This window comes from Oncorhynchus mykiss, chromosome 7 (genome assembly GCF_013265735.2).
Source record: "Oncorhynchus mykiss isolate Arlee chromosome 7, USDA_OmykA_1.1, whole genome shotgun sequence".
In the NCBI taxonomy this organism is placed as follows: domain Eukaryota; kingdom Metazoa; phylum Chordata; class Actinopteri; order Salmoniformes; family Salmonidae; genus Oncorhynchus; species Oncorhynchus mykiss.
In genome coordinates this window covers 37,257,474-37,401,652 of record NC_048571.1, presented here as the reverse complement: position 1 = coordinate 37,401,652, position 144,179 = coordinate 37,257,474, and the positions used below count along the sequence as shown (strand labels likewise).

Below are 144,179 nucleotides of genomic sequence, written 5' to 3'. Positions count from 1 at the left end.
TAAAACCTTGAAATCAGCCCTAGCCTTAACAAGAAGCCACTGTAGACCGGCTAGCACTGGAGTAATATGATCACATTTTTGGTTCTAGTCAAGATTCTAGCAGCCGTGTTTAGCACTAACTGGAGTTTATTTATTGCTTTATCCGAGTAGCCAGAAAGTATAGCATTGCAGTTGTTTAATCTAGAAGTGACAAAAGCGTGGATTCATTTTTCTGCATCATTTTTGGACAGAAAGTTTCAGATTTTTGCAATGCTGTGTAGATGGAAAAAAACTGTCCTTCAAACAGTCCTGATATGTTCGTCAAAAGAGGTATCAGGGTCCAGAATAATGCTGAGGTTATTAGTACTAGCATCACAGTTTTATTTCAAACGACTGTACAACCATCACGATTAATTGTCATATCCAACAGAAGATCTCTTTGTATCTTGGGACCTAGTACTAGCATCTCTGTTTTGTCCGAGTTTAAAATAAGAACATTTGCCGCCATCCACTTCCTGATGTCTGAAACACTTTTGGGGCTTCACCATGTTTCCTCGAAATGTACAGCTGTGTATCAACCGCATAGCAGTGAAAGTTAACATTATGTTGAAAACAATAGTGGTCCTAAAATGGAACCTTGAGGAACACCCTTAAATGTACAGTTTATGTGTCAGAGGACTAACCATCCACAGAGACAAACTGATATCTTCCCGACAGATAAGATATTAACCAGGCCAGAACTTGTCTATGCAGACCAATTTGGGTTTCCAATCTCTCCAAAAGAATGTGGTGATCAATGGAATCAAAAGCAGCACTAAGGTCATGGAGCAAGAGGACAGATGCAGAGCCTTGGTCTGACGCCATTAAAAGGTTATTTACCACCTTCACGAGTGCAGTGTCAGTGCTATGATGGAGTCTTAAACCAGACGGAAGCGTTTCATATACATTGAATTTAATTGATTTTGGGTAACAGATATATACAACAGAATACATTATGTGGACCCAGTGGATATCACTTGAAAGTATTAATTAAAACACTTGTTTCCAAAGTGGTCTTCTATGGTAAAAACAATAACACATATAAACACACAATAGACCAGACAAAATTACAAACAACCATATGTACATTGATTTATATTGACATCCTTAAAAGTGTCACTATTCACTGCACTTCTCCCTAACCTTAAAAATCAACCATTTTAATTTTACATTAAAACAATCTGTTAATTGCACATCATACCGATCATTCAAAAAAATACACCTGACCAGCAGTAGGGGGCAAAAGGGGCAGTGGAATGGTTTCTCTTATTTAGACAAACTTGTCCAAATAAAAAACTGTCTGCTATTTAAAGCTAGTTTTACTTTTAATTTGCTTGATCTCTAAGGGAAGGCTGTTCCATAGACAAATGACTGTATGTAAAAATGTGCTCGTCGCAGTACTGTCTACTCTTGGGATTGTCGGAACTAGAAGCACAAGCATTTCGCTACACTCGCATTAACATCTGCTAACCATGTGTATGTGACAAATAAAATTTGATTTGATTTGATTTGATTTGATTGTACAAGACATAACACTAGCTCTGGCATTGTGACTGTGTTGGTTATTGACCATATTATATAGACCATATTAACTTACTTGCCTAGTTAAATTTAAGAAAATGTAAATAATCAAAATGGCACTGAATCAAGGTTGAGACAAGCAGTTTCTTAACTGTAATGTTAAAATATATAGTGTTACGATATAAACATTTCAAAGGGATTGATATAGGGACACACCAAGATAAAATACACTTGTTTTAGATTCAATCTCCTTGGCTGCACAGTTTGTTGTTATCTTGTCAGCCCTAAGCAATCTACGTTTTGTTCCAAACAAAGTAGATTCAGTTTTTCCCAAATGTAGTGCCGATTTGCTGTCAGACAACCAATCGCTAACAAAATGCAATTCCTTACTCAGGGTTTCCTCTACATAAACTGTATCCTTCCCTGATACCAGTATGGCTGAATCATCAGGATAAAGTAAGAGTTTGCACTTTACTGTATCTGGCAAATCATTAACGTATGTAAGAAATAAGAGAGGCCCTAAAATGTATCCCTGTGGTACTCCACAGGATATTTCTTTGGCCTATGCCAGACGATCACCAACATTACATATTTTTATTCTGTTGGTCAGATAAGACCTAAACCAATTCACTGCTACATCATTTAGACCCATGCATTTCAGTTTCATCTGGAGAATATCATGGTCCACAGTGTAAAAAGCTTTCTGCAAGTCTAACATGACCATACGTGTATAGTTCCCTTCTGACTTTCCTGCTTAATGTGGTCAAAAAGGTGGATAAGGCAAGTGTCAGTGGAAAAATACAGATTGTAGTTCATAAAGATGTTTGTGCTCAAGAAGGTATCCCTTAAGTTGATAAAAAAATAATCTCTCAACAACTTTGGATAAGGTGCTAAGGATTGACAGAGGCCTGTAGTTTCCTACATTTGTTTTACTGCTATTCCTGTGGAGTGGAACCACCCGGGCTGTTTTGAGATCCTTGGGAAATGTACCATGACAAATAGAAGGGTTTACAATATGCGTTATCATTTTAACAGTGACACAAGCACTATCCTTTAAGAATCTTGCAGGAAGGTTATCCAGCCAGTTACTTTGTTTGTGCTCTTTTAAGCATAGTTGATTGAAAACCTTGTCCCCTGTTACCATGCACAGCTGAAACAAATAATTTGTGATACCTTTGCTATGGTAAAAGTTGTTATTGAAAGGCTGGCCATATTGTTCAGAGCAGGTGGGTAACTTCTTAACCAGAGACGAGGCTTAGTGGTGAAAAATGTGTTAAAAATAATTTGCAACCTTTGCCTGTTCATAACATAAAACATCATCAAAATCCAGGCCAATACTATAGGATTTTACCTTATGGGGAGTTTTTGAGCAAATGTCCTTTAAAATGTTCCACAGTTTTCAAGGCTGATATAAGTTGTCATTAACAGCGTCTATATAATGTTGGGATTTGGCCTTATCCATTTTGTGTCTTGCCTGGTTTCTACAGTTAATATAACCATCATAATCTTGTTGTAGATTTGTCCTTCTGAATCTGGCCAGGTAGCGATCCATTTTCGGTATGAGGTCTAAGATCTCGGAAGTGATCAATTTCCCTGACCATTGTTTGTCTTCAGGAAGGCAGTGAGATTCTGCACAACAGCTTCTTATAACATTTTTGAAAGGAATGGGAGATTCGATATTGGCTGGGTCAATGTTTGGCTTTTTCAAGAGAGCTGAAAAGAACGCCTGAAATGTCTGCCTGTTTTGGTGGGATGGAGGTTTGGCTTGCCTGGTGACATAACCAGGTATTATGCAATAAGTTAATAGACCAATAACAAAGGGAGTCTGCCAATAACAGCTAGTTTTCAGGTTATAGAACATTCCCATAAAAAAATGTATTAAATTGATATTTTGTTTCACTGATGTCCACAATAACAATAGCAATAACACATTATGTCAAAGTGGAATTTTGTTTGTAGAGAATTATTGAAATTAATAAAACATTTGAAAACTAAAATGTCTTGAGTCAAAAAGTATTCTACCCCTTTGTTATGGCAATCCAAAATAAGTTCAGGAGTAAAAAATGTGCTTAACAAATCGCATAATAAATTGCATGGACTCATTCCGTGTTCAATAATAGTGATAAACATTTTGTAACTACAGTTGAAGTCGGAAGTTTACATACACTTAGGTTGGAGTCATTAAAACTCGTTTTTCAACCACTCCACAAATTTCTTGTTAACAAACTGTAGTTTTGGCAAGTCGGCTAGGACATCTACTTTGTGCATGACACAAGTCATTTTTCCAACAATTGTTTACAGACAGATTATTTCACTTATAATTCACTGTATCACAATTCCAGTGGGTCTGAAGTTTACATACACTAAGTTTACTGTGCCTTTAAACAGCTTGGAAAATTCCAGAAAATGATGTCATGGCTTTAGAAGCTTCTAATAGGCTAATTTACATCATTTGAGTCAATTGGAAGTGTACCTGTGGATGCATTTCAAAATGACAACAAAGTCAAGGTATTGGAGTGGCCATCACAAAGCCCTGACCTCAATCCCATAGAAAATGTGTGGGCAGAACTGAAAAAGTATGTGCGAGCAAGGAGGCCTACCAACCTGACTCAGTTACACTAGTTCTGTCAGGAGGAATGGGCCAAAATTCTCCCAACTTATTGTGGGAAGCTTGTGGAAGGCTACCCGAAATGTTTGACCCAAGTTAAACAATTTAAAGGCAATGCCAGCAAATACTAATTGAGTGTATGTAAACTTCTGACCCACTGGGAATGTGATGAAAGAAATAAAAGCTGAAGTAAATCAGTCTCTCTACTATTATTCTGACATTTCCTGTTCTTAAAATAAAGTGGTGATCCTAACTGACCTAAGACAGGGAATTTTTACTAGGATTAAATGTCAGGAATTGTGAAAAACTGAGTTTAAATGTATTTGCCTAAGGTGTATGTAAACTTCTGACTTCAACTGTACCTCATCTCTGTACCCCACACGTACAACTCACGTCAGAATTAGAAGTATCCATATTCCTCGAATGTCAAATTTCAAAGTGTTTAATGTTAAATTTGAGCATTAAGGCTAGGGTTAATAAGTTTAGGCATTAACTCTGAATTGCTGAGGTAAAGGTTAAGGTTTGGGATAGGTTTAAAACAAAATGTTATCGCTGGATTCGTTCACACCCTCTTAAGCCTTAACCCCACCCATCTCTTTAAGGATTCACATGTGAGACCATGTACTAAACAGCCCGAAGATTTGAAGTCTAATGGCTGGGTTATACTATGTCTATCGACAGTTGTCACAGTGACATCATGAACATTATATTGTCGTCCGACATCAACCTTGTCGTTATGCAAAAGAATAAACACAAAAACTACAGGCTGTATGACATCAGCGACCTGGTGGTCCAAAATTGTATAACTAGCGTGTATTAACACCAATAATCCCACCCGTTTAAAAATGGATTTAGTATGTCAATCTAGCAAACCAGGCAGCTAAAATAAACTTTAGAAACAATGTTTTGGTTCATCTCTAGCTTGTTAGCTAGCTAATGTTAAGTTAGCTGTCTAGCCAGATCAAATAATGACCATATCATATAGCCGACAATGTTTTCACTTTCGCTAATTTGTCTTCATTACTACAGGAAAATAATCTTAGAATCAAGATCATTATTTACAAGTTAATGGCGAGCCAATTACAGGGAAAAGTTACGGATGTGAGTGTAACAAAATAAAAGCAGGGCATTCTACAAGAGAATTTTAGAACTTGTATACTGTCTCATTGGCCTAACGTTATATCCTAATTTGACTTTGGTGCAGGTCATGTTCTTCACATGACCGTCTCTTGTAAACACATACTATATCAAATAAAATCAAAGTTTATTTTTCACCTGCACAGGATACACAAGGTGTAGTGAAATGTTTACTTGAATAGTGAAATGTTTAGTTTAGATCCCAACTCATAACGTTACTACCCTGCAATAATCTGCAGGTAGCTAACCAACCAGATTCATTGTTAGCTAGCTAAAATGTGTAATCCGGAGACAGGTGTTTTACACACCCGCCTTCTGTGTGTTCCCTTTTCAACTCCCTCTGCATATTTGCAATCAAACACCAAATTTTTCTCCATCTCCTTAGCTATCATACTCTAATTCCGCCAGGCATTCCACTGATTTTCAAACTCGGTCCCACAGAAAGTGGAGAGCAACACTTTGCAGTTCTTGTACATGATATCTTTCAAAAAAGCTGAGTTAAAAAGGATTCCTTACACATACTGACCAGCTTATGTTATAGCCTGAAGCGTGCTACATGGCAGACCAATCCGAACTCATCTCTCGGCATGTCCAGCCCATCCATTATCTCAGCCAATCATGACTAGCGGGAAGGTTCCTGTATTTTTCTGTGGCTAAACCATAATTTGACAATGTATTAATATTTACAGATGGCATACAAGCGTGTTATTAAGGCAGATGAAAGTTCACATGTTCCAGAAGCCATTTCTGACAAAAAAATGCATTTTGATTTTTTTAAAGTTTTCTTTCAAATGCCTCTCCTGTGAAGTAGTGGAGCGCAACATATGCCTATTGTCTTGAAAAAAAGTCACAAATGCAAACGAAAACATGGTATGTTAAGAGCACTTTTTGTTTGTGTGGGTGTCCCTAACCTTGCCAACAGACAAAGAGCTGTAACTAGATCAGTAGTTCACCAATGAGGGCCTTGATGGACTCGGCATCAGTAACTGGGGGGGGGGGGGGGTGGTCTCTTGTAATGACCTATGAGACTCTTAAGGGAACGCTTGTTGGTTTGTTTTCCTATGAAAACACACACTCCAGAGTCCACAAACACACCATCATATTGTCTTCTATTTTTTCGACACTTCATCCCTCTGTTTTAAGTACTTTCCTTTCCTTCAGGTACATGTAGGACAACTCATATAAAAGGTTAAAGAACCACTGCACCATCATTAGCATAACTGGGTTTGAATGGAAGAACCACCCTGATTGTGATGAGAGGAAAAAGAGGAGACGGGGAAGGAGGAAATGTATTCTGAGGGTGTGTGGCTACCAGCAGCTATAGCAGCATCACCACCTGCCAACATGCCCTCCTCCCGCATCCTTTCTCTCCCCCACGCCAACACTGCCTTCCTCTCCATCCTCGACACTCCTTCCTCCCTCTCCTGAACACCACTCTCCTCCCTCATCCTACCTCTCCCCAACACCGCCCTCCTTCCCCATCCTTCCTCTCCCCAACATCCCCCTACCCCCCATCCTTCCGAGCCACAACCCCACCCACCTCCCCTCTTTCCATTTCTCTCCCTTCCTCTTTCTTCTATCTCTCCCAATCCCAATCCCCACCCTCCCCCTCTTTGCCATTACATTCCCATCTGAAGCACTGTTGTGTGTCCGGACCATCTGCTGTGAACAGCTAAATAACTTGATGCAAAACAGTGGAGGGGAGACTGTGTATGTATGGGACAGTGATGTGGTTTCTTCACGCTCTGACAGTCATGGAGAGGAGGTATGAAGCATGATGAGAGAGACGGAGAGAAAGAGTGAGAGAGAGGGGGAAAATTAGTATTAATTATTGGCCCAATAATTTACATAACTTTAGTACACTCTTCACGTCATTGTTACAGTGCTAAAAGAGAAAGATACTGTTTAGTTAACCATCAAAGTGAAAACACGCGTAAATGTGCAGTAATCAGAAATTAAATGACAACTAAAAACACAGATGACATCAATGAAAATAACAAAAAGCACCACTGAAAAGATTGGACAACTGTAACATCAAATTGACACAAAACATAGATTGGTTATTGATACGGCATTTGTAATCGAGCTTTATGCTACAGAGAGAGGGGGGAAAGAGAGAAAGGGAAGAAGAGAGAGGGAGAGAAGGGGGAGAGAGAGAGAGAAGTCAGAGAGAGAGAGAAGTCAGAGAGAGAGAGAGAGAGAGAGAAAGAGAGATGATGGGATGTGATCCAAGGTGTTTGAGTTTATTTTGAGCTCCATTATCCCTGTAATGAATGGATACTTCCAGCGCCCCTGGAGTCAAGGTTACAGGTGACTCACTGGAAAACTCATCTCTCCTCCTCTATCTATCTGTTCTGGTCAGTTGATCTGATGGTCGGTCAGTCAGTCTTAATTCCGTCAAAAATATCCCATCTAGCACAATTGGAAGTTGTGGGAATATGTGTTTTTGGTTGCCCATTGGTTCTGAGAACGAAGCCAGAAATCTCCTGACTGGTAAAACGTAACGTTTTTTTTTAAACATTCAGAGAACGGAAGTGACATTTTCTCCTGTTCTGGGAATGTTACTTTTTAGGTTGCAAGGGAGGTTTTGAGAACATTTCACTATGGTTCCCTTAAAGTTTCCCTGGGTGGTTTCATTAACGCTCTGAGAATGGAAATTATAGGTTATTTGTAGGTTTTTAATAACTTCCTTAAAACTTCCACTGAATGACATGAATACTTTTGATAACACTGCTAGCTTATTTTGGGCTAGCTTTTTTTTATTATCTCCAAGCACAGATAAAACACTTGGAAAGTCATTTTCTTAGGCATTAATCATGCAAACACATATATTTTTGTACTTTGTACTTTGTTGTACTTTGTTGAAGCATCTTTGGCAGCGATTACAGCCTCGAGTCTTCTTGGGAATGACGATACAAGCTTGGCACACCTGCATTTGGGGAGTTTCTCCCATTCAATCGGGTTCAAGTCCGGGCTCTGGCTATTGGCTGTGTGGCTGGGCGCTGCCCTTGTGGTGAAAGTAGGAAACAACATCTCAACTTCGCTGCTCCTCAACACTGGGGCCCCAAAAGGGTGTGTGCTAAGCCCCCTCCTGTACTCCCTGTTAAACCCATGACTGCGTGGCCATGCACGCCTCCAACTCAATCATCACGTTTGCAGACAACACAACAGTAGCGGGCTTGATTACCAACAACGACAAGACAGCCTACAGGGAGGAGATGAGGGCACTCAGAGTGTGGTGTCAGGAAAATAACCTCTCACTCAATGTCAACAAAACAAAAGAGATGATCGTGGACTTCAGGAAACAGCAGAGGGAGCACCCCCCATCCACATCAATGGGAAAGCAGTGAAGAAGCAGCTGTCCATTTCAATGAAACATGGTGAAGCCCCAAAATTGCCCTCGCTAGAGGCCTGTGTTTCAGAGATAAGGAAGTGGATGGCTGCAAACGTTCTACTTTTAAAATCGGACAAAACAGAGATGCTTGTTCTAGGTCCCAAGAAGCAAAGGGATCTTCTGTTGAATCTGACAATCTTAATGGTTGTACAGTCGTCTCAAATAAAACTGTGAAGGACCTCTGCGTTACTCTGGACCCTGATCTCTCTTTTGATGAATATATCAAGACTGTTTCAAGGACAGCTTTTTTCCATCTACGTAACATTGCAAAAATCAGAAACTTTCTGTCCAAAAATGATGCAGAAAAATTAATCCATGCTTTTGTTACTTCTAGGTTAGACTACTGCAATGCTCTACTTTCCGGCTACCCGGATAAAGCACAAAAAAAACTTCAGTTAGTGCTAAATACGGTTGCTAGAATCCTGAATAGAACCAAAAAAAAATGATTATATTACTCAGTGCTAGCCTCCCTACACTGGCTTCCTGTTAAGGCAAGGGCTGATTTCAAGGTTTTACTGCTACCCTAAAAAGCATTAAATGGGCTTGCTCCTACCTATCTTTCTGATTTGGTCCTGCCAGAACACCCGATGTCACAGGAAGGCCAAAAAGATCATCAATGACAACAACCACCCTAGCCACTGCCTATTCACCCCGCTACCATCCAGAAGGCGAGGTCAGTACAGGTGCATTAAAGCTGGGACCGAGAGACTGAAAAACAGCTTCTTTCTCAAGGCCATCAGACTGTTAGTTAGCCATCACTAACACAGAGAGGCTACATACAGACTTGAAATCATTGACCTCTTTAGTAAATGGATCACTGGTCACTTTAGTAATGCCACGTTAATAATGTTTACATATCTTGCATTACTCATCTCATATGTATATACTGTATTTTATACCATCTATTGCATCTTGCCTTTGCCGCTCGGTCATCGCTCATCCATATATATATATATATATTCTTATTCTATCACTTTACTTAGATTTGTGTTAATTGGGTAGTTGTTGTGGAATTGTTAGATATTACTGCACTAGAAGCAGTACAGAACTAGAAGCACAAGCATTTCACTACACTCACAATAACATCTGCTAACCTTGTGTATGTGACCAATAAAATTTGATTTGGAAGGTGAACCATCGCCACATTCTTTGGTCTTGAGTGCTCTGGAGCAGGTTTTCATTAAGGATCTCTCTGTACTTTTCTCCGTTCATCTTTCCCTTGACCCTGACTAGTCTCACAGTCCCTGCCGCTGAAAAATATCCCCAAAGCATGATGGTGTCACCCCTATGCTTCACCGTAGGGATGGTTCCAGGTTTCCTCCGGAAGTGACGCTTGGCATTCAGGCCAAAGAGTTCAATCTTGGTTTCATCAGACCAGAGAATATTGTTTATCATGGTCTGAGTCCTTTAGGTGCCTTTTGGCAAACTCCAAGCTGACAGTCATGTGCCTTTCACTGAGGAGTGGCTTCCGTCTGGCCGCTCTACCATAAAGGCCTGATTGCTGGAGTGCTGCAGAGATGATTGTCCTTCTGGAAGGTTCTCCCAACTCTAAAGAGCAACTCTGGAGCTCTGTCAGAGTGACCATTGGGTTCTTGGGTCACTTCCCTGACCAAGGCCCTTCTTCCCCAATTGCTCAGTTTGGCCAGATCAAGGGAAAATTCTTGGTGGTTCCAAACTTCTTCCATTTAAGAATGGAGGCTATTGTGTTCTTGTGGACTTTCAGTGATGCAGAATTGTTTGGTGTCCTTCCCCAGATCTGTGCCTCCTGTTTCAGGGCTCTACTAACAATTCCTTCTGCCTCATGGCTTGGTTTTTGCTCTGACATGTCCTGTCAACTGTGGGACCTTATATAGACAGGTGTGTGCTTTTCCAAATCATGTCCAAGCAATTTAATTTACCACAGGTGGACTCTAACCAAGTTGTAGAAACATCTCAAGCAAGATCAATGGAAATAGGATGCACGTGAGCTCACTTTGGAGTCTTATAGCAAAGCGTCTGAATACTTATGTAAATAAGGTATGTCTTTTATTTTGTATACATTTGCAAAATATATATATATTTTAAACTGTTTTCGCTTTGTCATTATGGGGTATTGTGTGTAGATTGATGAGGGAAAAACATTTATTTAATCCATTTTAGAATAAGGCTGTAACATAACAGAATGTGGAAAAAGTCAAGGTGTCTGAAAACTTTCCGAATGCACTGCATAATCTTTTGTTCTCTCCGTGGAATTAGTCAACTGCTTTACCAGAATGGAGCTAGCATGCCATGTTTTTTAATGCATACAAAGCTGTTCATTTTAGTTAATCATACAGACCCCATTTAAAAGGAAAATAAGTACGCATTAATATCAGGTGTGACCAATTAGTGGGCCCAGCAAACACACCTGAACACAATAAGACAGAAGACAGAGTTTTGTTGATGCTGAGAACAGAATGTATATGGATTTTAAATCACTTTTAGAACATTCATAGAATGTCCTAAGAATGTTTTCTTGTGGTTTTTATGGAGCGTTTTCTTAACGTTCTGAGAACGGAATGTATGTTTTTAATTAACTTTCTCAAAACATTCTCTGTAAGTTATTAAAGTTTTCTTGTGGTTTTTATGGAAAGTTCTCAATGTTCTCAGAACAATTTGAGAACATAACTTTAAATAGAACCCTGAAGAAACCTGTAAGAAACATTGTACTGAAATTCCCACAGAAGAACATAGTTTTTTTTTACGTTCTTGGAACAATTTGAGAACATGGCTTTAAATACAACCATTGAGGAAACATTATACTTTAGTCCAGAAAATCCCAACGATTTTGGAACAATTTGAGAACATGACTTTAAATAGAACCATAAGGAGACCTGTAGGAAATGTTATGCTGAAGTACTGAAATTCTCACAGACGACTGTTGTTTCTTAAAGTTCTCTGAACTATTTGAGAACATTCCCAATGTCAAACAAGTTGGTTAACATTTTTTTTTGTCAAGTTCCATAAATGTGCTGAGACTGTTTCAAAGCCAAGCAACTATCCTTCACCGTTCCCAGAAAGTTGTGGGAAGGTGGTATGCAAAATAATAATACAACAACCACACTCTCGCCAAGGTCTAAGAATATGCTTCACAGAACTTTATGTATTTGCTGGGATGTTTGCTGGAGGTACAGTACATGGCAAAAATACCAACAAAATAACTTTGTACGCCGATGTAAAAAGGGCTTCATAAAATACATTTGATTTATTGATTGAGTTTCAACTTTCAACGTGGCACCGTCATAGGATGCCACCTTTCCAACAAGTAAATTTGCACATTTCTGCCCTGCTAGAGGTGCCCCGGGAAACTATAAGTGCTGTTATTGTGAAGTGGAAAAGCCTAGGAGCAACAACGGTTCGGCCGCGAAGTGGTAGGCCACACAAGCTCACAGAACGGGACTGGTGGATGCTGAAGCGCGTAACACGTAAAAATTGTCTGTCCTCTGTTGCAACACTCACTGCAGAGTTCCAAATTGCCTCTGGAAGCAACATCAGCACAATAACTGTTCGTCTGGAACTTCATGAAATGGGTTTCCATAGGCGTAGACAAGCCTAAGATCACCATACGCAATTCCAAGCGTTGGCTGGAGGGGTGTTTAGCTCGCCACCATTGGACTCAGCAGTGGAAACCCATTCTCTGGAGTGATGAATCAAGCTTCACTATCTGGCAGTCCGATGGACAAATCTGGGTTTGGCGGATGCCTTGAGAACTCTACCTGCCCGAATGCATAGTGCCAACTGTAAAGTTTGGTGGAGGAGGAATAATGGTCTGGGGCTGTTTTTCATGTTTCGGGCTAGGCTCCTTAGTTCCAGTGAAGGGAAATCTTAATTCTACAGCATACAATGTACATTCTAGACGATTCTGTGCTTCCAAGTCTGGGGCAACAGTTTGGGGAAGGCCCTTTCCTGTTTCAGCCTGACAATGTTTTCATGCACAAAGCGAGGTCCATACAAAAATGGTTTGTCGAGATCAGTGTGGAAGAACTTGACTGGCCTGAACAGATCACTGACCTCAACCCTATCAAACACCAATGGGATGAATTGGAACGCTGACTGCGAGCCAGGACTAATCGCCCAACATCAGTGCCCGACCTCACTAATGCTCGTGGCTGAATGGAAGCAAGTTCCCGCAGCAATGTTCCAACATCTTCTGGAAAGCCTTCCTAGAAGAGTGGGGGCTGTTATAGCAGCAAAAGTGTGAACAACTCCATATTAATACTTGTGATTTTGTAAAGAAATGTTCAACAAGCAGGTGTCTCCATACTTTTGCTAATGTAGTGTATATAGAGAAAAGAGAAAGATAGAAGAGAGATAGAAAGGACAATAAGTAAGATATAGCTGAAGATGTGTGGAACAGAAAAAGACACATCTCCCTTACCTCAGACAGGAAGTTATCGCCAGGGATTTAGACTATAGTCTAGAGATGAGTAGACAGATTAGGCTCCCCCCTCACTGCCACCACACTCACCCTCTGAACAGTCCCTTTTTCTTACTCCTCCTACCCCCCACCCCACACCCATCCATCAGTCCCTCTCTCTCACCTATGTCACCGCTGCCATCGCCTTCACTCTCAAGGTTAGCGTGGCAAGGTTAAATTTACTTTAGATTAATTAACTGTCAATTAAGGTGGTAATTGTTTCAGAGTGTGGTCTGCCCCAGAGACAGCGTGGGTGTGTGAACAGGGCCAGGGCTGTCAGAGCTGGTTTGGCTGTATAAGATTGTGAGGTGCCTGACTGAAAGTCTTTAGGGAGAGAGAGGGAGTTAGAGAGAGAGACAAGGAGAATTAGAGGGAGGGAGAGTGATAAAGATAGGGACGTCCTCCATTATAGCATAATACCAGGTACTGTATGTCTGCCTGGTGTCTCTTTTCCCTCCCCAGTGTGTGTGTGTGTGTGTGTGTGTGTGTGTGTTCCTCTCCGGTGTAATAAAGCTGTGGTCCACTCTGTGATGACACGATGATGACACCACACTCTCGCCCAGTTTTCATCAGTATTCCGCTGGTGTTGAGAGGACTAATACCACTGTAAACCCTGGTGTGTTTTCACTCTGAGGTGAACCCTGGACTGCTGTTTACTCTGGGGGAGAGAAGGAAAAAGAGCTGGGAAAAAGAGAGAAGGGGGGGGCAAGAGAGAGAGGAAAGGGGAAGCGAGAGATGAGGCGGGGGTGAGAGGGAGGGCGAGAGAAAGAGAAAGAGGACGGGAGACGGATCATGCATAGATGAAATGGTGATTGCCTCTCTCTTCCTAATGTGTGTCCTGGAGTGTTCTCTCTTCTCTCTGCTCAGTGAACATTCTCTTTTATTCAACTCTACATGAAACCCCTCCTCCGTTTCTTCTGTCTGTCTGTACTGGGGAACAGTAGACCAGTCAGCCTTACTGGCAGCCACGGTTAGGCGGCCAGAGGAAAGAATATAGCTTCTTATGGGATGTTTCCTATCAAGACTCTGTGTATGTGTGTCATACACAGAGACTTGATAGGATTCCCACCTGCAAACACCCACACCGCCTCTCTCTCCTTCCTCTGTTTCTCACCACCCTCTTGGTGTGCACAGTAAGGAGCAACAGAGTAACTAAAGATAGGTTGATCCGGAGATCAACTGATGGACTCGAGGAGAACAATGAATACTCCAAAGATGCATTGAAACAGATTACAGTTTTCCTACGTTTTAATTTATGACTCAGTGTCTCAAATCACTCCCAATTAATAGAGACATATCTGACAATTTTGAGAATTATTTACACCGAACATCTATCTTGAACCTGGTTCTTGCCATAATATTTCAACCATCCCAACCACTTCAAAAAAAGCACTTAGATTTACATTTACCTCCCTTTCAAAAAAACTCTCTCTTAATAGTCCTCTTCTGAATGGCAGTGTGGATAAGCGTGTGTCTCTCCAGTGTTGTGTTGCTTTCTGTTGGTTGGTGTGACAAGACAAAGCTCTCCCTTCACGCCCAGCTGAGTGTCTGTGATTAAAGAGACGACAACCAAAACCATCTGCTTGTCACATTCATCTTTCATGGCAGAGCATTCGCCATCAGCAGGCCATCACTCAACACAGTGAGAGGAGGATGACAGAGAGGAGGGGGATGGGAGATGACGTGATGGGGGGAAGGAGGGTGAGAGAGAGAAAAAGTGAGTGGGCAAATACCATCAAGATGCTGGCCTGCTTTCTCTCTTCTCAATGTAAATCAATCTGTTGACATTGTCCTTCACACATGAGAGAGACTATAGTAGAGTGGTAGAGCCGGTGTGACTCTGGCCAAGTTCTGTAGCAACAAAAGGTGAAAAGTCTATGGGAAAAGCAGACATGCGTCAGCAGACTGCACACTTCCTACCATCCAACCGTGTCTGCTTCTCTTTATCCCTCCCTCCCCCGTTCTCTCCTCCCGTGATGGTCTCTAATAAAAGTCACAGCCAGCAAACAGGCCCTAGGAGATCGTGGGAAAACCTGCTCTCATTCTTCATCCCCCAATCCCCCCCCCCCCCCCCCCCCCATCTGTATCAGTATCGATTTAGCGTGTGGTGTGATTGAGTCTAGGTGGTGTAATGTGGGCCCGTAGGTGTCTCCTGAATAGAGAGCCACATGAGTTATGGTCTCACTGATCGTAGTCTGATACTCCACTATACTTAACACCACACACCCAGTAACAACATCCTTGCTACTTCTGACTCCACACCACACACCCAGTAACAACATCCCTGCTACTTCTGACTCCACACCACACACCCGGTAATAACATCCCTGCTACTTCTGACTCCACACCACACACCCAGTAACAACATCCTGCTACTTCTGACTCCACACCACACACCCGGTAACAACAGATGACAATGATCTTATCCTAGTAGTCTACTCCTCCTGACTCCACAGTACATAGCAGTAGAGACATTTGCTACCCACACAAACAATGTCTACATATTTACATGGGACTGTAGCTCTTTGCTGGTACAGTATACTCCAAATCGATGTGTGCATTTTTTTTTTTTTGTGCACTGACTCATTGTAATTCCTGAATCTTATTAGTTAGTGTCCTCAGAGTTGCTCAGAGAGGACCTGAGCTAAGAGCAAATAAATAATGGTAATGATGATGATCCCTCATCTTGTCACCTTCTCTCTCCCCTGAGGCCCGGGGCGGTGCCAGCGCAGGTGTGGGCTCACGGCCATGGGCCTCCCCTGATTGTAATTGCTTCCAGCCATCCTCCAGCCTTTTCTCTATGTGCCTTCTCTCTCTCTCTCTCTCTCTCTCTCTCTCTCTCACACACACACACACACACACACACACACACACACACACACACACACAGCAATAATGTGCACACACACAGGGCAATAATGTGCACACAAGCACACCACTCCTTGAATGAGGTATCGGACTACCATCCGTTCCCCAGTAGCTTGGTATTCTTTGCCTCAGACCTCTGTCGCATAGTTGGCCAGACCAGCACCAAGCCAGTCGCAGAAACAGATCCAGCCCTCTAGCTGTGTGGACGTCTGGACCTCTGGGGAAAAAAATATAACATTTTGTAAATTGCAAGATTGCAATATCATTCTGAATGGCTGAGTAATAAAGATTAATAAATCAGACATTTCAGATTAGATCATTGAATTTTGTGAGTTACAAATGGCACCCTATTCCTTACATAGTGTACTACTTCTGACCAGGAACCCTCTACTGTATATACTAAAGGGAATAGGGTGCCATTTGGGACAAGACTTCGTTTGCAGTGAAAAATGAGAGGAAATGGAAAAAGAGTTACACACGCCTTCAGAAGTGTATTGAAAATTAAATACATAAATAACATTTACATAATTATTCACACCCCTGAGTCAATACTTTGTAGAAGCAAGCGCACATTTGGCAGCAATTACAAGCTGTGAGTCTTTCTGGGTAAGTCTCTAAAAGCTTTCCACACCTGGATTGTGTAATATTTGCCAAATGTTCTCTTCAAAATTCTTCAAGCTCTGTCAAAATGGTTGCTAGACAACCATTTTCAGGTCTTGTCATAGATTTTCAAGTAGATATAAGTAACTCGGTCACTCAGGAACATTCACTGTCTTGTTTATTTTCTTGTTTTTTTAACCTTTATTTAACTAGGAAAGTCAGTTTAGAACAAATTCTTACTTACAATGACGGCCTACAGTATAGATTTTGCCTTGTGTTTTAGGTTATTGTCCTGCTGAAAGGTGAAATCATCTCCCAGTGTCTGGTGGAAAGCAGACCGAACCAGGTTTTCCTCTAGGAAATTGCCTGTGTTTAGCTCCATTCTGTTTATGTTCTGTTCTGTTATGTTCAGTTTATTTTTATCCAGAAAAACTCCATAGTCCTTAACGATTACAAGCATACCCATAACATGATGCAGCCACCACTATGCTTGAAAATATGGAGAAGGGTACTCAGTAATGTGTTGTATTGGATTTGCCCCAAACACTGTATTCAGAATAAAAAGTGAATTGCTTTGCCACATTTTTTGCAGAATTTCTTTAGTGCCTTGTTGCAAACAGGATGCATGTTTTCAAATAGTTTATATTCTGTACAGGCATCCTTCTTTTCACTCTGTCATTTAGGTTAGTATGGTGGAGTAACTACAATGTTGTTGATCTATCCTCAGTTTTCTCCTATCACAGCCATTAAACTCTATAACTATTTTAAAGTCATTGGTGAACTGAGTTAGCAAGGACGCCTGTATCTTTGTAGTGTATGGGTGTATTAATAACTTTCAATTAATAACTTTACCATGCTCAAAGGGATATTCATTGTCTGCTTTTTTTCTTTCTTTTACCCATCTACAAATAGGTGCCCTTCTTTGCAAGGCATTTGAAAATCTCCCTGGTCCTTGTAAGAGATGAGGTAGTCATTCATGTTAACCACTATGCACACATTGTGAGTCCATTCAACTTATGTGACTTGTTAAGCACATTAAGTACTCCTGGACTTATTTAGACTTGCCATAACAAAGGGGTTGAATACCTATCGATTCAAGACATTGGAGACACTGGAGGCCAGTGACCAAACATCTCATCTTAATCTGTTTTCAATTCAGGCTGTAACACAACAAAATGTGGATAAAGTAAGTCTGAATACTTTCTGAAGGCAGCGTATTCTTCGACAATTACTAAAATAATCATTTCAGGAGCTTGAACCTTATGCTTTAGAGGTTCTGGCATAATTTTGGGGGATGTGGGACATGTTTGCAGAAAGCAAGGTCGCATACATAGACGCATGTGGGCAACACACACAAATATAAAAACAATACCTTCAAGAAGAAGGAAAACAAAAAAATATAATACTACCTCAACTTAGCAAATGCCTAAATGTTGTTTTGTTGCTCTGAGAGGTTAGAAAAAGAAGAAACAACACAGGGAAGATAGTTCTAAAATCAATACCTGCTCTAGCAGGCAAAGAGGAACTGTAAAATATAGTTTCAGGATTTTATTACTATTAGTAGTAGTATTTCAGGTAAATTTTCCACATCTTGCAGATACATTTTATACCTCTTTTTGTTTGATTCTGTGGGTCAGCCTGTTATGACCTGGCTTAGTGGCTTACCAGTTGGTTCTGAAAGATTACAATTCAATCTAGATGTACATGCTTTTTTATGCATCTGGTAATATTCTTTATGAAAAACATTGCTCAAGACCAAATAAAAAATAAATGACCACAAGAAACCAAGGACTAAAAAAAGCCACCACATAATTTTAAATGTCAGCCCAGGCTTAGTTCACCAACCGGTTGAAGTCAAAAAGGGCCCTTCGCAAGACCAGTTTGGTGGAGGAGAGCCAAGGGGGGATGATTCAGCAATGTCCTTTCTGACCTGGATAGGTATCAGTCAAATTCTATATCAAGGTTACCATGTGGGTTCTCAGTGTTTTCACTAATGGATGAAATTCTATAGACAGACAGATCCATCCTCTTATTACTGTATACATCCTCTATATTACTGTGTGATGCTGGGTTGGATGAATATCTGAATTTATAGGTATAACAGCATCCTCTGGTGGAAAAAGTTATCACAGCAATCTCTGTAGCAATCTCTGTAGCGTCAGTGTGAGTGTTTCAGATCAACTCATATTTGCCACATGCTTCGTAAACAACAGGTGTAGACTAATAGTGAAATGCTTACTTATGGGTTAAATATAAAGATACATATACTTTTTTTATATATATAGTGACACAAAGGATGAATACACAGTAAATAACGAGTAAAAATAACATGGCTATATACAGGGAGTACCAGTACGGCGTCGGGGGTACGAGGTAGCTATGTACATATAGGTAGGGTTAAAGCGACTCGGCAACAGGATAGATAGACAGTAGCAGCAGCGTATGGGGTGAGTGTGAAAGTGTGTGTGTCATCATGTGTGCGCATGTTATGTGTGTGGGGGCAGATGTAGTGTGTGTGTGTGTGTGTGTGTTTGTGTGTGTATAGTCGGTTCAAGAGTTAGTGCAAAAAAGGTCAATGCAGGTAGTCCGGGTAGCCATTTTATTAGCTGTTTAGCAGTCTTATTGATTGGGGGTTGTTCAGGGTCCTGTTGGATCCAGACTTGGTGCACTGGAACCGCGTGCCATACTTTAGCCGAAGAAAACAGTCTATGGCTTGGGTGGCTGGAGTTTTTGACAATTTTTTGGGCCTTCCTCTGACCGCCTGGTATAGAGCAGTGGTGTAAAATAATTAAGTAAAAATACTTTAAAGTACTACTTAAGTTGTTTTTTGGGGTATCTGTACTTTACTATACTATTTATATTCATGTCAACTTTTAATTTACTTCACTACATTCCTGAAGAAAATAATGTGCCATTATGCCCTCTTCTCAACTGTGTGGGTGTGTGTGGACCTTAGTGGATTCCTTAGTGATGTGGACACGGAGGAACTCGATCTGCTCCACTACAGCCCCATGAATGAGGATAGTAGTCCACGATCAGCTCCTTTGTCTTGCTGAGAGGTTGTTGTCCTGACACCACACTGCCAGGTCTCTGGCCTCCTCCCTATAGGCTGCCTCACCGTTGTTTCATCAGCAAACCTGATGATGGCGTTGGAGCTGTTAATGGCCACACAGTCATGGGTGAACAGGGAGTACAGGAGGGGACTAAGCACACACCCCTGAGGGGCCCCCGTGTTGATGGTCAGCGTGGCGGATGTGTTGGTGCCTAACCCCAAGCGGCCCGTCAGGAATTCCAGGATCCAGTTGCAGAGGGAGGTGTTCAGTCCAAGGGTCCTGAGCTTGGTGATGAGCTTGGAGGTGTTGAATGCTGAGCTGTAATGAATGAACAGCAATCTTGCATAGACATTCCTTTTGTCCTGGTGGGTGAGTTCAGTGTGGAGTGCAATAGTGATTGCGTCATCTCTGGATCTGTTTTTTGTGTGTGTTTTTTTACCCACCCTCTTCAGAGGACACATACATTTTTTTTTTTTTTTTAATTACACACTACTGGTCAAAAGTTTTCGAACAACAACTCATTCAAGGGTTTTTCTTTCTTTTTACTATTTTCTACATTGTAGAATAATAGTGAAGACATCAAAACTATGAAATAACACATATGGAATCATGTAGTAACAAAAAAGTGTTAAACAAATCAAAATATATTTTACATTTCAGATTCTTCAAATAGCCACCCTTTGCCTTGATGACAGCTTTGAATACTCTTGTGATTTTTTAACCATTCCTGAACCTGTGACCAGAAACAAACTACAGAGGGGAAATACCAGAATAAATGATCTAGAGATTCCATCTCTTTGCAAAAAAATCTACAGAGCTGAAATTGTTGTATGCCCCATATATATAGCATTCTGTTGGTGGTAAGAATTTTGTATAATTATTTAAATTGAAAAACTCAAAGTGTTGAATCAAGTGTTGTTTTTTGTATCAGTTCACAAACCATGTGCCATGACGTCAATGCATCAAAAACCTCTTCCCATTTATTTTGCAACCGGTATGGCGGAGCAGTCAACATATTTGCCCTCATATGAAACTGGTATATTTGTCTATTTATGACAATTCTTTTCAGTCAATTTGTATCTTTAATATATGGCAGGCAAACAAGTTCCCTACCTTCTCCATCTTCCACTTGCCTCCTCCATTTTTGTGGTAATGAAGCAATCAGTTGGTTACAAGTTTGGATTGAGCAGACATTACCATGTATTTTCGATAGCTGCATATGTGACATAACGCCACCGTTTCTATTAAGCACTAAAAGTGCTATTATAATAAATATAATACCTTTTTTTTCATTAATCAGTATATTTGAGTTTAACCATAATGTTTGTTGTAATATATGTTCTACAGGAAACACAGGTCTATTCAATGCTGGTCTGACCAATCGGAATCCATGTTTCAAAATTGTTTTGATCAAGAGGACTGGGAATTGTTCCGGGTAGCCTCTGAGAATAACATAGACGAATACACGGATACAGTGACTGAGTTCATCAGGAAGTGTATAGGAGATGTTATACCCACTGTGAATATTAAAACCTACCCAAACCAGAAACCATGGACAGATGGCAGCATTTGCGCAAAACTGAAAGTGCGAACCACCACACTTAACCATGGCAAGGTGACTGGGAAAATGGCTGAATACAAACAACGTAGTTATTCCCTCTGTAAAGCAATCAAACAGGCAAAACGTTCAAAATTCAATGGCTCAGACATGAGACATATGTGTCAGGGCCTACAGACAATCACAGACTACAAAGGGAAAACCAGCCACGCGGACACCGACGTCTTGCTTCTGGACAAACTAAACACCTTCTTCTCCCGCTTTGAGGTTAACACAGTTCCCCCAATTCGGCCTGCTACCAAGGACTGTGGGCTCTCCTTCTCAGTGACCAACTGAAGAAGACATTTAAGCGTGTTACCCCTGGCAAGGCTGCCGGCCCAGACGGCATCCCTAGCCGCTTCCCCTGAGCATGCGCAGAACAGCCGGCTGGAGAGTTTATGGACATATTCAATCTTCCCCTATCCCAGTCTGCTGTTCCCACTTGCTTCAAGACTTCCACCGTTGTTCCTGTACCCAAGACAGCAAAGGTAACTAAACTAAGTAACTATCGCACCGTAGCACTCACGTGTCATCATGAAGTGCTTGTGAGGCCTCTCATGAAGTCCTCATGAGAGGCTAGTTAAGGATCATATCACCACTACCTTTAAAAATATATATTTCACCTGTGTTTAACCAGGTAGGCTAGTTGAGAACAAGTTCTCATTTAAACTGCGGCCTGGCCAAGATAAAGCAAAGCAGTGCGACACAAACAACAACACAGAGTTACACATGGGATAAACAAACATACAGTCAATAATACAGTAGAAAAAGTCTATATACAGTGTGTGCAAATTAGGTAGGATAAGGGAGGTAAGGCAATACACAGGCCATAGTGGCAAAATAATGACAATATAAGAAATTAAACACAGGAGTGATAGATGTGTAGAAGATGAATGTGCAAGTAGAGATACTGGGGTGCAAAGGAGCTAAATAAATACAATAAAAAAGAGTATGGGGATGATGTAGTTGGATGGGCTATTTACAGATGAGCTATGTACAGGTGCAGTGATCTGTGAGCTGCTCTGACAGCTCATGCAGTTAGTGGTGCAGTCAGTGATTTTTGCAGTTTGTTACAATCATTCGATGGCGATTATGATATTGTTTAGGACCTTGATCGTGGCTGAGGTGCACCCATGACCAGCTCGGAAACCAGATTGCATAGCGGAGAAGGTACGGTGGGATTCGAAATGGTCGGTGATATGTTTGTTAACTTGGCTTTCGAAGACCTTACCTGATACCGTAGACTCACTTCAATTTGCTTACTGCCCCAATAGGTCCACAGACAATGCAATCGCCATCACACTGCACATGGCCCTATCCCATCTGGACAAAAGGAATACCCTAAAGTACGTAAGAATGTTGTTCTTTGACTATATCTCAGCGTTCAAAACTATAGCACCCTCCAAGCTCATAATCAAGCTTGGGGCCCTCGGTCTGAACCACGCCCTGTGCAACTGTGTCCTGGACTTCCTGACGGGCCGCCCTAAGTGGTGAAGGTAGGAAACAACACCTCTACTTCACTGAACCTCAACACAGGGGTCCCAGGAAGGCAAAAAAGATAATTAAGGACATCAACCACCCAAGCCACGGCCTGTTCACCCCGCTATCATCCAGAAGGCAAGGTCAGTACAGGTGTATCAATGCTGGCACCAAGAGCTTCTATTACAAGACCATCAGACAGTTAAATAGCCATCACTAGCCGTCACCCACCCATTTACGCAACCCTGCTGCCCTATATACATAGACTTGAAATCACTAGTCACTTTAATAATGTTTACCTGATGTTTTACTCATCTCATATGTATATACTGTATTATATTCTACTGTATTTTAGTAATTTACATATTTCTTAATTCCATTCTTTTACTTTTAGATTTATGTGTATTGTTATGAATTGTTAGATGCTATTGCACTGTTGAATCTAGGAACACAACAAATCAAATCAAATGCATTTATATAGCCCTTCGTACATCAGCTGATATCTCAAAGTGCTGTACAGAAACCCAGCCTAAAACCACAAACAGCAAGCAATGCAGGTGTTGAAGCACATTGGCTAGGAAAAACTCCCTAGAAAGGCCAAAACCTAGGAAGAAACCTAGAGAGGAACCAGGCTATGAGGGGTGGCCAGTCCTCTTCTGGCTGTGCTGGGTTGAGATTACAATAGAACATGGCCAAGATGTTCAAATGTTCATAAATTACCAGCATGGTCAAATAATAGGTCTGGGACAGGTAGCATGTCCGGTGAAAAGGTCAGGATTCCATAGCCGCAGGCAGAACAGTTGAAACTGAAGCAGCAGCACGGCCAGGTGGACTGGGGACAGCATGGAGTCATCATGCCAGGTAGTCCTGAGGCATGGACCTAGGGCTCAGGTCCTCCGAGAGATAGAAAGAAAGAGAGAATTAGAGAGAGCATACTTAAATTCACACAGGACACCAGATAAGACAGGAGAAGTACTCCAGATATAACAAACTGACCCTAGCCCCCCGACACAAACTACTGCAGCATAAATACTGGAGGCTGAGACAGGAGGGGTCAGGAGACACTGTGGCCCCATCCGATGATACCCCTGGACAGGGCCAAACAGGAAGGATATAAACCCACCCACTTTGCCAAAGCACAACCACCACACCACTAGAGGGATATCTTCAACCACCAACGTACCATCCTGAGACAAGGCCGAGTATAGCCCACAAAGATCTCCGCCACGGCACAACCCAAGGGGGGTGCCATCCAGACAGGAAGATCACAACATCTGCTAAATATGTGTATGTGACCATTAAAATTTGATTCGATTCAATATTTTCTGGAGAATAAAACTGAAATGGTAACCAACTTTATGTGGCTTGTTTAAGAAAATACTATACTTTAAACAACATTTCAAGTCGTAATCTGTATAAAGTCAAAAAGTACATTTTTTAACAAAGGAAAAGCCTTCCTTGATAATATACTGGAGAACCATTTTGGGTTCAAGTATAACTTATGTATGCGTGAAGCTTTTAGTGATTGGTTGAATTTATTATGTATTAAATTGAGATTTTGTGTTCTGGCCTACACATAATACCCCATAATGTGGAATTATGCTTTTAAAAAGTTTTACAAATTGATCACAAATGAAAAGCAGTTAATGTCTTGAGTCAATAAGTATTCAAGCCCTTTGTTATGGCAAGCCTAAATAAGTTCAGGAGGAAAAAAATGATTATTAAGTCACATGATAAGTTGCATGGACTCACTCTTTGTGCAATAATGTTTTTTTTAATTACTTTTGAATGACTACTTCATCCCTGTACCCCATGCTATTAATTATCTGCAAGGTCCCTCAGTTGAGCAGTGAATTTCAAACACAGAGTCGACCACAAAGACCAGGGAGGTTTTCCAATACTTTGCAAAGGGCACCTATAGGTAAGTGGGTAAAAAAAAAAGCAGACATTGAATATCCCTTTGAGCATGGGGAAGTTATTAATTACACGTTGGATGGTGAATCAATACACCCAGTCAATACAAAGATACAGGTGTCCTTCCTAACTTGCCAGTGACTTTAAAACAGTTACAGAGTTTAATGTTTGTGATAAGAAACAACATTCTAGTTATGCCACAATACTAAACTGACAGAGTGAAAAGAAAGAAGACTGTACAGAGTAAAATTATTCCAAAACATGCATCCTGTTTCTAAACAAGGCACCAAAGTAAAAGTGCAAGAAATGTGGCAATGAAATGACATGTGCTGAATACAAAGCGTTATGTTCGGGGAAAATCGAACACAACACTTCACTGAGTACCACTCTTCATATTTTCAAGCATGGTGGTGGCTGCATCATGTTATGGGTGTGCTCGTCATCGGCAAGGGAGTTTTTGGGGGGATAAAAGAAAAGAGTAAAGAGAACTAAGCGCACGCAATTTCCTAGAGGAAGACCTGGTTCAGTCTGCTTTCCAACAGACACTGGGAGAGAAATTCACATTTTAGCAGGACAATAGCCTAAAACACATGGCCAAATATACACAGGAGTTGCTTACCAAGAGGACATTGAATGTTCCTGAGTGGCAAGACTTGGCTGTCGAGCAATAATGAACAACCAACATGACAGAGCTTGAAGATGAATGAATAACGTGCAAATATTGTAGAATTCAGGTGTGCAAAGCTCTTAGAGACTTACCCAGAAAGACTCACAGCTGGAATTGCTGCCGAAAGGGTATTCTAACATGTAGTGTATCAGGTGTGTGAATACTTATATCAGATTTCTCCATTTCATTTTCAATAATCTAGCAAAAATGTCTAAAAACATGTTTTCACTGTCATTGTGTGTATATGGGTGGGGGGGAAAGTACTTTGGTTTTCCGGCTGTAACACAAATTGTGGAATAAGTCAAGTGGTATGAATACTTTCTGAAATCACCCTACGTACAGTCACTGTGTGGTCGTCTCTAATTTCAAGTCATGAAGATGTGTAACTGAACATCCCCTAGCTCGGTTCCTTGGCAGTTGTGGGAACGTACATTTTTGGGAATGAAACCATGCTTTTCCTGACCGGTAAAAACATAACTTTAAAAAAATGTTCAGGGAAAGGACATTGAGGTTACTTGAATGTTCTGAACATTTTACTATGTTTCTGAGAAAGTTTTCCTGGAAGGTTCTATTAACGTTCTGAGAATGTAAAATTACAGATTATTTGAAGGAAATTAAATAACATTCTGAGAACATGTTTGAATAAGACAACACTGCTAGCTTAACTGTTAGGCATTAACTTTGCAAACGCGTCTTTATTGTTGCACAGCGTCAGTGAGATTATTTTTTTATTTATTTATTTATTTACCTTTATTTAACCAGGTAGGCAAGTTGAGAACAAGTTCTCATTTACAATTGCGACCTGGCCAAGATAAAGCAAAGCAGTTCGACAGATACAACGACACAGAGTTACACATGGAGTAAAACAAACATACAGTCAATAATACAGTATAAACAAGTCTATATACAATGTGAGCAAATGAGGTGAGAAGGGAGGTAAAGGCAAAAAAGGTCATGGTGGCAAAGTAAATACAATATAGCAAGTAAAACACTGGAATGGTAGTTTTGCAATGGAAGAATGTGCAAAGTAGAAATAAAAATAATGGGGTGCAAAGGAGCAAAATAAATTAATTAAATACAGTTGGGAAAGAGGTAGTTGTTTGGGCTAAATTATAGGTGGGCTATGTACAGGTGCAGTAATCTGTGAGCTGCTCTGACAGTTGGTGCTTAAAGCTAGTGAGGGAGATAAGTGTTTCCAGTTTCAGAGATTTTTGTAGTTCGTTCCAGTCATTGGCAGCAGAGAACTGGAAGGAGAGGCGGCCAAAGAAAGAATTGGTTTTGGGGGTGACTAGAGAGATATACCTGCTGGAGCGTGTGCTACAGGTGGGAGATGCTATGGTGACCAGCGAGCTGAGATAAGGGGGGACTTTACCTAGCAGGGTCTTGTAGATGACATGGAGCCAGTGGGTTTGGCGACGAGTATGAAGCGAGGGCCAGCCAACGAGAGCGTACAGGTCGCAATGGTGGGTAGTATATGGGGCTTTGGTGACAAAACGGATTGCACTGTGATAGACTGCATCCAATTTGTTGAGTAGGGTATTGGAGGCTATTTTGTAAATGACATCGCCAAAGTCGAGGATTGGTAGGATGGTCAGTTTTACAAGGGTATGTTTGGCAGCATGAGTGAAGGATGCTTTGTTGCGAAAAAGGAAGCCAATTCTAGATTTAACTTTGGATTGGAGATGTTTGATATGGGTCTGGAAGGAGAGTTTAAAGTCTAACCAGACACCTAAGTATTTGTACTTGTCCACGTATTCTAAGTCAGAGCCGTCCAGAGTAGTGATGTTGGACAGGCGGGTAGGTGCAGGTAGCGATCGGTTGAAGAGCATGCATTTAGTTTTACTTGTATTTAAGAGCAATTGGAGGCCACGGAAGGAGAGTTGTATGGCATTGAAGCTTGCCTGGAGGGTTGTTAACACAGTGTCCAAAGAAGGGCCGGAAATATACAGAATGGTGTCGTCTGCATAGAGGTGGATCAGAGACTCACCAGCAGCAAGAGCGACCTCATTGATGTATACAGAGAAGAGAGTCGGTCCAAGAATTGAACCCTGTGGCACCCCCATAGAGACTGCCAGAGGTCCGGACAACAGACCCTCCGATTTGACACACTGAACTCTATCAGAGAAGTAGTTGGTGAACCAGGTGAGGCAATCATTTGAGAAACCAAGGCTGTCGAGTCTGCCGATGAGGATGTGGTGATTGACAGAGTCGAAAGCCTTGGCCAGATCAGTGAATACGGCTGCACAGTAATGTTTCTTATCGATGGCGGTTAAGATATCGTTTAGGACCTTGAGCGTGGCTGAGGTGCACCCATGACCAGCTCTGAAACCAGATTGCATAGCAGAGAAGGTATGGTGAGATTCGAAATGGTCGGTAATCTGTTTGTTGACTTGGCTTTCGAAGACCTTAGAAAGGCATGGTAGGATAGATATAGGTCTGTAGCAGTTTGGGTCAAGAGTGTCCCCCCCTTTGAAGAGGGGGATGACCGCAGCTGCTTTCCAATCTTTGGGAATCTCAGACGACACGAAAGAGAGGTTCAACAGGCTAGTAATAGGGGTGGCAACAATTTCGGCAGATAATTTTAGAAAGAAAGGGTCCAGATTGTCTAGCCCGGCTGATTTGTAGGGGTCCAGATTTTGCAGCTCTTTCAGAACATCAGCTGAATGGATTTGGGAGAAGGAGAAATGGGGAAGGCTTGGGCGAGTTGCTGTTGGGGGTGCAGTGCTGTTGACCGGGGTAGGAGTAGCCAGGTGGAAAGCATGGCCAGCCGTAGAAAAATGCTTATTGAAATTCTCAATTGTGGTGGATTTATCAGTGGTGACAGTGTTTCCTATCTTCAGTGCAGTGGGCAGCTGGGAGGAGGTGTTCTTATTCTCCATGGACTTTACAGTGTCCCAGAACTTTTTTGAGTTAGTGTTGCAGGAAGCAAATTTCTGCTTGAAAAAGCTAGCCTTGGCTTTTCTAACTGCCTGTGTATAATGGTTTCTAGCTTCCCTGAACAGCTGCATATCACGGGGGCTGTTCAATGCTAATACAGAACGCCATAGGATGTTTTTGTGTTGGTTAAGGGCAGTCAGGTCTGGGGAGAACCAAGGGCTATATCTGTTCCTGGTTCTAAATTTTTAGAATGGGGCATGTTTATTTAAGATGGTTAGGAAGGCATTTAAAAAAAATATCCAGGCATCCTCTACTGACGGGATGAGATCAATATCCTTCCAGGATACCCCGGCCAACCTATGTTCTTCTGTTCTCTACCCATGGAATTAGTCCACTGCGCCACCAGGATGGAGCTAGCATGCCATGTCTTTTGAACTCATACAAAGCTCTTCAAACAGATCCCATTTCAAAGGAAAAGGTGTGGTCAATTAATGGGTGCAGCCATCACACCTGAATAGACTTAACAAGATTGAGGGAGTTTTGTTGACACTGAGAACAGAATGTATACATTGCATTAGGAAGGTTTTCAGACCCCTACCCTTTTTCCACATGTTATGTTACAGCCTTATTCTAAAATGTATTAAATTAAACATGTTCCTTATCTACAGACAATACAACATAATGACAAAGAGCAAACAGGTTTTTAGATTTTTTTTTTGCAAAATTATTACAAATAAAAAACAGAAATACCTTGTTTACTTAAGTATTCAGACCCTTTGCTATGAGACTCGAAATTGAGCTCAGGTGCATCCTGTTTCCATTGATCATCCTTGAGATGTTTCTACAACTTGATTGGAGTCTACATGTGGTAAATTCAATTGATTGGACATGATTTGGAAAGGCACACATCTGTCTATATAGGGTCCTACAGTTGATGTCAGAGCAAAAACCAAGCCATGAGGTCAAAGTGTTTTTTATTTCATTTTTCCATTTTATTTTGATTGAATATCCGAAACATACAATATACTTGCAGTGAAGCCGCTCAACAACTACACCACACCAGTCTTCCAATAGATTCACATTCTGAGCAACACACAGAAGCATCCAGGGCCAATGCCCTGCTTAAGGGCACGTTGACAAAAAAAACCTGAACCCGAAACCTCAAAGATCCCCCCACAGTCCCCCAATAGCTGTCCCTCAACCATTCGAGACCCCTCCCACAGTCCACACCCCCAAGAAGATAAATAATATATATATATATATATATATATATATATATATATATATATATATATATATATATATATATAAAAATACAATTAATTCCATTCCCCACCACCAAGAACCCACCAATGCAACCAACAACCAAGAAAATGAACGAAATAGAAAAAAGAAAGACGGAAGAAAATAGCAAACAACAATGCAAAAAAAACAACATTTAACAAAGACATCAAGGACAACTAAAATCATAACAGCAATACCAACTGTATATGTTTGTGTGCATGTCTGGCACTATTACGTGTGTGTGTGTGTGTGTGTGTGTATATATATGTGTGTATTATGAATGAGAGTGTGTGTGTATATGCATGTGTACAAACACCTGCACGACATCAGCCTCATTAGCTGTGAAAACACTGCCCCTTAGTGTCATTCAAACAAACTTTTTTATTGTTTTTTCTTTTTTACTTTTACTTTTTTTTATCTTTGAACATCATTCTATCTCCCGCACAGCAACGCCGCTCCCACTTGTCTCCAATTCCACATCTCAACCCTCAGCTTCCTTCAACCCACTGGCCACCCTCTTTGGATTTCTAAGCAACATATATCTTTCAACTATGCTGGGATGTTTAGCGTACAACTCAATCTATCTAATTGAATAGAATCCACATATTGCAAGTTGAAGATAAATACTTCTGCTAAGAGTATTAATATATTTGTAATTGACTGACCCCGGTCTCCCCAGATTTCCTGACGGTACCATTTCTATGGTCAATTTTAGATCAATGCTAACCATTTTCAGCCATTCTTGAACCTGAGACCAGAAACAGGCTACCTGAGGGCAATACCATAATAAATGGTCTATTGATTCTGTATCCTCACAACAAAATCTGCAGAGCTTCGATGATTCTATGCCCTAAATATTCAACATTTTATTGGTGGCAAGAATTCTATACAATCATTTTAGATGAAAAGCACGAAGTCTTGAATCTTGTGTTGTTTTATATATCAACCATGGAATCGGTACATCAAAAATCTCTTCCCAACTATTTTGCAATCTGCATGGCACAGTTGTCAACATCCTGGTCCTCAAAATAAACTGGTAATACCTTCCTATTTATGCTATTTTCATTCCACCGCCAGTTTTGATCGTTTATATTGGGCATCTTCCCGCTGCCACCTCCTCCATTTTTGGGGTAATGCTGTAATCAATTGGTTGTATTCTAGGATTGATCAGACCTTCCCGTACAATTCTGATAACTACATGAAGGAAATAACTCTACCATTCCAATTTACAATATAATTTAAGGAAAAAAATAACCTTTTCAAACATCTTTCCCATAAATACTGGTATCAACCAGAACATTTGAGTTCAGTCATAATATTTGTTGTAATATTTCTTCAATCTTTTCAGGGGGATGAAATTGAAATTGTAGCCAGCTCTGCAATGCTTGTTTGAAAAAGAGAGATACTTTGAAAAAAGTATAATTTTCAATTAAATCAAAAATGAGACAGGGCAATCTGTACCAAGGCAATAAGGTCATTTTTAAAACAATGGATAAGCTTTTCTAGTAATCTACTTGAGAACCATTTAGGGTTTAAGTAAAAATGTTGAATTAGTAAAGCTTTTAGAGAGGTTTACTGCTTTTATATTTAAAAATCTCAACCCACCCAATTCATATTCATTATTTTAATTCAGCAAAAAAATAAAATGTATTTTTCAGGATAATTCATGGAAATCGAAATAACTTCACAGATCTTCATTGTAAAAGGGTTTAAACACGGTTTACCATGCTTGTTCATTGAACCATAAACAATTAATGAACAATTAATGCACCTGTGGAGCGGTCATCAAGACACTAACAGGTAGGCAATTAAGATCACAGTTATGAAAACTTAGGACACTAAAGAGGCCTTTCTACTGACTATGAAAAACACCAAAAGAAAGATGCCCGGGGTCCCTGCTCATCTGCATGAACATGCCTTAGGCATGCTGCAAGGAGGCATGAGGACTGCAAATGTGGCCAGGGCAATATATTGCAAATTCAGTAGTGAGACGCCTAAGACAGCGCTATAGGGAGACAGGATGGACAGCTGATGGTCCTCGCAGTGGCAGACCACGTGTAAAACAACTGCACAGGAACGGTACATACGAACATCACACCTGCGGGACAGGAACAGGATGGCAACAACTGCCCGAGTTACACCAGGAACGCACAATCCCTCCATCAGTGCTCAAACTGTCCGCAATAGGCTGAGAGAGGCTGGACTGAGGGCTTGTAGGCCTGTTGTAAGACAGGTCCTCACCAGACATCACCGACAACAACGTCGCCTATGGCCACAAATCCACCATTGCTGGACCAGACAGGACTGCTCTTCACTGACGAGTCGTGGTTTTGTCTCACCAGGGGTGATTGTTCGACTCGTGTTTATTGTCGAAGGAATGAGCGTTACACCGAGGCCGTCATGGTTACACCGAGGCCGTCCGTGATGGTCTGGGGCGGTGTGTCACAGCATCATCGGACTGAACTTGTCATTGCAGGCAATCTCAATGCTGTGCGTTACAGGGAACGCACACACCGACATTTGAAAAATGCAAGCATTTATAAATAAAATCTATTTTTTTATCAAATGCCTTTTCAACATCCACTATGAATACCAGGCATGGCTTCTTGGATGTTTCATGATGTTCTATTATTTCTTGTAGTTGTCATATATTATCTCTAATGTATCATCCATGTAAAAAACCTGTCTGATCAGGATGAACAATACCTGGTAAAACCATTTTAATTCTGAGTGCTATGCATTCGCTAGTATTTTTGCATCACAACATTGAAAGGTAAGGGGCCTCCAGTTTTTTAGATAGACTGGATCTTTATATTTGCCATCTGGGTCTTGTTTTAATAATAGAGAAAGCAGACCTTCCTGATGAGAACCTGACAGACGACCATTTCTATAGGAGTAGTTAAAACAATCTAACAATGGAGCTTTTAGTATGTCAAAAAAGGCTTGATATACCTCTACCAGTATGCCATCAAGCCCTGGGTTTTTCCAGACTGAAAGGATTTAATAGCCTCAAAGTTATTCCTCTGTAATTAGGCCTACGTACTGATCTTTCTGTACATTTGTTAATGTTCCATTTTTATATTATTTGGAAAGAATTCCTTACCGTAATCTTCATTCAGTGGGAGAGGATGAAACGGAAAAGAGAACATCTGCCTAAAATATTTAGCTTCCTCTTTCAAATTCGGAGAATCATAGATGTCTCCGTCTTCAGTAAGAAGTTTCTAGACATTCTTTTTGTTAGCGTTCCTGTATTGGAGATTCAGGAAGAATCCTGTGCATTCTTCTCCATGTTCCATCCAGTTTAGTAATAGATTGCATTAGATCGTTCTTGAATAAGTTCAAGTTCTTTTTGTTTTTCCTTAATCTCTGTAGTATTGTTTTTATTGCTATCTACCTGTACTATTAGTTCAAGTATTTCCCTTGTTAGTCTTGTCTCTAGCCTGAAACTGTTTTCTTATTATTGATGAATATTGAATTGAATGACCTCTGAACGTACATTTAAAAACGTATTGTCAGGATTTACCTAGGGGTCATGATTTGGGGCTGTACAAGTGTTTGATGTATTAGAATAATTGATTATGCTTATGTGAAATTAATAGAAGGGGAGGGGTTACAAGACCCCTCCCTCCTTTCTTTGATAGGGTCCTAGACTACAGATTAACAAAATATATATATACACACACACACATACATATATACACAGTGCCTTGCGAAAGTATTCGGCCCCCTTGAACTTTGCGACCTTTTGCCACATTTCAGGCTTCAAACAAAGATATAAAACTGTATTTTTTTGTGAAGAATCAACAACAAGTGGGACACAATCTTGAAGTGGAACGACATTTATTGGATATTTCAAACTTTTTTAACAAATCAAAAACTGAAAAATTGGGCGCGCAAAATTATTCAGCCCCCTTAAGTTAATACTTTGTAGCGCCACCTTTTGCTGCGATTACAGCTGTAAGTCGCTTGGGGTATGTCTCTATCAGTTTTGCACATCGAGAGACTGAAATTTTTTCCCATTCCTCCTTGCAAAACAGCTCGAGCTCAGTGAGGTTGGATGGAGAGCATTTGTGAACAGCAGTTTTCAGTTCTTTCCACAGATTCTCGATTGGATTCAGGTCTGGACTTTGACTTGGCCATTCTAACACCTGGATATGTTTATTTTTGAACCATTCCATTGTAGATTTTGCTTTATGTTTTGGATCATTGTCTTGTTGGAAGACAAATCTCCGTCCCAGTCTCAGGTCTTTTGCAGACTCCATCAGGTTTTCTTCCAGAATGGTCCTGTATTTGGCTCCATCCATCTTCCCATCAATTTGAACCATCTTCCCTGTCCCTGCTGAAGAAAAGCAGGCCCAAACCATGATGCTGCCACCACCATGTTTGACAGTGGGGATGGTGTGTTCAGCTGTGTTGCTTTTACGCCAAACATAACGTTTTGCATTGTAGCCAAAAAGTTCAATTTTGGTTTCATCTGACCAGAGCACCTTCTTCCACATGTTTGGTGTGTCTCCCAGGTGGCTTGTGGCAAACTTTAAACAACACTTTTTATGGATATCTTTAAGAAATGGCTTTCTTCTTGCCACTCTTCCATAAAGGCCAGATTTGTGCAATATATGACTGATTGTTGTCCTATGGACAGAGTCTCCCACCTCAGCTGTAGATCTCTGCAGTTCATCCAGAGTGATCGTGGGCCTCTTGGCTGCATCTCTGATCAGTCTTCTCCTTGTATGAGCTGAAAGTTTAGAGGGACGGCCAGGTCTTGGTAGATTTGCAGTGGTCTGATACTCCTTCCATTTCAATATTATCGCTTGCACAGTGCTCCTTGGGATGTTTAAAGCTTGGGAAATCTTTTTGTATCCAAATCCGGCTTTAAACTTCTTCACAACAGTATCTCGGACCTGCCTGGTGTGTTCCTTATTCTTCATGATGCTCTCTGCGCTTTTAACGGACCTCTGAGACTATCACAGTGCAGGTGCATTTATACGGAGACTTGATTACACACAGGTGGATTGTATTTATCATCATTAGTCATTTAGGTCAACATTGGATCATTCAGAGATCCTCACTGAACTTCTGGAGAGAGTTTGCTGCACTGAAAGTAAAGGGGCTGAATAATTTTGCACGCCCAATTTTTCAGTTTTTGATTTGTTAAAAAAGTTTGAAATATCCAATAAATGTTGTTCCACTTATCGATATCGTCAGATATCGTCATAATGTTAATTTCACCAATGGACCAATGATTGACAAGGAAGGACAAAAGGAATGAACCCTAACAGCAAATTAGACGTCCTATTAAAACTTTTTTTTTTACCTTTGATGCAAGAGAGAAAGAGACAAGAAAGTAGTCAAGATGACAAGCTTGATTAAGTCTCCTCCATGCATATCTCACTAGGTCGGGGTTGTCCATAGTATTTGTGATTTCCTTAAGGGCATGGTGATGAGTTTGAGAGTGATTACATTTACAGTCCATTGAGGTACTTAACACTGTGTTATAGCCTCCTACCATAATGATTTGATCATTTGTAAGTTTAATAAATTAGTATAAATATTTCCGAAGAAGTATGGATCCTCCTGATTTGGACCATAGACTAATGAGCCAAATCTCTTTTTCCTAAAGTCTGATCTTTTTTATAATCTGCTAAACCGTTACAATTATAACTGGCTATACTTATTTCACCTATTACCATAACTAGATACTATTCTCAGTCTAAATTGACCATAATTAGTGCTTTAACGTTACTGCCATCAGAGGTATTATGAAGGTCAAAACTAGAGCTTCCAAAGGTCTGATGTTAAGAACTCAAGAAATAGGTTCTAGCAATATTTGTTTTATTCCCTTGCCTGTTTGCCTGTGAGCCAATGCCACAGATGTTATTTGTGTAGTAAATCTGAGTAGGTTGATGTGTATGATATTGGATGTGATTTAGTGAGAGTATGTACAATGTCTGTATAAGAGTAAGACTATAATGTGTGCTGTCCAAATAAATAATAACTCCACCAATTTGCGTGGTTGAGTCTCTATGTGTGTAACATGTAGTGCGAATAGCCTTAATATTCATGATGATAATTGTAATCCATATCGTATCACCGTCATAGTTGCATCATCATTACCTTTAACATACTTGAAAAACACATCCCAGCATTTCCACAGCAATTGACGTTTCACATGATCATGAAAGACTTTGCATTACTCTAGAGACGGCTTCACTACAGTACAACTGTAGTGTACACTATGTTACACTATGTTATTCCCCAATGCCCCTATTCTGATATCTTCCCCTTGCTTGTTGTAAACATCTATACAAATGCATTAAAAAAGACAGACAAACAAGAGACATATTAAATTATTAAAAAGTTCGACAATAGAGGTGAGAGAGGAAGAAAAGAGAGAGAGAGTGAGATCAGGTGTGTGTGTATGTATAAGTCCGTATGTGTAAGTGAGCATGTAATTGAGTACTTGTGTGTTCATATCCACTTCATAATGTTAAGATATTTTTACAGTTCCCATACTTTTTTTAGTACAGCCATGGTGTTAGGGAGCTGTCTCAGAATAGCTGTTCATCTATAAAAGAGTTTGTCCACAATGAGAAAGGCACACTTACCTTCTCCCTCTGTTGCCTCTGTACCGGATACAGTTTCTTACGACGTTTGTTTATCTCCCTTGGAAATTGGTCTTTGAGACCGAATTTGGTCCCTTTAAGCTGCCTTCCCTGCTTTTGATCAGCTCCTTTTGTTGGTAGTGTTCAAATTTTGCGATTATTGGTCGGGGACTTTTGGTCTTGTCGCTCTGAGCTCAAAGTCTGTGAACTCGGTGGAAAGCCATCTTGTTTACAGCCTCTATAGGAAGTTTCAAGGCGGATTGCATGAATTCTATGAATGCGCACCTCCGGATTATTGGATGCGTCCTCAGGAATCCCAGAAAAAAAATGATTTTCACGTATGCTACAACTTTGTATGTCTAGTAGCGACTCCATCACCCTGTTTTCCCTGAGTAGACAACCCATGTTGGAATTGTAGATTTTAACCTTGGCTGTGAGTGACTTGTTCCCTCCTTGGAGTGTGAGAATTTCACTCAGGCTAATTTCCAAACTCCCCCTCGGCCCTGCTACCTCCTCACACAACTTTTCAAGTGTTGCATGGATTCCAGCCAGAGCACTAGCCTCTACTTCAACGGTAAGTAAATCGTCTGTGTCTGTAGATTAATCTGTTTTTCTTTTTTTTGTTGGGTTAAAGTTAAAGTTATTTTGTGAGGTTGTCGGATCTTTCCATGATGGAGTATGTTGTTCCTCCATAGCGTAAAGCTGTTGGTCCTCATCGATTTCCCTCAGGATCTCCTTAGTACCCAGCAGGAACTGGGAGACTAGTCAGGATCGAGAGAAACACGAACGGAGCAAAGTACAGAGAGATCCTTAATGAACACCTGCTCCAGAGCACTCAGGACCTCAGATTGAGGCGAAGGTTCACCTTCCAACAGGACAATGAACCTAAGCACACAGCCAAGACAATGCAGAGGTGGCTTTGGGACAAGTCTCTGAATGTCCATGAGTGACCCAGCTAGAGTCCAGACTTGAACCTGATCGAACATCTCTGGAGACTTGACAATAGCTGTGCAGCGATGCTCCCCATCCAACCTGACAGAGTTTGATAGGATCTGTAGGGAAGAATGGGAGAAACTCCCCAAATACAGGTGTGCCAAGCTTGTAGCGTCATACCCAGGAAGACTCAAGGCTATAATCGCTGTCAAAGATGCTTCAGCAAAGTACGGAGTAAAGGGTCTGAATGCCAATGTAAATGTAATATTTCAGTTTTTATTTTTGAATACTTTTTCAAAAAATATATCTATAGTTTTTTCTTTGTCATTATGGGGTATTGTGTGCCGACTTTCGAACGTGACAAAATGTGAAAAAAGTCAAGGCGTCTGAATACTTTCCGAATGCACTGTATGTTAATAAATAACTAATGTTAACATTACTAATGCTTTCTTGGAATGTTTTCAAAGCTTTGAGAACATGACTTTAAATAAAAACATGAGAATATCTGTAGAAAACATTATGCTGAAATAATGAAATTTCCACAGAATAATTTTGTTTCTTAACTTTCTCTGAACGTTCTGAAAACATGACTTTAAAATAATTTGAAATAGAACCATGAGGAAACCTACAAAAAATGTTATGTTGAATTACTGAAATTCTCACAGAAGAATGTTGGTTCTTTACGTTCTTGGAACCAATTAAGAACATTACTTTTACAATCGAAACATTGTATGCTGAAGTGATGAATTTCCCACCTAAGAAAAATATTATAGTTCTCTAAATGGTATGTGCTAACTGGGTATCCTGCACCATTCTCTGAATGTTGTGGGAAAGTTGAATGCAAAATAACCATAGGACAACTACGTTCTCACCAAGCTCTAAGAAACATATGGCTCTCAGAACATTTGTGCCAGCAGGGAATGTTATAATACTGAATTATCATAAAACTTATTTTTCAAATGTTTCAAATGAATTTGACCCCCTATGAAACATTGAGTTGTGTGGCACACTTTCAACAACACAGCAAGAACCCACTCACACGGAGATGGATAAAAACATTTTGTCCTATGATTCTTCCACACAACTGCATAGACCTCAACTCACAGCCATGTCATTGTGTGATGGCCTATTGCCATGCTCCTGCCTGCCTCTTTTCTTGCTGCCTGTCTGTCTAGTGTGGCAGGGGTTAGAGGTCAGAGATGACATGACAGATGTGATGTCAAGTCTCCCCATCCTGGCGTCTCGGCAACGAGAAACGTGGCTGTTTCTAAGGGGAAGTGACCCGTGTCTGAAGGGTTCCTCTGTCGTCCAATCAGAAGGCTGCTCAAGCCTAGCGACGGCTACCTGTGTCAGATAGGTCTCTCTCTCTGAGGGGAGGCGTGACACAACAAGCCATTCTCTCTGTGTGTATGTGCGTCTGAGTATTACCGAGTGCTGAAGCTAATCTAATTAGGCATAGTAGTTTACATTACAACGACAAGGGGGGGGGGGGGGGAGAAGAAAGAGAGAGAGAGAGAGAGAGAGAGAGAGAGAGAGAGAGAGAGAGAGAGAGAGAGAGAGAGAGAGAGAGAGAGAGAGAGAGAGAGAGAGAGAGAGAGAGAGAGAGAGAGAGAGAGAGAGAGAGAGAGAGAGAGAGAGAGAGAGAGAGAGAGAGAGAGAGAGAGAGAGAAGAGAGAAGAGAGAGAGAGAGGGGGGGGGGACTAGAGGTGGCATGCCAACCTGTCCCTGTCTGTCTCTCTGTGCCCGTCACTCAGACTGAATATTATGCCCAATGGGAGACAGAGCTGGCATTCCCAAAATGATCATCCTCTGACTCAAAAACCACACAACTTTCACTACTGTTTCTTTTAACTCAGGGGTGGCCAATCGTTTATTTTAAAAGGCACTCTTACATGTACTGTGTCACATGTATTTAAAAGTATAGGATACTCCAAAGACTTTGGTGAAAGCAGTTTGATATTGGTATAACACACACATCTGTCCTTCGCAAAATCCACAGGAAATAAATGATCATACTTTACACATGGTGCCAAGTAGTAAGCGCATTCTTCATAAAAACATGAGCACCATTATCACAAGTCTGATCCCATAGGACAAATCACAGTAAGGATGCTAGTAACTTCAGAAGTCATGGTAAGCAAAGCTAAAAGCTTGACCTACAGTATTGGGTGTGGTTAGCCTCTGTCTCTGTATTTTATACAAAAAGCCAAATACAAATCTGTTTATTACAGTGCCTCAGTGTGCAGTGACATAAAGCTATGTTATGTGAGAAAAAAAAGTGCCTCAACAACATTCTCAAACTGTGCTCCAGTCCAGTGGTTCTGTATTTCTATGTTTTTAAATGGTTTTTCTTAAATCCGGAACTCAGTCTGCAATTTATCTTGAAAGTTGTAATAGTAGTGCATCATCAGTTGTCCACTTGTCGTGTCAGTCATTACATACCTTAGAGAGCTATTCATGACTTGTATGAAATGTCCAGATCAACTAGTCCATGTCAGTTAATGTTTTTATGTTTCATGTTTGAGTCACTCAAATATCACAGGAATGCCAGTGTCAGTCTGTGTCGTTTAAGATGACGGAGGGCAATATATATTTTTTTATGAGCATGGCCTTTTTTCTATTAAAGCATATTGGATGGCTGTCATTCATATTCACCCAGTTCAATGTAACAGTGATAGGTTTAGGCTACTACATGATACTCCAATTTTTCTTATACCCATCCTGAGGTTGCTACAACCTAGCCCATGAAAAAAAGTTTACAACGTAGTTCGAAAAATGTGAGGTGACAGTGACACATTCAATACCGGCTTGCACACTCTTGCCTGCATCTAGCTGATCTAGGGTATAATCATTAGTCCAACAGTTACAAACAAGAGTTTCTACTGGACAAATTTGGGTTAACTACATCCTCACCTTTTTCCTTCTTGTGGACTTCAATGCAAAATGCATAAGCTATGTGACAAGGCAAAAAAAACTTTCCAAGACAAACCATGTCATAACCACTACACACAGCCTACTTCATTGTCACCACATTAGCTAAAGTGACATCATAGTCAACACAGCTGATAGAACTACTGTTGACTAACCCCATTCCGAACAAATTTGCGTAACCGCGGCATTCAAACGAGGCTGCAATGAAAACTAATGGGACTGTGTTGGCATCAAAATCTGCGGTGTGAACTACGTTTCTATTCAAGCGTCGATTGACATGGTAATGGCCCGATAGTATTGGAGAAAAGTTGAAAAAAAACTGACCTCTGGCGCTGTACATTAAATTGTGACATGTCATGATGTAACGTACAGCACGCATAAAGAAACTCATTCTGTGTCGTACAGCCTCACTCCACCAGGTGTAGCGCTTCTCTCGCAGTTTTAAAATAAGAAAGAGACAGGGACAGGGTGAGGGGGATACCTAGTCAATTGTACAACAGAATGCATTCATTTTTTGTGTCATCACTGCGAGCCATCATGACTCTCAAAAGCCAAGAAAGCCGATGTTCACATCTAAAGGTAACTTTAGCGCCGCCCTAAAAAACGGATTCAAATTCGACACAAACCTTCAAATAGGTCTGTAATGTCACAGTGTTTCATTTACGTTTTATTTACATTTTTGGACAGATCAGGTGAAAAAAGATGTTTGCCCACACAGCTCATCTCCCTCTTTCCCGCAGTAGGTTTCGCTTCCCTACCTGTCATTTTTTTAAAGACACGACAGAGCTCATTGCCTTCTTCAAACATGCAGAGACCATAAAGGTCTCGTCATTGATTTTGCAGGAAAGGGGAGAAATTGTGCTTTTCAATGGTTTTCAATATTACAGTTGACCTGGAAGTATTACATTTCTTGGGTGCTAAAATAAGGTCAATTGTACATTACAGCGCAATGTACAGAAACGCGTTAGTAAACCTTCTACAATCACGCAGTACAGTGTACAGTCAGCAAGCAGTTACATTGGTGGGCCCCGGTGGCAATACATTCGTAAAACCAAAAGCTTACCTTGACTTGAAAGAGTTCCAGTGTTGTGTTTGTTAGTCATAGCCAGTTAGCTAATGTAGCATCCCTCTGTTTGAGCCAGGTGTTTGAGTAGGCTAAACAAGATAGATGCATATGCTAGTTAACTGAGAGTGAAAAAAAAGATGACATCTCTATCTTGATTCTCCTTCATTTTTGAAGAAATTACTTTTTTCAAAATTGTTCAACTATTGTCTCTCTCTCTCTTTGAGTCAACTACTCAACACATGTAATGCACTGCAGTGCTAGCTAGCTGTAGCTTATGCTTTCAGTACTAGATCCATTATCTGATCCTTTGATTGGGTGGACAACATGTCAATTAATGTGGCAAGATCTCTGCTAGGTTGGAGAACGTCCTCCAGAAGTTGTCATAATTACTGTGTATGTCTATGTAAGGGGGTGAGAACCATGAGCCTCCTAGGTTTTGTATTGAAGTCAATGTACTCAGAGGAGGACGGAAGCTAGCTGTCTTCTGGCTACACCACAGTGCTACCCTAATGAGTGCTGTTGAGGCTACTGTAGAACATTGCAAAACAGTGTTTTAATTATTTGGTGAAGTGAATATATTTAGTATAGTTTTATCTAAAAAATGATAACTTTTTTAATTTGTATGAAATTCACTGAGGAGGATGGTCCTCCCCTTCATCCTCTGAGGAGCCTCCACTGATGAATACACATTAGACATGGCAAGATGTATAGAATTGCAAGAAAATATGCTTTAAACTGGCAACATATTCTCTCCACTAACAAGAGCAGTGTGAACGGTGCTTGTGCTCTTAGAAATAGACGTATGGCGCGGGATGTTCCACAATAATGTAAGGGGGGCCCTGAGTGAAAAAGTTTGGGAACCTCTGCTCTAGGGGGCCTCAGATCTCCAGAAGATTGGCAGGGAATAACCCCAGCTTCCATACAGTGTTGACTTTCAGATACCCATTCACCTCCTCTCCTTTCTTCACTAAAATCTGGGAAAACAGACAGGAGGAGGAGTGCTGATCTAGGATCCCGTCCATAAAATCGTATACATTCGGATCTAAAAGGCATATCTGATCCTATATCAGCACTCCTATGCTGAGACCTTGTGAATAAGGGACCTGGACTAGAGGAACTACAGAAATCCACATCTATAATTGATTTAATATATAATTCAGTAGTATAGACTCAGCATGTGTCTTTAACCTCATGCATACGCCAAATCAATTCCCTGAATATATTTAGAAGGAGTAGCAGCCTTGGACAGGCTACAGTGATTCAAAACTGCCTGGTCAGTGTTTTGGGTCTGGTATTGGGGGTCTGGATTGGTCTTTAACTAAGACTCAGATAACACAATCCATGGTGACTCCAACCAACAGACATATATACTGTAGACTTGTGCCAAAGTGTGCTGACCTTAAAAATAATTAATACATAATTCAGCATTCATTGATCCAAATGCGAGCCAGGCAGACCAAGATCGAAGACTACAGTAGAACTTGCAATGTTACAAATTAATTACAAATTAATGGCAACATATCCATAATTGTAGAATACTATGTGCGTTATGTGCAACTCTAGCTTGTGTTTTATGGCAGAAAGACACTGGAAGATGGATTTACTGTTAACTCTTTAATACCAATGTAGCCTGAAGAATGATACAGATTAGCTCAATATGTGTGTGTGTAATGCCCGAGAAGCCGGTGTTTTGTGGATATATTGGCACGGGTGTTGTTTGGTCTCGGGGAAGCAAACCGTGCTAATATATCCAACAAACACGGGCTTCGAGGACATTATCACTTTTATACAACAGGTTACCAACATAATCAAATAATTGTCGACATATTTTCATATTTTTATATTGATTAATGTATTCGTACCATTTCATCCTTCCACAACATATAGTCCCGACACACATCTAGGGTTGCTAGAGACACGACCCAGTCATTCATTATATTGATTCTGTATCTATGAACGTGACCCAGTCGTTCGTTCTATTTATTCTGTATCTATGGGCGGGACCCAGTTGTTCGTTCTTTTTATTCTGTATCTATAGACGTGACCCAGTAGTTCGTTCTAAATGTTCCATTGCCATATTGACTGGCAACGGTCTTACCCCTTGCTTGCTAGCTAGCCAACTACGGCTAACTTGTAGTCACGTAAAACAGTGCAGACAGAATAACAACAGTAGCTGCATTTGTTAAAACGGTTTTCTAATGACATTTACATTGGATACATCCATGACAATGAGCTATTGGAGGCACGATTTCGCTTGGCATAGAAAATGTGCTCTCTCGTTAGGACACTGTTGTTCAGAGGAGCTAGCAAACAACACAGCTAACACAATAACTTCAAACTGAAACTGGAAAGACTGCAAACGAGCTGCACTTCGTTTCGTTTCACCTTCCTTCAATTGACATTTCTTTGTATATATATCCATAAAATTTATGCTAGCTGATTCATAATTTCAATTGGCTGAGAAACGCTGGCTGCCTCTCTTCTCTCTCGTCCCGACCCCTACACGTTCATTACATTAATGTGAGACAGATGAAGATTGGGTTTGAATATTGAAACAATGTTGCAAATGTCAGAGACAGACAGTAAAGTTTATACAAATCTCCGTTGTTGAGAACTAAGTCTAAAAGAAATGTGAGAATGTCTAGATGCTTTTTACAGTTGAGATGTCTGGGCTGATACAACAGTGGATTGCGCAGTCCGATGGAACAGAGTAAATAGGCATTTAAAAGTCATATAGTGGGGAGAACAAGTATGTGATAACCTGCCAAATCGGCAGTGTTTCCTACTTACAAAGCATGTAGAGGTCTGTAATTTTTATCATAGGTACACTTCAACTGTGAGAGACGGAATCTAAAACAAAAATCCAGAAAATCATATTGTTTGATTTTTAAGTAATTATTTTGCATTGTATTGCATGACATAAGTGTTTGATACATCAGAAAAGCAAAACTTAATATTTGGTACAGAAACCTTTGATTGCAATTGCAGAGATCATACGTTTCCTGTAGTTCTTGACCAGGTTTGCACACACTGCAGCAGGGATTTTGGCCCACTCCTCCATACAGACCTCCAGATCCCTTCAGGTTTCGGGGCTGTCGCTGGGCAATACAGACTTTCAGCTCCCTCCAAAGATTTTCTATTGGGTTCAGGTCTGGAGACTGGCTAGGCCACTCTAGAACCTTGAGATGCTTCTTACGGAGCCACTCCTTAGTTGCCCTGGCTGTGTGTTTCGGGTCATTGTTATTTTGGAAGACCCAGCCACGACCCATCTTCAATGCTCTTACTGAGGGAAGGAGGTTGTTGGCCAAGATCTCGCGATACATGGCCCCATCCATCCTCCCCTCAATACGGTGCAGTCGTCCTGTCCCCTTTGCAGAAAAGCATCCCCAAAGAATGATGTTTCCACCTCGATGCTTCACGGTTAGGATGGTGTTCTTGGGGTTGTACTCATCCTTCTTCTTCCTCCAAACACGGCGAGTGGAGTTTAGACCAAAAAGCTCTATTTTTGTCTCATCAGAACACCTTCTCCCATTCCTCCTCTGGATCATCCAGATGGTCATTGGCAAACTTTAGACGGGCCTGGACATGCGCTGGCTTGAGCAGGGGGACCTTGCGTGCGCTGCAGGATTTTAATCCATGACGGCGTAGTGTGTTACAAATGGTTTTCTTTGAGACTGTGGTCCCAGCTCTCTTCAGGTCATTGACCAGGTCCTGCCGTGTAGTTCTGGGCTGATCCCTCATGATCATTGATGCCCCACGAGGTGAGATCTTGCATGGAGCCCCAGACCGAGGGTGATTGACCGTCATCGTGAACTTCTTCCATTTTCTAATAATTGCGCCAACAGTTGTTGCCTTCTCAACAAGCTGCTTGCCTATTGTCCTGTAGCCCATCCCAGCCTTGTGCAGGTCTACAATTTGATCCCGGATGTCCTTACACAGTTCTCTAGTCTTGGCCATTGTGGAGAGGTTGGAGTCTGTTTGATTGAGTGTGTGGATAGGTGTCTTTTATACAGGTAGCGAGTTCAAACAGGTGCAGTTAATACAGGTAATGAGTGGAGAACAGGAGGGATTCTTAAAGAAAAACTAACTGGTCTGTGAGAGCCGGAATTCTTACTGGTTGGTAGGTGATCAAATACTTACAGTGCCTTGCGAAAGTATTCGGCCCCCTTGAACTTTGCGACCTTTTGCCACATTTCAGGCTTCAAACATAAAGATATAAAACTGTATTTTTTGGTGAAGAATCAACAACAAGTGGGACACAATCATGAAGTCACGCCCAATTTTTCAGTTTTTGATTTGTTAAAAAAGTTTGAAATATCCAATAAATGTCGTTCCACTTCATGATTGTGTCCCACTTGTTGTTGATTCTTCACAAAAAAATACAGTTTTATATCTTTATGTTTGAAGCCTGAAATGTGGCAAAAGGTCGCAAAGTTCAAGGGGGCCGAATACTTTCGCAAGGCACTGTATGTCATGCAATAAAATGCTAATTAATTACTTAAAAATCATACAATGTGATTTTCTGGATTTTTGTTTTAGATTCCGTCTCTCACAGTTGAAGTGTACCTATGATAACAATTACAGACCTCTGCGTGCTTTGTAAGTAGGAAAACCTGCAAAATCAGCAGTGTATCAAATACTTGTTCTCCCCACTGTATATTTAGCCAGTGGTAACTTTTGACCAATCAGCATTCAGGATTAGGCCCACCTGTAAAAACACGCATAAATATGATGTACAAAGTATATTTTTTTGTTGTTGATTGAATCTCCAAAACATACAATATACTTGCAGTGAAGCCGCTCAATAACTACACCACACCAGTCTTCCAACAGACTCCCATTCAGAGCGGCACACAGAAGCATCCAAGGTCAATGCCCTGCTTAAGGGCACATTGACAGATCTCCCACCAGGTCAAAAAAACGTGAATCCGAAACCTCCAAAATTCCCCCACAGTTCCCCAATAGCTGTCCCTCAACCATCCGAGACCGCTCCCACAGTCCACACCCCCAAGAAGAAAAATAAAATAAAAATACAATTCATTCCATTCCCCACCCCAAAACCCCCCCAATACACCAACAACCAAGAAAATTAACTAAAGATAAAAAAGAAAGACAGAAGAAAACAGCAGACAACAATGCAACCCGCTACCCCTCCCTGCCAATAAAACAAAAGCACATCAAGGACAACTAAAATCATAACAACAATGCCAGCTGTATATGTTTGTGTGGGTGTCTGGCACCATTACATGTATGCGTGTATTTGAATGAGAGCGTGTGTATATGCATGTGAACAAACACCTGCATGGCATCAGCTTCTGGCAAACCGTAATTAGCTGTAAAAACTGCCCCTCCGTGTCATTGAAACTTACTTTTATTATGTTTTATTGTACAATGGGAATATGCATAAATATAGCAGCAAGAATATACATAATAACATGGAATATGTACACCCAAATAACAGTAGCCATTATAGGAATATGCATACATATGTGACTGGAATATATACGGTCAAAAGTTTTAGAACACCTACTCATTCAAGGGTTCTCTTTATTTTTACGGTTTTCTACATTGTAGAATATTGAAGACATCACAACTATGAAATAACAGATATGAAATCTTGTATTAACCAAAAAAGTGTTAAACAAATCAAAATATATGTTATATTTGAGATTGTTCAAATAGCCACCCTTTGCCTTGACAGCTTTGCACACTCTTGGCATTCTTTCAACCAGCTTCACCTGGAATACTTGAAGGAATTTCCACATATGCTGAGCACTTGTTGGCTGATTTTCCTTCATTCTGCGGTCCAACTCATCCAAAATCATCTCAATTTGGTTGAGGTCAGGGGATTGAGGAGGCCAGGTCATCCGATGCAGCACTCCATCACTCTCCTTCTTGGTCAAATAGCCCTCACACAGCCTGGAGGTGTGTTGGGTCATTGTCCTGTTGAAAAACAAATGACAGTCCCACTTAGCCCAGACCAAATGGGATGGCGTATCACTGCAGAATGCTGTGGTAGCAATGCTGGTTAAGGGTGTCTTGAATTCAAAATAAATGTCAGACAGTGTCACCAGCAAAGCACCTCTATACCATCACACCTCCTCCTCCATGCTTTACGGTGGAAAATAAACATGCATGTGGAGATCATCCGTTCACTCACACAGCGTTTCAAAGACACACTGTTGGAACCAAAATTCTCCAATTTGGACTCCAGGCCAAATGACAAACTTCCACCGGTCTAATGTCCATTGCTCGTGTTTCTTGGCCAAAGCAAGTCTCTTCTTATTGGTGTCCTTTAGTAGTGGTTTCTTTGCAGCAATTTGACCATGAATGCCTGATTCACACAGTCTCCTCTGAACAGTTGATGTTGAGATGCGTCTGTTAATTGAACTCTGTGAAGCATTTATTTGGTCTGCAAATTCTGAGGCTGGTAACTCTAATGAACTTATCCTCTGCAGCAGAGGTAACTCTGGGTCTTTTTTTCCTGTGGAGGTCCTTGTGAGAGCCAGTTTCATCATTGGGCTTGATGGTTTTCGTGACTGCACTTGAAGAAACTTGACATTTTTCGTATTGACTAACCGTCATGTCCTAAAATAATGATGGATTGTCGTTTCTCTTTGCTTATTTGAGCTGTTATTGACATAATATGGGCTTGGTCTTTTACCAAATCTTCTATATACCCCCCTACCTTGTCACAACACAACTGATTGGCTCAAACGCATTAAGAAGGAAAGGAATCCCACAAATGAACTTTTAAGAAGGAATACCTGTTAATTGAAATGCATTCCAGGTGACTACCTCAGGAAGCTGGTTGAGAGAATGCCAAGAGCTTGCAAATCTGTCATCAAGGCAAAGGGTAACTATTTGAAGAATCTCAAGTATAAAATATATATTGATTTGTTTCACACTTTTTTGGTTACTATGTGTTATTTTATAGTTTTGATGTCTTCACTATTATTCTACAATGTAGAATATAGTCAAAATAAAGAAAAACCCTTGAATGAGTTGGTGGGCTAAAACTTTTGACCGGTAGTGTACATATGCTTAATCCTGTACAAACATTATGCATATATTAAATGCCATAATTAAGTGCTGCGTCGACCCAGGGAGCAGCATTGAGGACCCGAGGATGGCGAGCTGTATAGACCCAGAGAATTTGTTCATAACGGGCTTGCCTAGTTAAAAAAAATATATATATATAAAAGGGACAGTGAGCAGCGTGGCTCTGGACAGGCACCACCATGAGCAGGCGAGGAACCCGGGACCATGAAGCTTGACAGGGACTGATACGGGCACACGGAGAAGAGAACTGGACCCCAGACTTATGTAAGGAACTGTAGGGAGAGAAGAAAAATAAAGCTAGATATCAGTGGTAGGAGGTAAAGCCCCAGACTGGAAAACTGATGCGTTACAAGTCAAACGCTCCAATGGAGGAGCTTGATGCATCACAGGCTGAGTAGATGGCTGCGGCATGGGCTGTATTCCTATACAGCAGGTTCTAAGACCAGCTGGGGCTTGAGCTGTGGAGCTGGCTGAGGCTCAGACTGGGCAGGCGAAGTCAGCTTTGGCCCCGGTAGAGCAGACAGAACTGGCTGCGGCTTGTACTGTGAAGCTGGTAGGAGTTTGGGCTGCAACTTTGGTTGAGCTCATTGTAGAGCTGTTTGTAGCTTTGGCTGGTAGGATGGCTGTGGCTCTGGTAGGACAGGCAAAGTCAACTGTGGCTTTTGTAGGTTACGCAGAGCAGGCTGAGCTGACTGTGGCCTTAGCAGAGCAAGCAAAGTCACCTGGACAGGTACATGGGTCCCCAGTGTCAGTGATAACTGAGGCACGATGGAGGGGACCAAACTTGGTCAGGAGGAGTGACAGGTGACTCCTGGATGGCAACTCGCAAGGCTCCTAAGACAGCAGGTTAACAGCGTCCGACTGAGGCTCCATGGCGGAGGTCGTGACGAGTTCCATGGTGGCAACTGGCTGAGTGATGAGCTCCAGGGCGGCGTAAGCAGAAACTCTTCCATGACGGGCTGCATGGATGTGCGAGTAAGGAGAAGGATGGTTCTAAGCTGGTGTCACTCCGTGGCTGGCTGGGAGGCTGTGGAGCGGGCTGGGGACCAGGATGAGGCACATGGTGTAGAGCAGACTGAGGTAGGGCTTGTGTGTCCATGGACTCCTTGTGGGCTGGATTCCAAGGCAGAGGCTCGGCTCAGAGGACGTAGGCTTCTGGAGAACCATGGGGGAGGCCACACAGTTGTCTGGCGTTCTAATGGGAAGCCATGCTCAGAGAGCGGTAGAGTGCTTTCAGGCTCAGGGTACGAGTAGTAGTGCTGAGGGCTGGTCACCTCTGGGTATGGGAGGTGGTGTCCTTCGTCGGAGGGCTGACGAGAGCACATGGCATCTTCCATGTCTTTGCACAGGAGGGTTACGCTCCGACAAAGGCGGCTCACGTGTTGCTCAACCTGGCAGCGTATCTTGATGTAGTAGCTCTCGTAGGCCTCGTAGCGTGGGGGCACAGAGCGTGGTAGACCTTCCAGGTTGGTAAGGATCTTCGGGGATGGAATATGGATTGTAGTGTTGTAGGGAGGAGTTTGACACGTAGCCCAGCGGATGCCCCAGAATCTGCTGGATCCCGGCGGGATGGGGAGTGGATAGTGTCGAATCCTCCCAGTGAAGCTCAGGCATTGCACTTGGTTGCCTATGAAGGAACGTGTCACCTTGCACAGCTTCCCGAAACGTACCCTAATGATGTAGTTAGCTGACAGGAAGCCAGCCCTCTTCGCAATCTTACCCTGAAACACAGGTAGGGAGCGAGTTGAAGTGATACAACATTCACTTCCCATCTTATGTGCTAAGTAAGAAGGGCTAGCAGTGTCCTGTGAGATTTGCCTACTGACGAGTTCCAGATCAACCCCTAGCCCCTAAAGCCTGTGCACTTCTTAAAAGGTATAAGCAATACCAAATTGTCTACGTATGATAAGGCATGCTGGATCTACACAGTAGCGGTGCATGGGTAAAGTCACTGAGGAAGCCAAGCCAAGTCAGTAAAAAAAACATATTGCAACCTATGGTGTGATAATTGGGTTGTTTGCTCTATAACCCATTCTTTTATACACCACCGTGATATATAATAAGGCCGTGACAACAAAATACAACTGTAAATTAAACTACACATACAGTACCAGTCAAAAGTTAACACATCTACTCATTCCAGGGTTTTTCTTAATTGTTTATATTTTCTACATTGTAGAATAATAGTGGAGACATCAAAACTATAAAATAACACATATGGAATCATATAGTAACCAAAAAGTGTTAAAAAAATTCAAAGTAGCCACCCTTTGCCTTGATGACAGCTTTGCGGCCGTAACAATCAACCAAATGCTACGGTGGCAACATGTTATACTTTATTGGTCTGGACTGCATCAGATACATGGGCTACACATACTGAGGCAGATGGGGCACTGTTTCCCTCGCTTGGATCCTTTCTCAGGGGAGATTCAGCCCCTTTATCAAAACACAGAAAGAGATGTCATTTTGATGTAATAATTTATTTATTGGTCAATTATTTGGGGAAGCCTGGCTTCCCTTGGCATCCATGTATACACACCACTGGATCTACTACCTTTTTTTCACCCCTGAAACCTATCCAATCCTTTTAGATCTACATTAAATGTAGTACGGGTTAGGGATCGATTTGTCATTCAGACCCTCCACCCTCATTGGGGTCATCTATCACTGTGATCCAGTCCCCCTGCACTACAACAAACACACAGATCAAGATTGACATGAAGATCAAGATGGAGAGACATCAGGACAGCGAGAGAGTGAATCAGTGCATGGAGTTAGGTGAACATGAAGTATGAATTACTATAGGCTACAGTATAATTATTAGGCAGTGATGACTCCGGGTCCTCTTTCTCCACAGCCTTGATGCAATACAGTGCCAGGTATTAGTGAGGCAGAGAATAAACCGAGCTTCCCCTCTGGCTGAGGCTTCTTATTCTGACAACACACAGCAGGCAGTCACTCACTATCATTATCATTATCACTCTCTCTTACCTTGTCATCTGCGACAGCTGTCTCCTTTCTTGTTTCCCTCCCAGTTTGCTTTGTGAAATGTCACACAACACACACAATGTCAGCCACACCCATCTTTAACAATCCCATGTATAGTCATACAAGCACTGCTCCCTATCAGAACAAACAAACACTTGTAAAAGCTTAGCACTGGCACCTGTTTATCCTCTGTTAGCATGCTGTGTGAGGTATGCCAGCTGTGCCGCTGAGGTATCTAAGAGTGTGTGAGCAGAGATGGAACTCTGAATGGAGTTAGACAAGACTGTAGTCTGACTCACCACCATCTCCTCCCCATCCTCCTACTCCCTCTTCCTCCTAGTACTCACCACCCTGATGGGCGGGTGAGAAAGACCCCAAAAATTGCCAAAGATTCCAGCCACCCCAGACTGTTCTGTATGGTCCCATCTGGCAGGAGGTACCGGTGTATCAAGGCTCAGACCAACAGACTCTTAAACAGCTTCTATCCCCTGGTCATAAGCTACTGCTCCCCCCCACACATACATTGCAGCAAAAATAATTATTGATTAGATTCATTATTACCACTACACTGCTGTTCATTGATTGGCATTACTATCTATCAATTTATCCTGCTAATGGTCACCACTAATCATTTTTATTACCATAAGTATTTACATATTACTGCTACCAGTCACTTTTCAACCCTGTTTGTGAACATGCATATTCGCATATCACACTTATACTGACACTCTTGAACACACACACACAATTACACTTACATAGACTGCTGTAATGTTTACTATTATTGGCACCCGAGTGGCGCAGCGGTCTAAGGCACTACATCAGTGCTAGAGGCGTCACTACAACCCTGGTTCGATCCGGGGCTGTATCACATCTGGCCCGGGATCTGGAGTCCCATTGGGCGGTGCACAATTGGCCCAGCATTGTCCGGGTTAGGGTAGGGTTTGTCCGGGGTAGGCTGTCATTGTAAAATAAGAATATGTTCTTAACTGACTTGCCTAGTTCAATAAAAGGTTCAATAAAATAAAAATGATTACTATTTATCCTGCTACCAGTCACTTTCTCTTAATCCCTGCCTACATGTACAGTTGAAGTCAGAAGTTTACATACACTTTAGCCAAATATATTTAAACTCAGTTTTTCACAATTCCTGACATTTAATCCTAGTAAAAATTCCCTGTTTTAGGTCAGTTTGGATCACCACTTTATTTTAAGAATGTGAAATGTCAGAATAATAGTAGAGAGAATGATTTATTTCAGCTTTTATTTCTTTCATCACATTCCCAGTGGGTCAGAAGTTTACATACACTCAATTAGTGTTTGGTAGCATTGCCTTTAAATTGTTTCTTACAGCTCGGATCCCGCTAGCAGGATCAAAACCGACAACATCTGGTGAAGCTGGGGCGCGCCATATTCAAATGACGAAATTGTAATATTAAACATTCATGAATATACAAGTGTCTTACATCATTTAAAAGTTTAACTTGTTAATCCAATCGCGTTGTCCGAATTCAAAAAGACTTCACGGTGAAAGCATACCATGCGATTATCTGAGGACAGCGCCCCACATCGAAATACTTTTTCAACCAGCACCGGCTTCATAAAAATCACAAATAGCGATAAAATAAATCACTTACTTTTAAAGATCTTCCTCTGTTTGCAATCCCAAGAGTCCCAGCTACACAATGAATGGTCGTTTTGTTCGATCAAGTCCTTCTTTATAGCCAGAAAGTCTGTTTAGTTGGTGCCATTGATTTCAGTAATCCACTCCTTCAACATGCATACAACATGCATAAACTTTGTCCAAACAAGTCAAAAAATGTTTCTAATCAATCCTCAGGTACCCTAATATGTAAATAAACAATCATATTTCAGGCGGAAAGAACGGTGTTCAATAGAAAAGGAAAATAATGAAGAGCGCACCCTCGTTCACGCGCCAAAAGTCAACCTGCCCTGATGAGAACACCTTGGATAAACTACAACTACTTGTTTGTTTTTCAAGAAACAAGCCTGAAACCGTGTCTAAAGACAGTTGACATCTACTGGAAGCCATAGGAACTGCAATCTGGGAGCTATTCCCATAGGCCTGCATTGAAAAGGCCTGTGACCTAAAATAAAAAATAAAAATACATTTTCCTCAGGTCTTCGCATGCCATATCAGTTCTGTTATACTCAGACATTATTTTAACAGTTTTAGAAACTTCATAGTGTTTTCTATCCAAAGAATATGCTTATGGGCCTGAGTAACAGGCAGTTTACTTTGGGCACGTCAGTCATCCGGAAATTCAGGGTTTTTTCCCCTCGCCCTAACAGGTTTTAACTTGGGTCAAACATTTTGGGTAGCCTTCCACAAGCTTCCCAGAATAACTTGGGTGAATTTTGGCCCATTCCTCCTGACAGAGCTGAAGTAACTGAGTCAGGTTTGTAGGCCTCCTTGCTCGCACATCCTTTTTCAGTTCTGCCCACAATTTTTGTGATGGCCACTCCAATTCCTTGACTTGGTTGTCCTTAAGCCATTTTGCCACAACTTTGGAAGTATGCTTAGGGTCATTGTCCATTTGGAAGACCCATTTGTGACCAAGCTTTAACTTTCTGACGGATGTCTTGAGATGTAGCTTCAATATATCCACATAATTTTCTTGACTTATGATGCCATCTATTTTTTTTAAGAGCACCAGTCCCTCCTGCAGCAAAGCACCCCCACAACATGATGCTGGCACCCCCATGCTTCACGGTTGGGATGCTGTTCTTCGCACCAAATGCACTAAATGCTTCAACCGATCGCTGCCCACACCTACTCTGGACGGTTCCGACTTAGAATATGTGGACAACTAAAAATACCTAGGTGTCTGGTTAGACTGTAAACTCTCCTTCCAGACTCACATTAAGCATGTCCAATCCAAAATTAAATCTAGAATCGGCTTCCTATTTCGTAACAAAGCATCCTTCACTCATGCTGCCAAACATACCCTCGAAAAACTGACTATCCTGCCTATCCTTGACTTCGACGATGTCATTTACAAAATAGCCTCGAACACGCCACTAAGCAAATTAGATTCAGTCTATCACAGTACCATCCGTTTTGTCACCAAAGCCCCATATACTACCCACCACTGTGACCTGTATGCTCTCGTTGGCTGGCCCTCGCTTCATATCCGTTGCCAAACCCACTGGCTCCAGGTCATCTATAAGTTTTTGCTAGGTAAAGCCCCGCCTTATCTCAGCTCACTGGTCACCATAGCAGCACCCATCCGAAGCACGCGCTCCAGCAGGTATGTTTCACTGGTCACCCCCAAAGCCAATTCCTCCTTTGGCCGCCTTTCCTTCCAGTTCTCTGTTGCCAATGACTGGAACTAATTGCAAAAATCACTGAAGCTGGAGACTCATATCTCCCTCACTAACTTTAAGCACTAGCTGTCAGAGTAGCTCACAGATTACTGCACCTATACATAGACATCTGTAAATAGCCCATCCAACTACCTCATCCCCATACTGTTATTTATTTTTTGCTCATTTGCACCCCAGTATCTCTACTTGCACATTCATCTCCTGCACATCTATCACTCCAGTGTTAAATTGCTAAATTGTAATTATTGCACCACTGTGGCCTATTTATTACCTTACCTCCCTTATCTTACCTCATTTGAACACACTGTATATAGACTCTTTCTGTTGTGTTATTGACTGTATGTTTGTTTATTCCATGTGTAACTGTGTTGATGTTTGTGGCGCACTGCTTTGCGTTATCTTGGCCAGGTTGCAGTTGTAAATGAGAACTTGTTCTCAACTAGCCTACCTGGTTAAATAAAGGGTTAAATGAATAAAAAAAGATCATTAAGGACCAACCACCCCAGCCACAGCCTGTTCACCCCGCTTTCATCCAGAAGGTGAGGTCAGTACAAGTGAATCAAATCTGGGACAGAGAGAATGAAAAACAGCTTCTATCTCAACGCCATGGAATCACTTGTCACTTTAATAATGTTTACGTACTGCTTTACTCATCTCATGTATATACTGTATTACATTCTACTGTATTTAGTCAATGCCTCTGACATTCCTCGTCCTAATATTTATAAATTACATTATTTTACTTTACGCTTTGTATATTCTTGTGAATTGTTAGATACTACTGCACTGTTGGAGCTAGGAACACAAGCATTTCACTACACCCGCAAAAACATCTGCTAAAATATTTGATTTCATTTGGGGAATTAGTGGTGGGGGGGGGGCTCCAAAAATAACCTTCAATAGAGATACAGAGAAATGCCATTTGCTATTAATGGAGAGTGACATTGTTCCTAAATAAACTTGACAAACACACACTGAAAGCCCAACGCCCCCCACACAACCAGGATTAAAACTGTTGCCAGGAGCTCAATTGAGTAGCTCGATTCTCACAAACTGTTTAATACCTGCCTATTTTTCACACATTATTTGGTGTGTTAGCTAGTTGGGGAATGTGGGGACCACTGTGTCAGACTGACTGAGAACACTCAACACCGCATCTCAAATGGCACCCTATTCCCTATATAGTGCACTACTTCTGTCAGTCTGACACACAGTGGTCCTCACAGCTCCAACAGTGCAGGTCCCACTGTGTTTCCCGCCTCCTCTGACTAAGTTCTGAGGGGCTGGAGGGTTGTCATGGATATCCAGAGTGAGCCCTTATCGTCCAATTTGGAAGGTCGGACTGAACAATACATGTCAAGGACAAAATATTTGCAACAAATATATTATGTGGACAACAAATAAGTGAAAAATATGAGACAAATAGTCCCAATCGTAATCTCTCTGGATTTAAAAACAAATCTGTTGAAGAGGATATTAAAGTGTCAAACGTAGCCACTGTGTCGCTATGCTCTTTGGTCAAGTCCTGGCGTCTGTGGAACAGCAGAGGGAGCTGTAAGATGCTGTCGAGACAAACAAGCCACTGGTAAAGCTGCTTCTGCTGCTCTTGTGACTACTGTGCCATACAACAAATACATTCACTTGTAACTACTGTGTATTTACCATGTTCCCATGTCCTTTTATTAGGACATGTAGCTAGCTACCTTGGCATTTGCTGTAGCCAAAGTAGTTCTATAAATCTATGATCATGGTACTTATTATAGACTATTTTACAGTCAATTTAGTACACAAGTGGACAACAGAACGGGGTACATCAAGGGTAATGACATACATCATGTACAAAATGAATTGTATATATTCTTATTACAAGTGATATATTACTGCATAAAGGCATCCTAAATACTCAACTTCCTTTTGACAATGGGGTGGGATCACCTCGCTTCTGAAAGTTCCTCAGCAGCTGAAGAGGTCCGCATCCAGCCAGAACGGTCCACTCAACTCAAGCTCTGTCCTATAAAAACATGGGTGGCATAATAGGTCCTTCGTTTGGGTCTTTACAAAGGGTGGCATTTGAGAAGTTTACTATTTCCTACATAGTGCACTACTTTTGACCAGGACCCAGTAGTGCACTATGTAGGGAACAGGGTGCCATTTGGGACACAGAGTCAACTGTCCAAATGGGGTTCAACAGGTGGGAGATTGAGTGAGTAATGGTGTAGCCAAACCCTGTTTATTGTGGAATTTGTGTGGGCATGTAAGAGGGCATGTGCATGTGTCAGACAGCAGAGTAGCAGAAAATACAGGAGAAACCTTTGCTTTACCAAAGTATATATTACATGACTCACAATCTTAGAATGTGAATTTCCAATCAATGACATTGGTGACCATCTGGTAATTTAGAAGTCAAGTGTTGAGTGTTTGCATTAAGGCCTAATACCTCACCTAGGGCCTTGCGTCATATGGTAAACATTGTTAATAAATCAGTATGGATGTCCCCGAACTCAAACTGCGTTGTTGTACCTTCAACAGTGAACTGGACAGTGAGATTGATTGACCCATCTCTAAAGTGTACAAAGTCATTACATCTGTCCAGTGATGTTGACGTCAACAGGTGACTCACTTCAGGATTCTAGAGGGGATAGAACATAGAGCTAGAGCGCATTGGGAAGTTTTCAGACCCAATGATTTCACACTTTTTTAAACTTTTTTTAACGTTACAGCCTTATTCTAAAATGGATTAAATTGTTTTCCTCAAACTACACACAATACCTCATAATGACAAAGCAAAAACAGGTTTGTAGAAATGTTTGCAAATGTATAAAAAATAATAATAAAAACTGAAATATCACATTTACATAAGCATTCAGACCCTTTACTCAGTACTTTGTTGAAGCCCCTTTAGCAGCGATTATAGCCTTGAGTCTTCTTGGGTATGACGCTATATATAAGCTTGGCACAACTATATTTGGGAAATTTCTTCCATTCTTCTCTGCAGATCCTTTCAAGCTCGGTCAGGTTGTATGGTGTCTCTGCACAGCTATTTTCAAATCTCTCCAGAGATGTTTGATTGGGTTCAAGTCCGGCCTCTGGCTAGGCCACTCAAGGACATTGAGACTTGTCCCGAAGCCACACCTGCATTGTCTTGGTTGTGTGCTTAGGGTCATTATCCTGTTGGAAGGTGAACATTCGCCCCAGTGAGGTCCTGAGCACTATAGAGCAGGTCTTCACCAAGGATCTCTCTGTACTTTGCTCCATTCATCTTTTTCTTGATCCAGTCTAGTCTCCCAGTCCCTGCAACTGAAAAACATCCCCACAGCATGGTGCTGCCACATGCTTCACTATTTAGATGGTGCCAGCTTTCCTTTTTTCCATTGTAGAACAAGGCTTTAACGTAACAAAATGTGGAAAAGGGGGTCTGAATACTTTCCGAATGCACTGTATACACTCAGTGGCCAGTTGAGCTGGTACACTACCACATTCACGAAAATATACACTGAGCGATGTGGCAGTGACTTGCTATATAAAGCAGGCAGACAGGCATGAAGTTACTGTTCAATATAACGTTAGAATGGGCAAAATGAGTAACCTATGCAACTTTGAGCATGGTATGATCTTTGGTGCCATGCGTGCCAGATCCAGTATCTCAGAAACGGCTGGCCTCCTGGGTATTGAACAACTCGTCGATCCTTTTCGCGGATGGGCTATTGTAGCAGGCACAGGGTTCCACTCCTATCAGCTAAAAACAAGTGTCTCCAGTGGGCACGCGATCACCAACACTGGACAATTGAGTGGAAAAACATTGACTGGTCCGACGAATCTAAGTTCTTGTTGCATCATGCTGATGGTGTAACGGATGTGAAATGGCTAGCTAGTTAGCGGTGGTGCGCGCTACTAGCATTTCAAATCGGTGACGTCACTTGCTCTGAGACCTTGAAGTAGTGGTTCCCCTTGCTCTGCAAGGGCCGCGGCTTTTGTGGAGCGATGGGTAACGGTGCTTCGAGGGTGACTGTTGACGTGTGCAGAGGGTCCCTGGTTCGCGCCCAGGTCGGGGCGAGGGGACGGTCTAAAGTTATACTGTTACAATGGCAGTCAGGATTTGGCGTAAGCAGCATGAGACCATGGTCCCATCCTGCCTGGTGTCAACAGTACAAGCTGGTGGCAGTGGTGTCCTGGTGTGGGGTATGTATCCTGGCACACGTTAGGGTCTTGATGCGTGTCCATGATTAAGGGCTGGGTAAGCATTTCACTGTAAGATCTACACCAGTTGTATACGGCGCATGTGACAAATAACATTTTATTTGAAACCAACTGAGCGGCTTTTTAACGCTATGCCCCGAAGAATTCAGGCTGTTCAGGAGGCAAAGTACTGATCTGGTACTAGATGGGTGTACCTAATAAACTGGCCACTGAATGTATAATACACAGTGTTCTATTTAATTCCATGGGACAGAAGAAAGGAATTTAAAAAGGAGCAACTGTCAGATGCTTCTTGATACCCCCAGAACTTCTTAAATTCTTTGGATAGAAGAAAGTCTGTGTTCCATAAACTGAAAAACACACCTCAATCTCATGATTCATATTGCTAAAATAAATCTAACAGCAAAGATTCCACCCAGATCTGTTTAAACAATGACAACAAATACTTTTTTTTGCTTTTATATTTTTAAAAACAAACAAAAAAATAACATTAAATAAAATTTACAGCAGACATTATGCAATCATTGTGCACTTTTAACTATTTCATCTGAAAAACACAAGCACAATGAGGATGAGAGGGTCAACAGGAGAATGAGGTAAGTTGTGGGGTATATTGGGTTAAGAGGGGTAGGGGAGAGAGAGGTAGTTTGGGTGGGGGACACATGGGGTAAATTGGGGTCGTAAGGTAGGGGTATATGGGGTAATTAGGGATAGTGGGGCAGTGGAAATGGGTAATTATGGGGAGTGGGGTGGGGGAAAATGGGTAAGAAGTAACAGGGTAGGGGGAGCACAGGGTACATTTGGACAATGGGGTAGGTTGGGAGAGTAAGGGTAGAGGAGGATATGGTAGTGGGGGTAGGATAGAACGGGGTAAGAGGGGTAAGGGATAAGTTGGAGTCGTGAGGTAGGAGAAAAAGGGGCAGAAGGAACAGGTTGAGAGGGTATCATAAAGGGGATCCTAAACTTACCCACTGAAGAAAAAAAAAAAATCACTGAATATATAGATTTATTCCTTACATCACTTATATAAATATATCGAACCGCAAAAGAACAATACTCTTCTGAGAAAAATAGCGCAATACAGGAACCCACAACAGCAGTATAAGGCAAACAGAAAGCCAGAGGAGAGAGAGGAGTGAGTGGGGGTAAGCAGAGAAAGAGAGCATGAAAGAGTATGAGACAAGTGGCGAGAGGGTAAGAGAGAGTAATAGAAAAAAATAGAAAGAGTGACTGTGCATAAATATGTGCGCCTAAGAGCGGAGCGATGGGAGGGAGAGCGAGGAGGAGGAAAGAGAAAGTAGACAGAAAAAGGAGGAAGGCTGGAGGAGAGCAGGGGAAGGATGGACTGAGGTTGAACTGTCCAGTGTGTTCAGGTGTGTGCTACGTGATCCTGTTGCCTGTCTGTACATAAGAGTGTGTGTGTGTGTGTGTGTGTGATGGCACCCATTTATGGCAACAGTGATCCACATGCTCACGTGTCTTATGTGCTCTTCAGGTATCAATAATATTTTAAAAAACAATCAAAAACAAAAACAATTATTTTATCATTTGCAAACACCATTCTCTCCATTTGTGTTCTGTGTTCACCCCATCCCTTTAATGTGTGACGTCTTGTCCAGTCCCCTCAGTCCAACTCCTTTCCACTCCTCATTTCCAAAAGTATTTTTCTTCACCCCCCTCTCTTTTCACTGGGAGCTGGCCCTCTCCAGTACTCTCAGGTCATAGTTCTTTTTGGCTGCCCTCAGTTTGAAGAGGCTGACCCCACTGTTGTTGAGTTTAAAAGAAGCACTCTGTGCAGCCATGGTGGAGGGGAACACAGCCACCACCGTGTAGAGGTGAGCTGGGTCACTGCCGGGGCCATCACCCTTCCCCCCTCCAGCCCCAGGACAATGCCCAGCGCCGTGATGCACTCCCGGGCCACCATAACCTCCATGGCCCCCTGCCACCGGGTCCTTGAGCCACTGGATTTTGGCACCACACATGGAAAGCTGGTTGAAGAGCTTCTCAGCTTCTGGACGACTAATGCCCTCCGGGAGATCGGTCACCTCCAGCACCCGACTCACCACTGGAGACAGGAAGGAGAAAGATCAGACACTAATACAACTACTGTATTCATCCAGGCCATTTATTGTAAACAAGAAGTGTTTATTAATTGACCTGCCTGGTAAAATTAAATAAATTAGTTAATACAAAAACCAAGAATTTGTGTTTTGGATGTGCGTGTGTGTGTGTGTGTGTGTGTGTGTGTGTGTGTGTGTGTGTGTGTAGGACGTAAGTCAAGTGTATTGAATCGTAGGCACAAACCTTGAGTCGAGGTCATCTGGATCTTGAAAGTACAAAATATACTGCAGATATACCACATCGACCGTAATGAAGACGCCTGTGTCTGTTGTCTTACCTACGTCAGTGGTGCCCAGGTCTGTAGATTGAGACTTCAGTGTCTGCCTCTTCCCTCTTGCACCATGCTTCATTCCTACTTGGCTCTGCAACACACCAATAGCTAAAGTGTCAACAAGGTTACAGGCTAGTAGATATGCAGGAATGGAGTGGAGAGATGGATGGATGAGGGGTAGCGGCAGTGCGCTTCAAGGGGGGTGAGAAGGGAGGGATGGAGAGAAGTAGTACCTGATGCGAGCTGTAGTTGGTCTGGCTGTGCATGAGAGGGGGACATAGGCTATACTGGAGAGGCTGGCCCAAAAGAGAGTAGCGCCCATCACCTGCACACACACGGGACACAACACAAACATACACATGCTAAAATACAAATTGACTAATGTCAGTTCAATTATTTGAATTCCATTTAGTTTTTGTTCTTCCTCTGTGAGCAAGAGGTAAACCAGATAAAACCTGAACTGTGCAATGTAGTAGGGAGTTGCAGTTTCCAACAGGCCAATATTCCACATGGTTAATTACAACATTTTTTTTGCGATAAACTATGACCTTAACCCATTGCGCGCATGATGTAAGTGATTGATAGTTTGTGTTCAGCAGTCAGTCAAAAGTAAACCTCATTTACTCTGACAAAATCACTATTTTAGTAGTTCTTCAGACCGCATAAGTAGCAGCTCTATAGATATTAAAATACCTGGAATGAAACAGTCATCTAATAAAACAAACGTAATATACACATATGAAATATTGTATTCAAGTAAATAAATGATGGTTATTAAGTGATAAGCAGTAATGGGCAGTCATAACCATCATGTGACTTTAATTGTTTTATTCTGTGTTACAGCATTCTACCCACATAATACATAGTGCATTTAACGTTTTAAAAGGAAAATTGCACCGTAATCGACCTCAAAAAGCACTAATTGCTCAGCACTAGTGAGAGGGCATGTTATACATGAGATGGGTATGTGTGTGTGTGTGTGTGTGTGTGTGTGTGTGTGTGTGTGTGTGTGGGTCAGTGCCAGCCATAAGGGTAAGGTGAGTAATGCAAAGTCAGGTTCTCGGGGCCTATTAGTGGCTGGCCAAAGATGAGATGGAAAGGTCATGAACGGGTCATAGTGGAAGTGGGTGAAAGATAAAGGACCAGGGTTTTATCTTAACCGAGGGGCCGTGTTATATTTGACAGCGAAAAAGGCTGCAGCAGAAGCAAACTCTTTCATCACCGGCTCTTTGGTCTGCGCGATTCGCTGGGGGAACAACGCATGTGCGCTGGTGGCGCAGTCGTGGGGAAACTTGAATGCTCTCATATCTCTTCTGTGGGGAAACTCATTTAAACTTGTTTAAATCTGTCTGAAGGCTTTCATACAGTTGAAGTTGGAAGTTCACATAAACAAGTTTTATTGACTCCAACGAAGTGTTTCAACCACTCCACAAATGTCTTGTGCATGACCTACTGCACCTACTTTGTGCATGACACAAGTCATTTTTCCAACAATTGCTTACAGACAGATTATTTAACTTATAATTCACTGTATCACAATTCCAGTGGGTCAGAAGTTTACATACACTAAGTTGACTGTGCCTTTAAACAGCTTGGAAAATTCCAGAAAAGTATGTCATGGCTTTAGAAGCTTTTGATAGGCTAATTGACATTATTTGAGTCAATTGGAGGTGTTGGTGTACCTGTGAATGTATTTCAAGGTCTTCCTTCAAACTCAGTGCCTCTTTGCGTGAAATGGGAAAAAACAAATCTAAAGAAATCAGCCAAGACCTCAGGAAAAAAAAAATCTGGTTCATCCTTCAGGGGAAATTTCCAAACACCTGAAGGTACCACTTCATCTGTACAAACAATAGTACGCAAGTATAAACACCATGGGACCATGCTGCCACCATACTGCTCAGGTAGGAGACACGTTCTGTCTCCTAGAGATGAAAGTACTTTGGTGCGAAAAGTGCAAATCAATCCCAGAACAACAGGTACAAAAGTATCTATATTCACAATGAAACGAGTCCTGTATCGACATAACCTGAAAAGCCGCTCAGCAAGGAAGAAGCCACTGCTCCAAAACTGCCATAAAAAAGCCAGACTATGGTTTGCTACTGCACATGGGGAGAAAGATCGTACTTTTTGGAGAAATGTCCTCTGGTCTGATGAAACAAAAATAGAACTGTTTGGCCATAATGACCATCGTTATGTTTGCAGGAAAAAGGCCGAAGAACACCATCCGAACCGTGAAGCACAGGGGTGGCAGCATCATGTTGTGGGGGTGCTTTGCTGCAGGAGGGACTGGTGCGCTTCACAAAATAGATGGGGTCATGAGGAAGGAAAATTATGTGGACATATTGAAGCAGCATCTCAAAACATTAGTCAGGATGTTAACGCTTGGTCGCAAACGGGTCTTCCCAAATGGACAATGACCCCAAGCACACTTCCAAGTTGTGGCAAAATGGCTTAAGGACAACAAAGTCAAGGTATTGGAGAGGACGTCACAAAGCCCTGACCTCAATCCTCTAGAAAATTTGTGGGCTGAACTGAAAAAGTGTGTAAGGAGGCCTACAAACCTGACTCAGTTACACCAGCTCTGTCAGGAGGAATGGGCCAAATTTCACCCAACTTATTGTGGTAAGCTTGTGGAAGGCTACCCAAAATGTTTGACCCAAGTTAAACAACTTAAAGGCAATGCTACCAAATACTAATTGACCCACTGGGAATGTAATGAAAGAAATACAAGCTGAAATAAATCACTATTATTATGCTGACATTTCACATTCTTAAAATAAAAGTGGTGATCCTAACTTTTTACTCTGACTAAAATGTCAGGAATTGTGAAAAACTTTAAATGTAAGTTTAAATGTATTTGGTTAAGGTGTATGTAAACTTCCGACTTCAACTGCAATGTATCCTTCACTATCTATTCTTTAACATCTATTGCATCTTAGCCACTCTGTCACTGCTCATCCATATATTTTATACTTATATATTTTCATCCCATTCCTTTACTAGATTGTGTGTATTAGGGTTTGTTGTAGAATTGTTAGATATTACCTGTTAGATACTGCTGCACTTTTGAATCTCGAAGCATAAGCATTTCGCTACACTCACAATAACATCTGCTAACCATGTGTATGTGACCAATAAAATTGGTTTATCTTCCAAATATTGAGTTACTACCATACCCTGTACACAATCCATGTCCCAGCTGTCTCAAGACTTAAAAATCATTATTTAACCTATCTCCTCCCCTTCATCTACACCGATTGAAGTGGATTTAACAAGTGACATCAATAAGGGTTCATAGCTTTCACCTGGTCAGTCTCATGGAAAGCGTAGGTGTTCTTAATGTTGTGTACACTCAGTGTACAGTATATTCAGAAAGTATTCAGACCCCTTGATGTTTTCCACTTTGTTATGTTACAGCCTTATTCTAAAAATGATTAAATCGTTTCTCTCTCAATCTACACACAATACACACCTATAACGACAAAGCAAAAAGTTTTTTTTTTTTTTTTCAAAAGGATAAATAAATGTAGAAAGTACTTTGTTGAAGCACCTTTTGCAGCGATTACAGCCTCAAGTCTTCTTGGGTATGACACTACAAGCTTGGCACACCTGTATTTGGGGAGTTTCTCCCATTCGTCTCTGCAGATCCTGTCAGGTTGGATGGGCAGAGTCGCTGCACAGCTATTTTCAGGTCTCTCCAGAGATGTTTGATCGTGCTCAAGTCCAGACTCTAGCTGGGCCACTCAAGGACATTGAGACTTGACCCAAAGCCACTCCTGCGTGGTCTTGGCTATGTGCTTAGGGTCCTTGTCCTGTTGGAAGGTAAACCTTCGCAACAGTCTGAGGTCCTGAGCACAATGGAGCAGGTTTTCATCAAGGATCTCTCTGTACTTTGCGCCATTCGTCTTTCCCTCGATTCTGACTAGTCTCCCAGTCCCTGAAAAAATATCCCCACAGCATGATGCTGCCACCATCATGCTTCACCGTAGAGATGGTGACAGGTTTCCTCCAGACATGACGCTTGGCTTTCAGGCCAAAGAGTTCAATCTGGGTTTCATCAGACCAGATAATCTTGTTTCTCATGGTCTGAAAGTCCTTCAGGTGCCTTTTGGCAAACTCCAAGCAGGCTGTCATGTGCCTTTTACTGAGGAGTGGCTTCAGTCTGGCTACCATAAAGGCTTTATTGGTGGAGTGCTGAGATGGTTGTCCTTCAGGAAGTTTCTCCCATCTGCACAGGGGAACTCTGGAGCTCGGTCAGAGTGACCATCAGGTTCTTGGTCACCTCCTTGACCAAGGCCCTTTTCCCTGATTGCTCAGTTTGGCCAGGCAGCCAGCTGTAGGAAGGGTCTTGTTAGTCCCAAACTTCTTCCTTTTAAGAATTATCAAGGCCACTGTGTTCTTGGGGACCTTCAATGCTGCAGAACTGTTTTGGTACCCTTCTCCAGATTCGTGCCTCGACAAAATCCTGTCTCTGAGCTCTGAAGACAATTCCTTCGACCTCATGGCCTGGTTTTTGCTCTGACATGCACTGTCAACTGTGGGACGTTATATAGACAGGTGCGTGCCTTTCCAAATCATGTCCAATCAATTGAATTAACCACAGGTGGACTCCAAATTGTAGAAACATCAAGGATGATCAATGGGAACAGGATGCACCTGAGCTCAATTTTGAGTCTCATAGCAAAGGTCCTGAATACTTAACTTAAATAAGTGATTTAAATGTATTTTTTAATAAATGTGCAACAATTTATAAAAACCTGTATTTGCTGTCATTATGGGGTATTGTGTGTAGATTGATAAGGGGGAAAAAAATTGTCAATTTTAGAATAAGGCTATAACATAAAATATGGAAAAGGTCAAGGTGTCTGAAAACTTTCTGAATGCATTGTATATGTGTGTGCACAAGCGTGACTGTGTGACTGCACACCTGTGTGTGCGTGTGCCCGTGTGTTGTTACCTTGCGCAGGCCCTGGTCCGGGCCGGGGGAACTGTGACAGTAGGGGCAGGGGGCCGAGGCCAGGACAGACGCTGCTCACGCTGCCTGAGGGGGAGAGAGTGGGGGACTGGGTAGGGGAGGCCAGGGGACTGCTCATCTGAGTACTGGCCTGGAAAGGAAAGGGGGGGGTCAGAACTCTGCCAGGATCCTTTACATGAATGCTATACAGTACGTGTATGCTGTATTGCATGTATGTGAGTGAGTGAATGTGAGTGAGAGAGGTATGAGTTTAGTGTACCTGTTGTGTGTTGTCAGGTTTGTAGAGTTCTCCAGGCTTGCTGGGCCTCTGCTCTAGGCTGTAGTATTTGCAGGGGTTCCACTGTACCAGAGGAGGGTTCTGGGTAGGCTGTGGTCCGTTGGGGACGCTAAGCTGCATGACCATCACCCCGGGGCCTGGGGGTGGCACTCCTGTAGCACACAGACAAAGTTGAATGAAGTTACACAGTGCAGCAGTGTTCTTCAATCCAGGCAAGGCCACATTTAGTATGACACAATGTTGTCAAGTGTCCTGAAAAATATATAGTGGAGAACACACTTTCCGTAGAGTTAAGAATAATGTTAGCTCTCTTTGGGGCATTTCTATTTGCAATGGCCCATGTACAGTATGTTGCAACCTCCTAAACGCAACGCTGGTCTAGGCTTATATGTCTAGGCTTATATGTCAAGGCCAGTACGAACACAGCCGATTGACGTAATCAACCAAGTCCGAAAACATCTCTTTGTGAACCAGATGAACAGTCACCTGAATATTGCTGCTGCATCTGCTGAGGGTTGCAAGGGGATGGAGACTGGCTTATCTGGTACTGCTCTGAGTTGGGCTGCAGGTACCCCACTGATGGGCTGGGAGAGACACACACACAGCGACAGACACACACACACACACACACACACACACACACACACACACACACTGTGTAAGCACTTGGCAGCCCGCCACATGCACAGACGGTAGGCATATCACACCGACAAGCTGCGGTCTGCTAGACTTCAATTACAATGCAAATATTTTGTTTAGCAAGCGTGTAGAAGGAATCTGAAAGCAGCAAGTGTGTGTGTGTGTGTGTGTGAGAGAGAGTGTCACAGAAAATACATATTCAAGTGTTCAAGAGGTTGCTTATTGATTCCAGTCTTGTGAGTTTCTATCCTATTCAATAGTTTGTAATGACCTCAGTGTCAAACACTTAAGAGTGCATTCAAGCTGTTGACGTGTCAGCAGGAGAACGTGTTACAGATAGACGCACTGGCAGAACACGTCTTGTCACAGATAGTGTTAAACAACTTAATTCATACCTGGATGGATTCAGACCATTACTCTGCTTCTGGAGTTCAGACAAATTCTATGCAATGCTTTTGTTTTCTTATTAAGCGTACTTTATTACAATTCTGTGAGTTCTACAAGTGAGCTGTAACTAATACTTATTAAGAACATGTTATCTAGTGTTCGAGCTCAAAATGTCTGCTGTGGCATCACCCGGGTGTGTGTGACATGTTGGGAGTAGTGGATTTTTTTCCTATACAATATCAAGCACTTATTTAATAAATCTTATTTTACCCATCTACCTTGTGCTGTTCTGTTGTGTGGGGGTGATGACGCTGTAGTATATGGGCATTCCTTGGCCTGGCATGGGTCCCTGTACCCCCTGGACAGTCTGGAGAGACTGGCTGACTGGCACCATGACTTGCTGTTGGTACTGCTGCTGTACCACCTGCTGAGACTCATTGGCCACCGGCACCTGATGGGAAATGTAGAAGGTCGTAAACTAATGACACTGTGGAATACTTGACTTGGGAAAGGTTATTGGGGTTCATTTATGTTCTGGGGTTTGTTTTTGAACTAAACAACACATTCATAAATATCCCTAATCGAAGAGAGAAGTTGTCTGGCTCCTCTTTAGATCCACGTCTTAAAGACACAAGAGTCACAAACCGGTTAAGACTTTTATCAAGAAAAGGGTTGTAGTTATTTTACCATGTTGCATTGAAATGTACAGCTGTTCATCGTCGACATGGCAGTAAAACACTAGGAATACCATCACAGAGGTGGCATACTCAATAAAAACAGAGCCTTGAGGAACTCTGAAACGTTCATGTGCATTCTTAAATCACGCAAAGTGTACATCATCATGCATGGAATTCAAGTCAATTCAATACACCTACATGTAAGACAGGCAATTTGCCTTAATTGCCCCTGAGGGAATAAATAGAGTTTCATTGAATTGACTTGAGGGCCTACTGTACCGGATATGAGGACATTTGTGGGTACTGGACCATCATCCCTGTCATCTGTCCTTGTATGCCCTGCCTCTGGGAAGTGATGAGGGCCTGGTTCTGGGGCTGCTGAGGTACTCCTATCATCCCCTGGTACTGGGGCTGCTGGCTGGGCATCATGGTCTGGAGACCTGCTGGAGACAACATGCAGTGTGTTAATACAGGTGTGTGTGTGTGTGTGTGTGTGTGTGTGTGTGTGTGTGTGTGTGTGTGTGTGTGTGTGTGTGTGTGTGTGAGAGAGTGTATTCTGGGAATGTTGCACTCCTATTACCCCTGTACCTACTGGTGACGACCATATCACGTCATGGTTATGTTATGTTAACACAAGCTGTCTAGAAAGAAAGGAATGTACACCTAAAGCCAAGGAAGACCCGGGTCTGGAGCGTAAAAAGTTGCCAAGGACAGTATAGCAGGGCTTGTTGCAGCCTTAATGCTCAGGGTCCTACGAGTATAATCAGGAAATCATTGCATCAGTACTGTTCTCCCCAATTACACAATGTGGTAACTAAAATAGCCATTTAATCATGGTGACCATTATTTAGCTGACCTTGATCATTGTGTAAAGAGATATCAAAAAGTCCTACAGTTGCACCATTTAGCGCATCTTGACTGGCTGCACCACCGCTTGGCATGGCAACTGCTTGGCATCTGACCGCAAGGCGCTAGAGGGTAGTGCGTAAGGCCCAGTACATCACTGGGGCCAAGCTCCCTGCCATCCAGGACCTCTATACCAGGCGGTGTCAGAGGAAGGCCCTAAAAAATGCCAAAGACTCCAGCCACCCAAGTCACAGACTGTTCTCTCTGCTTACCACAAGGCAAGCTGTACCGTAGCGCCATGTTTGGGACCAAAAGGCTCCTGAACAGCTTCTACCCCCAAGCCGTAAGACCGCTGAACAGTTAATCAAATGGCTACCTGGACAATTTGCATTGACCCTGTTACTTTTTTTGCACTGGCTCTATGCACACTCACTGGACTCTACCTACAAACTCATACACACACTACACACACTTTCACCCTGCTGCTAATCTGTTTATTATCTATCCTGACTGCCTAGTCACGTTTACCCCCGCTTACAGTACCAGGCAAAGGTTTGGGCACACCTGCTCATTCAAGGGTTTCTTTTTTTCAACTAATTTTCTACATTGTAGAATAATAGGGAAGACATCAAAACAATGAAACATATGGAATCATGTAGTAACTAAAAAAAGTGTTAAATCAAAATATATTTTATATTTGAGATTCTTCCAAGTGTCCATCCTTTGCCTTGACGACAGCTTTGCATGCGGTTGGCAGTCTCTCAACCAGCTTCATGAGGTAGTCACCTGGAATGCATTTTAATTAATAGGTGTGCCTTGTTAAAATATCATTTGTGGAATTTCTTTCCTTCTTAATGCGTTTGAGCCAATCAGTTGTGTTGTGACAAGGTAGGGGGGTATACAGAATATAGCCCTATTTGGCAAAAGACCAAGTCCATATAATAGCAAGAACAGCTCAAATAAGCTAAGAGAAATGACAGTCCATCTTTACTTTAAGACATGAAGGTCAGTTAATCCGGAACACTGCCAAGCACTTTGAAAGTTTCTTAAAATGCAAAAACCATCAAGCGCTATGATGAAACTGGATCTCATGAGGACCACCACAGGAATGGCAGAGGATAAGCTCATTCAAGTTATCAGCCTCAGAAATTGCAGCCCAAAGAAATGCTTCACAGAGTTCAAGCAACAGACATTCAACATCAACTGTTCAAGGAGACTGAGTGAATCAGGCCTCCATGGTCAAATTGCTGCAAAGAAACCACTATTAAAGGTCACCAATAAGAAGACACTTGCTTGGGCCAAGAAACACGAGCAATGGACATTAGACTGGTGGAAATCTGTCCTTTGGTCTGATTTGAGATTTTTGATTCTAACCGTCGTGTCTTTGAGACGCAGAGTAGGAGAATGGATAATCTCCACATGCGTAGTTCCCACCGTGCAGCATGGAGGTGGTGGTGTTTGATGGTGTAGAGGTTCTTTGCTGGTGACACTGTTTATTTTGAATTCAAGACACAGTTAACCATCATGGCTACAACAGCATTCTGCAGCGATACACTATCCTATCTGGTTTGCACTTAATGGAATTATCATTAGTTGGGACAATGACCCAACACACCTCCAGGCTGTGTAAGTGTTATGTGACCAAGAAGGAGAGTGATAGGGTACTGCATCAGATGACCTGGCCTTCACAATCAGCCGACCTCAACCCAATTAAAACAGCGCCGGAGAAGGTGGCTGACGTTTTACGTGTTCCCCAACTGATTGTTTTTAAAAAACGTATTTTGTACATAATGTTGCCGCTACAGTCTCTTATGACCGAAAATAACATCTGGACATCAGGAGAGCGATTACTCACCACGGACTGGCAGAATCTTTATTTTTCCTTTAACGAGTCTGACGAGCCCGACGTGAATGATATACTGCTTTCTTAGGAACAAGCCCAGATCCCCGTGATTAACATGAGGCGGCGGAGAAAAAGGGGCCAGAGGGCGGGCTGTCTCCTGAGAATTTGTAGGCGATCAAATAAACCCCCACCTCCTTCCATTCTGCAAGCAAACATGCAACTTTTGGAGAATAAAATCGATGACCTACGCAGAAGATTAAACTAAACTAAAAACGAATATCTTATGCTTCACAGAGTCGTGGCTGAACAACGACACTATCATCATACAGCTGTCTGATTATACGCTGTACCGGCAGGATAGAACAGTGGTGTCTGGTAAGACAAGGGGTGGCGGACTACGCATTTTTGTAAATAACAGCTGGTGCACGATATCTAAGGAGGTATCAAGGTATTGCTCGCATGAGCTAGAGTATCTCATGATAAGCTGTAGACCACACTATCTACCTAGAGAGTTTCCATCTGTATTTTTTGTAGTCGTCTACATACCACCACAGACTGAGGCTGGCACGAAGACAGCATCGAATAAGATGTATTCCGCCATAAGCAAACAATAAAACGCTCACGCAGAGGCGGCACGCCTAGTAGCCAGGGACTTTAATGCAGGGTGATTAAAATCAGTTTTACCAAATTTCTATCAGCATTTTAAAATGTACAACCGGGGGGAGACATTGGACCACCTTTTGCTAAGCTACATGACTGTTTTGCTAGCACAGACTATAATATGTTCCAGTATCCCGCCGATGGCACTGAGGAGTACACAACATCAGTCACTGGCGTCATCAATAAGTGCGTCGATGACATCATCCCCACAATGACCATACATACCCCAACCATAAGCCATGGATTACAGGCAACAGCCTCACTAGGCTAGAGCTTCCGCTTTCAAGGAGCGGGACTCCAACCAAGAAGCTTAGAAGAAATCCCAGTATGCCCTCTGACGAACCATCAAACAGGCAAAGCATCAATACAGGACGAAGATCGAATCGTACTACATCAGTTCTGACGCTCGTCAGATGTGGCAGGGTTTGCAAACCATTACAGACTACAAAGGGAAGCACAGCCGAGAGCTGCCCAGTGACACGAGCCTAGCAGATGAGCTAAACTACTTCTATGCTCGCTTCAAGGAAAATAACACTGAAACATGCATGAGAGCACCATCTGTTCCAGAAGACTGATCACGCTCTCCGCAGCCAATGTGAGTAAGACCTTTAGACAGGTCAACATTCACAAGGCCGCAGGGCCAGACGGATTACCAGGACGTGTACTACGAGCATCAGCTGACCAACTGGAAAGTGTCTTCACTGACATTTTCAACCTCTCCCTGTGAAGTCTGTTATACCAACATGTTTTAAGCAGACCACCAGTGTCTGTGCCCAAGAACACTAAGCTAAACTGCCTAAATGACTACTGACCCGTAACACTCACGTCTGTAGCCATGAAGTGCTTTGAAAGGCTGGTCATGGCTCACATCAACACCATTATCCCAGAAAGCCTAGACCCACTCCAATTTGCATACCACCCCAACAAATCCACAGAAGACGCACTCCACACTGCCCTTTCCCACCCGGACAAAAGGAACACCTATGTGAGAATGCTATTCATTGACTACAGCGTCGCGTTCAACACCATAGTGCCCTCAAAGCTCATCAATAAGCTAAGGACCCTGGGACTAAACACCTCATTATGCAACTGGATCCTGGACTTCCTGACAGGGCCACCCCCAGGTGCTAAAGGTAGGTAACAACACATACGCCATGTGTGATCCTCAACTCAGGGGCCCCTCAGGGGTGCGTGCTCAGTCCCCTCCTGTACTCCCTGTTCACTCATGACTGCACGGCCAGGCACGACTCTAACACCATCTTTAAGTTTGCCAATGACACAATAGTGGTAGGCCTGATCACCGAGAACGACGAGACAGCCTATAGGGAGGAGGTCGGAGACCTGGCCATGTGGTGCCATCGTGGCCATGTGGCTCTCATCGACGGGGCTGCAGCAGAGCAGGTTGAGAGCTTCAAGTTCCTTGGTGTCCACATCACCAACAAACTAACATGGTCCAAACACACCAAGACAGTCGTGAAGAGGGCACGACAAAACCTATTCCCCCTCAGGAGACTGAAAAGATTTGTTATGGGTCCCCAGGTCCTCCTCAATGAGAGCATCACTGCCTGGTATGGCAATTGCTCGGCCTCCAACCGCAAAGCACTACAGAGGGTAGTGTGAACGGGCCAGCACATCACTGGGGCCAAGCTTCCTGCCATCCAGGACCTCTATACCAGGAGGTGTCAGAGGAAGGCCCTAAAATTTGTCAAAGATTCCAGCCACCCTAGTCATAGACTGTTCTCTCTGCTATCGCATGGCAAGTGGTACCGGAGCACCAAGTCTAGGTCCAAGAGGCTTCTCAACAGCTTCTACCCTTGTGCCATAAAACTCCTGAACATCTAATCAAATGGCTACCCAGACTACTTGAAACCCCCTTTTACACCACTGCTACTTTCAGTTGTAACTTTACCTACGTGTACATATTACCTCAACTAACCGGTGCCTCCGCACTTTGACTTAGTACCGGTACTCCTTGTATATCGGCTAGTTATTGTTTTTAGGTTTTTTTTTGTTACCATTTCCTCTTTTTTATACATTGTCTTTCTTTTTAACTGCATTTTTGAGAAAGGGCCCGTAAGTAAGCATTTCACTGTAAAGTCAACACCTGTTGTATTTGGCGCATGTGTCAAATAACATTTGTTTTGAAATATTTTAGATATCTGAACCTTATTGGTGGTGTTTCTGTTGATCGTGTTGACTGGGTGGCCGAACGGACTCCCGTATACAGTGTTGCCGAATCAGGTAGGCAGCGTTTCGGTCATCAACGCCTTGATGAAGGTTTTAATGCCTAAAACGCAACACACTGTTGATAAATGTTTATTCAGGAAAAACACAGTGTACAGGAGTCCTGGCTTTCCCCAGTCTTGCTTACTGTTCACCCACACTACTGGATCTAAGCAAGATTCTCACGCAACTGTGCATCTTCATTTTAATATGAAGTGTAGAAATGTAGTTGGCGTTTGGCCCCCCAAAACCCAGAATTTGACATGCTAATGATCCTGTTTAAAATCTGGTAATTGGTTCTCAAAAACAGCTGTATTCGGTACCCCCATGCAAGTAGATTAATCTAAATTGGTGTGTGAACAAGGATGTGGTCGGATGTAATTTAAACTGCACAGCACTTTAAAGACAGTCAGATAGGTAGATGAGAGGGATGGAAATTATATTGACCTGACTGCTGTGTGGGCTGGGGTATCGGCTGGGAGTGCTGGGTATGGGCAGGGTAGGACACCTGGTGAGACATGGGTCCAGGCCGGTACTGCTGCCCCGTGTTGGGGTACTGCCCTGGTGGGTAATACGACACATGAATCTGCGGAGGGGTTTGGTAGAGGGAGGGAGGGAGAAATACACAGTTCAGTTTTAAAAGAAAATATTCCAACCAAGGTGCATAAATAGAGAAGAAAACTAGAAATCAACTATTGCACATCCAACAAACTATCCCAGGCAGTGCAGGGTGTTTGCTTTCCACCCTACGAGCTTGACTCCGTCGGAGTTAGCTCCCTATTGTTTAGTTCTGCGAGAGAGACAGATCTGTAAGCTGTGAGCCATGCTGCCTTAAAGCTTTAGTGGCTGTCATGAAGGGCACACTACAGGAACTACTAGTGCACTACTAACACTCTAGAGAAATCTCACTCTACCCATGGTATTCTCCTTACTGTGAAAGCACTGCTACTAGCTACCTTACAAACTGCTGAAAGAACTGCCACTTCCTCATGAAGCCAGCACGAGACATCAGTGCAGCTATTTGCCAAATTCCTACTTGGGCATTGTAGGAACCCCAGTGTAGGATCAATGACGTGGAGGTTTTGTCCTCCAGAATATATTTTATGGATCCAAACGCCTCGTTACTGACTTGGCTGGAGGGCAGTGTGATGAGAAGAGAGAGGTAGAGGCAGGGAGAGATAGACCGAGAGAGACGCAGCGGTGGAGGCAGGGAGACGCAGCGGTGGAGGCAGGGAGACGCAGCGGTGGAGGCAGGGAGACGCAGCGGTGGAGGCAGGGAGACGCAGCGGTGGAGGCAGGGAGACGCAGCGGTGGAGGCAGGGAGACGCAGCGGTGGAGGCAGGGAGACGTAGAGAGACATATAGCGAGGGGTAGAGGTAGAGATGTGTAGAGAGAGATAGAGGTAGAGAAAAGATAGCACAGAGAGAGCGCAGACTTCACAGCCAGTCACACAGCACTGAGTGGGAGAGAGACACTGTCACACCGTCGCCGTGTGTGAATCCAGCTGCGATTTCACAGGAATCACACCATTGACACTTTCTTACATTTGATGGTAAAGTTGTCTAACAAAAAGTGTTTGACTCGCTCTAGCTTCTCAAGCTGTGTGTGTACTTTCGGTCAACTTATATTCCAACTTCAGCTCTGTGTTCATTATATTTGTGCACAGCTGCTGATGTAAAAAGGGCTTGACAAACATCTGATTGCATCAACAAAAAAACGATATAATACCTGTTGCGGGGGAGGTGTCTGCATGTATCCCTGTGGCGGTGGAGGGGGCTGCATGACGGTCTGGGAGGGAGGTGGTGGAAGAGGAGGGGGGTGGGGGTGTCCAGTGTTAGGCTGGTAGCCAGACGGAGGGGCCAGGGGCTGGCTTGTGGTGGCCATGATGTAGCCAGTCTGGGGTGGAGGGTGTTGGGTGAGGACAGTGGGCCCCTGGGTCTGGTACATAGTGGGGGGCTCCGGGGCCTCGCTGGAACCCTGTCTACTCAGAGTCATCTGGCTGAACTGGGGAGCCAGTTCCTCACCCTGAGAGAGAGACGAGGGTTACTAGTGGGTTGAAAACCGTAAACATACTGGGTAAAGTTCACAAGGGATATCAAGGATCTGGAAGGATTCTGTATGGAATCCTATCTAAAATCCCTCCCAACGTGTTCTCCAATCTCATAAAATGTTTTAGAAAATTACCTATCCTCGCAAGGTGTGGTATTGAAAAGAGGGGCGTCAATTGACCCCTAGCCTTTAGAGAATTATTTGTATTACTTTCTATGAGTAGTAGTATAAAATAATACAATAAAAAAGTGCGCATAGAATTATTATTATTTTATTTAGCTTTATTTAAATAGGGAAGTCAGTTAAGAACAAATTCTTATTTTCAATGGCGGCCTAGGAGCGGTGGGTTAACTGCCTTGTTCAGGGGCAGAACGACAGATTTGTACCTTGTCAGCTCAGGGATTTGAATTTGATTGAAACCTTTCAGTTACTAATCCAACGCTCTAACCACTAGGCTACGCTGTTCAGTATATTACATTTTTTTTTGATCATCCTTATCGAGGGTGTCAATAATTTTGAACCCCACTGTATAACAGTATATACACTCACCGGCCAGTTTATTATGTACACCCACCTAGTACTGGTTCGGACCCCCCTTTGCCTCCAGAACAGCCCGAATTATTCGGGGCATTCTACAAGGTGTCGGAAGCGTTCCACAGGGATGTTAGTTCATTCATCACGCAGTTGCTGCAGCTTGGACAGCGGTACGTTCATGCTGTGAACAGACAGTTCTCCATCTCGTGCTAAAATGTGCTTTTGGGTTGAGGGTCTAGCGAATGTGCATGCCCCCTAACAAAAAGGGCATTCCGAGATGCCGTTCTGCACCCCACTGTTGTACTACATCGTTATTTGTCTGTTTGTGGCTCGCCTGTTAGCTTGCACGACTCTTGCCATTCTCCTTCGACCTCTCTCATCAACGAGCTGTTTTCGACAACAGCCCTGCCACTGACTGGATGTTTTTTTGTTTGGTCGCACCATTCTCAGTAAACCCTAAACACTGTCTTGCGTGAAAATCCCAGGAAGGAGGACGTTTCTGAGATGCTGGATCCGGCGCGCCTGACACCAACAATCATACCACGCTCAAAGTCTCTTAGGTGACTCGTTTTGCCCATTCTAATGCCTCGATGCATTCTGCCTGCTTTATGTGACAAGCCATGTGACTCATGCATTTGTGAATGGGGTGCTGTACCTAAAACTGAACGGTAAGTATATAATGGCTACAGTACACTCCACTGCTAGTGAGCCTCCCATACCTTGCCTTTCTCTCTCTCAGTCTCACAAACAAATCACTATTAGTCATTAGACGAATGACATGGTAACATGATAATTCCCCATTTACACCAACGGCCTTACAAACAGCCTGTGTTCATTGTGTATCTGTTAGTGCATGTGGTGAGGCAGGATGGTAGTAGTACCATGTACTGCTGGGGAGGAGAGACAGGCAGCAGAACCTGGGGACAGGAGGATGAGGAGTAGGACACAGGCTGAGCTGGCTGCAGAGACCCCACCGGCGAACAGAGGGAGAGATGGAGGGAGAAGGAGAGGAGGAGACGCAGACAGAGTTCAGGTAAGGACACAGAGGGCAGTTATTGGGCAAAAGAAGAGGAAAAATGCAAGAATATACTAATTTCCAGTTACATTTTTCTACAAAAAATGTAAATTAAGTTCATGCCATGAGCTTCTCCCTCACCTGAGCCATCATGTGGTTGTGATTATGGTTGTGGTTGCCCAAGGGGTGTTGCAGAGGGGTGGGCAGCAGGGCGGTCTGGGGAGGCTGGGTCTGGACCTGTTGGGAGGGGCAGGGCAGCAGGCTGCGACCCCCAGGGCAGGGGCCAGGCTGGGGGGCCGGGGGCTGAGGACACCCATCTGGACTCACCAGGGGCAGACCTGCAGGAGATTAAAGTCAAAACACAGAAACCGCACTGTCTGCTTCCTCAACATTTCCGCACTCTCTTCAGCATTTCTTTCCTCTACAACTTGTGAGCTGTCGTTACTCCCCAGACTGTCTCCTCTGTTCAGTATGGAAATGTATGTGTGTGCGCACGCAGCGTAAAATACGCACCAGTGCGTGAGCCCCTGCAGGAACCCTGTGAGCTCTTGTTGCTGCCCAGACTATCTCCTCTGGTCAGAATGGAGATGCCAGAGAAGCTGGATGCCTTTGTGACCGGGGGCCGCAGGGTCCTATTGGAGCTGTCTGAGTCTGTACTGCTCCAGGGCCTTGGCTCCAGGCACTTCATTTCACTGTCCGTACTGCTCTGGCGGCTGCTGGAAGCACGACTGGAGCTCTCACGGTTACCCCTAGAAAGGGGAGAGAGGAGAGAGGGAAGTGAAGGGGAAGAGAAAGAGTGAAAGGGGCAGCGTAGAGAAGGACAGAGGGAGAAAGGGGAAGATGAGGGGGTAGGGTAGATGAGAAAGAGAGGAACAGAGAGGTGGCGAGAAAGAGGGAAGGAGAGAGAAACAGGGTAAAGAGGCACAGGGTGATCAGCAACAGGTTAAGAGCATGCACGTTGACAGGGCGTGAGAACGCTATAACCCCACCGCCTCCATGGGGCACTCTCCGTTCACAACGTTGACATCAGTAAACCGCACAGCATTCAACAAACCAAAATGCAAATGCAATAAAGACGTCGACTGGCTGGTGAAACCAAAATTCAGGCAACAAACCACACAGTTACCACCACACACTGTAGTGCACCCTCCCCCAACCAGCACACACACAACAAAAACCAACACAGAGAACCACATGCAGGTGACTGATGCTTTATCCAATCAACACCAAGGTGAAAGAACAAAGGACGAGAAGAAGACATAAGGACAGCAGAATGAGGGTGTGAGACAAGGTCCATAACTCACACCTGACACACCACTACAAATACAATAAGGCCAATGGACAAAACACGCCTGCGCATAGACACACACACAGACACATATATATATATAGAAACCAGGCCCCCCGCGGGTGCGGTCTGAAGCGTGAAGTCACAAGCGCTGCTGGTCGGCTACTGTGTAGCAACCTAGTGATGCCTATTTTAATTAAATAGCGATCCATTGCAAAGTTCCACGTGCTGACACCGACCAATCGCGGGCCGGCAAGCTACGAAGAGGCTCACGCCCTCATGCCATAGACATCAAGGATCTCTCAGACTAGGATGAAAACTACTACATCGACAATGATCCTTTGCTAGTTTTGGCCTCCATCACCCGTTCGGCGTGATCCTTAGTGCTTTTCCTGGTGCCATTCAGCCCCACTCATCAATATGGTGCGCTTCAAATTCTTCCACCTTCATGCGCCGTCGGGAGTTTCCCCAATAGGAATATGTCAGCGCTATCACCATCTACCGGGTCTTAATGTCTATGATAGAAACACACCGTCTCATTGCAATATTCATAAGGTGCTGTCACCCTGGATGAGGGCTGCTGCCAAGATTATCAATCACATTTGGCATTATTAGAATGCATCCAGCGACGACCAGGACGCTATCAACTTGTCATAACCTACTGTCCTACCCCAACATCGGCTCACTGTCGCTATGTTTACGTTCTACGGCTTACCTTTTCTTACTTCTATCTTAATCTAATATGGATTTTATTGCATTTCAATCAAATTTGACAAATGCAAGTTCGGGACAGTAACTTGATGACAGTGTTTGAGCATTCAGACTCATCACCTAAAATGCTGACAACAAATGCTTGGATTTTTGACTAACAATAGAAAATTAAACTCAACTGAAATACAGTGGGGTGCGATGACTGCACATACTGTGGTACCCTATTGGAGGGGAATATCCACAGAACAATAACAAGCTATACCACCACAAGACATCGCTGGCAGGCAAAACGGCCAAGTCTGCTAAACTCGTCTGTGCCAGATATTCTGAGAAATGACTGAGGTATCCTAAAGCGGATTTGAACTTTGTCTCTGCCATCATTTCCTATAACCTAAAACAGCTTCTGGACATCGGAACAGCGATCACCAACCTTGATTTGGGAAGAAAATGTCTACTTCAAAGAGTCTGCAGCTCTGGATGTTCTGCTTACTCCGGACCAGGGCTGTTACGGTGACCGCATTACCGCCACACCGGCGGTCACGAGTCATGAAAGAAGTCAAATTTCACATGACGTTTAGTCACAGTAATTAGCTTTCTCCAAGCTCTGAAACTGCTGATGGTCATTAGTAAACTTGCTAAATGCCTGGTACTCAGCACTATTGTCCCTCTAATCACTCTGACGTCAATGCAAATGTAGGCAAAAATCTAATCAAACACTTCACGAGAGCCCATGTTGCACAGCATTTCTATAGACTATGAAATTATGTGCGAAAACTGTGATGGCCTCTATTAGAAAGAGGATCCCATCAGCTATCTATAGGCTAGGCCTACTATATTTATCAACTTTCCTAGTATTAAGCACATTGCTCGTCTTTACAACAGTATTGCCTACTTGGCTGGCATAAAATGGACCACGGGAAAAGCGTCCTCCATTTGTTATTTAAGTGCATAGATGACATGCCCCCCCCCCCCTTCTACCCCTTATTGATACAGCTGCATGTTAATGGTCCATTCTAAATTAAAACAAATTAGACACATTCTATTTTGTGTATGTAAAGCCCAGATTAAATCAAGAATAGTCTAATGGGTGACAATATTAGCCTATCACCTGTGATTTATATAATATCACTTGTGAATGATGCCCAGTGTAAGGAAAGAAAGCATACATATTTTTTGGTGACTTTTTAAAATCAGTCCCACACCTCATGTAGCCTAGCCCATAGGCCTATATGTTTTGATAAGGTTTGTATCACAACTAAAATGGCCCCCCCAAAAATCTTAAAACAAAGCATTAATCCGCTTTACAATTGGTGTAGAGCCTAACTGGCATACATAAGCAGCATGTGAGTTTTTTATTTAAGTAGGCAAGTCAGTTAAGAACAAATTCTTATTTACAATGACAGCCTACCAAAAGACCTCCTGCGGGGACGAGGGCTGGGATATTTTTTTTTATTTTTAAATATAGGACAAAAACACACATCATGACGAGAGACCACAACACTACACAAGGAGAGACCTACGACAACACAGCATGGTAGCAACAGAACATGGCAACAGCACAAAACATGGTACAAACATTATCGGGCACAGACAACAGCACAAAGGGCAAGAGGGTAGAGGCAATAATACATAACGACCAAGCAGCCACAACTGTCAGTAAGAGTGTCCATAATTGAGTCTATGAATGAAGAGATAAAAATGTGGTTGTATTAATCTATCACATCCCACAACTGTCCCAGACTATGTTTGGAATATTTATTTCTCGCACAGAATAGGTCAAATTTTGTATTATGGGGGATAGTGGATTGACATAGGCTAGTGCTTTTGATGTTCGTTAGGCCTCTTGTTGGCTGTTGAAAAGTATGTGGACAGTTCTTCCAATATCATCAATGGGCACCTCGGAATTGGATAAGGATGTGCGCAGTTGCGTCCCCAATGTGTCTCGTCTTCACTTGTAGCCTGTGAGAAAGATCCGATCACATGACGGACAGCCATGTGAGTGAGAGGTATGTCGGAGCACGAAGAAAGAAGGGAATTAAAGTTATATTCAGCCCAAGGGCACAATGGCCACCAAAGGTATGGATTCTTTTAGGGGGCATTACGGCCACACAAAGGGGATGCCGCTGGGAAATTTGAGGCATTATTAAGTGCTTGTGAAATTGTAAATGAGAGACTGATGAAGTGTGTACAGCCTGCACAAAAACCAAGCAGGGCTCAAGCCTTTCATACAACTTTTTTAAAATCATCATTAGTCACATAACACAGCCTGAGAATGTATTTAAAAAATCTAAACATATAGCCCAACGTTTGTATCACAACTAAAGTTACATTAATAACTCTAAATTAAGCATATAGGAGTACCTGTTTCTTTGTTAACCGCTCAACATAGAATAGCAAGCCCTCAAATTGTTTGGAGAAAATATCCTTTATTTTTTTTAAGCTTTGTTCAATTGTATTCTTCATACTATAAAATATGAGCGCAGCCCACATCCATATGGCACAGCCAGATCAGGACCTAACAAAGACTCAGTATGCTATTCTGTTCTTCTGAAAGAGACTACATTTTCTTCATATCGTGTTTCTTTAGACCTGTCTAAAATAAATAATGCATTTATTGTGAAGGTATAGGCTATATTAAAACAGATTTTTTTAGACTTTTTAAAATGTAGATGTTACAAAACGTTTGCATCAGTAGCTTGTAGGTTACCCGTGGAAGCCATTAGATGCTAAACGTGTATGTTAATTAAAAGGTCAATTATCGTGAGACCGGCAGTAATTTGCTTGACAATTACCGGCTGACAAAATAGACCGCCGTTGCCCTCTGTTCAATTGGCAAGCATGCAGTCACTGGAGAAAAACGGGATGAGCTCCATTCGAGACTATTCTATCAACGGGACAAGAGTCATGGCTGAACGAGGACATGGATCATTTACATTGAGCAAAAATATAAACGCTACATGTAAAGTGTTGGTCCCATGTTTCATGAGCTGAAATAAAAGATCCCAGAAATGATCCATATGCACAAAATGAGTAACTCTCAAATTTTGTGCACAAATTTGTTAACATCCCGGTTTCTCCTTTGCCAAGATAATCCATCCACCTGACAGATGTGGCATATCAAGAAGCTGATTAAACAGCGGGATCATTACACAGGTGCACCTTGTGCTGGGGACAATAAAAGGCCATTAAAATGTGCAGTTGTGTCACAACACAATACCACAGGAGCATGCAATTGGCATGCTGACTGCAGGAATGTCCACCAGAGCTGTTGCCAGATAATTGAATGTTAATTTATCAATTTGGCCGTACACCCAACCGGTATCTATATCTGTGACCAACAGATGCATATCTGTATTCCAAGTAATGTGAAATTCATAGATTAGGGCATAATTAATTTATTTCAAATGACTGATTCCCTCATATGAACTGTATCTCAGTAAAATCAATGAACGTTCCGTTTATATTTTTGTTCAGTATACATCTTGCTGGTTTTTCTATGCATCAAGACCAGATGGCAGATTCGAGTAAGACGAAGGGAGGGGCGTGCCCCTTTGTTAACAACAGCTAGTGCACGATCTCTAATGTTAAGGAAGACTGAAGTTTTTTTTCAGAATACAATAAGCTGCAGACCATACTATTTACCAAGATAGTTAATACACATTTTTATACTGTAGCTGTTCATTTACCACCACAAATCAATGCTGGCACTAAGACCGCACGCAACGAGCTGTATAGGGCCATAGGCAAACAAGAAAATGCACATCCACACACAGAAACGCATACAAGGCCCTCCCTCTGGAAAATCAGACCATAACTACACTGAGAATACCAAACATTAAGAACACCTGCTGTTCGCGGCAGTCAAGTCATTCCGCCAAAAGTTGTTTACAATCTAGGCCGGTTGTGGCCACAACTAGACCTCGTTTCAAGAAACAATCGTATTTGTACAGTACATTGTTTAAAGCACACTTGTGTCTCAGTCACAAACAACAGCTCCAATAAGCCCGCTATAGTGAACGAGAGGCTTGTAGAATCATGAGTATTTCAGAGTTTTTAGTTCGTCTTTCGCCTGTGAGCTCTGGGCATTACTGAATCAAATTAACAAAATGAGTTGAAGAGTCATTCTTTTTGACTGAACGACGTGAAAAGATCTGAGTCAGTAAAAAGTCAAACTTCCTTTCACAAATGTCTATGGAACTAATTACAACCTACCTCAAATCCCTTTTTCAACATTACTGAGCTAAGTCGGCTAAAGACGTTTCAGTATGATTGTTTCACTGCTGCAGATCACAACCAAACACAGAGAGATCTCTCCTTAGGATACCACAGACAGTAGTAGTAGTAGTAGAGACAACTGCTGTGCAAGTAGTAGAGCAAAGATGAAGGGGTTACAAAACCAAACCAGATTAACAACCACCAAATCAACAACAAAAAATAGGGGGATGCAATGCAGTAGTACAGTACTATAAAATATGTAGTAGTGGTGATGACAGGTAGATAATAAGTAGTACCCACTCCCAGAAAAACCAACCACAAAGCAGCCATGCAGTGGACCTCACAGTGCCAACCCCACGCCAAGCAAGAACACCCGGTGGCTACATCCGAAATGGCACCCTATGCCCTTTATTGTCCACTACTTTTGACCAGACCTCTGGTCAAAAAGTAGTGCACTATCTAGGGAATAAGGTGCCATTCCGGACGCAACCAGTCAGTCATAAAATCACCACTAGATAGAGGGTAGATGGGCATGGCAACACAATCACAGGCTACTAATCACACATCACCAGGTTGTGTCAGTACCTAAAGATCTGTCTCCTCTTTTGAGAGCTAGAGGAGTAGCCTTCAGTGGAAAGTCTGTTGGGTGATAGTGGAAGGAGAGAAAGGCAAGGCCGGGTGTTAGTGGGTGGGTATAGGAGAGGGGGCCAGGTAGGTAGGTAGGTAACAGTGCTGCACTGTATCTAACCCCCAGGACAGAGAAATAATGCACACAGAGCAAAAATGTAGACAGCTCAAAACAAGGAACAAAGTTATCATACTTCTTTCCTTCTCTCAGTACATCTGTTTAATAATCGTTCATGTCTATCAGAAAGGGAGAGGGGTTGAAAGCTGTACTTATTTGTTTGGAATATATTTGGAAAACTATTCTCAGCTACACATGAATATCAATTCACCCCACATTCCAACCAATTAATTATACACTAGATGACTGATAGGGAGCGCTGTGTTGAAGCTACCATGGCTCCCATCTTGGAACTCCCCCACCGTTGTAAAACATATTTAGGAAGTTATAGAAATGCATTTATTAATGTCTAAATTAATTTGCCACATTTATTCTATTACAGACACCTTAATTCAGACTATTAAATTATATTATGTGAGCTAGCAATAAAATGTTTTAAAAATGTCATTAAAGTATCATTTTTAAAGATCACTAATGTTACTGTCCCCACTACAACAAAATATCTAAAATACCTTTAATTGTCTTGTAACATTTCATTGAAATACTATAAAATTCCTTTCGTTCCTGTGGAGGACTGTTACCTACTGGGGAGTGCCAATATGGCCGACTGGTTGCTACAAAGCCTCTCAATGGCCAATACATAGCATCAGCAATCCAGGGTTTATACACATCATTAATTCCAACTCAACAAAACCTAACCCTGGTCCGTGAAACTTCAACATACTGCCAGCATGATTATATTGCCAGCATTATTGCATGTGAACCTTGATGTCTTGAAATACACCTAAATGTAACTTGGTGGCATAGTTTGATGGTGCCAGGGGGGTTGGAACAGGGTTAGGAGCCCTGATGTGACCAGGCCACCCCCTGACTACTTCTCCTACCCACCTAGGGGAGTAAACTGGCTGGGGACTAACTCCATACTCCCTTTACAAGTGCACACATGAAGCTGTCCATTGTGATGCATACTGTACTGTTACTGTGAGCTTACCTGTTGTCGTTGATGTATCCATTTTGAGAGGACTGAAAAGGAAGAGACACCTGTACATTACGAATAGCTACAGCTAGTCGATCCCAAAACTATATTTATTTATTAGCAATAATTGGACCGGGTAGTTTATTGAGAACATATTCTCATTTACAGTAACTGCCTGGACAGTGAAAACTGACTCATGTCAATTCTGTCAAGTACTGTATAAGCTAAGGTTACCTAAGGTTCACCGATGACCTCCAAAAATATTAACTTCACTTATTACTCTCCCGTCTAATTCTATTCCACCTGAATAGACTCTACTGTATGAAGTAAGCCGTTCTCTCTCCACCCATAAGTTAATACAATTAGCTGTTAGTTTATACAATGGGAGGAATGGTTAGTGGAACAGACAGTGGGGGACAAGTTAACAAGTTAGTCCAACTGCCCATCTCCACTGTTGAGTGTGCCCCACCACTTACTTCTCGGGCGAAGATCCGGTCTCGTACCCTCTGATACTCCTCCTCCCTCTCTTCTATTGACTTGCTGCGCCGCCCATCCTGCAGCGGCACACGGATCTGCGATTGGACAAGAGGAAAGAGGGGCGGGATCAGCAACCTCATTGGACAGAAGTGGTATTCACTGAATACTCTTCAGAGCATCTTCACAAAAATACAGTAAGTGTGAGGAAAAACATGCAATTTATTATTCAACAATTTGTTATCAATACTAAAGTCAATGGGATATATGATATTCAGCCTTCTCATATCTCGTGTTGTAGAAAGATCAACAAAGCTAAAGAGAGCAAGAAATACTTTTTAAAATGATTAAAGTATTTTAAAATCACTACATTATAAAAAGCTACACTTGAAGTAGTGTCTATCATCACCTGATTATCATCCTTGTCCATACTAACATCGTCTCTCTTGAGGATAAACTTCTTCTGGAAGTCCAAATTCCTTTCATCCTTGATGTGCTCGGAGAACCTTTGATCTGGGCTGAAGAAGAAAACATATTCAGCAACTCTTGGTCGAACAATGGAAGCTATTTGTTTCTTTGTCTTACAAAGTTCTACTAATTGTCCTCCAACTTCTATTCATTGCCATTTAAGTTCCACTCATGGTCTTCTAACTTCTACCATTCTCCCACTCACATGCGTGTGTTGCCAGTCTTGTTGATGATGACGGCCTTGCCAGTCTGGTCTACGTTGTGGTCCATGCCAAAATAGGCAGCTACACGGTGCAGCAGCATGCGGTGGTACGATGTCATCTGGGGGAACTTCTTGTACTGGTTACTGGATGGGAAAGGAGAAGATGACACCATAGAACTACATATTATATTAACTACATATTATAACTAATTTAATAGGTTGGTGTCCATCACAGATATCCTATCAGTTGAGTAATGATACCCTTGTGGAAGTACAGTGTCTCTACACATCTTTCTTAGATAAAATTGTAAAAAAGACTAAATAAACTCGAGATGAGAGTAAAGACACCATCTGTGTGGTAAATAAACGTTTTGGTCCACCAGCCGCCATTCAAGATTCTTTACCTGCCAAAATAGGTTTTCCGCAATACAGGTCATATATATTCTATATATAAAAAAATCCAGATGACCGTGCTTTCTGTTTTTCTAAAACAATAAATGTATTACTAGTAAGAAGTAAATGGGGTACAAATAAATAATTTAGATCATTTAGTTCTACAATCATTTAGTTCTACAACTGAATTTCAAAAATAAACAAAGTGCACAAAAGTTCAGGGTCCGGATTCACAAAATGTTTTTTCAGAACAAATATATAAAGTATTTTAAAGAAAAAAATAAGAAGTTCATAAGATATTTCGTAAATGCAGTTCCTCAAATTTTCTAAGGAACTTCGTAAATATCTTATGTGGCATTGACATTCGTGACGTGCTTGAAACCAATTAATAAGCCTATGCGACAGGAATGATAGGATTGTTATTTTGTTATTTTTCACACATTATAGGCATCAGACTAGCTATATCAAAGTCAAAAGTGGATAATCAAGGAAAGTGCAATAAAAACTTCAGCAAACAAGAGCTTGAAGTGACGGTGGAGGAAATGGCAGCCAGGAAAAGGTTGCTGTTGGGGAGACTTGATAACTGCGGGGTCACTGCAGAGACCAAAAAAGAGAGGATGGGCGAGATTGGCAGAGTCTGACTCTGTATTCCGGCGTATGGCAAGGGACAGTGAAGCCGTAAAAAAGAAGTGGTCGAACATCAAGTCGGCTGCTAAGAAGAAGGAAGATGAGAGACAATTCATGTGGAGCAGCTGGAGGAGAAGATTGTCATCCATGATAGAAGAGATGGTGGTAGAGGGACTGCGCGACCGGTAAGTAAGTTAGCTCACATGTAACAACTTTATAGCCAACATAGCTAACGTTAACGTCGTAAGCCGAGTTAGCCAAGTGTTTCTTTGCAAATTGACGAGATAGCGCAAGCTATTAAACACGTCTAGAATATTGTTAATTTCTAGCTAGCTAGATAATGTGCGTTTAATTTGTTTTCTTGCTGTACTTAAATACCCGGTAGCCAACTGTCTGTGACGCAAGAAAATGTTAATGGTTACAAAAGTATCCATTCGTCTCAAGACAAGGGTTTAGCTGCCCTAAAGTTAAGTACATTTCCAAGAAGAAACCTAAAACATTATTTAGAAGAACCCAATTTCTTGCGTATACTCTTAGGAAGAAATATAGGGAAAAAATTAAGAACATTTCCAATAACTTTACTGAGAAATAGCAACTTTGTCTATAGTTTAGGGAAAAAATGGACGTTAAGAAATTTGTTCTTAAGGTTTTGTGAATCCGGCCCCAGGGCACCACGCTGGAGTTCACGATGTGCTCCCGAGTAGAAATGTAGCAGCACACAAATACATCTAGGAGAACAAAAGTATTTGAGTGTTTTAATGATAAGAAATTACTAAAAGTTCATGAATAAAAGTTTTTAGGAGTGATCCATGCTCAAACCTTAGGTGAGACCAAAAATGTAAAGCTGCCCCCTTAAGGGACGAGCAGTTACCATGGTAACTTGGGTACTCGCTTGTCTCTGATGAAAGAATTCCGTCTTCCTAGTGGCATTGAACAAAACAATATAACTGGCCATGAAACACGAGGACAAAGTCACATTTTAGTAGCCTTCCTTGTCAATTTTACCAACTTCTTCTACATGCGGCATTTAGATTTTAAAAAAACAAACAATGTTCCCAAATGGTCTGTGTGACCAGCTGCCAATGTGGCTGGTAAAATATACAATATACAAAATATACATTCTTACATTCCTCCAATGACCAAATCTCCCAACATTTGGCGGGTGTTAATTTCCAACCCTGTATACCATCCAATTGACAGGAGGACACAGATTTCCAGGCTGATATACCAACTACAGTACAATATACCATCTAAAAATACTGTGACGGAGAGGCATAGAAAGCTAAAATGTAAGTAGAGTGAGTTGAGTTGCAGTAGAGAATGTGTATGCATCCCAAATGGCATCCTGTTCCCTATCTAGAGCGCTACTTTAGTGTACTATATATATAGGGAATGTGTCTCACTCGTCGTCATTAATGAACTCCAGGATATCTTGTTCTAGTTTCAGCAGCATCATTCGATCCCTGTTGGGGAGAAAGAGAGGGAGAGTGAGGGAGACGGAGAGAGTGGCAACTACTCATACAAAGAGCAAAGGCTCCATTCACCGCAGTGAATACTCCAGCAAACTGAGGCTGGGCAGCTACTGTAGCGTCCAGACCACCGCAGGATTACTACAACTGCAGCAGCATTCGCTTACAGCCGGAACCCAACTTGAGATCTGTGCACGTAACTTGGATTTTCACTTCAGTCATGCATTGATGATAGATTTGTGGAAAAAAACTTGTTGCGATTCGGCCCTTAGAGCAGAATTTCTCAATCCATTTCCATTACTAGGGGGACCTGCAAGCTCATATGGCAACAGACTACATCTAGATACCATTTAGTGATGTGGCTGTGATAGGAGATCGATAAGGTTCCTCTGCCTCAGGTTGTTTTTAAGTGTGTGTATGTGTGTTACCTGGGGTTGTTTTTCAGTGTGTTGACCAGGAACTCGTGCACGTCGATGCCGGTGGAGTCTGTGTACTCCTGGCTGGAGTCTGGAGGGGAAAGAGACAGAAAAAAATGACACCACACACACACCATCTACAAACCGCACGCATGCAATCAGGAGCATCTACACACACACAAAGCGTCAGAGGAGTCAGAGAGGGTGTTGTTTCAAAACGCACTTAGAGGATTGTTTCCATGTCAACTATTTTCTGCTACGCACAAACACAAACGTATACATTACGCTCGTGTGCACGCACACGGTCAGAGTTGCTTGGCTCACAGTGTGTTGTTTCTGAACACACGAATGGAAGAGCTTTTTTTACACACACTCTCCCTAATAATAATAATAATAATAATAATAAAAACACTCCCTGCATAACCCTCTTCAGCGCTACATTTAAAAACCTTAACTCCTGAACTGATATTCATTGTAAGGACAACCATTTTTTCCCTCAGGTAGGTAGCTTACCTCGAGAAAGCATCTTGCGTGGAGTCTTGTCCTTGTTCTTCTCCTCGTTCTCGTACTCATCCTTAGAGGACTTCTCCTCCTCCTTGTCTGATGGGCAGCTGATGTGTAGCTGGATGATGTCCTGGTCTGGAGGTCCGTCAGTACAGAACGGACCTGATGACTCCTCACACACCGCCAGGCTCCTCACCAGCTTCAGCTTGGCATTGGACTATCATACACACAACCAGATAGGAGAAACTTAGTGTACTGTGGTCCTTAGATACAAATAGACCAAACAACATTGCACACTGTAAATATTTTTAAACATATGTTAAATGTTGTAGTGTAAAGTAGGTAAAAGTTAACTGATGTGAGAGAAAAAAAGCTGCATGCCGGCAGTGCTGAGCGATTAGCTGAAATGTCAGTTTATTTACGTTAGCTCAATTATATGAAAACCATTTACTTTTTGTGTTTTTTTGTGAGCTCAATGCGCCTTTTCTGTGGAGAGAAATCATATCAGGCATAAACTGTGACGTTGCAGGAAGGTGTTGTCTTCAACAGGCCAATATTCATAGTTAATCACCACGTTTTCTGCACTTAACTACAATGACGGGAATCCATTGCACCTAGCCTGTTCTCATGGGTTCTTGCCCGGGCAAGCCTGTGGGGCCGGCAGACAGACGAGGAAAGGAGTGACAGAATGCTTCAAGAACGAGAGGGATATAGACAGTTGCTTAGGTACAGTGCATTCGGAAAGTATTCAGACCGCTCCACTTTTTCCACTTTGTTACATTACAGCCTTATTCTAAAATGGATTAAATAGATTTTTCCCCCTCATCAATCCACACACAATAGCCCACATTAAAAAAAAAGGAAATATCACATTTATATAAATATTCAGACCCTTTACTCAGTACTTTGTTGAAGCCCCTTTGGCAGCGATTACAGCAGAGTCTTCTTGGGTATAACGCTACAAGTTTTGGCACACCTGTATTTGGGGAGTATCTCCCATTCTTCTCTGCAGACCCTCTCAAGCTTTGTTGGAATTGTGAACCTTCTCCCCAGTCTGAAGTCCTGAGCGCTCTGGAGCAGGTTTTCATCAATGATCTTTCTGTACTTTGCTACATTCATCCACCCCCCCGCAGAGAATCTTGTTTCTCATGGTCAGAGTCCTTCAGGTGCCTTTTGGCAAACTCAAGCGGGCTGTCATGTGCCTTTTACTGAGGAGTGGCTTCCCTCTGGCCACTACCAAGGCCTGATTGGTGGAGTGCTGCAGAGATCGTTGTCCTTCTAGAAGGTTCTCCCATCTCCACAGAGGAACTCTGGAGCTCTGTCAAAGTGACCATTGGGTTCTTGGTCACCTCCCTGACCTAAGCACTACTCCCCCGATTGCTTTCTAAAAAACTGTTTTTGCTTTGTCATTATGGGGTTGTGTGGATTGATGAGGTGGGGGAAAAAATGATTTAATCCATTTAATTAAAAAAGCCTTAACGTAACAAAACGTGGAAAAAGTGATGGGGTCTGAATACTTCACGAATGCAATCGTGTCTACCCGACAATACATCTAATTGATAGATCGCTTGTATTGAGCAGTATGCCTGATCTACTTTGAAGAACTACCCACTAATCGCTCAGCACCAGCAGACATGCATGTGATCCTTTTGAGATGTATAGCCTTCATAATCCAAACGTTGGGAAGGATTTCATTTGGTGGAAGGGCTAACCCACTTCCCATCGTCTCAATCTAGTGAGAGAGCAGATGATGTCATGATGAAGCCTACACTAGAAATAATGTAGGGACAGACAGAGGGAAAGCGGTTTGATGCAAAGACCGAACCCAGCTGCAAGGAGGGTGTGCGTCTGAGTGTGGTGTGTGTGTGGTGTGCACAGACAGAAATGAGATGTAAGGGAAGAGAACATGTATTATCCTATTAGCAAGGAAATTGTGAGTACACACACAAAAGCCGACTTCCATAAATACACTCGGTAAGCTGAGCTCATGGCTTGGGGGGCCTCACCTCTGCGACTTCTCCTGGTCTATCTAACCTTCTAACTAGCATGAGCGAACTTTGTGGATGATAGAAAGGGTCCTACTAGTCCTAACGGGTGGACTTAAGTTCCTGGATTAGGATCACGATATGCAAACTTAAATGCAACAGACAGAATAATGCAGTCCTTACCCTGGCCCTTTTCCTCCCATGGCCGTGGTTCTGAGCCCTTCTCTGCAAGGGGAGAAAACGTGGTAATACTAAGAATACTAGCTACACTCAAAATTACAATTTCTTAAGATTTACAACGTTATTAAATAACGTTTGTGAAAACCATATTTTAGTGAGAGAAAAAAGTTAAAAGGATTGGTTCACTATTTTAGAACCAAATCTCTATTAATGTAAATGGCATGTTATGGAAGGGTCCAAACACGAACCGCACCCGCAATATACTTCCCCATTGCTCATTCTGCAGTATGGGGTCTCCGGAGAAACATAAATAAACACCCAAATACATCCTTTTAGAAATGGCGAAGTTCTCAGTGTAGTGCTGCGGGTCTTTAGATGTTGTAAACATGAAATTGTGTAATGACGAACTTTATCTGCAAGCTTCTATTCCATTTTGTGCGAATCAAGTGGTTTCCGCCTACCAATTGTTCTGCTTCTCCGTGTAGCCCGCGCTGCACAGCTGGTAGGCGAAACCACTGGATTGGCACAAGATGGAATATAACGTTGCTGATAAAGTACTGTTCACCTGACATTTCTACTCCATTAAGATGCAGATAGTGTTTGAAGCTAGAAGCACAGCTAGCAACATATTTTACTGTTTCTACTAGCTAGCTACAGTCAAGCTAGCTAGCTACCTTTGACTGGACCAAGTGTAACAATTTGCTAGTAGTACTAGTCAGCTGCATGCATTAAGCAAGCAGAAACACAACTAGCTAGATACTCTTGCAAACTGACTGACATGCCATAATATGTAGTTATGCAGTCTAACCTGTTAACTAGTTTGGAGTGCTTGTCTGGTAACAGCATAGTCACTAGCTAGCTAGTCAGCAAGCCAGACAGAGCAGGTAGCAGCTACCTACAGTGAATCGACCTAGCTAAATAGACACCTATGCTTCAAATTCAATATTCAAACAAGGCATGAAGATAACATTCAATTTGTTTGTAATGTTTCAATGACAGGCATTCCAAAGAAGGGTTCAATTTGTCTCAACTGTAAAGACATCCATCCCTGCCAACCCACCCCCACTACACTCCTTTCACAAGCTTGCAGCACATACGCATCATGGCCATAAGCAACTACGTAATGCATGATGGGAGATTCAGTTCAAACAGAGCAGGAAAAAACCCTTGTCTGCAAAAATATACTTTGTCATCACAATATAAATGGCTGAATATGTTCTAATCTAAATAGCCACAAAATTCACTGACATTGAATTCTGGACTGTAGTATTCCTTAAAAACCTTTCCAGAAATTGGAACTGGAGTGCAGTGCAGAGGAGACAAAGGGTGCTTCTCAATAATCTCTCTTTCCTCCAGAAGTGTGCACCTGTTCACGACAGCCCACACATTTAAAAGCATTGGATTAATGTTGGCATGGACTAGAGTTTCCATATACCAGTCATTTCCTTTTCAAACCTATGAAGAAAAGTGAACAAGTTCACACTTCGGGAGAAAGGAGAGATTATTGGGACACATCCAAAGTTGCCTGGAGGTCAGTTACCTGTGAGTCCTGTGTGGCACTCTCCTCTGCCTCCATGCCCTCCCCAGTGCCTCCAGTCCCAGTGCCCTCTTTCCACTGGCAGGGCTCGGGGGATGGGGAGAGCTTCCCTCTGTTACTGGAGTCATCATGGAGCACTCCACTACTTCCACTCTCACCCTCCGTCTGGATATCCTCCCCAGCCAGGCTCACAGACATCTTCTCAGGGGAGGGTGGAGGGTAGGAGGATCCAGAGACTACTTCAAGATGAGGAGGGAGAGAGAGGATAGATCCATTAAATGGTCCTGAGTTTCAAATGCAGTACAGGGCCAAGGAAAACCCTAAACATGGTAAGAATCAGGAGACACGGACAATGTGGTTAATGTATACAGTGAACAGTACCTGAGACAGATCAGCTATGCTGATTCCTTATGGAGTGGGTTCCCAGGAAAGGGTCCTAAAGAGGACTGTGCTGGTCCGCTAGGTGAGGGCATTCCATAGCAAGTTCTGTACAGGGGGGAGGTAGCCGGTGGGAGAAACAGCTGACACAGGGAAGAAGGGGGTTGCACCCGCTGACTGGGTCTGTCTGTCGATCCTTCCGTCTGTGCGTATCAGTGAAGCAGCATGTTGAAGATAGTTCCACCAGCCACGACCCCTGGGGATAACAGGAAGACAATGACTTCACTAACAGTTACAACACACTGGCTCTCTGACTGGGTCCAGTCTGACTCACTGCTCAAAGCGTGGGATGAGTAAACCATAGGGCTAGCTGTGGAAGTAGGAATTCAGCCAATGCATGAATGACCACTTGCAGACCAGAGCTGAAAAAAGTATGGTTTTCGCTCAGAAACGTTTGTTTTTTTAACCAATTTACACAAACTGACAGGTGAGATGGCGTGTTTCTCTCTCCCACTCATAAACAGCACTCCATTAAACATTACCATGACGACATACTGCTAACATCTTCAGGACAGGCAGCGCTCTCACTACTCAACAACACACACACACACAGGAAGACTAATACCAGAAGCTTAGAAAAACGCACCATCTGTCCCACAAACACACACTCCAGCTTTAACACAGTTTCCTCTGACATCATCAGGAGGCTGTGTTTGAGAGATAGTGTGTGTGCGTGTTTGGGAGAGTATGTGTGTGTGTGTGTGTGTGTGTGTGTGTGTGTGTGTGTGGTGCTGCAGCAGTATGGCAAGCAGGGATTCCCACAGCAAGGGAAGACCCAGGCACAGCAACAGCGTCATCAATGACCAGGGCACGCACACGGATGAACGCCAACCAACTACACTCGGCGCTGAGGAGTCCCGGCTTATCCACAGAACAGCCTTATATCTACGCAGATAAAGACAGGGAGACACGGACACGTTGCAAAACTCTCACACAGTCAAACACACACACGTCAACATTATCGAATGACTAGATAAAGGTCTGAGCAGAACAAATGTGTAATTTTTTGTTTGGAGAATAACATGGCTGAGAGACTGTGGCTCTAATGGGCAGAAGAGAGGGACATGCTGTGCTAAAAATAACACTTATTTGTCTCTCTCTGCCAGAAAAACTGAATGAGTGTGAATTTGAGGTGCTTATGAATGAAACGGGCTACCCCTGCCAGCCTATTCTCAGCTACCATTTCCTCGCTCTCCCACTTGCTTTTTCCTCCCTTCTTCACAGGCAGAGTTGCCTGGGAGACGGTGACGTCATTCTCAGCTGCTGCCATTGGTATGGGGGGGGGGGGGGGGGGGGGGAGAGATGGAGAGAGCAAAAGGAAGATTGATTTTAGAAATAAATATGTAGATTAGAGAAAACGGAGCCGAGGAGAGCAGGAAGAAGAGACCCGAATCATCAACGTCACATAACAGCTTTCTAAAAACGAATGAAAGACACATGAAATGGTCTCAATGGTCAACACTAGACATTTGCAATAGTTAATAAAAGCCTACACAGCATCCTTTAAAGGGATAGTTCACTCAAAATCCTAAATTATATTATTTTCCTTACCCTGCAAGCAGTCTATGGACAATCCTTTCTATGGTTTCGTTTCCCTGGCACTATCCCCACACGCTAACGTTTGTTTCCATTTGTCACACAAATCCAATTCAATTCACTGGACCGATATTAGCATGTCCAAATCAACCGAAAGTATCTCAAATTGATTGTGAAGCTCAAAAGCCCCTCATAGATGATTTGAACATGTGTGAAAAATGCTAATATCTGACTTTGTGAGTCATCTTTAGTCTCAATAGTTTTGTAGGCCAAACTGTGACGATAACGTCTAAAGCGTCCTAAGAAGACAGATTTTCGGGATGTCTTATGGTCCAACACTGCTCTAGCTCTGTCACCTTTCACCATAGATGCGCAACCCATGCAAAATAAAACACATCTTGCTTTTTAGACAGATTTTGATTCGATTTACAAAGGCCTGGGAAATTGTAGGAGAAGGGTTAACAAGCAACATGTCCTGTCATACCCCTGCTCTGTACAACCCTGTGTGGATGAACCGGTCATTAGGGATGCACGATATAGCGGTGAACATATCGGAATCGGACGATATTAGCTAAAAATGCAAACATCGGTATCAGGTATCATATGTCTAGTTAAAAAACGATGTCAAAGCTACTGTGCATACCTATATAAGGTAGGTGACATAATAACGCAGTGTAAAATGTTGCGCTACACATGCAACACAGCATTCCTAACCTAGCCCACAATGTCTTCTGTGTGGATCGAGCAGTCAACGAGTCGAGCAGTCATTTGAAAGAGTAAGAACATTTCAGTGAGACAACTAAAAGGCAAAATCCATTAAAGCCAAGATAATGGAATTCATTGCCCTTGACAATCAACCGTTCTGTCGTGGGTGATGTTGGCTTTTGCCGACTGGTCGAGCACCGGTACACACTACCAAGTGCACTATTTTTCAGACATTGCCCTACCGGAGTTACACAGTAATAGCGTCACTGCTATTAGCTTCCAAGACATACAAACTATGGAAAGCCGTTTGGGTCTTCGCGTGTCCAAAAAGATACAGCTGCACTGTCAAAGCTGTACAAAGAAGTCTGCAAACAAGCAAACGCCGGCCACGAACGATGTGTTTACAATATTGCGTTGGTAATAAAGCGTAATTTGTTTGACCGCAACTTCTGGGGTAGCCAGCTTTAGCTTGGTACCTAGCTAGCACCAATACATTACCCGATGTCAGAGGAAGGACAAAAAGATCATCAAGGACAACAACCACCCGAGCCACTGCTTGTTCACCCCGCTATCATCCAGAAGGCGAGGTCAGTACAGGTGCATCAAAGCTGGGACCGAGAGACTGAAAAACAGCTTCTATCTCAAGGCCATCAGACTGTTAAACAGCCATCACTAACAGAGGCTGCTGCCAACATAGACTCAATCTCTAGCCACTTCAATAAATAACACCACTTTAATAATGTTTACATATCCCACATTACTCATCTCATGTGTATATACTGTATTCTATACCATCTTGCCTATGCCACACGCCATCAGTCATCCATATATTTATATGTACATATTCTATTCATCCCTTTTCATTTGTGTGTATAAGGTAGTTGTGAATTTGTTAGATTACTTGTTAGATATTAGTGCATAGTCGGAAGTAGAAGCACAAGCATTTTGCTACACTCGCATTAACATCTGCTAACCATGTGTATGTGACCAATAAAATTTGATTTGACAACCAGCCTGAAAACAATGACCAGTAGAAACTGCAGTTATTTTCATTATTCTTAGCAATGATTTAGGAATCATTGTAAGAATTAGCTAGGTTGCCACTTGTTGTTAGTCTATTGAAATTGAACTTCAGTTAATGAAAATAAATAGCTAGCCAGCTACTTAACCCTGTTGCCCAAAGCTAATGTAATAAGCAGCCAGCTAGCTTAATCTTGCTAGTGAGGTTAGACCAGACCGGGTTATGTGTTGTGAAGCTAGCCACAATAAGCATTAGGCACAAGTTGAATTTGCGTACTGGCTTCAAAATAAAAGTATGTCATTGACAGTGATGCAAATGAATACAAATTAGAATTATGCCAAACATTTATTTTGAAGGCTAACCGCAAAATCCACTATTGTGGCAAGCTTCACATAGATGGGTCCGACCACCATTAATCAAATAAGAACTGTCTTATAAATTAGGGAAATTTTAGATTACATTTAGCTATATAGTTAGCTAACTACAGCTACTGAAACAGATTGTTATTTTTTTGACACGTAAAAACCCAAAACAGCATTCCAAAGAAGTCCTGGTTGAGAAGGAAACAAATGAACAACGAAACAGCACAGCAAGAAAGTGAAATAAATATGGTTTGATTATGTTTTACTGGAAATGGGGACATACGTAAATGCATACAAAATAACATTTTGGTCAGTGTGGTGTAACCTTTATTTAACTAGGCAAGTCAGTTAAGAACTAATTCTTATTTACAATGACGGCCCGGACGACGCTGGGCCAATTGTGCACCGCACTATGGGACTCCCAATCACAGCCGGATGTGATACAGCCTTCTGGCTTTTTTGCCATTTTCAGTGCAGGAGGTACAAAAAGCCCTGAAATCCTTAGATAAGAGATTTCCTGATCCTTGCTTTTTAAAACTGGCTGCTGATGTCATAGCTGAAACACTTATGTATCTGTTCAATCTAACCCTGAAATGTAATGAAATTCTAAGGATCTGGAAATCAGCACTTGTCCTACCACTTTCAAAAAGGGGGAGATCCAACTCCTAAATAATTATAGTCCAATCTCAAAGCCGTCACCCGTGGCGAAAATACTTGAAACCCTTGTAGGTGAACAACTATACTTTATACACTATTTTATCAATGTACCAAATCAGACTTCAGGAAGAAGCATAGCACAATTACAGCAGCCATGAAGGTTTTGACAATGAAGCTCTTGACAAAAAACAGCACTGTGCCTCACTTTGTATTGATCTCTAAGGCTTTTGATACAGTTGATCATGCTATACTGAGGCAGAGATTGTCGAGCATAGGTCTTTCGGAGCATGCAGTTGCGTTTGCTAACTATCTGTCTGATAGCCCATAATTGAGTGCACTGAGTTATATTAAATTGTCTGTCTAATGGTGTGCCCCAGGGCTCTGTACATGGTCCCATCTTATTCACTATTTATATAAATAATTTAGACAAATGTGCAAAATACGTAACTTCACTGTTATGCTGATGTTATTTATTGTTGTGCCTCGTTTTTAATTTGACGTTTTATGATTAAGTTAAACTCCTGTGTTTTCTATGGTTTTTACTAGATTGCTTGTAGTTTTTCATGTCTGTCTAATTGTGTAATGACTTGGTCTGACAAAATAGAAGAGAAAGAGTAATAGAAAAAAGTGTTTGGAGAGTGTGTGTGTCTCATAGAAAGAGAGTGATCAAATTTATTTTATATAGCCCTTCGTACATCAGCTGATATCTCAAAGTGCTGTACAGAAACCCAGCCTAAAACCCCAAACAGCAAGCAATGCAGGTGAAGAAGCACGGTGGCTAGGAAAAACTCCCTAGAAAGGCCAAAACCTAGGAAGAAACCTAGAGAGGAACCAGGCTATGTGGAGTGATGGCGCGAGGGAGCGAGTGATGGAGCGAGGGAGAGAGAAAGAGGGTGAATGAGTCAGAGCTGAGCGTGTCCCACAGGAGTGAGTGGGCTGAGCAGAGAGGAGGAGGATGACGTCAGCAGGCTGACAATTTAAGAAGACATTAAAAGAGGAAGAGGAAAAAAGAACACTGCAGAGAAAAGAGAGGGGGAGGGACAGAGCAGGGGTATCCTCTATGACACATATGAGGAAAGAGTGTATGGCAGGTCAGGATTGAGAGAGAGAGAAAGAGAGAAGAGAGAGAAGAGAGAGAAGAGAGAGGAGAGAGAGGAGAGAGAGGAGAGAGAGGAGAGAGAGGAGAGAGAGGAGAGAGAGGAGAGAGAGGAGAGAGAGGAGAGAGAGGAGAGAGAGGAGAGGAGAGAGAGGAGAGAGAGGAGAGAGAGGAGAGAGAGGAGAGAGAGGAGAGAGAGGAGAGAGAGGAGAGAGAGGAGAGAGAGAGGAGAGAGAGGAGAGAGAGGAGAGAGAGGAGAGAGAGGAGAGAGAGAGGAGAGAGAGGAGAGAGAGGAGAGAGAGGAGAGAGAGGAGAGAGAGGAGAGAGAGGAGAGAGAGGAGAGAGAGGAGAGAGAGGAGAGAGGAGAGAGGAGAGAGAGAGAGAGAGAGAGAGGGGGGGAGAGAGAAAGAGAGAGAGTTATATGAAGAGATGGTGCGTGAGAGCAAAAGGTGTTGGCCAGGATGTCACACCTCCCTCATTCATTACGAATGACAGAGAGGAGAGAAAGAAAGGAAGAGGGGATACTGATCTTTCTATGCATTATTGACAAGGGAAGGAGTGCTGGAATGTGTGCGGGGGAGCGAGAGAAAGACAGGGGTTATTTAGGCCAAGACAGCATGAGAGCATTTCTTTATGAATGACTAACAATCGACTAGCCTATTGCCTACCTCACAACTATTTTCACCCACACTTGTCAATATCATTCATCATCACCATTAGAATATAAGGAGAAAGGGCAAGTCACAAGTACACATAAGAGTGTTACTGGGACGGGATGTACCCTAAGCCAAAAACAACTGTATGAGTCACCGCCTCTCAGCACTGCTACCCACGGAGGACAGACAGGGGGACTCCACCATGCAGCAGCATCCTTTCATGTCCACAAGCCTTTACATTCACATTTCCTAACAAACGGGCAGATTATTCAAGACACTAAAATACCAGTGGAGTTGCACCCATTGGAGTTAGGCATGAGGTTAGGACTAGGCTACATGTGTTGAAATCTAGGATAAATCTGTGCCAATGAGTGTGTATCTTGATTAGCCTCATTCAAAAAATGCTGCCTGCAACAGATCGGTTGCTACATTTTCATTCACTCACACAAAATGTGTGTCAAGACAAACATCAGAAGCTAGTCCCGCTCCCATTACAAACCTTATGTAATTTCAGCACTTTTTATAGTACAGGAAGGAGGAGCAGTCAGTGATGAGAGGGAGAAAGAGAGAAATGGCAGAGAGCAGAATTTTTTTTTTCTCAATGATGAAACGGACTGTGCTGCTGTGTGATTGGCCCATGCCTCCACCAATGGGAGGCCCAGCTCCATGGCAACAGGCTCTGTCACCAAGACTACTTTCTGTCGTACCCCCTTCCTTCCTGCCTGCCACACACACACACACACACACACCTCTCTTTTTAGGCTATATCACCCTGCTTCCTTCCCCAATTACCTGGCTCTGTGCATTTAAGGAGTTCAGCTCACACACAGAGAGAGATAAAAACATCAGGGTTTCGCACACTGGTTTATGTACAGATCAGGGTTTCACCGGACATTTGACAGGCCGCATTTTAATTTTACCGGACATTTATATGCATTGGGTGCGTAACCTGATTAGAGTGTCCACCCACTGTGCTCAGAATGACATCAACCCATTTTAGATTATGGTAATTCATATTAACAGGGCATAAAAGGTGATGCAACGATGTGCAGCCCATTTTTTACCAAATTCTCATGCGCACTTTGAAGATAGTTATTCTATCCACATTTACAGTTGTGGGATGATAGATCCCACATTCATACAACCAGTATGCCTAGGCTACAGCCCAAAAACAGTAAAAAGCAAGAGTCTGACGTAACAGATCAGAACGTTTAGCTTAAAATGTTGATAAACATATTTATTCACATTATAAACGCAGTAGGCCAAGTGCAAATGTTTGTTCCACAAAGCACATGAGAACAGTTTCATGGGACAGATGTAAAATATCGTTTCGACATTTAGAAAGAAGAGGGGATCTAATATGAAACAACTAGCGTGGGTTGCTAATATGACTAGGATTGTGCGTTTGGCTACTGGACAATGAAAGAAAGTGTATATCAAATAATTGGTCTGATTTGGGCTAGGCTACTTTGAAGCAAGGTAAGACATGCCTCAAAATATGAAGTAAAAAAAAAAATGCAGGTTTCAAACAATTAAGTATATGTTTTGAAAACGCATACTGCCTCCAGCTCATTGCAAAGTGGTGTGTGACGTGCTGATGAAGCCTACCTTCCATTTGCCTATGCATTTAGTGTTTGGGATGCTGTAGCAGCAGCTCTCGTGCTGTCTGGCAGATTTCCCACTCAAAGGCCCCATCTGTACTCGTGTGATAAATAAGAAACATAAACGAATATACTGAACACACAGGCCAATTTAATACCACTAAACTATGCAAATTAACCTACAGACTGATAAGCATGGCCAGTCAAATGTGTTGACAGACTGCTATTTCCATCAAATAATAGGCTAAAAGCCTTTTCTTTTTCTCCCAGACAATTGGCTGGCACCAATTTCATTTATCGTCTTTTCTATTTAAAAAAAAAAGTATTTATTTTGGGCCAAACCTGGCTATTACCGGCTAATGTAAATCCTGGTACAGATGGTTGACTCCCTCACACACTCTGCTCTGTTATGTTCTGTGTTATGTTGGTGAATAAGCGTACTGGTGCAGGCTGCAGCAGATCTGCTCCAAGTGAACCCTGAACTTAGCAGATTTGAGGAGCAGACAAACACAGAGAGAGGGAGAAGGAGTGAGGTCTGAAGAGCTAACTAGTAAACCTCGACAGATAGAGAGGTGAACTTCCTGTTCCGGGGTCCTGCACTCGCATATGGACAGCTAGTAGCCTACTCAGCCCAGCCTGAGCCCCACACATCATTAGGCTGATTCCCTACTTTCCACATACTGTGCCAACGTAGCCAAAAGCATTCACCAAATGTTTCATAAATACCTTATAGTTCTCCAAACATTGCCAGTTAAAACACATGGCCCTTATAATTTATCTCAAAGTTAGTTCATACAGTAGGCTTCAGTGTGTGGGGTCAGTGTGGAATTCCTTCCTTCCCTCCCTTTACACATCCTTCCATTCAGGGGTTTTATAGGAATGCCTGAGCCAGACTGCAGCCCCCAGGGAAAGAGGGGATGATTTGAATGGAGGACACCATTCAGCCAGCCAGGCACCATGCCACACCCTTCCCATCCTCCTTCACTTTCTCAATCCATCCATCCAGCCAGGCCCCCTGCTACCTCCCTCTCAACCCCAGACATCCAACAATAGATAGGGCTACAGACTTGGGCAGCACACCTGTCCAGTAGAGCTTGGAATTGCCAGGGACCTCACAATATGATATCATCATAGGTGGCGATACGAGATGTACTGCAATACTAACGATTCTATATGTATTGTGACTCCATCGTCAAAACATACCGCTCACCATATGTCTGCTGCAGAGGGACAAAAGACAGCCTGGAGAAAATGGGTTGATCAGCCACAAACAAAAGTGCTGAAAACAAAATTGGCATCCTGATTTAAAAGATGGGGAACAAGCAACGCAGGAAAAATACTGGAGTTTTGGTGAAGGTACAGACAACTTGCACAAAAAATCATATTGCGATATTGCCCATTCTGGAGAGAAACACGCCATATCGGCGCCAAACACCCCTCCCTTTATACTCCAGACATCTTCACACATATTGCCACATGCACTGCACATATTGTGGGCTACCAAAATAGGCAGAGGCCAACGCGCATCTGATTTGAAACAATTCACAGCCATTTTTATTTATTGATCCTCTGTGGCTAAGTCAATTTTGTGCACAAATTTGTTTACATCCCTGTTAGTGAGCATTTCCCCTTTGCCAAGAAGCTGATTCAACAGCATGATAGTTACACAAGTGCAGCTATTGCTGGGGACAATAAAAAGCCATTAAAATGTGCAGTTGTGTCACAACAGGAATGTCCACCAGAGCTGGTACCAGAGAATTGAATGTTAATTTCTCTTCCATAACCCACCTCTCCAAAGTCATTTTAGAGAATTTGGCAGTATGTCTAACCAGTCTCAAACCGCAGACCACGTGTAACCACCCCAGCTCAGGACTTCCACACCTTGGCTTCTTCACCTGCGGGATCATCAGACCAGCCAGCCGAAACACGTAGCACGTGTCTATAGGCTATGCAATTTGCGTGACAAAACAGAGTGATGGTATCCCCTTTTTAATAGAGGCCATCAGCTTTCTAGGCCTACTATATTTATACCTCAACTTTCCTAATATTAAGCACATTGCTCTTCATTACAACAGGTGTACAGCCTACCTGGCTGGCATGAAAATGAACCACTGAAAAAGTGTCTTCCATGCGCTATTTAAGTGCATAGATGACAATTTCTTTTTCACCGACCACTATTTCGAGACAGGTGCATGATAATGGTCCATATTCAATCAAAACAAATTTCACACGTCATTTAGTATATGTAAAGACAAGATTAAATCAATAATAGCCTGATGGGTGACAATATTAGCCTCTCTAGTAAATTATATATTATCAATTGTGAATGATGCCCAATGTAAGGCAAAGTACAATGCAATTTTTTTTATTGCCTTTTTGGAATCATAGTCCCACACCTCATGTAGCCTAGCCCATAGGCCTATATGTTTTGATAAGGTTTATATCACAACTGGAGGTCGATCGATTCATCGGAATGGCCGATTAATTAGGACCGATTTCAAGTTTCCATAACAATCGGTAATCGGCATTTTTGGACACCGATTACATTGCACTCCGCGAGGAGACTGCATGGCACCTGTTATGCGAGTGCAGCAAGGAACCAAGGTGCTACCTAGCATTAAACGTATCTTATCAAAAAAAAACAATCAATCTTAACATAATCACTAGTTAAATTAGTAATATCATCAACCATGTGTAGTTATCAAGCTTGTCCTGCGTTGCATATAATCGATGCGATGCCTGTTAATTTATCATTGAATCATAGCCTACTTCGCCAAATGGGTGATTTAACAAGCGCATTCGCTTGTCGTTGCACCATTGTGTACCTAACCATAAACATCAACACCTTTCTTAAAATCAATACACAAGTGTATATATTTTTAAACCTGCATATTTAGTTAATATTGTCTGCTAACATGAATTTCTTTTAACTAGGGAAATTGTGTCACTTCTCTTGCATTCTGTGCAACAGTCAGGGTATATGCAGCAGTTTGGGCCGCCTAGCTCGTTGAGAACTGTGTGAAGACTATTTCTTCCTAACAAAGAAAGCCAACTTCGCCAAACGATGATTTAACAAAAGCGAATTTGTGAAGAAAAAAAATCACAATCGTTGCACGAATGCATCTAACCATAAACATCAACCTTTTAGGGATAGGGGGCAGCATTTTCACCTTGGATGAATTGCGTGCCCATAGTGAACTGCCTCCTACTCTGTCCCAGATGCTAATATATGCATATTATTATTACTATTGGATAGAAAACACTCTGAAGTTTCTAAAACTGTTTGATTTATGTCTGTGAGTATAACAGAACTCATAGGGCAGGCAAACTTCCAAACAGGAAGTGGAAATTCTAGGGTTGGTTGATTTTCAACTCATCGACTATTCACATCCAAATAAGATATGGATCTGTTCACACTTCCTACGCCTTCCATTAGATGTCAACAGTCAGTAGAACGTGGAATGAAGCCTCTAGTGTGATGTGGGCCCGGATGGCAGCTATCTGGTCTGGCAGAATGCCAGTTCCTGGTTATGCACAGTAGTCATTATATCGCCTTGCGTTCCATTACTCTGTAGACAAAAACGAATGCTCCGGTTGGAACGTTATTGGATATATATGATAATAGCATCCTGAAGATTGATTCTCTACTTAGTTTGACCAGTTTATTCGACCTGGAATATAACTTTTTGAAGTTTTTGTCCGAGTTCGCCTGGACCAGCGCCAGCTTTTGAACATGTGAACTAGACGTGCTAGCAAAAGTAGCTAATTGGACATTATGGAACAAAACAATGATTTATTGCGGAACTAGGATTCCTTGCACTGCATTCTGATGAAACATTATCAAAGGTAAGGGAATATTTATGATGTCATTTCGTATTTCTGTTGACTCCAACTTGGCGGAGAAATATATTTACTTCTGAGTGCCGTCTCAGATTATTGCATGGTATGCATTTTTCGAAACTTAAAAAAAAATCTGACACAGAGGTTGCATTAACAACCAGTGTATCTTTAATTATATGTAAAACATGTATCTTTCGTCAAAGTTTATGATGAGTATTTCTGTTATTTGACGTGGCTCTCTGTAATTACTCCGGATATTTTGGAGGCATTTCTGAACATGGCGCCAATGTAAACCGAGATTTGTGGATATAAATATGCATATTATCGAAAAAAAACAAATGTATTGTGTAACATGATGTCATACGAGTGTCATCTGATGAAGATTATCAAAGGTTAGTGATTCATTTTATCTCTAATTCGCTTTTGTTACTATCTTTGGCTGGGAAAAATGGCTGTGTGTTTTTTTTACGTAAATATATGTTGTGTTTTCGCTGTAAAACATTTTTAAAAATCGGACACGATGGGTAGATTAACAAGATGTTTATCTTTCATTTGCTGTATTGGACTTGTTAATGTGTGAAAGTTAACGTCTGGGACCTGTTGGATCGGAGGGTGAGAGCTAGGGCCATTCCCCCCAGAAATGTCTGGGAACTTGCCTTGGTGGAAGAGTGGGGTAACATCTCACAGCAAGAACTGGCAAATCTAGTGCAATCCATGAGGAGGAGATGAACTGCAGTACTTAATGCAGCTGGTGGCCACTCCAGATACTGACTGTTACTTTTGATTTTGATCCCCCTTTTGTTCAGGGACAAAAAAACAGAAATTCCATTTATGTTAGTCACATGTCTGTGGAACTTGTTCAGTTTAAGTATCAGTTATGTTCATACAAATATTTACACAAGTTAAGTTTGCTAAAAAATAAGAGGACATTTCTTTTTTTGCTGAGTTTACTAAAGTTACATTAATAACTCTAAGGCATATAGGAGTACCTATTTCTTTGTTAACCCCTGAACACAGAATAGCCACGTGCTCACTCCCTCAAATCGTTTGGAGAAAATATCCTCTCTTTTATTCAGCTTTGTTCAATTGTATTCTTCATACTATAACATATACAATAATGCCACGTAATTCTAACCAAATCTTGTCTGCTAAATTAACTGGTATAGCTCACAGCCATATAGTATAGCCAGATCAGGATCAAACATAAGGACAAAGCAGAGTATGCTATTCTATTCTTCTGAAATAGACTACATTTTCTTATGTTTCTTTAGACCTGTCTAAAATAAATAATGGATTTATTGTGAAAGTGTAGGCTATATTATTTATTAGACTTTAAATGTAGATGTTCTAAAAAGGTCTACATCAGTGGCTTGTAGGCTATGCGCGGAAGACAGGAGATGCTAAATGTGTTTGTTAATTAACGGTCAATTACCGTGAGACCAAGTTATTCGCTTGACAATCACCGGCTGATTACATTTTGTGACCGCCACAGCTCTACTTCAGAGTTTCAAATTGCTTCTGGAAGAAGTAACGTCCGCACAATAACTGTTTGACAGCAGCTTCATGAAACGGGTTTTCATGGCCTAGCAGACGGACACGCGCCTAAAATCACCATGCGCAATGCCAAGCGTCGGCTGGAGTAGTATAAAGCTAGCAGTCATTGGAGCAGTGGAAACGTGTTCTCTGGAGTGATGATGCCAGGATGCCAGGAGACCGCTACCAGCCACGATGCATACTGCCAACTGTAAAGTTTGGTGGAGGAGGAATAATGGTTTGGGCTAGGCCCCTTAAATCCAGTAACGGGAAATCTTAACGCTACACCATACAAAGGACATTCTAGACGATTCTGTGCTTTTAACTTTGTGGAAGACCCTTTCCTGTTTCAGCATGACAATGCCCCCGAGCACAAATCGAGGCCCATACAGAAATAGTTTGTCGAGTTCGGTGCGGAAGAACTTGACTGGCCTGCACAGAGCCCTGAACTCAACCCCATCGAACACCTTTGGGATGAACTGGAACGCCGACTGCAAGCCAGGCCTTATCTCCCAACATCAGTGCCCGACCTCACTAATGCTTGTAGCAGAATGGCAGCAAGTCCCGGCAGCAATCTTCCAACATCTAGTGGAAAGCATTCCCAGAATAGCAGAGGCTGTTCCAGCACAAAATGGGTGACCAACTCCATATTAATGCCCATGATTTGCATTTTTGTTCAGTGTACTTTAAAGAACTAGTAAAATGATTGTCAGACAGCTCTGCTGCATACTTAGGCAGGCTAGCCTAGCTAAATAGGATAACTAAAGACAGTACGTTGAGCAGAGATAACATTGTCTGGCTGGCTGCCACTCCCTAAGGAGAGATGAGATGAGGTTAAAAATAATAAAGCCGGGGATGGTAGGGGACGCCATGTGCGACTGACGTGTTTTCCGTTTGCTCCCGTGGTATTCTTAAAGTTTATGTGAATTCTGCAGCAAAACCGTATTTATTTTCAAATATTAATTTGGTGATCCCTTTCCGTAAAAACCAAGACTACTTTGCTTCCGAATGTCAGCATGTCGACCAAACATAAGGCCAAGAACATGACCTTGAGAAAACCCCGGCCTACAAGACCCGCTCTCATCACCGCCCTCTCCTGAGTCTGAGGGCCCGGGGACGCACACTTTACCCGGGGGCGCGGCTTGGCCTGGCGGCGCTGAAATGAACATTCGAGGCCATCAAACTACTACGCTCTGAGATAGTTGAAATGAAAACACAGGTGGTTGCTACGATTGAGGCCAGAATACAGGATGTTTCTGATACTTTAAAAGCAGATTTAACCATCCTGCGGAACGAGACTGTGCCGGCAATTACATCACTCAAAACAACAACTGCGTCACACACTACAACAATTGCAGCACTGGAGGCCTCCGCCACTAATGTCTCCGATTTAACTACATCCCTGGAGGCTGAAGTTAAACACCTAGCTGCGGATTTGAAAAAGGTGAGGGAGAGCTGTGTGAGTTTAGAGGGATTCTCTCGCCGCAATAATCTGAGGCTTGTATCAGTCCCAGAGTCCGCGGAAATGCATCGCGCCACGGATTTCGTTTCAGGGCTGCTGAAGGATGTTCTTGCCTTAGATGAAAAGCCCCTGATTGATCGAGCCCACCGGTTGCTGCGCCCAAAGCCCCGGGATGGGGAGAGGCCCCGTGACATAATTCTTAGAGTGCACTTTTTTCATGAGAAGATGGAGATCCTCCGACGAGCCCGCAATACCACTCTGAGCTTTCAAGGACAGAGCTTTCCATATACCAGGACTACTCCCCCACTGTTTCCAGGCAGCGCGCAGCTTTCGGACAGGCCAAACGAGTACTTCGGGACCATCCAAGTGTGAAGTATGGACTGCGATTCCCGGCCCATTTATGGATCTCTCATGAGGGTAAAGACCACACATTTGAATCTCCAGAGGCGGCTATGGCTCACATTCAACGTCACATCAAGAAGTCTTGAATATGCTCACAGTTTAGCAACTGTTGCTTGCGAACTGTGGATAGTAAGTACCCCACTTGTGGTACAATTATGTTTAGATATAACAGGCTAGTCTTGTATAGTTGGTGAAACTATTCAGGCTTATTTGATGTGATCTAATGTTTTGATCATCTAGTGTGCGTGCCTTATCTCGCTCACCTATTTAGTTTGTTTACACATTGTCTCAGTGACTCAAAATATTTTTGGTTATTTGTTTACTGCATCCGTTTGCATTGACCCAGTAAACAGTAAATGTCTCCCGAGGCTACACGGTTTCTGGGGCCTCACTTTAATTTTAAAAGTTTTGAGCGTCATTTAAGCCCAGCAAACGTTCAACGATGCGCAGACATAGTTTTTGGGGATTGGTTGTAAGCTGTCTCAGCTTCAATTAGACTACTATTATAATTACTATTATTTTTGATTGTCTTACTACGATTTCCTTACTTCAAATTAGATTTTTGGCTGAGAGCCTTTATACATTTTATTTATTTTCTCTCAATGCCTGTTATAAGACGGGGAATACAATTATATACATCTACAAGTGGTGCTTTTGTCATTCCGTTTGCACAGGGGATTCGCCTTTTTTTTATTTGAAAAAAATACATACAAATCTTTCTTTTTGCTGCTTGATCCACTAACAAAACGCGACTTTAAAGAGCGGGACTGTGGGTTTAGGTTTAAGACCGCACTCTCACAGACATACTGTGCGAAGAGAACATGTTCTATTTAGGCTTGTACCTCGTTTGGGGAGGTATTGTCTGGGATGGGGGGAGGGGTGGGGGGGCAGGTTGAATTGTTCAGTTCTAATGTTGTCATTCTGTCTTTTTAGTTTTTTTTTCTGTTTTTTTTTCTGTACTTTTTCCAAACATTTACCACCGTACATTATTACTCTGAGACAAGTTATTCTGGAGGTTTTGGGCGCTCATTGCTTTTCCATTCTATGCTCTAATGACAGGGTTGAATAACGGGAATGCCCAGAGGGGCCGAAATGATACAATCAAGTACATTTCTTGGAATACCAAAGGGGTTAACAACCCGGTGAAGCATAAGAGGGTGTTGACACACTTAAAGGGTTTGAATGCAAATATTGCATTTCTACAAGAGACTCACTTGAGGACTGGTGAGCATTTTAGGATGCCTAAGGACTGGGTTGGTCAAGTGTTCCACTCAAACGTTCATAGTAAATCAAGAGGTGCTGCTATTCTGGTTGATAAAGGTACTCCCTTTGTAGCTTCTGAGGTTATTGCTGATCCTAAGGGACGATACGTCATAGTAACCGGTGAACTGTTTTCTACCCCTCTTGTTTTGGCTAGTGTTTATGCTCCCAATTGGGATGACACAAGTTTCATTTCTTCCTTTCTGTCTGCTATTCCCAATTTAGATTCTCATTTGTTGATTTTAGGGGGGGATTTCAACTGTAAAATGTCCCCAGTTCTTGACAAGTCCTCACAAACAAATACAGGCCCATCTAAATGTGCCCTACTTATTCAATCCTTTCTTCAGAAATATGCTATGTTTGAGGCCTGGCGTTTCCTACATCCTACAGATAGACAGAATTCCTTTTATTCTCATGTTCATCAAACATACTCCCGGATTGATTACTTATTTTTGGACAAAAAACTTCTGCCTAACCTTCGGCAGTGTACTTACGAGAGTATTGTTATCTCTGACCATTCACCATTAGTGCTTGAACTAGAGTTTCCCCAGCGACCTCCTAGGTGTTATCAATGGCGTCTCAACCCCATTTTACTCTCAGATAAGGAGTTTGTCAATTTCATTTCTTCTGAAATTACCTTATTCCTAGAAATTAATTCAACACCAGGTATGTCCTGCTCTACCATATGGGAGTCTCTCAAAGCATACCTACGTGGCCAAATTATTTCTTATACAGCCAACCAAAACAGAGTTCGCTCCCAGCGACTTCGGGACCTGAGCGAGTCCATAGCCACATTGGATGAGAAGTATGCTACGGATCCTTCCTCTGATCTGCATAAAGAGCGCCAACTACTCCAATCTGAATTTGATGAGCTTTCTACCAGGCAAGCTGAACAGTTACTCTTGCGAGCTCGATACAAAGTCTATGAACAAGGCGACAAGGCCAGTAAACTCCTTGCACATCAGATCCGTAAATCTGAGGCCTCACGTTTAATCCCACAAATAAGGACCCCGTCTGGTGCCACCACAGTTATACATAAAGAGATCAATGATCAATTTAAACAATTTTACTCTGCGCTATACACCTCTGAATCCCCTCAAGACCCTTCGCTGATTGACTCCTTCTTTAATGGCTTGAATATGCCTTCAATTGATACAGACTCCCATGACTGTCTAGAAGAAGAATTTACGCTTGAGGAGATTGCAACAGCAGTGTCTGCAATGAAAAGTGGTAAATCACCAGGTCCGGACGGTTTTCCAACCAAATTTTACAGGACGTTTTCTGGTCTGCTTTGCCCATTCTTGTCCCGACTATTTGCAGAGTGCCTCAATACTTCAAAGCTGCCGCCTAGTCTTTATCAGGCTTCAATTTCATTACTACTAAAGAAAAACAAAGACCCCCTGGAATGTGGATCCTATCACCCAATCTCGCTTTTAAACTGTGATTACAAAATCCTAGCTAAGCTTTTAGCCATCCGTATGGAAGGCTTGCTGCACCAAGTAATACACTCTGACCAGACTGGCTTTGTGAGAAATAGGCATTTATTTTTCAATATTAGGCGCCTTATGAATATACTGTACTCCCCAGCGTCGGAGGACCCGGAGGTGGTGGTCTCACTTGATGCCGAAAAAGCGTTTGACCGCGTTGAGTGGGATTACCTAACAGCTGCCCTTTATAGATTTGGCTTTGGCCCCAAATTCATTGCGTGGATAAAGATTCTTTATTTTTCCCCCATGGCTTCGGTACGGACCAATAACTTGTCCTCTGACTATTTTCCCTTGCACCGCGGATCCAGACAGGGTTGCCCACTCTCCCCCTTGTTGTTTGCTTTGGCAATCGAGCCTCTCGCCATTGCACTACGCTCTAATGATGCCATTCAAGGCATAATCAGGGCGGGCTTGGAGCAGAAAGTCTCGCTATATGCTGACGACCTCCTTTTGTTTATCTCCAACCCCGATACCTCATTGCCACGTGCCCTATCTGTTCTTAAAAAGTTTGGATCAATCTCAGGGTACAAGCTGAATCTAGGCAAGAGTGAGCTCTTTCCGGTAAACAAGGCTGCTTTAAAGTGCTCTTTCACAAGTTCTCAGTTTAGGATTGTCCGGGATCAATTCACTTACTTGGGAGTAAAAGTGACAAGGAAATATTCAAATTTGTTTCAGGAAAACTTTGTTGCTCTAGCAGACAGATTGAAACAATCTTTTACTTTTTGGAATTCGCTACCCCTTTCTCTTATCGGAAGGATTAATGTCATTAAAATGAATGTGTTGCCCAAATTTATATATTTATTTCAATGTTTACCCATTTTTATTCCAAAATCTTTTTTTATTTCACTGGATCAAACATTCATGCATTTTATTTGGAATGGCAAGGTACCACGGATTGGTAGAAAACATTTACAGAAGCCTAGGTCATTGGGGGGTTTAGCTTTACCAAATTTTCAGACATACTACTGGGCTGCAAATTTCAGAGCCGTTCTGTACTGGCTGCAGACTGATCCTACTGGCCCTAGACCACTCTGGGCCCAGATGGAGTCTGAATCGTGTAAACCTGCAGCACTTTCCTCTGTGCTGTGCTCGTCTCTCCCAGTGTCCCTAGGCAAAAGGTGTGGAATTAATATTTAAATGTTTCTCTGATATATATGACACTGTTATAGATCCGTCTCCCCTTACAGCCCTTTTTGGAGTACTGCCCATGGGTACCCCCCTATCAAGAATCCAGTCGGACACTGTTGCTTATACAACTCTTTTAGCTAGACGGCTAATACTACAGAACTGGAAGATGGCAGCTCCCCCATCTTATAAATATTGGGTGAGGGATGTGTTGTGCTCTCTGAAACTAGAAAAAATTAAATTAAATTCACGTGGGAACCCCAAACTGTTTGATGAGGCTTGGGCTCCATTCCGGTCTTACTTTAAACAGTCCATCCTCTGATGGCATTCCAATTAATACTAAAATAAGTCTGACTTAAGGGTTGGAGGAGCTTCTCTCTGTGTTTTTGCTGGGGGGGGGGGGGGGGTATTAAGGTCCATGTGATTATTGATTGTGGTCCGCAGATGCCTTGTTCATCTTGCCCAGGCAGAGACTGAAGTGTTAGCTTGTTTTTCCCAGTTATTTTTACATTTTGTTCAAGCCTACATGAATAATCATTTTATTTTTTTATTTTAAAGCATTGTAAACTTTTTTTTTGTCCAGTGGATGGTCGGTCTGTGGCCATGACTCTCTGTGAGTGGTTGCATTTCTCCACCCTTATCCCTTGACTGCTTACAGGAACAATGGTGAGGTGTTTGCTCTGTCCCTGTACTATAGATTGCCCTTTAACCTCTGTAGCCTTCTGCCTGGTGTGTTTAACTTGTCTAAAGTATGGTATCTTTAAAGCATTTTTTTTTTATTTGTATTTTTATTTGTATTTGTATTTTTTTTCTAGTTGAGTATATTATTTATATTGCTTTGTCTCGTCTGTGTGTGTGTGTGTGTGTGTATGTTCAAAACTTAATAAACAGAGTTTAAAATAATAATAATAATAATAATAATAAAGCCATCAAATAAAAACTAAGTAATATACACAACTGAAATATTATAGTATTTTTCATTTGATGTCTACACAATGTGGACCTGACAGAGTAAATGGAATATTTTGGCAAATTAATTAATTTTCACTATTTGGGGTTTTTGAATTAAAAAGGTGTAAAATCATTTCAATGTACATTTTTCATAACGCACATTTAAAATGTTATCAAAACCAAAATGGAAAACAACGAGTATTATCTAACAGAAACAACCTCAAAAAACACTAATCGCTCAGCACTAGCCCATAGATAAACCTGTAGGTTCTTCAGCCACTCCTTTTGCTCCCTTCCCACCAGCCTAGCCCTCTGCCCCCTGGAGAATCAACCCTATCAGAACACGCAATGTAAGAGACGGGAATATATATTGAACAAAAATAGAAACACAACATGCAACATTTAAAGATTTTATTGAGTTTATAGTAGAAAATCTGAATTTAAATAAAATAAATAGGCCCTAATCTATGGATTTCACATGACTGGGCAGGGGCGCAGCCAAGGGTGGGCACCCACATGGGAGCAAGGCCCAACCAATCAGAATTAGTTTTTCCCCATAAAAATGGCTTTATTACAGACAGAAACAATCCTAAATTGCATCAGCAGTCAGGGAGGCTGGTCTCACTGTAGTTGAAGAAGCCGGATGTGTAGGTCCTGGGATAGCGTGGTAACACGTGAGCGGTGGTTGTGAGGCCGGTTGGACGTAATGCCAAATTCCCTAAAATGAGGTTGTAGGCGGCTTATGGTAGAGAAATGAACATTCAATTCTCAAGCAGCAAAAGCTCTGGTGAACATTCCTGCAGTCAGCATGCCAATTGCATGCTCCCTCAAAACTTGAGACATGTGTGGCATTGTGTATGACAATAACCGGCTGACAACATTTCATTACCGCCACAGCCCTCGACAGGCACACCAGTTTGGGTCAAGAACTGCAACGCTGCTGGGTTTTTCACACTCAACAGTTTCCTGTGTATATCAAGAAGGGTCCAAGGCCCAAAGGACATCCAGCCAACTCAAAGCATATGAGTCAACACGGGCCAGTATCCCTGTGGAATACTTGACACCTTGTGAATTCGATTCCCAGAGAAATTGAGGCTTTGCCTTCAGAACAGCCGGAATTCTTCTGGGATGGAAATGCTCAATTGGTATTAAGGGACCAAACATGTGACAGGAAAACATTCCCCACACCATTACACCACCAGCCTGTACCGTTGACACCAAGCAGGAAGGGGACTTATGCTGCTTACGCCAAATCCTGATGGCCATCTGCATTATGCAAAAGGAACCGGGATTCGCCGATTTTTGCGCTCTTCAGTTGTCCATTGTTGGTGATCGTATGCCCACTGGAGCCACCTTTTCTTGTTTTTATCTGATAGGAGTGGAACCCGGTGTGGTCGTCGGCTGCAATAGCCCAACCGTGACAAGAAAACGACATGTTGTGCCTTCTCAATATCATTTTTGGTAGGCAAACAGGGTTCGTTCGGTCATTAAAATCCTAGAAATGTCAAGGTGTGTGCATTACCTGCATGTCTGCCAGTGGGCTCGAGGAGATAGACATTGCAGCAGTATTCTTATAAATTAAAGGATAGTCTACTACATACCCTATTTAAAACATTGTGTAGCTGGGCTGGCTATGTTGGTACTTAACTATTTAGCTAATAGCATGTATTAATGTCATTGTTATGTCTGATAAAACTCTGTCGGCACTCGTGAATAACCGCAAATGGCTAACACGCAGTTGATGAACTGACGCGCGTTAATTATACAATCCTATATATTTTGGTTGTAAAATCCTCAATATGAGGACAATTGACACCGTTGGAAAACTGGGATTTCCCTCTATTCAACATTGGCCATGTCTTGATAACGACCATACAGTCCCCCTTTTGGCCCATGGTGTTACAGACAATTCTTTTTAAGTGACTTTAGCTTTCGGAGACGTAAAAAATTTAAATTATATCTGGCATACTCAGGGCTCTACATTGCGACCATTTTACTCGAATGTGCGAGTAAATATTTTGATGTGTGACCTGGGAATGTTAAATTAGGAGCACCAGTGCACCTAGAATTAAGGATTCTAGCTTTATTACCTCAAAATGTTTTCATTGTGCTCCTAAACATCTGTGTGTGCCTAAATTATTCAACTTAGGTGCACATGTGCTCCCCTTGTAAAAAATTTTTTTTTAAACATTTAAGTCAGCGTAGTGCCCTGCTACTTGTCCAAAGTGGCTAAAAATGTTAATGTCAAGCTCTCGGGTGCATATTGCAAATCAATAGCAGCTTAAAAGCCTCTGATATTGACATCTAAAACCTAGGCAACACCTTATTTAATCCATACTATCTGATACACACCCATCAACATATCTCACCAGAGATAGATTTGCTAAACACTCCCCACATTAGATAGAAACAGACAGTAACACAAAGTGACAGTCACAAAAACCATCTGCTGACAAAGAAGCCTCAGTAAAATGGCTATAGTATAAAGAGGCGAGACCAAGCATTACGGGGTAAAGAAGGCATTCACCTGAAAGAGCAAATGAGACAGAAAGAGACGCAAGAGAGAGAGCGATTGGTGTGAGGGAGGAGAGAAGACACTATGCTATAAATAGCAGCACATTTTTTTATTCAAGAGGATTTTGCTGCTGCGCTCTCTTTCTCAGTCTCAGGGAGGATCTCAATTGCATACTCTCTCCTCACCTCCTTCTCAAAACCCATTGTAGGAGAAGGTCACAGGGGAGGGACCTCTGGCTTTCTCATCCAATAGGTTTTGAGAGAAGGAGGCGAGGAGAAAGGATGCGGGGAGTACGCAATTGAGATTCTCCCCCTCTCTCGCAAGCGCTCTTCTCTCTCGCCGTCTCCCTCTAGCAAACACTCTTTTCTCCCTCCATCTCCTACCCACCCTCTCTTCTTCTGTCACCTGCACCCACTTTCTCCCCATCTCTCCACCCCTCTCTCTGTTCCTAGCACATTATGTTCGGTGTTAGTCTTAACAGTTAGCCAGATGTTCCCACCCAATGTTTTGTAAGAATCATCTATTTGCTGTTACATATAGCTACAGTACACACCTCCATGGATAGCAGGCTCCTTATGACGAATTCTGTCTGTGTGTCCCCCCCCTCTTCTCTGCGTAGATGCACAAACCAACTAAGCCACCAATGGGGTGACCTCGCTCCCACTCCCTTCCTCCCCACTTCTTTCACTCCCTGTCTCCATCTCTCCTGGCTCAGTCTCTGTTATCCCTCCCTCTACTACCTCCCTTCCGTCCTCTCTGCTCCATGACAGGTCCCAAAGTGACAGACCCTTCCTGTCAACTCTCCACCCCTGCCCCGGCCTCCCCTCCCTCCCACCCGCAGGCCAACACAGTAGCAGGGAATTCCTCATTACCTCAGCACCGTCTTCACCAAAGTGTGTGTTCTCACACTAGCCAATCCACACACTAGCACAATATATAAAGCCATAATTATGCAGCATAGCCTACATGCACCACTAATAAAATGTAACAGTCCATAGATAGTCGGTGATTTCATTAACATCACAATTAAAACCAGTACATCCAAACCATCTAAAAACCAATGCAGGTGAACAGATTACAGAAGGGTAAAGAGATTAATTATAAAACCGTAGTTATGGGGACAAATGGAAAGTTACATACCGGAATATTATTTTAATGATATCTTATCGTTTTGACAATATTGTAATAATATTTTTTGCGCTAGTTGGCTGTAACAGCACCAACATTTTCCAAAATAGCTTTTTAAAATAGGGAGCCAATTTGTTTTCAGCACTTTTATTTCCTTGACTGATCAAAACTTGTTTTCTAATGTTCTCATCTCCCTGCAGCAGACACATGGTGAGCAATATGTTTGGAACATCGAATCACAATGAATTCACAGAATCAAAAATACATAACCGGTACCTAAGTATCGTGATAATATCGTATTGTGAGGTGCCTGGCAATTCCCAGCCCTAGAAAACTGTACTTTATAGAAGCTATTCTAAGCTCCAGATAGATGTCAGCTACCGTAGAGCCAGGCAGGAAGCTAAATCATACTTTAGCAACGTTACAAAAGACAGGACATGAACAGAGACCGATAAGAGGTGATAAGCTAAGGCAATCCACTGAATAATAGTTTGAAGTTTAACTTTGACACATCCGGCGTAACTGGTAAATGTGAATAATACAAAACAGAGTGGCGCACACGCAAACACACATCGCTTGCTTACTGTGTTTAGAGATTTGCAGCTCCCATGCAGAGGTTTTGCAGGATGAATGATCGGGTGGAACGACAGGCTACAACATATCGCTACGCTAGTAGATCGCTGACATAACCTTAGTCTCAATAAAAACTGACTGTATCCGAGGAGAATCCATCCGTCCCCCACGGTCATCTAGCCTAAAGCTTATTTTATGGTCTGGGAGCACACACGGTCTGGTCTGTCCTCTCCGTCCGTTCTAGCTAGCTGTACATGGTCGGAGCTATTCTATGTCGAGGGTTTTGTAAACGAGGAAGGAAGGACCCCTCTTTTGACTGCCCCTTTTTCTGAATGAAGTGTACAAGCACAGAGACGGTGAGCGAGAGAGCGAGCAAGCACTCTCCTCTCACTATATCATGTGCACACTGCTCTGCCTTACTCTACTCCTTCACCAACCCTCCCTTCCTCGCACTCCCTCTCCCTTTCTCTCTCAGTAACAATATAATTGTGCTGACAGGCAGCCCAGGGCTAGTGAGGAAACCCAGCTGTTTAAAGGACTATGTCACTGGGGGAGCAGCACGACGGCAAGACACTTCAATGACGAGAAACGGACAATGAAATGTTCATTCCTCCATTCACCCACTCAAGGTTTGCATTGCATCCCTCCTTGATGTATAGGAAGCCACATATAACCTAGATCCACAAGAGCAAGCCATGTGACCATCTCTAACCATCAAGTCCTCAATTACAACCAACAGCGCTAGATTCTCTGCTACACTAGTCTCATTCAGTGCCCTTGGGTTTGGATGAAAAACAAACTGGTGTTGGTAGAAGAAATGCACTGCAGGGGTATGGATGGGCATAAAGAAAAAAAAGAAAGAAAAGATTGCAAGAAAGAGCTCATTAGCAGGGGGAAAAGGTCATTCCCTAGACAGGATGAATGGATTTGAATCATCTTCCTTAGTTCTCCCTGCCTGCAACAAGCCCTCACTGCAGCACAGAATGTGTAAAGGCAGGCAAAAGTTCAGCAGCATCAGAAAGAGAGAGGCTGGATTGGATTTGAAAAGGGTCAGAAGAACAGCAGGATTGGGGTCAATTCAGAAAATTGGAATTTCAGTTTACCTTGAGAAATAATCAGACCGATGCACTGAATTAAGTGTGCACAAAAAAATATCATAGAACATACACATTTTTTGACAGTGAAGATAACAGTTGTACATTTTGCTCGACACTCCAGTATTTTGGATTTGAAATGAAATGTTTCACCGGAATTACGGGACCAGTAGCGGCGCGAAAGGGCTGGGTTGAGGTTATAAACAAGAGGTGGGTGTGTCAAAGCTTGCCCCCTCACTGGCAAATCAGAACATGCTCCATGGCTAAATATGTGGTTATTCCAAGTTGCGTATTTATGGTCTTTCATCCCATTTCGTTCTCAAATCTGTTAGTCCGTAATAACCTAGTTCATTAAATGTCCCACATTTGCCAACGTAGTCAATAAACAAGATTCAATTCACCAGGCTATAAATAAGACCTAAAAAGACAGTATAATTCTAATAAAAACAAAACTTGTTTTAAATAGGCTGTGTCTAAATACAGTTATAAGCAACATATTTGCTCCCCGTGGGCGCATAATAATAAAGACAAGGCAACAAACTGGAGGGTTTTACACACATCCAAACTGTTCATAGGAGCTGGATAAATATCCAATATGAAGAGAAAGGGAAGGAATGTCCACTTAACATTATACTGAATGCAGGGACCATCTTAGAGATGAAATTTGCACTTCAGAAATGGCTGGCAAAATTGCACCACATTTTAAACCATATAACCTACCGTTCAAACGTTTGGGTTCACTTAGAAATGTCCTCATTATTATTTATTTTTTTGTCCATTAACATCAAATTGATCAGAAATACAGTGTAGACATTGTTGTAAATGACTATTATAGCTGGAAACGGCAGATTATTTTATGGAAAATACTACATAGTAGGCGTACAGAGGCCCATTACCAACAACCATCACTCCTGTGTTCCAATGGCACGTTGTGTTAGCTAATCCAAGTTTATCATTAAAACAAGTTTATCATTATAAAAGGAAAGTTGATCATTTGAAAAACCCTTCTGCAATTATGTTAGCACAGCTGAAAACTGTTGTTCTGATTAAAGAAGCAATAAATCTGGCCTTTTTCAGACTAGTTGAGTATCTGGGGCATCAGCATTTGTGGGTTCGATTACAGGCTCAAAATGGCCAGAAACAAAGACCTTTCTTCTGAAACTCGTCAGTCTATGCTTGTTCTGCGAAATGAAGGCTATTCCATGCGAGAAAGTGCCAAAAAACTGAAGATCTCGCAGAACGCTACGTACTACTCCCTTCACAGAACAGCACAAACTGTCTCTAAACAGAATAGAAAGAGTGGGAGGCCCCGGTGCACAACTGAGCAAGAGGACAAGTACATTAGTGTCTAGTTTGAGAAACAGACGCCTCAAGTCCTCAACTGGCAGCTTCATTAAATAGTACCTGCAAAACACCAATCTCAACGTCAACAGTGAAGAGGCAACTCTGGGATGCTGGCCTTCTAGGCAAAGTTCCTCTGTCCAGTGTCTGTGTTGTTTTGCCCATCTTAGTCTTTTATATTTATTGGCTAGTCTGAGATATGGCTTTTTCTTTGCATCTCCGCCTATATGGCTAGCAGTCACAAGTAAACTAGCTAACGAAAAAGCAAGGTTGTTTTTTGCAAAAACGATGCATGGCCATCATATTTATAATGTTGATCATTGAAAGAATGTAGCCAGCTACATTAACATTTTTGCAATTTAACTTGCTACCGGAGAAAAACTACAATGGAGGAAAGTACCAGAGAAAAGTAGCCTACACATCATTCAGAGCGCTGTCTGGTGATCCAATGATGTGAGCAAAGATGGGCCTAATTTCATGCTTCAGTTGCACTTTTACATACATGATCTGGAGCTAAATCCTTTGAGCATGAGCAGAGTTTACAAATAAGAAGCATTTTAGATCTGCATTTACAAAAAGCAGCAAGATATTTCCGTTCCTTTTCTGTGTGAAAAATGCAGAATCCTGCATTAACGTGACCCCTGACATCAAGCGTGTGACTCTACACATTTTTGGGATGCATTTACAGTTTGTTTTGGTTGTGCTTCGGTGAGAAAGAGGAACAAAGATCATACACCTGGTTGTTGGCAAAGGGGAGAGGTTAGCTTTTGGGGGTATTTTTCATCATAATTCACAATTCATTAATGATACTCCATAATCATGGTAGCATCCACATAGATGTAGTGTGGAAAAAGATCCCATTCTTATTTACAATAAAAAGTGACTCCAAATGACAACACATTAATTATTCTGTTCCTATTGGGCAAAACAATCTGAAACAACCAAAAGTAACTGCAAAGGCATCCAACAAGTTTGTAGAGTCACAAGCTTGATGTAATCATTGCGTGCTAGGAATATGCAACCAAATACTAAACTCTTGACTACTTTGATACAGTAAGTGGATTTGTCCAAATACTCATGTGGAAAAATATATACATACAAAGTGCTAAAACAGATATGAAAATAATGCGATGGAAAATGTTATGTTTGTGCTTTTCTAATAACCAATTTCTGTGTTCATGCAAGTGACTGATTGAACGTGCCTGGGAGGAATCCTCACTACCAGTATGTTTCAATTTAGTATTAAGCCCAGATCTTTGTTTTGAGAATGGAAAGGTATATCTCAGTTTCAAGGTCTCAGCTTGGAGAGGAGAATCCTCGTGAGGTATTGGTTTGTCACATGCATGAACCAGTATTGGTCGGTTACATGCATGAACCAAACAATAATGATGAATTAAGAACGATGAATCATGCAAATATAACTCGTATGTGTAAGCAGTATATAAAAGAGAACAGGACTGCCCCGGGGGAGCTCACTTCAGACTGGTACTTTATGCATTTAAGTTTGACTGTGACCTCTCCAGCTTGTTGTTAATAAACAATGATTCATTTAAGATTGACTTTGAGTGTCCATGTGTAGAATTTCTACGACAATACACTAATAAAAGCCTTCCACAAGCTTCCCACAATAAGTTGTGAATTTGGCACATTCCTCCTGACAGAGCTGGTGTACCTGAGTCAGGTTTGTAGGCCTCCTTGCACGCACACGCCTTTTCAGGTCTGCCCACAAATGTTCTAAGGGATTGAGGTCAGGGTTTGTTATGGCCACTCCAATACCTTGACTTTGTTGTCCTTAAGCCCTTTTGCCACAACTTTGGAAGTATGTTTGGGGTTATTGTCCATTTGAAAGACCCATTTGCGACCAAGCTTTAACTTCCTGACTGATGTTTCGGGATGTTGTTTCAATATATCCACATAATTATCCTACCTCATGATCGCATCTATTTTAAGTGCACCAGTCCCTCCTGCAGCAAAGCACCCACAAAACATGATGCTGCCACCCCCGTGCTTCACAGTTGGGATGGTGTTCTTTATTTCTCAAAAAAGTACGATCTTTGTCCCCATGTGCAGTTGCAAACCGTAGTCTTTTTTATGGCAGTTTTAGAGCAGTGGCTTCTTCCTTGTTGAGCGGCCTTTCAGGATATGTCTATATAGGACTCGTTTCACTGTGGATATAGATACTTTGTACCTGTTTCTTCCAGCATCTTCACAAGGTCCTTTGCTGTTGTTCTGGAATTGAATTGCACTTTTCGCACCAAAGTACATTCATCTCTAGGAGACAGAACGCGTTTCCTTCCTGAGCAGTATGACGACTGCGTGGTCCCATGGTGTTTTTACTTGCATACTATTGTTTGTACAGATGAACGTGGTACCTTCAGGCATTTGAAAATTGCTCCCAAGGATGAACCACAGGTAAACCTGAAATAATCATCTGTAAACAATTTTTGTAAATATTACTCGTGTCATGCACAAAGTAGATGTCCTAACTGACTTGCCAAAAGTATAGTTTGATAACAAGAAATTTGTGGAGTGGTTCAAAAACTAGTTTTAATGACTCCAACCTAAGTGTATGTGAACTTCAACTGTATGTACAGTGGCTTGCGGAAGTTCTCAACCCCCTTGACATTTCACATCCTTAAAATAAGGTGTTGATCCTAACTGACCTCAGACAGGGCATTTTTACTAGGATTAAATGTCAGGAATTGTGAAAAACTGAGTTTAAAACGTATGTAAACTTCTGACTTTCAACTGTATGTTAGTTTTCTTTGAAAACCTAAAAAAAAAAAAAATTGGTAGTCTGAGTTGTGCATTGACATGGAATCAGAACATCCAATTGTCTATATGAACAATTGTAATTTAACAAAAAAGTCTAAAACCAGGGAAAACAAAACAATTTTGGGGGTGTGAATTCAAATTGTTTTGCCCCCCTCCAGAGTTGTTTATTGATCTTTATTTTACCCAGGTATATTAGGTAGAAAAGAGTGTACAAGAGAAAGTAGTGCACTAAGGACATGGAAAAGAGCTAGAGAAGGTTGGAGACCTCTGCATTAAATAGTAGGAATGGACTTCATCACCCACTTGAGCACAGAAGACAGAACCTCACCCAGAGAGCTGTGTATGTCAATGTGTGGTTAGACAGCCAAATCCTAATAGACCATAAAAATAGAATGCCATACTAGTTCTGGGACAGCTGAAGTTGTATCAAAGATATTTATTCTCCTTGTTCTGTGGTTGTACTCCAAACAACTTATTTTGATTTTCTAGGGAAGTGTTAACATGCTGTAAATCACTATGATAGCCAATTTACAGCATCATTTTTTGTCTTTGGCCCAAAAATCTTGTGTTAATAAATGCATCTACACTCAAGCTGTCCATATTTGTGCAATGTCCACATGCAGCGTAACATAGGGCTGGGCAATATACCATATTTGACTATATACCGGTATTGATTCATGGAACAGTTTGGATTTTTTATTTACCTTCTACAAAAATAAAAGCAACATGTAAAGTGTTTCATGAGCTGAAATAAAAAAAATACCAAATATGTTCCATACGCACAAAAAGCTTATTTCCCCTCATACTATGTGCACAAATTTGTTTACACCCTTTTAGTGAGCATTTCTCCTTTGCAACGATAATTCATCCACCTAACAACTGGCATATCAACGAGCGGATTAAACAGTCTGGACACTACACAGATGCACCTTGTGCTTGGGACAACAAAAGGCCACTTTAAAAAAGTGCAGTTATCATTCAACAATGCCAAAGATGTCTCAAGTTTTGAGGGAGGGTGCAATTGGCATGAATAAACGTCCACCAGAGCTGTTGCCAGAGAATTGCATGTTCATTTCTCTACCATAAGCTGCATTCAACATTGTTTTAGAGAACCTGGCAGCACGTCCAACCGGCATCACAACCACAGACCACGTGTAACCACGCCAGCCCAGGACCTCCACATTCGGCTTCTTCACTTGTCTGAAAACTGAAACTAAAACAGTGAATCCTGAATGGGTGGAGGAAGCAAACGATACACCAGGCCAGCTGTGATTTACAACCTGATAGCAGTATTTTTTGGACTACTAAGAATTGTATTGGGGAACTATATTACTCATGCATTGAACTGCATCTACCTATTCTGCAAACAATGTCTTACTGTACGTCATGGAATTGAGTCAATTAGAATCTATTTTTAAAACCACTTATAAAGTTGGTTTCGTAGCATAAACTGGGAATATGATATGTTTTACTTACATGCTGTCTGTTTGTTAAATATTTGCATAGTTAAAACGCTGTCAGATCCACTTTAACTGTATAAAATGTGCTAAATTCTCTGCAGTTGTGCATAAATTTCTTCTAATTTAAATAAAATCTAATTGTATTTGTCAGATGCGCCGAATACAATGCTTACTTACAAGCCCTTAACCAACAATGCAGTTAAGAAAATAACAAACAAAAGTCAGATAAGAATAACAAATTATTAAAGAGCAGCATTTAATAACAATAGCGGGGCTATATACAGGGGGTACCAGTACAGAGTCAATGTGCGGGTGTCGAGGTTATAAGTACACGTAGGTAGAGGTATTAAAGCGCCTATGCATAGATAATAACAGAGTAGCAGCAGCGTTCCAGAGGGGAGGGTCAATGAAAATATTGTCTGGGTAGCCATTTGATTAGATGTTCAGGAGTCTTATGGCTTGGAAGTTGTTTTGAAGCCATTTGGACCTAGACTTGGCACTCCTGTACCGCTTGCCATGCGGTAGCAGAGAAAACGGAGTGACAAAGGTGGCTGGAGTCTGACAATTTTTAGGACCTTCCTCTGACACCGCCTAGTATAGAGGTCCTGGAAGGCAGGAAACTCGGCCCCGGCTCCACAAGGAGACTGCCTATTACGTGGATGCAGTAAGCCAAGGTAAGTTGCTAGCTAGCATTAAACTTATCTTATAAAAAACAATCAATCATAATCACTAGTTAACTACACATGGTTGATGATATTACTAGATATTATCTAGCGTGTATAATCGGAGTGAGCATACAAGTATCTAAGTATCTGACTGAGTGGTGGTAGGCAGAAGCAGGCGCGTAAACATTCTTTCAAACAGCACTTTAGTGCGTTTTGCCAGCAGCTCTTCGTTGTGCGTCAAGCATTGCGCTGTTTATGACTTCAAGCATATCAACTCCCAAGATGAGGCTGGTGTAACCGAAGTGAAATGGCTGGCTAGTTAGCGCGGGCTAATAGCGTTTCAAACGTCACTCGCTCGCTCTGAGCCTTGGAGTGGTTGTTCCCCTTGCTCTGCATGGGTAACGCTGCTTCGAGGGTGGCTGTTGTCGTTGTGTTCCTGATTCGAGCGAGGATAGGGACGGAAGCTATACTGTTACACTGGCAATACTAAAGTGCCTATAAGAACATCCAATAGTCAAAGGTTAATGAAATACAAATGGTATAGAGAGAAATAGTCCTATAATTACGATAATAACTACAACCTAAAACTTCTTACCAGGGAATATTGAAGACTCATGTTAAAAGGGACCACCAGCTTTCATATGTTCTCATGTTCTGCGCAAGGAACTTAAACGTTAGCTTTCTTACATGGCAAATATTGCACTTTTACTTTCTTCTCCAACACTTTGTTTTTGCATTATTTAAACCAAATTGAACATGTTTCATTATTTGAGGCTAAATTGATTTTATTGATGTATTATATTAAGTTAAAATAAGTGTTCATTCAGTATTGTTGTAATTGTCATTAATACAAATAAATAAAAATCGGCAGATTAATCGGTATCTGCTTTGTTTGGTACTCCAATAATCGGTATCGGTTTTGAAAAATCATAATCAGTCGACCTCTAATACGCACCACCCTCTGTAGTGCCTTGCGGTTGGAGGCCGAGCAGTTGCCATTCCAGGCAGTGATGCAACCTGTCAGGATGCTCTCGATGGTGCAGCTGTAGAGCCCATGACAAATATTTTCAGTCTCCTGAGGGGGAATACGTTTTGTCGTGCCATCATCACGACTGTCTTGTAGTGCTTGGACCATGTTAGTTTGTTGGTGATGTGGACGCCAAGGAACTAGAAGCTTTCAACCTGCTCCACTACAGCCCCATCGATGAGAATGGGGGCGTGCTCGGTCCTCCCTTTACTGTAATCCACAATCATCTCCTTTGTCTTGGTCACGTTGAGGGAGAGATTGTTGTCCTTGCACCACACGGTCAGGTCTCACACCTCCTCCCTATAGGCTGTCTCATCGTTATCGGTGATCAGGCCTACAGCTGTTGTGTCATCAGCTAACTTAATGGTGGTCTTGGAGTCGTGCAGTCATGAGTGAAAAGGGAGTAGAGGGACTGAGCACACACCAACTGAGGGGCCCACTTATTGAGGATCATCGTTGCGGATGTGTTGTTAACTACCCTTACCACCTGGGGGTGGCCTGTCAGGAAGTCCAGGATCCAGTTGCAGAGGGAGGTGTTTACTCCCAGGGTCCTTAGATTGTTCACCAATCAATCAAATGTACACTGCTCAAAAAAATAAAGGGAACACTAAAATAACACATCCTAGATCAGAATGAATGAAATATTCTTATTAAATACTTTTTTCTTTACATAGTGTAATGTGCTGACAACAAAATCACACAAAACTTATCAATGGAAATCAAATTTATCAACGCATGGAGGTCTGGATTTGGAGTCACAATCAAAATTAAAGTGGAAAACCACACTACAGGCTGATCCAACTTTGATGTAATGTCCTTCAAACAAGTCAAAATGACGCTCAGTAGTGTGTGTGGCCTCCGTGCCTGTATGACCTCCCTACAACGCCTGGGCATGCTCCTGATGAGGTGGCGGATGGTCTCCTGGGGGATCTCCTCCCAGACCTGGACTAAAGCATCCGCCAACTCCTGGACAGTCTGTGGTGCAACGTGGCTTTGGTGGATGGAGCGAGACATGATGTCCCAGATGTGCTCAATTGGATTCAGGTCTGGGGAACGGGCGGGCCAGTCCATAGCATCAATGCCTTCCTCTTGCAGGAACTGCTGACACACTTCAGCCACATGAGGTCTTGCATGGTCTTGCATTAGGAGGAACCCAGGGCCAACCGCACCAGCATATGGTCTCACAAGGGGTCTGAGGATCTCATCTCGGTACCTAATGGCAGTCAGGCTACCTCTGGCGAGCACATGGAGTGCTGTGCGCCCCCCCCAAAGAAATGCCACCCGACACCATGACTGACCCACCGGCAAGCTGGAGGATGTTGCAGGCAGCAGAACGTTCTCCACGGCGTCTCCAGACTCTGTCACGTCTCTCACATGTGCTCAGTGTGAACCTGCTTTCATCTGTGAAGAGCACAGGGCGCCAGTGGCGAATTTGCCAATCTTGGTGTTCTCTGGCAAATGCCAAACGTCCTGCACGGTGTTGGGCTGTAAGCACAACCCCCCATCTGTGGACATCGGGCCCTCATACCACCCTCATGGAGTCCGTTTCTGACCGTTTGAGCAGACACATGCACATTTGTGGCCTGCTGGAGGTCATTTTGCAGGGCTCTGGCAGTGCTCCTCCTGCTCCTCCTTGCACAAAGTCGGAGTTTTAATGACTCCAACCTAAGTGTATGTCTCCTGATGTACTGGCCTGTCTCCTGGTAGCACCTCCATGCTCTGGACACTACGCTGACAGACACAGCAAACCTTCTTGCCACAGCTCGCATTGATGTGCCATCCTGGATGAGCTGCACTACCTGAGCCACTTGTGTGGGTTGTAGACTCCGTCTCATGCTACCACTAGAGTGAAAGCACCGGCAGCATTCAAAAGTGACCAAAACATCAGCCAGGAAGCATAGGAACTGAGAAGTGGTCTGTGGTCACCACCTGCAGAACCACTCCTTTTTGGGGGTGTCTTGCTAATTGCCTATAATTTCCACCTGTTGTCTAGTCCATTTGCACAACAGCATGTGAAATTTATTGTCAATCAGTGTTGCTTCCTAAGTGGACAGTTTGATTTCACAGAAGTGTGATTGACTTGGAGTTCCCTTTATTTTTTTGAGCAGTGTATTTATAAAGCCCTTCTTACATCATCTGATGTCACAAAGTGCAGTACTCAAAACCATCATACGGCGAAGTTCATCATTGGATGCCTTAAAATGTGTTTTGGAAACGGGCCCCAGATATCCAGTTTCCTCCTCTTCTTCCTCCTTTATCCATGTAACAATCATCTCCCCCTCCTCCTCTTTCACTCCATAAACTACATCCTCCACTTCTTTTACAGTAAAATCCTTCTTTCACTCAACGCGTCTTAATTTTGAACTGTAACAGCCTCACTCTATTTCTTGTTTTACTGTGATATCCTCTTCCTCCGTCCTCTTCTTTAGCAGGAGGAGAGTAGTTTAGTGACCGCATGGTCGAGGATGTTAGCTAGCTAGGTCATTGCTAACTTAACCAGCCCGCTAGCTGACTAATAACAACAACACCGTAAATATGAATTTAAATCGGATAACTAACTAGACGACAGACGAGGGTTTAAAACACCGTGGCTAATATACACTAAAGCATCTAAAGAGCTTTATTGGTTTGGCTATTTTGGCTAGCAAGCTACCGAGGTGGCGGACAAACTGTTGCTGCTGTTGAAAGAAGCGTTCCGTCCACTAGATTTTACATCACACCAACAGCATTGCCTTAAATTCCCACACCGCCATCTGCTGACTGGAGTGGGTAACGTAGTAGAGTAAAATGTACATTTAATTTTCAGACAAAAGTTAGTGTAGAACAAACAGTTATGTTTTTGCGTTATTACATATTTATTCACTTATTTCCAGATATCTTCTAAACTACCTACAATGCACTATTTCTCAATGTCATATGGAGGATCTACTCTGTGGTACGGAGTGTGTATGCTAGCTCAAGCTTGCAAATGTTAGCCACACCTCATGCTTTCCATGTACTGTGTTATCTAGAGAGAACCCATTATAACGGTAGGCTCTGGTGCCTTCTTGCCGTGGGCTCAAAAGGAAGGAGAAAATCATACATATCATACAAAGTGGTAAGCTTTGAGGGCACTATGGTGTTGAATGCTAAGCTGTAGTCAATGAATAGCATTCTCACATAGGTGTTCCTTTTATCCAGGTGGGAAAGGGCAGTGCGGAGTGCAATAGAGATTGCATCATCTGTGGATCTGTTGGTCGGTATGCAAACTGTAGTGGGTCTACAGTTTCTGGGATAATGGTGTTGAAGTGAGCCATGACCAGCCTTTCAAAGCACTTCATGGCTACAGACGTGAGTGCTACAGGTCGGTAGTCATTTAGGCAGGTTACCTTAGTGTTCTTGGGCACAGGCACTATGGTGGTCTGCTTAAAAAACATGTTGGTATTACAGACTCAGACAGGGAGAGGTTGAAAATGGCAGTGAAGAGACTTGCCAGTTGGTCAGCGCATGCTCGGAGTTCACGTCCTGGTAATCCGTCTGGCCCTGCGGCCTTGTGAATGTTAACCTGTCTTAAGGTCTTACTTATATCGGCTGAGGAGAGAATGATCACACAGTCTTCCAGCTGATGCTCCCAAGCATGTTTCAGTGTTACATGCCTCGTAGCAAGCATAGAAGTAGTTTAGCTTGTCTGTTGGCATGTGTCACTGGGCAGCTCTTGGCTGTGCTTCCCTTTGTAATCTGCAATGGCTTGCAGGCCCTGCCACATTCGACGAGCGTCAGAGCCGATGTAGTATGATTCGATCTTAGTCCTGTTTTGATGCTTTGCCTGTTTTATGGATCGTCGAAGGGCATAGCAGGATTTCTTATAAGCTTCTGGGTTAGAGTCCCGCTCCTTGAAAGTGGCAGCTCTAGCCTTTAGCTCAGTGTGGATGTTGCCTGTAATCCATGGCTTCTGGTTGGGGTATGTAGGTAAAGGTGGTCTAGAATTTTTTCCCCAACAGTTGCACATTTAACATGCTGATAACATGCTATTTAGTGGTGGGCTTCTTCCAAAACCAAGCATTGCTTGGTAACAGCAAATCATTTTTTGGTTACTTGTATAAATATGAGCTGGGATGTCTGTCCTGCAAATACTTTAGGTCAGACACTATATAAATTGTTTGCAATGCACTCATTAGCATTTAGTTAGCATGCTCTATTGCATTTTATATGCATTTGTTAGCACTGCTAACCTTTGGAGCAAAGGCTCAGTTTTTTTTTTTTAAGAACCCCTTGTGTTCAGTGCCGGTATTACCGAATATGCCGGTATGGCACAAGGTCGGTTGGAAGACAATCTGGATACCACCCAGGTCTAACACTCTCTCGCGCACACACAGGTATGAACTAGAGGTCGACCGATTATGATTTTTCAACACCGATACCAATTATTGGAGGGCCAAAAAAGCCAATACCGATTACTCAGCCGATTATCTTTTTTAAATGTATTTATTTATTTGTAATAATGACAATTACAACAATACTGAACAAACACTTATTTTAACTTAATATAATACATCAAATCAATTTATCCTCAAATAAATAATGAAACATGTTCAATTTGGTTTAAATAATGCAAAAACAAAGTGTTGGAGAACAAAGTAAAAGTGCAATATGTGCCATGTAAGAAAGCTATGAAAGCTTATGAACATATGAAAGCTGGTGGTTCATTTTAACATGAGTCTTTAATATTCCCAGGTAAGAAGTTTTAGGTTGTAGTTATTATAGGAATATTTCTCTCTATACCATTTGTATTTCATATACCTTTGACTATTGGATGTTCTTATAGGCACTTTAGTATTGCCAGTGTAACAGTATAGCTTCCGTCCCTCTCCTCGCCCCTACCTGGGCTCGAACCAGGAACACATCGACAACCGCCACCCTCGAAGCATCGTTACCCATTGCTCCACAAAAGCCGCGGCCCTTGCAGATCAAGGGGAACAACTACTCCAAGTCTCAGAGCAAGTGACGTTTGAAATGCTATTAGCGCTAACTAGATAGCCATTTCACATCGGTTACACCAGCCTAATCTCGGGAGTTGATAGGCTTGAAGTCATAAACAGCGCAATGCTTGAAGCATTGCGAAGAGCTGCTGGCAAACGCACGAAAGTGCTGTTTGAATGAATGCTTACGAGCCTGCCGCTGCTCAGTCAGAATGCTTCTATCAAATCATAGACTTAATTATAACATAACACACAGAAATACGAGCCTTAGGTCATTAATATGGTCAAATCCGGAAACTATCATTTTGAAAATAAAACGTTTATTCTTTCAGTGAAATACGGAATTGTTCCATATTTTATCTAACAGATGGCATCCCTAAGTCTAAATATTGCTGTTACATTGTTATGCCATAATTATGTACAATTCTGGCAAAATAATTATGGCCTTTGTTAGGAATAAATGGACTTCACACAGTTCGCAATGAGCCAGGCTGCCCAAACTGCTGCATATACTTGCACGGAACGCAAGAGAAGTGACAATTTCCATAGTTATAAGAAATTCATGTTGGCAGGCAATATTAACTAAATATGCAGGTTAAAAAATATATACTTGTGTATTGATTTTAAAGAAAGGCATTTATGTTTATGGTTGGTGCAACAACAGTGATTTTCTTCGCAAACGCGCTTGTTAAATCATCACACGTTTGTCGAAGTAGGCTGTGATTCAATGAGAAATTAACAGGCTCTGCATCAATTATATGCAACGCAGGACACGCTAGATAACATAGTAATATCATCAACCATGTGTAGTTAACTAGTGATTATGTTAAGATTTATTGTTTTTTTATAAGATAAGTTTAATGCTAGCAAGCAACTTACCTTGGCTTCTTGCTGCCCTCGCGTAACAGGTAATCAAGCCTGCCACGCAGACTCCTCGTGGAGTGCAATGTAAGGCAGGTGGTTAGAGCGTTGGACTAGTAACCGGAAGGTTGCAAAACGAATCCCTGAGCTGACATGGTAAAAATCTGTCGTTCTGCCCCTGAACGAGGCAGTTAACCCACCGTTCCTAGGCCGTCATTGAAAATAAGAATATGTTCTTAACTGACTTGCCTTGTTAAATAAAAGGTGTAAAATATATATATATTATAATAATAATAATAATAAAATAAAAAAAGGCAAATCGGTGTCCAAAAATACCGATTACCGATTGTTTTGAAAACTTGAAATCGGCCCTAATTATTCAGCCATTCCGATTAAATCGGTCGACCTCTAGTATGAACTGCATGCACCTCTCTCACATGCAGACACCGTTATGTATGCATGCATGCGCACACGCTCTCATGACAAAAATATGGCAAATTTTAGGCTAGTTAAAATGTACAATATTGTTGCTTAATTCAAACAAAATCAAAACATTACAACTCCACGTGCAGATTTTGGTCCTATTGCGTATGATAGTCCAGTTCCGTATGAACGCTAGGGGGCTATGACGTTCTATCAAATGTAGTCACAGGCTGAATCTCAAACCAAACACATGGCCCATAACCCCTTTATCGAGTTGCCACTTGCCCTTGTGTTCAATAGTGATCAATCTAGTCTGTTAAGTGTTTTAACCTAAATTAGCAGAGACAACGCGCACTTGACATCAACTGCCACTTATCAATATTCCAAAATTTAAAAAAAAACCTGCTGCCCCAAATGTATACATCTCACAACAATGGATTTATTGCGTGCTTTTGTTTGGACATCTTGTGACTGAAATATCAGCTCTAATAGTGATGACTGATGATCCAGTTTCTCTCCCCATCGATACTGGTTCATGTCTTCTCCCAGTGAGTGGTTTGCTGCCTCAATCCTCTCCTTTGCAGCACAAACCAGTTCCCCCCCCCCCCCCCCCAACCTTTTTCTGCGATAAAAGTACATGTTGACTGAATAAAATAATGTCACGACAGGCCTGACTGAAACAGCTAATGTCTGTAAACTTACCAAATGTCGACAAAATAAAATATGCTAGACAATGCTAGACAATCTGCCTGTAAAATAGAATTGCTAGAATTGGCGGTGAGAAATTATTTTGTGAAATATTTATATAATAACCATCATACCAAAGTAACTTGGAGTCACGCCATATGCCAACATATGTTGTGGGGTCCTCCCCCTACGATTTGGGAAAGCATGCAGTTTATTAGGCTAAAAATTACAGATTAAATAAGTGATATACTTCACAGGGTGGTGAAAGTGCACAGTGATGATGCTCCTTTCCAATAAATATTGAGGGTCTTATTCTGGTGACATGATGATCGATTCTTGACTGCAGTTTGACAAAAAAAAATGATCTTGCTACTTTGTCCATAACAATGTCATCATGTAGGCTATACCTGCACTGTATCTGTGGAGCTGTTGGCAAGAGCACACGTGCCAAGACCAGAGTGGGAACAGTCGCTATATAACACAATCTTTTTTGGGGATAAAACCAGTAACTTGTATTTTGTAAATTCCATACATGTGAATTTAAAAAGTTATTTTCATGTGCACTACATCATCACGCACAGCTTTTCATCCGCAAAAAAGTACAATTGATGGAAACATCTTGTGGGACAATGTGCATATTGTTTTCATACAGATTTTAGAATATTCGCATTCAAATTTGTCCTCAATTGGATGGAAGTCGAGCTACTGACAGCAATGGCAGGTCTGATCCAGTCTGGACCCACAGCCATGCAACCAACACACACACGCCCAATGTAAACCTGGACCCAGAGCCCTGCAACCAGTCACCTATTCCCTCCCAGCCTCCAGGTCTGATCAATTATTTACATCTAGCAAGCAGTGGAAGGATTATATACATCTAACAAGGCGTGGAGGGAAAGACAGCGAGAAGGAGAGATACACAGATAAATCGAGGGGGTAGATAGAAGGAGAGGGAGGGAGAGGATGAATAGAGAGAGGGGGGAAAGAGGAGGAGAAAGAGAGAAGCAGCAGTAGCACCAGATCTGTGCTCAGGCAAAGATCTATAAATATCTCTTCACGTCTCTCTAGAAAAAGCCACCATCTCCACTGCCGCTGCTGCTGCAAACACAGAAGCAGATCTCAGGTAGACAAACTGATGAGTAGGGATAGGGTTCTATGGCGGTGAATCTACCCCAGGATTTTATCCAGATCAAAAAGTTATAGAAACAGTTGCATTTTTAAGCCAACTTCCTGCAATTCTACAAATTTATCCATGGAGCCAAGATTTTTTTTATTTCTGTTTTTAAAGCTGATTTCCTGCAATTACTCCCATTTTGCAATGCAGCTGAGTGAAAAATGCAGTTTTAAAGCAAGTTTCATGGAATTCAATTAATTTTGCCATGGCTTATGCTGTGTTCTTTGCTCAAACATAAAATTAACACTGATATGGGTATTTTCAGATCTTCCTGTCTAGCTTTAATTTAGGTGATTTTTAGTTCTCAGATAGATATGATACAAAACATTAGGACACATGCTCTTTCCATGACAGACTGAGCAGGTGAATATTATGATCCCTTATTGATGTCACTTGTTAAATCCACTTCAAATCAGTGTAGATGAAGGGGAGGAGACAGGTTAAAGAAGAGTTGTTAAGCCTTGACATGGATTGTGTGCCATTCAGAGGGAGAATAGGCAAGACACAATATGTAAGTGTTTTTGAATAGGGTAGAACAGAATGAGATGACTCATCACTTTGAATCACAATTACTCAGGGCTATCAAATCACCATCTCAAAGAATTATATTTATGATATACAACTTCCATCTATAGGCCTATCAATTGTATGTCTAATCTAGTCAAACCAGTTCATCTATAAATTAAAATAAACATTTTAAATGTGGCTAGATAACACATGGTACAAACTAAGGATAGAAAATCAGATGTCTCTTTTGAGCCTTTTCATGTTCCAACAAAAAAATTTAAACTAAACAGGCTCAAATAAGGGAAACTGCATATTTACGTGTGTTTATGTACCAAATGATAGTTAGGGTACAGCCACCAGTGCAATAGCAAATTGAGGTGGATGACAGAGACAGGCAGCCACAGCAGGCAACTCCCACCACACTGCCGCTTCATTAGGAGCAGACTGTTGAATCAATGGTTAACCTTCTGAAGACAAGCCTGTCCCTAAAACCACACAAGCTACTCTCTAAAAACCACATGCCCCACCCATAACATTCTGACACCAATTTACTATATGCTGCTGCTGCACAGGGAGTGAGCAGCGTACATTCATCTGCACTACATGCTTTTCCTATCCAATCTCTTATGTGCTCATTAGGCAAGATGAGTTTGGGGGGGGGGGGGGGGGGGGACTGAAGTTGGCTACATTAACTAATCTAATAGACCATGCTATTCTGTGATATTCAAACCAGATTGTGGAGTACCGTTAGTTTAGGCTGTATAGTCTATGATGGGTATTTGATCCCCTTTACAACTAAGAGTATTTGAATAGTGCTTCCCAAAACATGTAGGCTCAGGCTGAGGCTATATTTCCAGTAAAGCTTTCAATCCATCCCACAACACAGTTCCTAGTAAACTGTATGATATGTAGGGTATCCAACAATGCATCCAGAAATCAACAATTCTCCCAAAAATACAGGTAGAGGGGCAATGACTAACACACACACACACACACACAGTGCTTGGCACTGTGCATATGTTGAGACCATAACAAAATATAGCTACACTTCCATACAGCCGTTACAAGGTAGTTTGTGTAAAGCATAGCACAGCGACTTGGAAGACAACACGTCTTCTAAATTTCCATGTCTTGTTGCAGAGGATTAATTTGAATTGAAAAAAAATGCTACGTTATTAAATGAAATAAATGTTTTGCTCCATGAAGTAATCCAATGTTTCCGCCACCATCTTGTCCATTTCAAATCTTCTCTCATTGATTGAGGTGGGTGTCCACCCCAAGTGCCGCATGCCAATACACGGAGTTCGGAGTGCAATCATGTTTACATTAAATACACTGGAGCCGACAGGAGATATGGGTCAGAAAACTTTCCTCAATGCAGGAATGGGATATGCCACTGTACTCCAAGTTAACTTCATCCACACGGACACATCGAGAAGATTGAAATACTGCTAGTTTTCCAGGAAAACTGCCCTTTTCGTCATAATGCTAACTAGCAGGAGCCACCGCAACCATTTTGGAATGGCAGTGTCAGCCAATCAGCTCATTTGTTGTTCAACCCAACATGTAATTTCATAATGGCTGCTGTTGGCTACTGCTAGTTAACATGAGGACAAAAAGGGCAGTTTTCAGGGAAAACTAGCAGTATTTAAAGAGCAGTGTTGATAAAAGGTACGATTTGGAGTACAGTGGCATATCCCATCCCTACATTGAGGTACGTTTTCCAACCCATATCTCACACCAGCTCCATTGTGTCTTAATGTAGCCATGATTGAGTTCAGACTTCAGTGCAGCTCAGTGTAAAATAGCTTCACGATAGGGTCGGTATATTCTGGCAAGTACATTAGGTAGACTAGCTAGTTAGTTAGCTAATTTACAGTGGTTGGTAGAAGATTTGAAAAACTCTCGCTTACCGTTTAGATGAGTCTTCTCTCAATGAAAGCTTCTTCGATAGGTGTTTTTTTCGAGTTGAAGGCTGCTAACGCGTTAGCTACTGCTGGTACACAGACAGGCTAACATTAGTGTAGGGTAAGCTAGCAGCTGCTAGTGCAGTGCTGAGTTCCCAAATGTTTAACGTTAGCTAGCTAAACGGACAGTTCACACTGACAATACGCAGCAACCAAGTTAGCCTTTTCTTATTATCTAGCGCTAACAGTAACGTTAACTTAGCTGTCAAACAAGGTGTCAGCTCACCTGCTCCTTTTAGCTAGCTAATTATCTTCAACGTTAGCTAACGTAACAAATTCGACTAAAAAAAATATCGATGACAAGATCATGGGTTACGAGACAATTGAAGAAATGCCGATATGTATGCGGTTAGTTAGCGATACCGCTTGTCAACCACCCTCCGAATGGTTTACCCAATGCTAACTAATAATGGTAAGAATAAATCGCTAGCTAATTAGTAACGTTGGCTCCATGGCTAACCAAACGCTGAGTTGGCTCACGGTGAAAGCCACTGCACTGTCAAACGCAATCGACTCAAAACCGCACACACGTGAGAGGTATCTACATTGAACGTGGAAGATAAAATCAGAGAGAACGCATCCAATAACTTCTAAAATGAAAATAACGAGAACCTTACACTTTGGATAAAATAAAGAAAAACGAGATTCCCTTCGGCTCCCTTCGGCTCCGGCTCCAATACTGTGTGATTGCGACCCGCAATTCGGGGTGTTCCTGCATGTGGGCAGTCCTGCATTTGCAGGAACGCCCCCCCCCCCCCCCTCGAGCATCCAATTGGTTCCTGCTTGACCGCCTTTAACATCAGAAATACAGTGTAGACGTTGTTAATGTTGTAAATTAATATTGCAGCTGGAAATGGCAGATTTTTTTAAATTGAATATCTACATAGTAGGCTATTATCAGAAACCATCACTCCTGTGTTCCAATGGCACGTTGTGTTAGCTAATCCAAGTTTATCATTTTAAAAGGCTAAATGATCATTAGAAAACCCTTTGCAATTATGTTAGCACAGCTGAAAACGAAGCTGAAGGAGCAATAAAACGGGCCTTCTTTAGACTAGTTGAGTATCTGGAGCATCAGCATTTGTGGGTTTGATTACAAGCTCAAAATGGCCAGAAACAAAGACCTTTCTTCTGAAACGCGTCAGTCTATTCTTGTTCTGAGAAATGAAGGCTATTCCATGAGAGAAATTGCCAAGAAACTGAAGATCTCGTTCAACGCTGTGTACTACTCCCTTCACAGAACAGAGCAAACTGTCTCTAACCAGAATAGAAAGAGGAGTGGGAGGCCCCGGTGCACAACTGAGTAAGAGGACAAGTCTAGTTTGAGAAACAGATGCCTCACAAGTCCTCAACTAGCAGCTTCATTAAATAGTACCCGTAAAACACCAGTCTCAACATCAACAGTGAAGATGCGACTCCGGGATGCTGGCCTTCTAGGCAGAGTTCCTCTGTCCTGTGTCTGTGTTCTTTTGCCCTTCTTAGATTTCTTTATATTGGCCAGTATGAGACATTCCTTTTTCTTTGCAACTCTGCCTAGAAGACCAGAATCCTGGAGTCGCCTCATTTCTAGCTCTCCCGGTTTTTGACCATTCTGCCTGCCTTGTCACACCACTCTGGACTACTGGACTACTGACCTCTGCCTGCCATGACCCTGAGCCCTCCTGCCGTTCTGTACCTTTCGGACTCTGCTCTGGATTACTGACCTCTGCCTGCCCTTAACCTGTCATTTGCCTGCCCCGCTGTTTCTGTAATAAACTTTGGTCTTCTCCTGAGCCTTGGCACTTTCTCTACTACTCTCATCACTGTCTCAGCACACAACATATTCTACACTCCTCTGATCCTGGCAATATCAACCAGCCTTTCTCTCACCGGACACCGCTTATCTCCAGAACCATGGTTACTCCTACAGTTTACACACACTTTTTCCACCGATGCTATACATTCCTTTGTCTCATGTCATCTTGCACACTTCTCACATCTAGGAATCTCCCTCCTACACACTGCTGCTACATGACCATAAGCTTGACACCTAAATCAAATTTCATTTGTCACATGCGTCGAATACAACAGGTGTTGACCTTACCGTGAAATGCTTACTTACAAGCCCAACAATACAGTTTTAAGAAAAATAAGAATTAACAAAATATTTACTAAATCAACTAAAGTAAAACATTTTCAAATAAAAGAGCAACAATAAAATAACAATAAAGAGGCAATATACAGGGGTGCCGGTACTGAGTCAATGTGGGGGTAAAGTGACTATGTGGCTGTAGTCTTTGGCAATTTTTAAGGCTTTCCTCTGACACTGACTGATGTAGAGGTCCTGGATGGCAGGGAGTTCTGCCCCAGTGATGTACTGGGCCGTATGCACTACCCTCTGTAGCGCCTTGCGGTCGGAGGCTGAGCAGTTGTCATACCAGGTAGTGATGCAACCGGTCAAGGATGCTCTCAATGGTGTAGCTGTAGAAATTTTTGAGGATCTGAGGACCCATGCCAAATCTTTTCAGATAACTCATGTTACTCTTATTTGGTAATTCAATTTGGTACCCATCTATTCCGCTAACTCACTCGCTGTTTGTGTGTTGGTAGTAATGATTAATGTGTTTTAATACCCCAGAGCGGCAGAATTTTGTGTACACAAGCATGAGGGAATGGAAACACCTTATGGAGCACAACAAGATTGTGGGACAGAAACTAGCAAGGGACACTGAAAGGTATCAAGATCAGAGAATACCAAGAGTGTGTCAAGCGGTCATCAAGGCAAAGAGCGGCTATTTGAAGAATCTCAAATACATACTCAACTTTTTTGGTTACATGATTCCATATGTGTTATTTCATAGTTTTGATGTCTTCACTATTATTCTACGATGTAGAAAATAGTAAAAAATAAAACAAACTTTTGACCGGTAGTGTAAATGTGCAGAAATTCGCATAAAATAACCAACCAACTCCTGAACCGTTCAAGCTAGAGACACAAAACCAACTTTCACATGTTCAGGCTAGCCTAACTTCAAATTCTTTAACACTTTTATCAATTATCATTAAATAAATGTGCATGCATCTGCATGAAATAACCCACAAACAGTAACTCTTGAACCATTCAAGTTAGAGACACCAAACCAACTTTCGTATGTTCAGGCTATCCTAACTTTTCATATACCTACAGTTGAAGTCTGAAGTTTACATACACTTAGGTTGGAGTCATTAAAACTTGTTTTTCAACCACTCCACAAATCTCTTGTTAAGAAGTTTTGGCAAGTCGGTTATCTTTGTTACTTTGTGCATGACAAAAGTCATTTTGCCAACAATTGTTTACAGACAGATTATTTCACTTATAATTCAAAGTATCACAATTACAGTGGGTCAGGAGTTTACATACACTAAGTTGACTGTGCCTTTAAACAGCTTGGAAAATTCCAGAAAATTATGTCATGGCTTTAAAAGCTTCTGATAGGCTAATTGACATCATTTGAGTCGATTTTTATTATTATTATACCTTCATTTCAACAAGGAACACTGAGGCTTTTACAGCTGGGCCCTGCGTAAACATGTTCGCATACAGTTGGTGGTGTTCCTGTGGATGTATTTCAAGGCCTACCTTCAAACTCAGTGCCTCTTTGCTTGACATCATGGGAAAATCAAAAGAAATCAGCAAATACCTAAGAAAAAAATGTAGACCTCCACAAGTCTGGTTCATTCATAAACGCCTGAAGGTACCATGTTCATCTGTACAAACAATAGTACGCAAGTATACAGTGGGGCAAAAAAGTATTTAGTCAGCCACCAATTGTGCAAGTTCTCCCACTTAAAAAGATGAGAGAGGCCTGTAATTTATCATAGGTACACTTCAACTATGACAGACAAAATTTGGAAAAAAAATCCAGAAAATCACATTGTAGGATTTTTTATGAATTTATTTGAAAATTATGGTGGAAAATAAGTATTTGGTCACCTACAAATAAGCAAGATTTCTGGCTCTCACAGACCTGTAACTTCTTCTTTAAGAGGCTCCTCTGTCCTCCACTCGTTACTTGTATTAATGGCACCTGTTTGAACTTGTTATTAGTATAAAAGACACCTGTCCACAACCTCCGTCAAGATAGAACTGCCAAAGGGGGAGGAGTTAGCCTGCAAACTTCTGTCTTCCTTTCCAGGTCTATGCCCAAACAGTTCGAGCTTCTTTTAAAAATGAATCTCTCCAGAAATAAGTCTCTCACTGTTGCCGCCTGTTATAGACCCCCCTCAGCTCCCAGCTGTGCCCTGGACACCATATGTGAATTGATTGCCCCCCCAGCTATCTTCAGAGTTTGTTCTGTTAGGTGACCTAAACTGGGATATGCTTAACACTCTGGCAGTCCTACAATCTAAGCTAGATGCCCTAAATCTCACACAAATTATCATGGAACCCACCAGGTACAACCCTAAATCCGGAAACATGGGCACACTCATATATATTATCCTGACCAACTTTCCCTCCAAATACACCTCTGATGTTTTCATTCAGGATCTCCGCGATCATTGCCTCATTGCCTGCATCCGCTATGGGTCCGCGGTCAAACAACCACCCCTCATCACTGTCAAACGCTCTCTAAAACTCTTCTGCGAGCAGGCTTTCTAGTCGACCTGGCCCAGGTATCCTGGAAGGATATTGACCTCATCCCGTCAGTCGAGGATGCCTGGTTGTTCTTTAAAAGTAATTTCCTCGCCATCTTAAATAAGCATGCCCCTTTCAAAAAATGGAGAACTAAGAACAGATATAGCCCTTGGTTCACTGCAGACCTGACTGCCCTCGACCAGCACAAAAACATCCTGTGGCGGACTGCACTTGCATTGAATAGTCCCCGCGATATGCAACTTTTCAGGGAAGTCAGGAACCAATACATGCAGTCAGTCAGGAAAACAAAGGCTAGCTTTTTCAAACAGAAATGTATAACTCTAACTCCCCAAAAGTTTTGGGACACTGTAAAGTCCATGGAGAATAAGAGCACCTCCTCCCAGCTGCCCACTGCACTGAGGCTAGGTAACACTGTCACCACTGATAAATCCATGATAATCGAGAATTTCAATAAGTATTTATCTACGACTGGCCATGCTTTCCTCCTGGCAACCCCAACCCTGGCCAATAGCTCCGCACCGTCCGCAGCTACTTGCCCAAGCCTCCCCAGCTTCTCCTTCACCCATATCCAGATAGCATATGTTCTGAAAGAGCTGCAAAACCTGGACCCGTACAAATCAGCTGGGCTAGACAATCTGGACCCTCTCTTTCTAAATTTATCCACTGCCATTGTTGCAACCCCTATTACCAGTCTGTTCAACCTCTCTTTCGTATCGTCCAAGATCTCTAAAGATTGGAAAACTGCCGCAGTCATTTCCCTCTTCAAAGGGGGTGACACTCTAGACCCAAACTGTTACAGACCTATATCCATCCTGCCCTGCCTTTCTAAAGTCTTCGAAAGCCAAGTTGATAAACAGATCACTGACCATTTCGAATCCCACCCTACCTTCTCCGCTGTGCAATCCGGTTTCCGAGCTGGTCACGGGTGCACCTCAGCCAAGCTCAAGGTACTAAACGATATCATAAACGCCATCGATAAAAGACAGTACTGTGCAGCCATCTTCATCGACCTGGCCAAGGCATTTGACTCTGTCAATCACCGTAATCTTATGGGCAGATTCAACGGCCTTGGTTTCACAAATGACTGCCTCGCCTGGTTAACCAACTACTTCTCAGACAGAGTTCAGTGTGTCAAATAGGAGGGCCTGTTGTCTGAACCTCTGGCAGTCTCTATGGGGGTGCCACAGGGTTCAATTCTCGGCCCGACTCTTTTCTCTGTATACATCAACGATGTCGCTCTTGCTGCGGGTGATTCCCTGAACCACCTCTACGCAGACGATACCATTCTGTATACATCTGGCCCTTCTTTGGACACTGTTTAAACAAACCTCCAAACGAGCTTCAATGCCGTACAACACTCCTTCTGTGGCCTCCAACTGCTCTTAAACGCTAGTAAAACGAAATGCATGCTTTTCAACCGTTCGCTGCCCGAACCTGCCCGCCCGACTATCATCACTACTCTGGACGGTTGTGATTTAGAATATGTGGACAACTACAAATACCTGTGTCTGGCTAGACTGTAAACTCTCCTTCCAGACTCATATTAAACATCTCCAATCCAAAATTACATCTAGAATCGGCTTCCTATTTCGCAACAAAGCCTCCTTCACTCACGCCGCCAAACATACCCACGTAAAACTGACTATCCTACCGATCCTTGACTTTGGCGATGTCATTTACAAAATAGCCTCCAACACGCTACTCAGCAAATTGGATGCAGTCTATTACAGTGCCATTTTGTCATCAAAACCACGTACACCACCCACCACTGCAACCTGTATGCTCTCGTCGGCTGGCCCTCGCTACATATTCGTCGCCTGATCCACTGGCTCCATGTCATCTATAAGTCTTTGCTAGGTAAAGCTACGCCTTATCTCAGCTCACTGGTCACGATAACAACACCCACCCATAGCACGCGCTCCAGCAGGTATATCTCACTGGTCATCCCCAAAGCCAACACCTCATTTGGCCGCCTTTCCTTCCAGTTCTCTGCTGCCAATTACTGGAACGAATTGCAAAAATCGCTGAAGCTGGAGACTTATATTTCCTTTACTAACTTTAAACATCAGCTATCTGAGCAGCAAACCTATCGCTGCAGCTGTACATAGTCTATCTGTAAATAGCCCATCCAATCTACCTACCTCATCCCCATATTGTTTTTATGTACTTTTTCTGCTCTTTTGCACACCAGTATTTCTACTTGAGCATCATCATCAGCACATCTATCACTCCAGTGTTAATTTGCTAAATTTTAATTACTTTGCTACTTTTGCCTATTTATTGCCTTACCTGCTCAATCCATTTGCACACACTGTATATAGACTTTCTTTTTTTTATTGTGTTATTGACTGTACACTTGTTTATTTAATGTGTAACTTTGTGTTGTTGTTTGTGTCGCACTGATTTGCTTTATCTTGGCCAGGTCGCAGTTGTAAATGAGAACTTGTTCTCAACTAGCCTACCTGGTTAAATAAAGGTTAAATAAAAAAATACAAAATAATAAATACCACTCAGGAAGGAGATGCGTTCTGTCTCCTAGAGATGCATGTAAAGGGGTCCTAAAATTGCAAATCAAATAGCTAAATGACCAGTAGTTGTGTTCAGTAGTTGTCAGTAATTGTGTTGAGTAGTGTTGTGGTCAGTAGTTGAGTGGTTGTGGTCCTTAGTTTTGTGGTCAGTAATTGTTTAGTTGTGGTCAGTAGTTGTGTTCAGTTAGTGTTCAGTTAGTAATTTATATAAGCAGGTGTATGATCAGTAGTTGTGTGGTTGTGATCAGTAGTTGTGTGGTTGTGGTATTAATTGTGGTTAATAGATGTGGCCAGGTGGTTGTGATCAGTGGTTATGGTGATGAGATATGTGATTGTGGTCACTAGATGTGGTCAGAAGTTGTGTGGTTTTCATCAGTAGTTGTATGGTTGTGGTCAGACATTGTGTGGTTCTGGTCAGTATTTGTATTGATGTGGTCAGAAGTTGTGGCTGTGGTCAGTAGTG

General features: G+C 42.2%; 1 protein-coding gene across 12 annotated transcripts; it reads right to left on the bottom strand.

Annotated features, from left to right (window-relative positions):
• Positions 1 to 59,022: 59,022 nt before the first annotated feature.
• Positions 59,023 to 137,260, bottom strand: LOC110527697 (R3H domain-containing protein 2). 12 transcript variants are annotated; one of them, XM_021609142.2, is made up of 26 exons: positions 137,191 to 137,260; positions 136,520 to 136,599; positions 93,668 to 93,920; positions 93,290 to 93,525; positions 91,753 to 91,794; positions 89,594 to 89,801; positions 89,093 to 89,171; positions 88,599 to 88,658; positions 86,179 to 86,319; positions 85,915 to 86,023; positions 85,508 to 85,603; positions 85,047 to 85,096; positions 83,896 to 83,949; positions 77,610 to 77,845; positions 77,238 to 77,434; positions 76,963 to 77,040; positions 75,227 to 75,523; positions 73,946 to 74,084; positions 68,206 to 68,369; positions 67,528 to 67,700; positions 66,710 to 66,807; positions 66,206 to 66,375; positions 65,929 to 66,076; positions 61,205 to 61,296; positions 60,978 to 61,062; positions 59,023 to 60,644 (listed from the first exon to the last, which is right to left on the bottom strand). In XM_021609142.2, exons 4-26 carry the CDS (start codon positions 93,482 to 93,484, stop codon positions 60,265 to 60,267), a joined length of 3,291 nt encoding a protein of 1,096 aa, XP_021464817.1. In that variant the 5' UTR covers positions 93,485 to 93,525; positions 93,668 to 93,920; positions 136,520 to 136,599; positions 137,191 to 137,260; the 3' UTR covers positions 59,023 to 60,264. The 12 variants fall into 12 exon arrangements, with proteins under 12 accessions (XP_021464817.1, XP_021464820.1, XP_021464816.1 ...); XM_021609145.2 differs by having other exon boundaries at positions 93,290 to 93,522; XM_021609141.2 differs by having other exon boundaries at positions 136,520 to 136,602; positions 136,800 to 137,237.
• Positions 137,261 to 144,179: the final 6,919 nt, after the last annotated feature.

Coding starts and splice junctions, on each gene's coding strand:
- LOC110527697 (XM_021609142.2), bottom strand. CDS start 93,484: ATGTCTGTGAGCCTGGCTGGGGAGGATATCCAGACGGAGGGTGAGAGT. Junction 85,604..85,914: donor TGGACAAGGATGATAATCAG/GTGATGATAGAC, acceptor GTCCAATCGCAG/ATCCGTGTGCCGCTGCAGGA. Junction 74,085..75,226: donor AGACACCTCCCCCGCAACAG/GTATTATATCGT, acceptor ACCCCTCCGCAG/ATTCATGTGTCGTATTACCC.